Source organism: Arvicola amphibius, chromosome 3 (genome assembly GCF_903992535.2).
Source record: "Arvicola amphibius chromosome 3, mArvAmp1.2, whole genome shotgun sequence".
In the NCBI taxonomy this organism is placed as follows: domain Eukaryota; kingdom Metazoa; phylum Chordata; class Mammalia; order Rodentia; family Cricetidae; genus Arvicola; species Arvicola amphibius.
The window spans coordinates 108780053-108910262 of record NC_052049.1 but is presented as its reverse complement, the minus strand read 5'-3'; the positions used below and the strand labels follow the sequence as shown (position 1 = coordinate 108910262).

Below are 130210 nucleotides of genomic sequence, written 5' to 3'. Positions count from 1 at the left end.
CATCCAAACTGACAAGGCTCCCACAGAGCCCGTCCATGCAGTAGAATCAAATCCCAGCACCATTGTCCTTGGCTTCTCAGTCAGCCTCCACCGTCAGCCACATTCAAAGAGTCCGGTTTGATCACATGCTCCATCAGTCCCATTCCAACTGGCCTTGGTGATCTCCCATTAGATCTGTTCCACCGTCTCAGTGGGTGAACGCACCCCTCGCGGTCCTGACTTCCTTGCTCATGTTCGCCCTCCTTCTGCTCCTCATTAAGACCTTGGGAGCTCAGTCCAGTGCTCCAATGTGGGTCTCTGTCTCTATCTCCATCCATCACCAGATGAAGGTTCAATGGTAATATGCAAGAAAATCATCAGTGTGGCTATAGGACAAGGCCAGTTCAGGCACCCTTTCCTCTGCTGCCCAAGGAACAAGCTGGGAACATCTCCTTGGACACCTGGGAACCCCTCTAGAGTCAAGTCTCTTGCCAACCCTAAAATGGCTCCCTTAATTAAGATATATACTTCCCTGCTTCCATATCCACCCCTCCTCCATCTCAATCATCCCATTCCCTCAAGCTCTCCCCATCCTCTCTTTCTCCCTTCTCTCCCCCATCTCCCTTTATCCCCACCTCACCTCCACCCCCGTGATCCCAACCCCTGCCCGGCAATATTGTCAATTTCCAATATCCAGGATGATAACAATAGTAATAACATAGTTATATGTATAGATTCCTCAAATCCCAGTAATTCTGGTCTAGTTTTACAGATAGAATATTCAAATTATGAAGGAGTTTATGTCAGGCATTATGCTGAGGTAAACTAATGTCCTAGAAATATTAGTAGAAGCTTTGTGGGGGAAAGAAAAGGTCCCTGGGGTGGTAAGATAGGTGAGCAGGTAAGGCTCTTGCTTCAAAATCCTGAAGATTTGATTTTAATATCTGGGACCCACATGGTGGAAGAAGAGAAAGGATCCCTGAAAGTTGTCCTCTGACCTCCACACATGTACCATGGCACACTCATCTATACACATACTAAAAAAGAACAAACAAATAAATGTAATTTTTTTAAAGGAAGTCTCTTGGGGTTGTATAAGATTGAGAACTATCAAACACTATAGCTTCAACATACAGGATCCAAAAATTGTCTTAAGGATTCTGTGTAGCTTGATTTAACTCAGTTTTGTTTAGATGTACCTTACCCACAGCGACCCCTGTTGTCTATGGGGGACAGTTTCAGGACCTCCCTGCCACCATTTCCCTAAGCACCAAAATCTGAGTATTTTCAGGTCCCTTATATAAAATGGTATTCATTTATATAATAAATACACCCTTCGAAAATATAGATCACTTCCAGATTATGAATGATACTCAGTACAGAGTAAAGGACACTCAGATAGCAATTACAGTCTATTGTTTGGGGAATGATAACAAGAGTTGTACATACCCAGTGCAGGCCAACCTGTTTGAATCCCAAAGATTTGTTGCGTCCATGAATGTAGAATAAATACTACATGAAATGCAATAACGTAAGAACAACACTGGCCATTGAGACATGAGTGAGTTCTTAATAAGTTCCTAGAAAAAAAAATTGTTTGTTTATTTACATATTTTGATACTGGATCTTGCTTTTTGACTCAAGATACCCTCAAATGTACAAACCTCCTGTTGCATGCCTGGCACAGAAAAGACTTTTCTTGGAGGCCTTCAGAATCAAAGCATCCTTCTCTGAACACGTAACTTCAAACGATGTCTGGAGCCACCATCACTCCTTCATGGGGCAGGCTACTGTGCCAAGGAGATGGCAGGGAAGAGAAGGAAATCCAGTGTCCTTACTGGTCTCCAGTGGTCGGGTCACAATTACTGTGACCTAGAGAGCTGGCAGTTATTCAGTGCAGACAAGCTGGATCTACAGTTACCTTCAACTCCCAAACGGAGCAGCTTGAAATCCTAAAGCAGGCTATTTCGGGTACAGTCATTATTCTGAAAAACGTGGATCCAGTGTTGTTTACTGATGGAAGTACAGTAATCCAGATACAGTCAAGCAGCTACCAAAGATGCAACTCGTGAGTAAAACGGCTGGGATCAGGACCTTAGCCTCTGGGCTCCTATAGCACCCAAGGCAAGGATCTGCCTGTTTCCCTACACAAGAAGTGGTTTCAGGCTCTTGTCCTCACACTCGTGGCAAGACAGAGACAGAGAGGAATGGACAGAGCCTGCTCAAGGCTGCCTTCTAGGAAGGACCTCATCATAGAGTATGCTCATCATACTCCCCATTACGATATATGTATTCTGGCTCCAAGCATCACCCATGCTATCTGTTATTAGGTGAAAATAACAGAGAAAATGACAACCACCCCACAGTCGGAGCACCCTGAAGTCACGAAGCTCCCTGTAGATGAAGAAGGTGGTTTGAACTGCTGACCGTTAATGAGCCCACTAATTTAGCCCAACAACATAATCTCCCACCACTTCCTCTGGCTGAAGTCATGGTAATTTGCTATATTCATAAAGGGGGTTTGATCTAGATGAAACGCGGTTGTATTTTTTTTTTTTTACCATCCTGAACCTTCTGAGAGAGAAGCAGCCCTCTTCCTTCCTATAATGCACCCACGAGCAGGTCTGTCATCACCGTTGAGATATGTTAATTTTCCCCATCTTCTCTCCTCTGCTCCTTGTTTTCAGATACAATCAAAAATGTCTTGCAGTCTCCCCAAATGTATCATACAGTCTGTGGTTTTGATTTTGCTTTTTAAAGACATTCTACTTAATTTCTAGAAACCCTAAATTCGGAAAAATGACTGTATTGATATTTAAAAAGAGAAAATAATTTTTCCAGGGTGTTTTTGGCTCCATGAAACAATAGGTCTTTTTTTTTTTTTTATTAAGACAGGAAAGCTCCGAGCTGGAGATATGTCTCAGCAGTTAGGAACACACATTGCTCTCACAGAGGACTGAAGTTCAGTTCCTGGCACCTACATCCAAGAACTCACAACCACCTGTAACTCCTGTTCCAGGGGGAATGTCTTGCCTCTTTCCTCCTCAGGTACCTGCAGTCACACACACACATTTCTCCTTTCCCAGCAAGCTGTTCCCCCTTTTTTTTCTGAGACAGAGTTTCTCTGTGTAACTTTAGTGACTGTCCTTGAACTAGTTTTAGTAGACTAGCCTGACCTCGAACTCACAGAGATCCACCTGCCTCTGCCTCCTAAGTGCTGGGATTAAAGGCGTGCACCACCACGGCCCAGCTCCCCAGCAGGCATCTTGCTGGCTCCCGTGATGGTGTGCAGGCTTCTTAAGGATAATGATTTCAGGTTCATCCCTGGGCTTCCCTCTCCATAAAGGCCAGAGCTGCTTTCCATGGTCACTACACCTCTCCAATTCTCCATAATATATCTTCAAATCAAATTATCTCCATTAAAACCACTGACACCATTTCTGACGCCGACATGCCCTGTCACTTGTGATTGTTATTCCCTTAGTTACACCAGAGCATAGGCAGGAGAGCTGCTGCAGGAGAGGAGGGAGGCGGACCAGACTCGGGTGTGAGGAGTGTCTGTGCTGAGAAGGTGTCGTGTCTGTACCAGGAGCTATTGGATCACAACACGTTTGAATCACACAAGTCCCCTGAACTGGAGAAAGCCAGAAATGTTCTCCAGATGACGCAGAAAGCGGTTGAAGGACCTGAAGAACCGCAGCAGCGATCCACACAGACAAGTGACTGAGAAGCCAGGCAGGTGTGCGTGAGCCTCTCTTGATTCCTCAGAACACCACACCACTCCCTGAAAGCTGCTACGAAGAAGAATACTTTTGATTGGGCTTCCTCTACGGGTTTGAGGTTGCCATCATGATAATTTGTGCAATGAATTGGACAGAATAACACAAATGCTTCAGATAACTCTTTTGTTTTGTCAGTGGACACTGGGGTCTTACTGTGCACATATAGGAAAGGTCCCTGCTGGCAAAGGAAAATGAAAATATAGCTGGCTATAAAAAGAATCCGACCGAAACATAGTAAAAACTAGTTTATTTTCCAGTTCCCTGTTTTCCTATTATTAGTGAAGCAACCGGTCTTAAGCATTCTCACCTCTTGGAAGACAGATATTCAGACCTACTTGTGTCTTTAATTTGAATGTAATTTCCAGCATTTCCTTTCTTTGTCGTTGGGAAAATCTTGACAGTAGGCATCCTACACACACACTTAAATGTATGGGTTTTTTTTTTTCTTTCTATCTGTCTTTCTTCTTTTGAGACAGGGTTTCTCTGTGTATCCCTGGTGGTCCTGGAACTCACTCTGTAGGCCAGGCTGACCTTGAACTCAGAGATCTGCCTGCCTCAGCCTCCCAAGTGCTGGAATTAAAGGCATGTGCCGCCACCACCTGGCATAAAGGTATGTCTTAAAGAAGTATTTAAAATGAACATCAGTGCCAACCACTAAAATCAGGAAATAAAATCTCAAAAGCAGTCTGAGCTGATCAGAGTCCTTAAGTCACATAAATTTCTACCTGGGCCTTTTTTTTATTATTTTTTTTATGTTGTTGCTTCTGCTGTGCGCACCTACAAACCCATCAGAGTTTGATTTAGATGGTCTTTAATTTTATGTTCCTATAGTCACCAGCTCGGAGGCTGTATGAGGTACTTTCGTCATAGCTGTGACAAAATGACGGACAGCAAGAGAAGAGGTGATTATTATGGCATACGGTTTCAGCCCACGAAGGTGGGGAAGGGATGGCCGAACCTAAGGGGCCAGCATGGCACAGGCTCCTCACATCCTGGGGTAACTGAAAAGCAGAGAACTCAACAATAGGCTATAACCCTCAAAAGCCAGCCCCAGTGGCCCTCCTCGACTAACCAGACCTCCGACCACAAAAAAACAGCACCAGTGGGAACCAGGTGTTCAAACCCACGAGACCAAGAGGGACGTTTCGGATTTAAGTTGTCACAGATGCAAAAAAAAAAAAAAAAAAAAAAAAAAGCTTCCTTCTGGTGAGTGCCTAAAACCGAGGTTGCCCAGAACTAGTGCCTGGAGAGCGCAGATAATGCCAAACCGCCGTTTCCCAAAGTGCTACCTACCTAGTTCACACACTTCATCTGAAAAAATCCCTTGGCCCTTGGAATTGGTGTGTGTTTATCTGTTCGCTGTTCCTTTGGGTGTTTTAGCTTTTTGAGACAGGCCCTCACTCTCCTTATCCTCCAGCCACGCCCTCTGACTGTGCTTACTCCCAGGTGGCATCACCAACACGTAGCCAACTTTTCACCTTAAGGTGCTCCTGTGGTGAGTGTGCCGACCTGGGTGGCTTTAATTTTCCCTCTTTTGAATATTAGTGATTGAAGGTCAAATGCTTATTGGCCACTTGTTCTCTTCTTACTCCCGCCTCTCTTCTCTCCTTGCCTCTCCCCCCGCCCCTCCCCCGCCACACCCCAGTCTGCTACCCATCACTAACTGGGTTCCTTTCTCCCTCATGGTCTTGCCTGCCCCAGCAGCATCACTGACCCAGGTCTTTCCTCCCCTGCTTTTCCTCCTAGGCAGGGTCGGGGTGGCTGGACCTGAGCATCCCGAGCCGGGGGTTCCCCTCGCCCGCGCCGCGGGGCAGCAGGAGCGCTGGGCCCCGAGGCTCGGAGCGAGCAGCGCGGTGTTGGCCCCGGTCTCCAGGCAGCGGCGGGCGGGGCGGGAGCCGCAGCGGGAGCCGGGGCTGCGGAGGTTGCGGGGCCAGGGGCGCGGTCGCCCAGCAGCACAGGCAGGTGACAGGCGGTTCCCGGCGGGTGGGAAGGGGCCGCGCGAGTCGGGCTGTACCGAGAACTCCGGGGTGGGCGCGAGGGAGCCTCAGAGCCTGCGTCCAGGAGGAAGGACCGCGCCCAGGCACGGCCGCGACCCCTCTAGGCCGGGCAGCCGGGCTCCCAGCCACTTGTTCGGGCCTTCTACCCGCCACCTCCGAACCTTCAAACGCCCTACAGCCGGTCCTGACCCTTAGAAAGCAGCGGGTCTTGACCCTTAGAAGAGGCAACGGCAAAACCCCTGTGATCCCCATGGGACAGCAACCAGCCTGTTCCAAACAGGGCAACCTTGGATCCGCTGTTCATCTTAAGCGGGCCTCGTTGTCCCCCCCTGCCCTAACGGATTTGTCCCCAAGTAATAGCCTAGACAGAAAGCTGGTGGTTTCTTAGTCCCTAGATACTAGGGACTGTGCCCATGCCTTTCTTGTTTACTAAGAAGTGGATTGGTCAGGGATCGCAGAGGCCCAACAGTACTTGTTTTGTTTTAATTTTGTTTTGTTTTCCCCTTGCTTTGGTTTGGGTTTTTTTGTATGGAGTATTACTAGGGAGTTACTCTTGAATTATAACCACTTACTAAATTTATTCGACGGGTCAGCTCTTATTCTGCTCTCTCTCTCTCTCTCTCTCTCTCTCTCTCTCTGTGTGTGTGTGTGTGTGTGTGTGTGTGTGTGTGTGTCTGTGTATCTGTCTGTCTCCCTCTGTGTGTGTCTCTGTCTCTCTGTGTCTGTCTCTGTCTCTCTGTCTCTTCTCTGTCTCTCTGTCTCTTCTCTGTCTCTCTGTCTCTGTCTCTCTGTCTCTGTCTCTGTCTCTCTCTGTCTCTGTCTCTGTCTCTCTGTCTCTTCTCTCTCTGTCTCTCTGTCTCTCTCTGTCTCTGTCTCTGTGTCTCTCTCTCTGTCTCTCTCTCTCTCTCTCTCTGTCTCTCTCTCCCTCTCTCTCCCTTCCTCCCTCCCATCCACAGAAAACCCAGTTTGGGAGATATTTCACTCTGCTCTTTCACATTCTTCCCAAATTCTATCATTCTTGTCAACAACAACTAAATTATTGTCATATGTGGCCATTATTTATTTGTTACTACAAAGAAACCCTGGGTTCTTGTTTAAGGAAAGAAAGAAGGGGTCTATCTGTATTATCATATAAAAGACAATTCTGAAATGAACTACGATTTTTTTTTTTTTGCTGGAGTTGTTGATTAAACCCTGGGTGTCATGCATATTCTATCAGTGACCTACACCCCCTAGCCCTGACTTTTTTAAGCTTGTTTTTCAAGATTTCAAATACAGTGACCTTTTAAATGACGAAACTGCCGTTTACAGAGACTTAGATTTTAAATTTTTTCATGCTTGCTGCTTTCTAAAAAATACCCTGAAAAGCAAATCGGTATTAAAATATGATAGAATGTGAGTGTGTATATTAAATAAGAGACTGCAGGCAAACTAATCTAAAATTAGGTGATATAGATTAGTCTACTAAGAGGAAGCTTGGAGTTAAGCAGAGAATCATCCCATATTTGTTTAAGTATGAACACTACCCTTTGTCTGTTGTGCTTGTGAAAGTGCTTTCATCCAAGGATCGGACTGTGTCCTTGGAAACCCTAGCAACAAGGTCAATATAATAGTAATTCAAGGAACAGAAATCAGGTCAAGGTATTTAATTAGAAACCAGATTTGCCAATAGAACATGAGCATGCCAGTCAAAACAAATTTGAGCATAGCTCCAATGGTAAAGGTTTCTGATTCTCTCCTCTCTCTCTCTCTCTCTCTCTCTCTCTCTCTCTCTCTCTCTCTCTCTCTCTCTCTCACACACACACACACACACACACACACACACACACACAGCATAAAGGCAGTGAGAGAGAAGATAAACCAAAAGAGAAACACTGGGTAGAGATGAAAGGAAATCCACCCCCCAACCATCATCTTCCAATCCTGTGCAAACTCAAAGCATTTTTCTGTAAACCATCATCTCGTGGGTCACTGTTGCAGCCCTTGGAGACAGTGAGGGCTCCCATGGAATCACACTCTTAAGTAAGTTAGGAGGGACGGACTCCTCTAATCCTAGCTGCCGTGCAGGCCTGTCTCCCACCTACCCAGCTTTGCTCAAGGACAGTATCTATTCCAGGTAGGTGGACATCAGCCTATGCTGTGAGTCATTCAATGACGGGATTCACAAACTTTTTGTTCAACAGTTCAGGTTTCTTTGTTATTGTTGTTATTGTTTGTTTGTTTGTTTGTTTGTAGACAAGCTCTAGTGCCGCCAAAGCTGGCCTCCTTCCAATGCCTGATTTCCCCCTTCCCTCTCCCAAGTGCTTAGCTTTCCAGCATGCTCCAACACACCTCATTTATTGAACATTTTCAACCATTATTATGGCATTGCTGTTGTGGTATAATACTGAGCTGAGACTGATCTCCATATAATAGCCCCCCAACTTACACACTCCTCTCTGGCAGCATCCTGGGTAGCAGACACTGGTCTTAGAGTGAAAGTCTGTGCATTAAATACAGTTCTGGTTGGGGAAATCGTGGTTTTCTCTCCTTTACTTTCTAAATGATAAAATCCTAAACCTGTCTGAGTGCATCTGTGGCTGCTGCTGAGCAGGATGTACACACACACACACACACGCATGCACACTTGCCCTGGGCATTTGAAATAAAGCCACGGAAAGCACTGTTCACAATTAACCATTTGGCTTTGTTCCGGCTTGTTTGTAAGAAGCCCTTGGAAGCTGGAAACAGAATCTGCTTTCAAGCAGCCATTTGATTTCCTCAATAAAACCAATAAAACCTCATTCGATTACTCGGGGCCCGCTTATGGGCCCTAAATCAGATGTGTTTCTGCAGAGAGAAAAACAATCATTTTTCCACTAGGCCTCCCTTGCTCATACACTCAAAAGGGTGCATTCAAAAGCCTGGAGATAATATAACAAGGTTCTCTTGCTCATTGACATTTTTGACAAACATTGACATTATGATTTCAGAAGCCACAGAGTAGCATAAATATAATTTTTAAGCAATTGCTTTTGACAGCTACAATTATAAATGTCGGCTAACTGCTTCTGTTAACAAAAATGTTCCCATCCATGTTTCTGTGTTTCAGGATGAGTAAATATAAACCAATTCCCAAGCTCTCCACTCAGTCTCCTGTCCATCATGCCAGCGTGAGGACCCAGCCTTCGGGCAGACCCTTGAAGGAAGAAGACTTAAATCGGATTTCAAAAGACTCCTTAGAATCAGATTCAGAGAGCCTTCCTCAAGAGATTAAGTCCCAGTCTGAAGCTGAGGACCAAATCCAGGACAAAAATATGGAGCCTGACAGCTTAGAGGAGGGAAGCCTGAGTGAGACGGAAGAGGAAGTGAACAGAAAAGTGGCCCACGGGGCCAGCAAGGACGACCTGGGAGCACGTGGTGGTGTAAACCTCAGGTAAGGGACTGACCTGTGAAAGGCAGTGATGATGATCGGTTTCCGGTACCTTCCCAGGAGAGAAAGGATGGGCTGTCCTAGTGAGCAATGTGCGGAAGGGGGTCTCCAAGCAACTAAGGGCAGTATGGCTCCTTGATGTCACTGCATTCTCCCCCACCTTTTCTTTCTCCTCCTGCTTCTCCTCCTCTTGCTCCTCTTCCTCTTCTTCTTCTTCTTTTTTTTTTTTTTTTGGTTTTTGTTTTTGGTGGTGGTGGTGGTGGTGGTGGTTTGGTTTTGGTTTTGGTTTTTCAAGACAAGGTATCTCTGTGTTATAGTCCTGGCTGTTCTACTGGCTTTGTAAGACCAGGCTAGCCTCAAACTCACTGAGATCTACCTGCCTCTGACTCTCGAGTTTGGGGATTAAAGGTGTGCACCACCACTACCTGGCCCTCCTCTACTTTAATTAAGCAGTGCTGTCTTTATTGACTGGGTATAGGAGCCTCAAGAACATACCTAGAGTACCTACCAGGAGATGTACTGAGGAGGGCCGCTGTTGGTTCCCAGCCACCCGGCTAGCTTAGACCCACTTGTTTGTCCCGGCCACCCAGAACTGAAATAACCACACAGAAACTGTATTCATTAAATCACTGCTTGGCCCATTAGCTCTAGTTTCTTATTGGCTAACCCTTACATCTTAGTTTAACCCATCTCCATTAATCTATATGTCACCATGAGGTCATGGCTTACCAGCAAAGTCTCAGCACGTCTATCTCTGGGGGCGGCTCCATGGCATCTCTCTGACTTTATCCTCTTTGTCCCAGCATTCAGTTTAGTCTTTCCCTGCCTACCTAAGTTCTGCCTTGCTATAGGTCCAAAGCAGTTTCTTTATTCATTAATGGTAATCACAGCACACAGAGGGGACTCCCACACCAGGGGGAGCCTTCTATAGGTCACCAGGTATAACCACTGGTACCAGGAGAGCCTTTTGTAGGTTGCCAAATATAGCCACTGGTACCAGGAGAGCCAGTTGTAGGTCACCAGATATAACCAGTCTTAGTAACTCTTCTTGTTGGTAACTCTTCTTACTGATATAACAAAATACCTGACAGAGGAAGGAGTATTTGTTATTTCCATGGTTCAGAGGGTACAATCTGTTATGGTGGGGAAGACATGGAAACTGGAGAGACTTGGTTGGAGGATGCTCAGGCTGCAGCTTTATGAATAGAACCAGCAGCAAGCAGAGTCATGTGGACCCTGAAGTGGGTGTTTCCATTAAGGCCAGCTTGCAAAGACCTACTTCTCCTAGACAGGCCATATTTGCAAAGGTTCCACAACCTCCCAAAATAGAGATGACTATGGACCACAAACCTATGGGGTCACATTTCACATCTCAAGAGACCTATCCAGGATGGACAGTCTTGGAGAGGCCTCTAAGAGACAAAATTAGCACCTAGTCCTGAGGCTTTTCCTTTCTCCTCTCTTTAATTTCTCTGGAGCTATCAAGTTAAATAAAACTTGTCTTCATATTAGGGAGTCTCAAACAGTCAGAAAAAAAATACCCTGATAAATGCTGTCACCAATAGGCTGAATGCAGTTGGATGTTTGGGGTTTTTATGTTTTTTGTTTTGTTTTGTTTTTAACTCTTCTACTCTTTTGCTCTTTGAGGGCCCACCACCCAGCTCCCAAATAAATCACCCATAGTCCTATTTTTTCTTATGAATGCCAGGCCTTAGTGTGACTTATTTCTAGCCAGCTTTTCTTAGCTTAAATTGGCCCATCTACCTTTTGTCTCTAGGCTTTTACCTTTTTCTGTTTCTGTATTTCTTTTCTTTATTTCTTTCTCTGTGGCTTGTTGTGTAGCTAGTTGACTGGCCCAGGAGTCCTCCTCCTTGTCATGCTCCCCAGCCTCTTGTCCTCCCGGATTTTTCCTCCTCTTCATTCTGTTGGCCTGCCAACCCTGCCTATCTTTTCTCCTGCCTTGTTATTGGCCATTTACTTCTTCATTAGACCAATCAGGTGTTTTAGGCAGGCAAAGTAACACAGCTTCACAGAGTTAAACAAATGCAACATAAAAAAGAATGCAACACATCTTTGCAACATTAAACAAATGTTACAAATGTTCCACAGCATAAACAAATGTAACACATCTTAAAACAATATTCTACAACAGCTGAAGGCAGGAAAGGTTTTAAGATTACCTTAGCTAAACAAACTGGTTGAGTCAACTAGGGGCAGAGGGGACAGCATCATGAACCAGCTTTTCTGGAAACCTTGTCTTCATATTAGGGAGTCTCAACAGCGAGGGCTGACTGAGAAGCAAAGGACAATGGCTCTGGGCTCTGATTCTTCTGCATGGACGGGCTCTGTGGGAGCCTTCTCAGCTTGGTCGATCACCTTCCTGGACCTGGGGGGAGTTGGGAGGACCTTGGTCTTAGCATAGAGTGGGGAACCCTGATGGCTCCTTGGCCCTGAGAGGGAGGGAGGGGAGGTATGGGTGGAGGGGAGGAGAGGGAAGGGGGAGAAGGAGGGGAGGGAAGGGGGAGAAGGAGGGGAGGTATGGGTGGAGGGGAGGAGAGGGAAATTTTTAAATATAAAAAAAAAAAACCATGAGAAAAAAAAATACCCTGATAAATGCTGTCACCAATAGGCTGAATGCAGTTGGATGTTTGGGGTTTTACATTACATTTTTGTGCCTTTACATTAGAGAGGGGTATTACCGACTGTGGACAGAGCTGCTGCTAATAATGACTATTGCAGCAGTATCAATACTGTGGGATTTTTTTTTCTTTTTTTTTATTTTAAAAATTTCTGCCTCCTCCCCGCCTCCCATTTACCTCCCCCTCCCCCCTCCACTCCCCCTCCCTCTACTGTCCAAACAGCAGTAAGGGTTCCCTGCCCTGTGGGAAGTCCAAGTTCCTCCCCCCTCTATCCAGGTCTAGGAAGGTGAGCATCCAAACAGGCTAGCCCCCCCCCCAAAGCCAGTATGTGTAGTAGGATCCAAATCCAGTGCCATTGTCCTTGGCTTCTCAGCAGCCCTCATTGTCCGCCATGTTCAGAGAGTCCGGTTTTATCCCGTGCTTTTTCAGTCACAGTCCAGCTGGGCTTGGTGAGCTCCAATTAGATCAGCCCCACCATCTCGGTGGGTGGGAGCACCCCTCTCAATCCTGACTTCCTTGCTCATGATCTCCTTCCTTCTGCTCCTCCTTTGGACCTTGGGTGCTCAGTCCGGTGCTCCAATGTGGGGCTCTGTCTCTATCTCCATCCATCGCCAGGTGAAGGTTCTCACTCAGAATAGTGTTTTCTATTTCCATCCATTTGCATGCAAAATTCAAGATGTCATTGTTTTTTTTTTCGCCAAGGCTCTGAGTTTGATTCATAGTACCAGAAAACAAAAGCAATAAAACATGACATTAATAACAAAAGAAAAAAACATGCCTTCAAACCACTATGACCTTAGGCAAATTATTTCTTCTCTGTTAGCTTCATTTCCCCAACTTTAAAGTAGGAACCACAACACCTGACTCCACCTCCTTTCTCCCAGCATTCAGTTTAGTTTTCCCCACCTATCTCTGTTCCCCTATAGCTCTGCTATAGGCCCCAAAGAGTTCCTTTATTAAGCAATGATATTCACAGCATACAGAGGGGAATCCCACATCAAGATGCCTGGGAGCTGGAGTTAGAGATGGTTGTAAACTGCCATGTGGGTGCTGGGACTCTTACCTGGGTCCTCTGCAAGATCAGCAAGTGCTCTTAGCCATCTTTCCAGTTCCCAGGTCTTCTGCATTGTACAAATGACTTTCAAGATGAGGAGACCAAGACAAGACTCCACTGAATACACTGTTCTTAAGTGGGTGACATTAAAGGACTCTCTATGTTGTGGTCTCCTCCGGGGCTTGTTGGATATTTTTTCCTGTCTAACCCAGCCTGTGCCCCCTGATTTCTTGCTGCACTTGGGGCTGGGCCCATGCGTGCTTCCCTAGCAGTTTTTGGTGACCGGCTTCCTTGCACTTGCGATGGTGGCGTGTCAGGTGTTTCTGCTTAGTGGTTGTCACCTGTACCTTTTGGATGGTGGGAGCCCTTGGTCCCCTTTGGGGAGAGGGCCTGTAATTTTTTTGGACCTGTCTCTCGATGTTTCTCTGCCAGGCGGTAGTGGCACGCGCCTTCTCAGCACTTGGGAGGCAGAGGGAGGAGGATCTCTGTGAGTTTGAGGCCAACCTGGTCTACAAGAACTAGTTCCAGGGCAGACTCCAAAGCTACAGAAAAACCCTGTATCAAAAAACAAAAAAAAATCAAAAAACAAAACAAAAAAAAGACTCCACTGAATAACCTTTTCCCCCCAGTTGTTGACAGTTTCTTCTTCTTTTTGTTACCATGCTCAGCAGGCACCAGATTTTAGTCTTGTTCAAATTTGCCAGGGATAGTTTGATTACTACATAAGACATCTCAGAATGAAGGTTGTACTTCCAAAAAAGTCAAAATTATGGCTGATCCTTCATCTTCTGGTTCAGAGGCTCTTAGATGATTCGGTTTGCCTCTGATTGCACTGCCGTGGTGATGTTTAGTGATGTACTGTAAACTGCAGGGCAGGGTTAGGACAGACTACACTCAGTACCTGTTAGAAGGTGTGGTGATGTTCAGTGATAGACTGTAAACTGCATGGCGGTTTACAGTTAGACAGACTACACTCGGTACCTGTTAGAAGGTACCGCTCCATTGACTGACTGGGAAAGGGCTAGTTCCGTACCACAAAGGAAAAGAGAACTGAAGGGTTTGTCCAAATAATGTCTCAAAAATGCGATTCAAGTGTGGTTGGGTATCGATCCTTTCTCTGCCTCTTATTAGTTATACGGTCCATTCGTAGGTTTTCTCTCACTCAAATCTAAGTAGTTATGAGCCATGGGACAAATAAATTGATCTTGGGCTCTCAATATAAAATTGAAGGAGGCTTTCATTTCTGTAAGGTAGATGGCATTCTGGGGACTGTAGTTCAAAACAAAAATTCATCCAAGCCTGGTCTTAAACCAAGACAAACCTTTCTTCTTTCTTTGATAAGCAATCGTTTTAAAAGCTGCCTGACAAATCACTTAGCCTCGCACTTAGGTTTTGATGTGACTAGAACCTCCAGAAGTCAAAGCCACAGTTCAGGGCCCATGGATTAGAGAAAACTCTTTACTTAATGGAAATTGGAGCACCATTGGCAGTGGTGAATGAATCAAGAGTGGAGAGAGGATCATCATGTGATAATCCTTAAGCCCCACTCCAGAGTGAGCCTCATGACACTCGGCACTCACGGAGAAGCAGATCAATGTAATACCAGGACGTCAGAAATAACCTCTTTAGTCCTGAAGCCTTCTGAAGTCGTGTGCATTTAGAAAGAAAGAAAGAAAGAAAGAAAGAAAGAAAGAAAGAAAGAAAGAAAGAAAGAAAGAAAGAAAAACGGAAAGCAGCCATCCAGTACCTAGCGTATGTGCTTAATAAGGTCTTGTTTATAGGAATATTTATATAATTCTTTCAGTTATGAATCTACTTGCTTCATATGTATTTCCTCTATCTTAGTCAGAGCTTCTAGATTGGCTTAATTTAATTTTAAAAACTTAGTCCTTAGTATGGTGCTTGGGAGTGAACTCGGGAATTCACACAGGTGAACCTCACATGTGATTCCCCACCTTGAGCATTTTTCCCCATTACTTTGCAGATTAAGAAACTGAGGATCCTCAACATGTGCAGAGCCCATAAGCTGCTCAGATGACTCAACTCGAGGCTCTAATGTGACTTATAATCATGGGTCTAAAATGTCTTACCATCAAGTTCTTACTTAGCCTGATGACCTGAGCTTGATCCCCAAGACCCAGATAGGAAGAGGGAAGAGCTGACTCCCACAGTTGTTCTCTGAGCCCCACATGTGCAGAAGTGTGCACCCACATACACGTGAAGTGAATTAGCCAGTGCAGTAAAATGAAATCTACAATCATGGATTCCACTTTACCAACTAGTAAAACATTAAAGACAGGGGTGTCGAGATGGCTCAGCAGTAAAGACACCTGCTAGCAAGCCTGAGGACCTAAGTGTGAATCCTCTGGACCCACGTGGGGGAAGGAGAGGATCAACTCCCACAAAGTGTCCCCTGACCTCCACACCTGCCCTGATTGAGATGTACACACACACACACACACACACACACACACAGAGAGAGAGAGAGAGAGAGAGAGAGAGCACAGAGACATAAAGATTGAAGATAGCACAATCTCAGGATGGACTACTGAAGCCAGAATAATTGTGCATGTGGAATTATGAATTTTATAAAGTAACACAGTTGTCTAAAGGCTACTGAGTCTTCCCAATAAGTAGACATTTACTGTCTACTTATTATACTTAAAGGTTAAATACATTAACCTTTATTTTTAAGCAATTCCCCTGAGACAAAACCACGCTTCTGCTAGAGTGCTCTGTGGTAGTTTTCTCTCATATCACCTGAAGAGCACAGTGTCAGTATTCAGGGGGCTTGTATCCTACCTAAGGATGCATCGTGATCTAGGTAGGTGTTAGCAGGGGTCAGGTAGCATGGTGAGCCATTTCTAGCTTCAGTTAAGCATTCGAGAACTGTTGGGAAGGAGTGGAGGAATGACTTGGTAATTATCAACATTTTTTTAACTGTGTTATAGGATACATTTCTCCTCCTCCCCTCCTCCCGGGTGCTTTATAGTATGTTGCTTCTAGTAATAATACAAGAATCAGGAAAGTATTGGATGATGAATTCTAGGGCTTGAAAATGAGTCTTGAACAGTCAAAACAAGCATGGTGGGTAGAGAAGTGATGATCAAATATCGGGAGCTTTCTTTCCTTTCAGATTTCCCCAGCTCTTCTCCTTTCTTTTTTCCCTCCAGCTGCTTTCTAGAACTCAGGAAATATTTAAGCTGAGACAGACTCATGTTCCTTATCAGGGTTGTGGATATTTTTGGGGGGGAGGGAGGTTTCGAGACAGGGTTTCTCTGTAGCTTTTGGAGCCTGTCCTGGAACTAGCTCTTGAGACCAGACTGGCCTCGAACTCACAGAGATCCGCCTTCCTCTGCCTCCCAAGTGCTGGGATTAAAGGCGTGCGCCACCACCTCCCGGCTTGTTTTTCAGCAGCTTGAAATGTAAAAAAGACATTTAAGGCTTGTTCAAATGTTCTAGGATCACAAAATCCATTCTAGAAGGTTCGGGAATTAGCTTTCATTCTGGCTCATTTCTGATGTCATTCATCTATGTTAATTTCTATGGTCTGTCAATAGGTAAACTTTCAATTTAAGGCCATCAGTTGGCCAATCTTTTTAAATGTATTGCCCTGTATACCAAGTTCTAGGGATCTTAAATGATTTGGGGAGGTAGAGATAGAAGTTAAAACCTTATTTATTCCAAGCTGTGTGGGAAAGAGCTGTACCAGAGTGGTGCTTTTTGTTGTAGGTATTAGCTGTTTCTGCTCTACATTCATTTGTCGGCTCACTAACTTCTTAGTTAAACCCTGATGTGTTCCTCAGAGCAGGCGTGGTGCCATACCGACAGGTGGATTGTCATAGAGAAAGTCAGGAGCATGTCGGAGCATGGATTGTGTCTATTAAAGGCCAAGCTCCTGCCAGAAATGCTAAAGCTGCAAAGGCTCATGGGGGCTCTCCATTGTCGCCCCCATCGATCTCCGCTAGTTCTTTACTCGTTTATTTCAAAACTGGTGTATGTTTTTGTACTCAAGTAAATAAACAGTCAGTTAAAAAAACTAAGAAAATACAATTTATTACCCATAATCTTGTGAGTTTATCAAGAAGATTACAGCAAGTTACAAAGGGATAGTTCAATTTATGACCTATTTCCACTTCCTTGTAAGTTGAAAAATATAGAAAACTTTGATTAGGATAATTTTCAACCTCATTTTTTAAAAAAGTAGTAATTTATTTGTGTGGAGAGCACACATATCAGGGTGCAGTCACAAAAATCATAAGGCAACTTTTGAGGCTTAGTTCTCATCTTCTATCACATGGGTCAGGAGGATCAAACACCTTGCTTTGTGGGGCCATCTGGTCATTTGATGTAGAGTCTCACAGGGTAACTTAGGCTAGGTTTGAACTTGTGAAAGTCCTTCCTAAATGCTGATATTCCCACTGCGGGTCATCAAGCCCAGTTAAATACATTTTAGTTTTAGTTATTGTAATCTCATTAGTATAATTTTTAACATATTGCATTTAAATTAAGTGATTTTCCTCATACTTACTAGCATCACAAAGTTTTGCACAATAATCCCACCTTGACTCGTCCAGTGATAGATTCTTAGAACTTTTAGAGCCTGGGAGTCAGCCAGTTTTCCTGCTATTCAAAAGGTGGAACCATGACCTGGAGAAATAAAGAGACTTGCTGAAGCTCACACCATTGATCAGTCAGTGACGAAACCTGGCCACAGGGCGTCTTAGTTACTTTTCTATTGCTGAGAAGAGACACGGTGACTGAGGGGACTTATTTAAAACATCCTTTAGTTGAGGGTCTGCTTACAGTTTCAGGGGCTGAGTCCATGACCATCATGACAGGGAGCATGGCAGCAAGCAGGCAGGCATGGCACTGAGGCAGTAGCCAAGAGCTTACATCTGATCCATAAGTTTGTGGCGGAGAGAGGCTAGGCCTCTCATGAGCTGTTGAAACCTCAAAACCCACCTCCTCCAACAAGGCTACATTGCCTAATCCTTCCCCCAAACAATTCCACCAACTAGGGACCAAGCACACAAATATATGAGCCTACAGTGGCAATGCTCACTCAAAGACCACACAGGGGTAAGACCTGGCTATTCTTTTTCCCATGATATCAGGTGGAAATTCCAGTACCATTAATCTGACATTTTAAATGTAAAATGTACACTGTTTAAAGGAGGCATACATACCCAAAAGTCTTAAAAGTTGATGCCTTGGGCTACAGATGTGGCTCAGTTGGTAGAGTGCTTGCCCAGCATGCACAAAGTCTTGGGAGAAACTGGGCATGGTAGTGTATATTGTAATCCCAGGACTAAGGAGTATGAGTCAGGAGGATCCAAAATTCATTCTCAGCTAATAAGAAGTTCAAGGCAAAAGACACATGCCTTTAATCCCAGCACTCGGGAGGCAGAGGCAGGAGGATCTCTGTGAGTTCGAGGCCAGCCTGATCTACAATAGCGAGTTCCAGGACAGGCACCAAAGCTACACAGAGAAACCCTTTCTCGAAAAACTTAAAAAAAGAAAGAACAAAGAAAAAGTTTCTACTCTTCACCATTGTTTTGGTGACTAACAGGAACACTCAAACTTCCCATAGAAAATGTCCACAAGGCTTGTCATAAACTCTCACATAGCTCTAAATGCTGTGCCACACTTACCAGAAATGGTGGAGAGCCGCATCTTATTTATGAAGGAGGAGGAAGAGGAAGAAGAGGAGGAGGAAAAGTTCTGGAGACGTGGCACAACCATTAAGAACACTTGCTGCTCTTGCAGAGGACCTGGAGTTGGTTTTCCAGAACACACATGGTGCCTCACAAACCTAATCCAAACTCCAGGGAATCTGATGCCCTCTTCTGGCATTGTCAGGCATTGCATGCAAGTAGTACACATACACTCATATACATATACGTATACATATACACTCATATACATACACATGAATTAAAGATAGATGACAGACAGATTAGATAGATGATAGATAGATAGATGATAGATAGATAGATAGATAGATAGATAGATAAAATATTTATTTATTATTTATACAACACTCTGTCTTGTGTGCCTGCCTGCAGGCCAGAAGAGTGCACCAGATCTCATTACAGATGGTTGTGAGCCACCATGTGGTTGCTAGGAACTGAACTCAGGACCTTTGGAAGAACAGGCAATGCTCTTAACCGCTGAGCCATCTCTCCAGCCCTCAACTTCTTTTCTTTTCTTTTTATTTTTTTAAAAAAGAAAACAAACTATCTTTTTTCCATTTTACATACAAATCCTAGTTCCCATTCCCTCCCTTCTTCCCATTCCCTCCACCTTCCCCCAACCCTATCCCCCTATCCACTCCCCAGAGAGGGCAAGGCACATTGCTCTCCTCACTATGTCTAGACTGAGCAATGTATCCATCCAAAGAAAATGAGTTCCAAAAAGCCAGTACAAGCAGCTGGGGCAAATCCTAGTGACACTGCCAGTGGCCCCACAGTCTGCCCCAGCCATACAACTGTCACTCACATTCAGAGGGTCTAGCTTGGTCCTATGCTGTTCTCTTCCCTGTCTGGCTGGAGTTGGTGAGCTCAGGTAAACTCTTTCAGTGGGTGTACCCATCATGGTCTTGACCTCTTTGCTCGTATTCTCACCCCTCCCACTCTTCAACTGGACTTTGGGATCTCAGCCCAGTGCTCTGCTGTGGATCTCTGCCTCTGCCTCCATCAGTTGCTGGATGAAGGTTCTATGATGACATTTAAGATAGTCATCAGTCTGACTACAAGGCATGGCCAGTTCAAACACTCTCTCTTCTATTGCATAAGGTCTTAGCTGGGGTCATCCTCGTAGATTTCTGGGAATTTCTCTAGTGCCAGGTTCTTTTCTAGCCCCATAATGGCTCCCTCAATCAAGATATCTCTTTCCTTGCTCTCCATCTCTGTCCTTCATCCATCTCGACTATCCCGTTCCCTCAAGTTCTCCCCTCTTCTCTTCTCCCCTTCTGCCCTCCCTTCTCCCCTCACCCCCATGCTTCCACTTTTGTCAGGAGATCCTGTCTATTTCCCCTTCCCAGGAGGATCTATATGTTTCTCTTAGGGGTCACCTTATTACTTAGCTTCTTTGGGGTTCTGGACTATAGTCTTGTTTACCTTTGCTTTACAGCCAGAATCCATTTATGAGTGAGGACATATCATGTTCATCTTTCTGGGTCTGGGTTACCTCACTCAGGATGATTTTTTTCTAGTTCCATCCATTTGCATGCAAATTTCAAGATGTCATTGTTTTTTACCGCTGAGTAGAACTCTAAAGTGTATATGTGCCACACCTTCTTTATCCATTCTTCTATTGAGGGGCACCTAGGTTGTTTCCAGGTTCTGGTTATTACAAATAATGCTGCTATGAACATAGTTGAACAAATGTCCTTGTAGTATGATTGAACATCCTTTGGGTATATACCCAAGAGTGGTATTGCTGGTTCCTGAGGTAAGTTGATTCCCAATTTTCTGAGATACCACCATATTGATTTCCAGAGTGATTGTACAAGTTTGCATTCCCACCAGCAATGGAGTAGTGTTCCCCTTACTCTGCATCCTCTCCAGCATAAACTATCATTGGTGGTTTTGCTCTTAGCCATTCTGACAGGTGTAAGATGGAATCTCAGAGTCATTTTGATTTGCATTTCCCTGATGGTTAAGGATGCTGAACATTTCCTTAAGTATCTTTTGGCTATTTGGGATTCTTCTGTTGAGAATTCTCTGTTTAGATCTTGTACCCCATTTTTAAATTTAATTATTTGGAATTTTGATGTCTAATTTCTTGAGTTCTTTATATATTTTGGAGATCAGTCCTTTGTCTAATGTGGGATTGGTGAAGATCTTCTCCAGTTCAGTAGGCTGCCTTTTTGTCTTATTGACTGTGTCGTTGGCTTTACAGAAGCTTCTTACTTTCAGGAGCTCAGAGCCTCAACTTTTAAGACTTTGGGGTATTTATGCCTCTTTTAGACAATGTATATTTTACATTTAAAATATCACATTAGTGGTATTGGAATTTATATTTAACATCATGGGAAAATCAATAGACAGACTTAACAGAGCCTCATGGCAGGCCTACAGTTTCTGCATGAAAATCAGTGTTTCTGGGAAGGAAAGGCACATTATCTCATTAAAGGGATAATTGTTCTTCTTAACATGGCATTAAGGGAATCCACCTTCCTGAGGAGGGTTCCTTAGCCAGATGACTGACCGACCCAACTGGATTGACTCTTATGTTTTCAGTAGCTTGGAATGTTAGGTTCATACCCAGACCAGCAGTAGACTCCATTGACCAAGAGAAGCCTTTCCCTAACGGGATTCAGCAGAACCCTGATCAAGACTACTGTAACAATCTGGCATTTCTTGTGGCAGTGTAGCCCTCGTTCTGCGCAAGCGGCGTCTTGGTAGAAGTGAGGAGCTATGGTTTCACGCTGAGACCACTAGCACTCTAGTGCTCTTTCGATAACTTATCTTCCCTTTATTCACAAGTTCACCTTGAATTAAAATTCATCCTAGCAATAACTTGGGTCAAATGCCTGGTTATAGCAGTCACAAATCTGTTGTTGAAGCCCAGTCTAGTGGCACACACCTTTAATCCCAGCCTTTGGGAGGCAGAGGCAAGTGGGTCTCTGTGAGTTCAAGGCCAGTCTGGTCTGCATAATGAACACTAGGATAAGAGCCAGGGCTCTGTGGAGAGGCCGTGTCCCAAACAAAACAAAACAGCAACAAAAGAACACAAACCTGTTGTTGAGGGAAAAAAAAGAAGGGATTTGGGTCAAAATTATCTAAATAATGTAATTGTAATTGCTCTAAACAAGTTCACTACATAACAATTAGCCCCTTCACTTGAGTGTGTTTCTATAGGAGGTTTTACCTTCAGTTCATTAAGCTATTATTTTTCTATTAAAATGTTTAATTATTTAAGTAAAATAAATGACTCCGTTAAACAGAAATTCGTGGGTAACAAATAATCTCCACAAAGTGTGCCCGCGGAAACATTTTATTTCGTACCTGCAAAAGTGACTTTTTAATCTTTTGGATTTGTTGCATTTTATTTCCTTAAAAGCCACGGGTAAGAAGACGGAGGTGAGGCGGGGGTGGGGCCGTCAGAGACGCCGTGTTTGTGGTTCCTTCAGAAAGCAGCACAAACTCTACCCTGAAACAAAAACTGAATTTGCTGCTCGTGTGCATAAAAGATTTAATGGCATATAAATTGGGAATAATTATTCTGTTTCAAAGGATTAAATAAAACCTCAATCAGTAATAATATGTGCAGTTTCAATGTAACTGCCTGCTTAGCATGAAGTGGCAAATAAGTAACAGCTAACTGACGATGGCTTTGCTTTTATTCCCCTCAACAGGCAAAATGGCCAGTTATTGAATATTTTATTGTGAGTGCAAAGGATGTTAATTGAACTAGAAACATGCTCTAATTTTAGTAATTTTTTGATTGAATACAAACTGAGTATGAGGCTCTTCATTAAATGGAGATTTGATTTTATTTTGTTTGAAGTTATCACAGCACGGACTCAAACATAGTCCATTAAAGGCAGCAAAACCCCACTGAACGCATGAGAGATGCTTCCCCCCCACCCCCCCCCAACTCCCTCTCCTCTCTGCATCTATTTCTAACCGGAGCCTCTGAAGAGGAGCCCCGACATCTGTTGTCTGAAGGGTAACAAAGGAGTTGAGTTCTCATTGTCTATGTGACCTTCCTATCGGATGAGGAGGGGAAGAGGAGCCTGTTTTGTGTGCAGATGATGGCCCATGAAAGAGCACTTCACACTCATTTTGTCCCTGTGTGTTGACCCAGACTGCAAAACACAATCGGGCTTCTTAGCACGCGAGCTCGGGACAATGGGGTCCTTTAGTATCATGTTCTGTTTCAACAATTCAATTTATTTCTGGGAAGCATTGCAGGTTTTCATGCACATGATTTTGAAAAAAATAAAAACATAAAGCCTCCTATCAGTTTCACCGTGCCTTCCATTTGAAAGGGCGAAGGGGATGTTTGGAGACAACATTTGCCGCTGTAGATGGCACTGCGTCCTTAAAGCTATCATGGGAACCGTGATTGTTTTGGCTTTGGTTCTGTATAATCCACGCTTTTCCTGGTGCTTCCCTTCTGACAGTTGATTCAGAAGCATGTTTCTCAGCAACCCCGTCTCTTCTCGTTCGTCCCCAGCCCCTTCCATATTGTCTAGGTTCTGCTTAAAACATGGAGCTCTGTAGGTACCATGATCTTCCAAGCTGCCGTTTCTTTAAAAAAAAAAAAAAAAAAAAAGGCAATGCATTAGGGCCCCCAGGTTATGGGTTATCTGGGAGGTACAGAACAATTTAATTCTATTACTTGTATCTCCCTTACCAAGTTTTAGTGGTTGTTAAAATATTTTGTCATGTGGATTCACTGATATTTCTTAAACCCATTTCCTAAATTATGGTTCAGACATTTCCCACAGAACCTAAGTTTTGACTAAAAATCCAATTTTAATGGGTGTTATATCTTTCAGGCCACTAGGGCACCACTTAGAGCCTCGTGCCCTTAAAATATCTTAAGCCCTTGGGAGAGACAATGATCCCTTGAGCTCCATCAGCTGGAAGCGTAGTACACAAGTGTGCTGTGTCCTGGAGACTGAGTGCAGTTGGCGGTGAGCAAAAGGCAGACGAGCTCATGCTGTGCTCTCTGGGCTACTGTTTGCTCCATCCTTACTCTGTGCCTGCACAGACCTTAAATAATCACTCACAGAGCCATCAGTGGCACCAGAAGTTAAGGGCCGGCGATTCTGTTCTAGAGCTAGTTCCCTGTGCAATCCACTGTAGCGTCTCCCAGAACCAGAAGAGGTCACGTCACTGTGCAGAGAAAGAAGGCAGCACGCACACAGGTGGCTGTCGGCCATCACTGTTTGATGCCAGTTCAGTGCTATGAGCAATCGGAGTGCTCCAGTGTTTCCCATGTAAACACAAGGTAAAAAGAGGCTAATACATTCCCTTCAAATATCGAAGGCCCCTGTGTTATCTTTCCATGACCGTGATGAGATGCTAGAAATAGACACCTTGAAAGGAGGCGCCATCTCTGGACTCACACTCCCATAGCTTTTGACCCTGTTTCCTTAGGCCTGTGCCAATATCAAGGCAGCAGCACCTGTGAGAGGAGGTCTGTTCACCCCTTGGATTCCAAGAAGCAAAGAGAGAGCAAAGTTCTAGTAGCCCAAAGGGCACAGCTCTAGTGACTTAGCATCCCCATGAGGCTCCATCTCCTAAAGGTTCAACCACTTCTCAGTACTGTCACAAACTGGAGACCAAACCGTCCACACATGGGCCTCTCTGGTGCATTTAAAACCCTAACCATAGCAACTGCCTTTGAAAAAAAATGTTACCCGGTATCTTAGGCTCACAGGATAGAAAGATTGGAGTGGATTTGGAGATATTATCGAACAATTGAATATGGATTACCGTTGACTCTAGATGATTATAAGCCATCATGTGGGTCCTAGGAACTGAACCCCAGGTCCTCTGTAAGAGCAACAAGTGCTCTTAGCCACTGAGTCATCATCCCTCCAGCCCAGTGATGCGCCGTTTGGTCACCAAGAAGACTGTTCAAAACTGTCTTCAAAAGAGTGCGCGTGCGAGGCTGACCTGAAACCCATCCCTTTGCTGTCCCTAACTGGCTGCTAGTCTTCTGTCTGTAATTAAGCACTCAGATAATTTAGCTCATCTCAAATTCTTCCAGAGTTATGAGGTCCTTGCACTTCCGACCTCTGGTTAACCTTGAGCTCGAGCCTTGGCCTTCCTCCTCTCCGCCTCCCCTTCTGAGCAGAGCTTCTGTTCTCGAGAAGCAACGCTGTTCTGTCCCCTCCATGCCTCTTCCTGCCTCTTCTCTCAGCCTGGTGCTTATTTCCTCAGCCTTAGGCGGAGGTCATGGCTTCCTGCAGAAAGTTCTCCCCACCTCCTGAGAAGCAGGCAAGGTCCCTCCTGAGTCCAGGTGGCCCCGTGGTCGCCACCAGGGCAGTCATCACTCTATAGTATTCATTGCTGGTTTTCTTTGTTTCCCCCATACTGTGCTTACTTAGCCATGTGTCTCCCCAGCTTAGTAGGTGCTCAGGAAACACTTGTCAAGCCCAGAAGTGAACTAACGAATAACAGAATAACGTTAGATCCGGTTTTCCCTTTCCGTAAACCACAGACGTGGAAATACAGCTTTTGTTTGTTTAAAGTTGTATTTGCTTGAAGATAATAATTGAGCCGTCTTCTCCGTGTAAACAGCTGCAATTGAACCTTTGGTCACTCAGTGTGAGGTAAACCCTAAAATCACCCACTAATTTGCCCCAGTGCAAGAAGCTTCTTCATGTTAAGATTTTAATTATGTTGCTACTTTTTAAAAATAAATATCAACTGCTGTATTTGTGCTGGGGTATTTATGGAAATCCAGTCATTTATTCTAGAAACGTTTAGCTTATATGTCCTAGAACACTGCCCTGTACTAAGGTGGAGATTAGGAAAGGAAGGCCTACCACAGTCCCTGCTGCCCAGGACCTTAGCTAGACGAGAACACCATCACAGTGAGCAATTAATGAGTGTGTGCAGAACACTTTAAGATAACAACTTCCTACCAATCTTTAGTCAGCCTTGAGAAGTGGAAGAAATACAACAGCCCCATTTGAGACAAACCCCCTTCGAAAATGAAAGGCCAAAGCCCCAGTGGCCAAATACATTAGATTTTAGCACAGACAACCTGCAGGAGGGACCGACCCATCATGGCCCTGACAGGCCGTCTTGTGGTATCAGTGTGGGAGAGCTCATTTCCTGAGAGACGGACCATTCTCCCCCAGCAGCTTTGCTGGAGAAGAGCCCACCTAGGAAAAGGAAATGCTGCCTGCATCCAAAGGTTTCCCGCCTTCTTAGGACAGCTGAAAAACTCGCAATGACAACTTCGTAAAGCTGACGAGTGTCGGCTTCTTGTCCAGCTTTTGCTTTACATCGAATCAAAGAAATCTAGGTCCACATTAAGATGGCAAATTAGCATTATAGAGACTATTAGTTTGTTTACCCAGCATAAAATTATGTCCTCTGTAAACGGGAATATCAAATAGCATAAAAAGCTGGGTGATTTACATTTTCTTTTTGATTAGAGTATTGCATCCACTGTCCTCAGCAAGGAAAAAAATCTCTCCCATTTAGCTTCTGAAGATCAAAGAGGCCATTAAATATGCCATATTACCAGCTTTCTTTATTTTTTTTTCTTTTTCAGTTAAGACTAGAGGACTACTTTACAAATTGAGACTCTCACAGGCAGAAGGGAAGACTTTATTTGGGGTCTAGTTTACTTCCTTCAGACAGGACCACATGCTTAACCTTAATTAGGTGAGACTGTCCTAGAACTTGAGGCCCAGGCTGACCTGTCCTCTGAGGTTCGTGTGAATGACCCTGACAGCCAAGACACTCCATGTCACAGTCTGAGTCTAAGCCTGGTGGATTTTTCTGTGGAACATTTGGTAAAAATCTATGGATAAGAGGAAGGGAAAACCACAATTCCTGGAAAGAAAGATGAGCCTGTATGGATATTCAATTGGGATAAAAAAAAAAAAACTGGCTTTCCTCCTGAGGGGAGAAATTCAAGGCGATACCAGGTGCTAGAGAGAAATATCCAGATGTGCGTATAACCAGCTAAGGTGTAAATCGTTGAGTTTCTCTTTCTTTCTTTCTTCCTTCCTTCCTTCCTTCCTTCCATCCTTCCTTTTTTCCTTTCTTCCTTTCTTCCTTTCTTTTCGTCCCTCCCCCCCCCTCTCTCCTTCCTTTTTTTTTTTTTTTTTTTGGACAGGGTTTCACTGTAGCCCAGCTTGACCTTCAATTTGCCTTTTAGCCAAGGATGACCTTGAACTTCTGATTCTCCCACCACCTCCATCTTTCAGTGCCGGGACTACCTGGGTGCTCCGCCATGCCTAGTGCTGGGGACAGACTGAACTACAAGCCCGCTGGCCAGTGTGAACTGTACTTCTGTCTTCTGCAGGAATACCAGATCATCATCGCAATGCCTGAGTAATAGGACTCTGTGAAGCGTAGAGACGTGCTGCCTTAACGTTGCAGACATTTCGTTTGCGTCTGCTTTCCTGATTTTAGAATTTAGGTGGTGTCCGTTTTTGCGACAGATTTCAATGAACTTGGATAATTAGACCTCTTCTGTGGTTCTAATTTGAGTCTTAGAATGCACCCTCACCATCAAACTGAGGTTGAGTTTGAATAAAAACGATAAAGTAAATAGAATGAGTGAGTTCATTTATTTATTATTTTGTGAACTTTATAGTGGGCCTTTCTCAGTTGGGGACTGTCCCTTTAGGGTAAACCCCTGGGGAAATTCACCATAATTAAGGACATCTTGTTTCTTTTCTGCTTTCTTGACAGCCAGCGTCATGTAGAAGACAAATATTCAGACCTCCGATATGATCCCAATTGGAAGGATAAGAGAGAGGGGGTGCAGCCATTGGCTATGGAAGCCTTGCCAAGGTCTGCCGACAGCTCTTCAGAAAGCCTGCCTCTGGCTCCGCTCTACCCTTCCAGGGAGCCATCAATGGGACTCTCCGCAGGGAACAGCAAAGGGAAGAGGAGTCCTCAGAGCGAAGCCTCCTTACTTGGAAGCGAGTTCCTAAGCCCAAAATATGAGTGTGACACCCGTCAAAATGAGTCCCTTTCGGAACCAAGTGACAGTGACCAGGAGGAGAAGTCCAGCAACCTCTCCCAGTACCTGAAGAGCTCAGGTTCACACAATGAAGTTTTCCTGCCGGGATCAAGGGGACCCCGGAGAAGGAAGTCCAAACAATATTTTGTGGAAAAAAACAAGCTGACTTTGGGATTACCGACTCCTAAAACAGACTCTTACCTTCAACTTCATAATAAAAGAAGAGGAGAGACCCGCCTCGAACAGGTGCGTAGTCGCTGCTGAAGCATCTTTTCTAAGTTGCCCCGGGATTTGCGTTTGTTTGAAATGGCGGGATGTCTCTTCCTTCTGGGCAACGATGTCATAGTAACCACTTGCCTTGGTAAAGTAAAAGCTTCCAAACTAGTGCATGCTGCCCCCCACCCGCTGCCACTTCCTCTGCTGCTGCCTTCTCCCTCCTCCTGCCTCCTGTTCTTTTTCTTCCTCTTTTCTTCTGTGCATGCGTGCGTGCATGCATGTGTACGTGCGTGCGTGCGTGCGTGGGTGTGTGTGTGTGTATGTGTGTGTGTGTATGTGTGTGTGGTGTACATATGTATGTATGTGTCTGTGGGTGAGGTTAGCTTGTGGGAATCACTTCTTTTCTTCTACCTTGTGGATGCCAAGGATCCACCTCAGGTCACCAGGTTTGGTGATGTCTTTACTAGCTGTGCCACCTTGCTAGCCCCGCTGCTCCTTGTAGAATGAATGTTAGCACTCTATAAGCTCTTAAGAGCAAAATAAAACACACCTGCAGCTTACAGTGCTGTAAATGCTACAATTCAATGACCATATATGTCTCAACTGTCTCCATTCAAAGACCTAAGAAATTTTTATTTTATGGGTATGAGTGTTTTGCCTGCATGTATGACTGTATCCCATGTATGTGTCTTGGAATTTGTTTCTTCTGTGTGTTCCAGTGGATGAAGTGCAGGGCTGAGGGTTTAATTCCCTGTGTTGTCTTTAGTCTTACCAAAGAAAGATATCGGAAGTGACATGACACCCCCTAGAACCACAGCTTGAATAGAAAGTGATTCTACACCCAGGTTCTGTGTAGGTACTGGGTGCTGGGTACTGGGTGTTGAGCCAGAGTTGCGTGGGGATTGTTGTGAAGCAGAGCACAGCGTGGGAGAGAATTCTTTTTAACTCTTCATATGACTCTATATTTTGCCAGTTCCCAATTATAACCACGGCACTGTCCCTCAGTGTCCTATACAAGTAGGATGAAATGGTTATAGCTTAGACCCTCCATGTGTAAAATTAGAAAAATAATGAGTGTCATCTTTTCCTCATCTGATCATTTTGAGGATAAGTTGGTTCCTGAATGATGTGCCTGTTGGAAGCCAGGCACAGTGGTGCACACATCATTCAGGATGCTGAGGCTGGAGGATGGCAAGTATGAGGCTAGCTTGGACTATGTAGCAAGACCTTGTCTGAAACACACACACACACACACAAACACCTTCACATACCACACACACACACATTCACATACACAAGAAGAAGAGAAAGAAATAGTGTTACAAGTAAATGTAATAAGGACCCTTTCAGCTCACCTCCTGGATATTGCTCTATATACTATAGACTCAAGTAAAGAGCTTGGCTAATCAGCAATCCAACATTCCTATTGGAGAACAGCTTGGAATTCATTACCTACAAGGGTGGAGACCCTTCCAAGGATTAGGAGTATGTGACGCCTTTGCCTTTGTAACTAACAATAAAACACAGGAATGGGTACAGAACATTCAACTGAATTATCAAAACAGCTAAACTTAATTAGTTCTCAATTTGTTTACTGTTTTAAATGTAAACATGCTTTCTGTTTCAGAAAACAAGTGAAATTTCCATCTCACTTGATAGCTTACTTAAGAATATAAATGAATTTAAGAGTTGAGATGACTTTTGCTGGTCATTTCTCCCAGCCTAGGATAATATTTTTTACTGTTGTATTGCTTTCTATTTTGAGTCAGTGTCTTGCTGAAGGAGAATGCAAATAAATTAATCTCACACCAACACAGAATTAAGTATAAGAATGGGTTCTTTATTTAAGGGGAACTCGCAGATCACAGTCCTCTGCCCAAATGGAAAACAGAAACCAAATCCAGCATCCAGGCAAGAGAGGAGAAAGATCCAGTGTGCAAGTATGCACCTTTTCAGTACCTAATGTCATGCACAACCTGGTACAGCCTCTCAAAGGCCATTGGCTGCAGGAGGTTCCTCATCACCTTCCACTTTTGTCTAAATAAGAGAGTTCCAAACCCAGTACAAAACTATATACAATAAGAACAGATATCAAATATAAAAATCAGAATTACAAACAGCATAAACAATATTAAGCAAGAAAGATATGCAAGATGTTTCAATAATTATTTTATCCTAAGGAGTCTAAGTCTTGTATTAGAAATGGCTTGGCTGCTAGGCAATGGTGGCACATGCCTTTAATCCCAGCACTCGGGAGGCAGAGGCAGGCAGATCTCCGTGAGTTCAAGACCAGCCTGGTCTACAAGGGCTCGTTCCAGGATAGGCTCTAAAGCTACAGAGAAACCCTGTCTCGAGGGGGGGAAGGGAAGGCTTGGCTAAGTCATAAGTCATAAGAGGAAAGTAACTGTGACTATCTAGTCTTCAACCCCATCGAAGGCCTGGGAAGGAAGATAATATTACTTGAGTAGGCAGGGAATACAATCAAGCAGCTTCCAAAATGTGCAGTAAATGACAGAGAAAACTGTCCAAATAGGTCAAATGTTTTATTAAAATTAAACCATCAAAAACACTAGGAAAAAAACATAGACAGATAGATCCTCTTAAGACTCAGAAATATTTAAAAATATAGATATCCTAGAGATTAATAATTTGGTTTTGTGTATATTAAAAATATCTATCAGAGGAAGCTATAAACAACATGAAAATATGAGAAACAAACTAGGAAAAATATCCCTAATTTATACCACAGGTAAAACTCTATCTCTAATACAGATAGACATTCTCCTCTGCGTCAATAAGAAAGAGACGAAAATCACTGCAGAAGCATACAGAAAAGCTAGGATAGGCAAGTCCCAGGGAAGTTAACAGAGGTGGCTACTGAGCACGTGTGGGCAGACTCAGGATCTGTCACTATAAGAGAGGAGCAAACGAATACGACATTGAAATGCATTGCCACCTATAACTAATAAGCGTTTTCACCTGTTGATGAAAATGTACAGTAACGCCAGGAAGAGAAGAAATTGGCATAACCAGAATAAAGGGCACTTTGTGTCTGGGTAAAGTATAATCACACTCCCAGAGAAGCTAGAGCACAGTGCCTAAGAGCAGCCACGTTGCTGAGCTCAGCCCCGTGCTGGCCGTGTGACCTTGTGCAGGCTATTAAACCTCTTTGTGCCACAGCTTTCTCATGTATAAAGGAGATAATAACAGTCTTTTCCTCGTAGGGTTGTTGAGAATATCAAATGAGCAGGCTGCTGTACAGCGCGGGCTTCGATTAGAGCCTGAGTCACAGGCAGCGTGGCATACGATTTCGTAATTAATATTTTCATTTGGCCCAGCATACTCCACTCCTAGGAATGTGTCCGAGATAGGTGTGTGCACTCTTGAAAACGTGGTTGTGCAGGATGATTCGTTTCAGCCTTGTTTGTGATATCAAAAGATAGAAAGCACCCAAATAGCCATCATTTTGGAGGGGCTAGGAAGGAAGTTACAGTAGGGCACACTGTGGCTGTTTCGTTCTGAAACGCTTTGGTCAACTTAACGGGATTCAACAGGAAAAGAAATTCAAGGAGTGAAACATGCAGATACAGTTTTTTTTTAAAAAAAAAAAAAAAAGGAGGAATAAAAATACATGTCACGTTGGTGTGTCACACACAGCTGTAATCTCTGCACGTGGGGAAATTGAGGCAGGAAGAACTATAAATGTTAGGTCTAGACTGGGCAATATAGTGAGACACTGGAACAACACATTGCTGATTAATTGAAAGGAGTGGGGGGGCGATTGGCATAGCTTTCCACCTTGTGCCTTTTTATGCCTGTGGGTTTTTCTTTTTCTTTCTCTCACCGTTTGTTTTGAGGCAGGGTCTTACAACCTAGCCCTCGCTGACCTGGAACTCATAGAGATCCACCTGCCTCTGCCTCTGGAGTACTGGAATAGACACCACCACACCCAGCTGTGTCTATTGTTTTTTAACCATACTTATATATAAGATTATTATTATAACTTTTTAAAAACTAAATAAAAAATAGCAACAAATGTGGATCAGGGTAGGCTGGGGCTGTGGACCGGTTGGTAAAGTGCTCGCTTAGCTTGCACACGACTGTGGCACCATAGCGACCAGGCATGAGCGCATTATCCATCCTCGCACATGGAAGGTGGAGGCAGAAATATCGAATTCAAGGTCGTCATTAGCTACATGGCATCCCTGGATATCAACCTGGGAAACATATGATCCTAAACCAAAAAAGGGGGAGGGGGAGGGTCATTTGCAGTATCAACTCTGTAATAACCCTGACTGAGGTCTGTCCTTGTAGCGGCATGCAGTCACCTACGTTGCTTTTTGGTTGTTGTTGCCTGCATGCAATTCAGAATGGAGCCATTGGCCTTGGCTTCAGTGTTCCCATAGAACTGTTGGTTACACATTACTGCACACTTCCTTCCTTCCTTCATTTTTTTCTGGTTTTTTGACATGGGGTCTCTCTATCATGCAGCCCTGGCTGCTCTGGAACTCGCTCTACAGACCAGGCTGGCCTCGAACTCAGAGATACCCCTACTGAGTGTTGGGATTAAAGGCGCCTGCACACACACTTTCAATAAGGCATTAAGCACATGGGTGTGATGCCAGGAACTGATGTGAAAAGCAGCGCACACTAGAGGGCACTTGAGCATCACCGGTCTGGCCACGGCTCTGCTGGTGACCACTGGCATTTGTTGGACTCATTAGCATCTGGGTCAAATTGATGACCTACCACTAAAGGAAACTGTGTTCTGAAATGAGCTGCCCTTCTATCTTGTTCGCAACAGACTTTGAGGATGAAGGGGAGGTCTAGCCTGAGTTCAGGAGAGCTGTAAGTGCCTTATCAGTGTGACTTGGCCCTTTCCTACTAATATCTTGAAAAGAAATTACAGGCATTTCACAATTGTGAACACAGAAGGGTTATTCCATTGTCTGCAGTCCTCAGAACCATGTAAAGGCACAAGCAGAAGCCACTGCCCAGGTCTGTGGACCCAAAGTGGGCCAGTCAGCAAGTCTTCACTGAGCACCAACCATGCCCTAGGTTCTCTTCTCTGTACTAGGCAAGCAGCAGAAAATAAGATGCCGAGAACCCCCGTCTGTCCAGGAGCCTGCTTTCCACCCATGTTACACAGACAAGAATCAGGTACCATCTCACAGAAAGCTGAACAAGCTGTATTTGCTGTAGAGCCATCATTTGAGCTGAGTCCTGAAGGGATGGATGAAAGACAAGCAGATCAGAAATCTGGAAAGGGTGTTGGCTCTCCCTGTCCTGGCAGTAGCACCCTTGTGTGAGGAAAAGGACAATAATGTAGGGGAGGAAAGAGAAGTAAAATATTGGTTGAGAAGTCAGAGAATCGTGGGTCTAAGTATGTTGTTTGCCAGGTGTTCAAACAAGTGGTCCCTCAAAACCTTATCACGCTTATACACAGGGTCAAGTTCTGGGTTGGCACGCTGTTTGAGTAATTTATACGTATGGCAGATCAGCAGTAAAGGGGCTATTAGAGCTGAGGGTAATTCAGTCAGCAAGCACAGGAGCCAAGTTTGACCCCCAGAACTCCTGTATGTGGCAGGGGAACTGATGAGGGTAGTGCGTGCTGGGAGATAGGTCCCTGGAGCTCATTGACCACTCAGCTTAGCCTAATTGGTGACCTCCAAGCCACAGAGAGACCTTGTCTTAAAAAAAAATTTAAAGTAGATGATGCCTGAGAAAGAACACACCCAAGGTAATTCATTCCAACTTGCACGCACATGTGCACAAGTGTGTATACATGCATGCATGTGCGTACTTGTATATACATGTGTGCACATTCCTTTTGCCATGGATAGGCCCTTGTAAATGGTCTTCTCCTATCCCCGGTGACAGTGCCCAGAAGTAAGGAGCTAGACCCTCAGATGGCACAAGGACACAATAGGGCATGCCTGGTGTGCCTGAGGATGACATGACGTCGTCATAGACAATCTACAGAGGAGATTCATCTGAGTCAGAATTGTCATAGACAATCTACAGAGGAGATTCATCTGAGTCAGAATTGTTACTGGTGGGGTTGGTGTAACAAAATGCTGAGAGAAAATCAGCCCGGGGGAAAGAAGGTTTGTATGGAACCAAGGTTCCTGTCATCATGGTGGGAAGCTGTGGCAGAGCAGAGAAGTTCACTTTATGCTGTCCAGGAAGGGGGGATGGTTTACACCCCCCCCCCATTTATTCCATCCAGACAACCGGCCTTGAGATAAGACACCCGTACTCAGGGCAACTGCGTGACACTTAGTTGATTCTCTCCTGAATATCCCTAGTCAATCAAACTCTGCCCATGGATTACAGAACGCTGCCATTTTTATTGCCTTTATTTAAGTGTTTGTTTGTTCCTTAGACATGTGCGTGCCACTGCATCATGTGGAGGTCAGAGAACAACTTGTGGGACTTGATTCTCTCCCTCTACCATGTGGGTCCCAGGAAAAGAACTCAGGTTGCCATGCTTGGTCACAGCCCCCTTACCCCCGAGCCTTCTCACTAGCTTGTGAACCTCGTAACCTATATCCTCCTGACAGCACTTTCTTCAATAATTGCCTTGAATACCTAAACTTTGGATTTAAAATAAGAAACTTATGAATAACTTTCAGTCATGTGCACAGTATTTAATGCTTTAATTTTAAATTATAATTTTGTGTCAGAATTCTTTCAGCATTTCCCCTCCTCAAATCAGACCTTTCTAGAAGTCTGCTTAGCTACAGTTCTGATTATTTTCCTATTATATTTTTGTTTGGTTGGTTGGGTTGGTTTGAGGCCTCACTGTATAGCCCTGCTGGCCTCAAACTCACAGATCCACCTGCCTCAGCCTCTCAAGTGCTAGAATTAAAGGCATGAGTCACCACCACCCTGGGAAGAAATGTAACTTTTAAATAATTTCTCTTTTGTCCAAAACTTGGGAGAAAGGTGGGGAGAGGAAGAGAGAAAGTAGGTGTCTATTGTATTAAACAATGTAACTTGAAATCAGAAGGTGTGATTTGGGGCTCTATTATTTTGCCGCATTTATTGTTTGATTTTGTGTGGCTTTACATATGTATGTACATACAAGCAGGCACATAATGGAGCACATAATGCAGAGGTCAAAGGACAACTTTCAGGAGCCAGTCCTCACCTACTGTCAGTTCTGAGGCTAGAACTCAGGTCATCAGGCTTGGCGGCAAGCCCCTGTACCTGCTGAGCCGTCCTGCCCCACTCTCCTTTACTTGCTCCTTTACTTTTAGAGCCATATGGCAAATCACAAAAGCATGCTGGGCTTTATTTTCCTGTTAAAGGGAGGTCCCAAACGTTCGCTCTCTGGGACTGGGGCTGTAGCTCAGTTAGCAGAGTGCTTACTAGGATGTACAAAGCTCAGGTTCTGATCCCCGGTGCTGTATAAACCCAGCAAGGGCTACATACTTGTCATCCCAGCACTTGGGAGGCAGAAGCTGTCAAGAGTTCAAGGCCGTCCTCAGATATACTGAGATCTCATGCCCATCCTGGCCTGCATGAGACCTTATCTCAAAAGTACAAAGGTTTGAGCTCCCAAGGTCCCGATGAGGAGCAAAAGGAGGGAGATCATGAGCAAGGAAGTCAGGACCGTGAGGAGTGCGTTTACCCATTGAGACGGTGGGACAGATCTAACGGGGGACCACCAAGTCCAGTTGGAATGGAACTGATGGAACAGGGGACCAAACCGGGCTCTCTGAATGTGGCTGACGGTGAGGAGGACTGAGAAACCAAGGACAACGGCAATGAATGTGAACTCTACAGCATGGACAGGCTCACTGTGAGCCTTAACCTTCACCTGGCGATGGATGGAGATAGAGACAGAGCCCCACATTGGAGCACCGGACTGAGCTCCCAAAGTTCTGATGAGGAGCAGAAGGAGAGAGATCATGAGAAAGAAAGTCAGAACCATGAGGGATGCGTTCACCCACTGAGACGGCAGGACAGAACTAATGGGAGACCACCAAGTCCACTTGGAATAGGACTGATGGAACATGCGACCAAATCGGACTCTCTGAAAGTGGCTGATGGTGGAGGCTGACCGAGGAGCCAAGGACAATGGCGATGGGCTTGGTCTCTACGACATGGACGGGCTCTGTGTGAGCCTTGTCAGTTTGGTTGCTCACCTTCCTGGACCTGGAGGGAGTTGGGAGGACCTTGGACTCAACATAGTGTAGAGAACCCTGATGGCTCTTTGGCCTGGAGAGGGAGGGAGTGGGGGTATGGGTGGAGGGGAGGGGAGGGAAGGGGGAGGAGGAGGGGAGGAGATGGCAATTTTTAATAAAAAATAAATAAACTGGAAAAAAAAAGTACAAAGGTTTGCTTTCTTCTGCAGATTCAGGAATGTTGGAACGTTCGAGTGACATTCTATATGTGGAAGCTCTAAATGTCATGTAGGCCTATGTGGTGTATTTATTACTAAATGCTTGGTTTGAAATGCTTAGTTTTCTAGTGATGAGACCACTATCCAATGACAACTTGTTCTCCTTCTCCACGGCCTTGAGTTAAGAGGAGCTTCGAGTTGTATGCAGGATTTAGTTTCATCTTACTTAGTCATGATCATCTTTCAATATGTGTATTTGGTTGGAAACATGGACTCCTCTCTTACAGAATGTTCCAGTCTAGTTCTGCCTCTGAGATCTGGCGCCATAGCTCTTGCAGAAATTCAGAAATTACTCTTCTACCCAGCTGGGACTCCAGGGCTGCTCATTGATTGACCAATAGATTTTCTTATTTTGTCCTACACCAACACAAGAGCACTTACTTATGACTCCGTAATTCCAATTGAACTTTATAGTTTTTCCGATATGCGCCACTTCTGAGGCCCCCTTCTGGTGGGCACCACGCAGCACCGTAGAGCGGCACTTCATTAACCCACGGGACTCAAGAGGGACCAAGGGAAACTTCCCACCCAGCTTACACACGCCCTGCTGAAAGCTAGAGATTTAACACAATTAGTCATTTTTAAGGATTAGTCTCTTCTAAGCATTCAAAAATGTACCCATCACTTTGGATAATTCTGTGCTATCTTACACTGGGCATATTGCACCAATTTGACTCATAGTCAGAAGCCATGTGAATGACATTTTTGTCTTTTGTGTTAAATGACCCAAGCTGCCATGACTCTCTGGTCATGTTATGCTACTACCTGTATTGCCTGTGTGCCTCCTCCTGACATCTTAGGGATGGGGAGAGGGGGGACATATGTAAATAGCTAGGACTCAGTGGAAAATGGCCCATGGACTGAGAATCACCAATCCTGAGCCCCAAGTCTGAAATGGCCCCAAATCCAAAACTTCTGAGCCACCATCAAGGGGCCATGAGTAGAAAATTCTCTACCCATTCTCTTATGGTGAAGAGGATGAAAGAGGAAAGAAGGGAGGGGAGGGAATGAGGGAGGTAGAGATTGACTGTGTTTATAGGAGGGTGGGCAAGAGATACAGTCATAGGGCTAGGGAGAGATGAATGGTGTATGAGAAGTTTTGTCATAGTGGGGGAGGGAAATTCCAATTTAAACTAGGTTGTACAGCAATGTGTCTCTGAGGATACGGAAGCCATGAGAAAGTAAACCACACAAATATTCGGGGAAGATGATTCCTGGGAAAGGGAATAACAATGAGAAGCTGGGGCGCTGAAGGCCTAGCAGCCCTGGGGCCCAGTGAGCAAGAGTGGGGTGGAAGATGAGGCCCTGGTTTCCACCCCATTTTATTGGCAATTTACTGTCTGGATTTGATAGAAAACACAAACCTGTCTGGATAATTAAGTAGATTTAACTGCCCATTGACATCTGTAGTAGATTCTTCTCAGACACTGAAATCTGATGAGCTCAAGTCCCTGGATTAAATGGTTTGGTATTTGTGTGAACCCTACGTACAGCCTCATGTGGGCTCTCAGCTGTAGCGTGTGTTGACACCTCACAGTTATGTCAATAGTTAGTGCGCCATGATAGTCTAGGACTGAAGGGGTTGAGTCTACACGTGCTCACTACTGGTGTGGTTTACAAAAATGCATAACAGATGGCCAGTTGGATACTTGTTTGGTTTTGGTTTTGTTTGTTGTTTGGTTTGGGTATTTTCTTTGTGGTACCGGGGATTGAACTCGGGACCTCATGCATGCTAGGGAAGCGCTCTATGACTGAGCCATGCCCTAGGCCCTGGCTGAACCTGCAGATATGGAATCTGTGTAAACAGCGAGGTGATTATATCCATCCTAATGAAGATGGAAGAGCTCAGGAAACAACATGGCTTGAATTCATCATCCAGTCGTGTTTGTTGAACATCTGTATGCCAGGCACATTCAGAGCTACTGGGAAGTCCAGATGTGTAATGCTCTGTACTGCCCGGCACAGCAGCCCTGCACACAGCTCCTCTGTTCTGCCATCTTGCACTTCAGTAAAGAAGGGTGACACAAGCTAGAATCATCTGAGAGAAGGGAACCTCAACTGAGAAAATGCTTCCATAAGACCCAGCTGTAGGGCATCTTAATGACTGATGGGGGAGGACCCAACCCATTGTGGGCGAGGCCATGCATAGGCTGGTGGTCCTGGGCTTTATAGGAAAACAGACTGAGCAAGCCATGGGGAACAAGCCAGTAAGCAGCATCCCATCATGGCCTCTGCTTCAGCTCCTGCCCCCAGGATCCTGCCCTGACTTCCCTCGAGTGATGGGGTGTTACCTGAAGTGTAAGCCAAATAAACCCTCTCCTCCCCAAGTTGCTTCTGGTCATGGTGTTCATCACAGCAATGATAACCCTGACGAAGACAAAGTGGAAAGAAACACAAACTACAGACAGGGTGGGGCTAACTAACAAGGAAAGGAAAAATACAAAGTATGTCTATGACTGCTTCCTTCAGGAACCAGGGAAGACTTCCTAAAGGAAGTTACATTTGGACCGAAACTGATACTCTAACTGGGATGGTACAGGCCTGTAATCCTAGCTATTCCTGAAGCTGAGGCAAGAGGATGGTGAGTTCAAAGCTAGGCTGGCTAATTTCATGAGAACCTGTCTCAAAAAGAAGTGATTTGAAGGGGAAGGATCTAGCTAGCTTTCCTAGCATGCGGGTTCAATTCTAAATAAGATAAATAAATACAGACAGCAACATGAAGTGTAGTGTCTAATTGGAGAACGGCCTTCACACGGGCCCAGAGAGTAACAGTCCATGCAAACATCAGTGTTAGGAAAGGAGCGCAGATCTCAGGAAGAGGAAGAGCCTGGGATCCCAAAGTGCAGGCCTTGCAAGCCTGGGAAGATTATGGGTGATGAGAGAGTAAGAAAGTGTTTTTAAGCAGGAGACAATCATCACTTTGGGAATGTTAACAGCTCCAGAATCTATCTTCTCCTGAAAAGGAACACGTGTGTGTGTGTGTGTGTGTGTGTGTGTGTGTGTGTGTCTGTGTGTGTCTGTGTGTGTCTGTGTGTGTGTCTGTGTGTGTGTGTCTGTGTGTGTGTGTCTGTGTGTCTGTGTGTGTGTCTGTGTGTGTGTCTGTGTGTGTGTGTCTGTGTGTCTGTGTCTGTGTACACATATGTCCACAGGACCCAGCATCCAGTTCGAACAGAGCACACATGCTCTCAGGTGTTCTATAGGAATGGAGACAGGTTGGCTACAGGATCGAATTTTTTTTTGATGTGTGTTGTCTCTGACAGCTGAAAACACAAAACCCCTCAATAATTTAAGCTGCCTTGCTGAGTGTCAGTGAAGCAAGCCACCTCACAGTGACAGAATCTGAATCAGTGTTCTTTACTGGCCATGGGGGCAGCCCAGGGCAAAATATTCTAGGGATACAGCAGGAATAAATGCTTCCTAGCACTCATTAGCCAAAGGAATAAAGAAACCCTCACTATACCCAGAGAGTGTGCCCAGAGTGGGAGTGTAAGTAGCTGATCTGTCTGAGCGGTAGGGAGACAATAAAAACAAATCTGACACTGGGCTGGCAAGATGGCTCAGCAGGTAGAGCTGCCCACAGCCAAGGCTGCCAACATGAGTCTGATACCCAGGGCCTATATGGTGAAAACCAAAGTCCTCCAGTTGTTTTCTGACCTCCACATATGCACCATGGCATGCAGACATACACGCGTGCACACACATACATACAATAAATATAATATGTATTTAATCGGACACTCTGGCTTTTTCAGTTTGGCCATGTGGCTAGTTGCCATTATGTGACCACTAGGAACAGGCATGACAAAGCCATCTCGGCTCATGTGAAGCTCCCCATGGCAGACGACACACAGACAGTAGAAAAGGCAAGATATAAGGGGCAACACGGGCACAGCCGACAGTGACCACAGTCCGATATTAGCGTGTTTATGAAGCATGTGGCCGTGTGTGCTGTGTAGATCTGCTGTGTCACACAGCTCTGGGCGAAGCTTTGGCTTTGCTTTCTGCAGCGCCGTCTGATTCTCTAAGAACCTGATGTGTTTCTTTGAGAGAGAAACAGCAGCGCAGTCTAGCTCAGCTGTACTCAATCTGAGTTGCCTTCCTCCCTACAAACCCGCACTTCAAAGCAAGGAACATAATGTACAATTTTTTAATGGCTCTAGACCCAGGCACTCAGACTCTCTGCTCTGCGCCTTACCTCAGTGTAAACACCTAATCAAGATTGCCTGCGCTCCAACAATAGCAGCCAAATGCAATTTGAGAGCCACAAGCCTTTGAAGTCCTCCCTGCAAAGGCCGGTTTTCTAGTCTGGGATAATGACATGCTATGATTGCTGTCTTTGTTGTATCTTTTCAGGACAGAAGCAATTATAGGCCCCAATTTAACAGAATAGACATTACACAGCTTACGATGCTCAAAATGCAATTTCATTTGATCATTTTCTCGATTTGATTGGTATTAATAGAATGGTTCACAAAAAAAAGAAAAAGAAAAAGAAAAAATAGCTGGCAGAGGTTGTGTCCCACTCCACTTTCAAAGAGCTAATGTAGAAGTATGTTTTACCTGCCCAGCAAGCTCGCTGGGGTGATGCAGCCAAGCTCCACCAAAACAGAGTGCACAGAGACGGTGTGTGTCCTTCGCTCCCTCGCAAAGGAAGCGGCCAATGCTCTGTTGCTAATATGTAAAGTTTCTGACAGAAATATGTAAGCATGGTTGTCAATGGAAAATTAATGTCACTGATGATAAACCCATTATCTAATGCACATCCTGTATTTCTCTTTGAATTGTAAAAGCCGGAGAAGCTTCATCCCTATAGCCATCTCTCCTGTTCCCTCCAGAAGACATTTTAAGCCTCTTTGAGATTAGAAGAGTAGCCTTGCCTGCTCAGGCAACCTAGTTAGAACTTTTGACCTCTGTTTCTCATTCAAGACAGAGTTTTTCCTTTAAACAAATCTGCTTGACATCATAATTAATAGTAATAAGCAGTATTGTTACCTATTAATAGGAGATACACAGTAGCCATGGATGGACATGCCTAGAACCCCAGTGCTTGCGAAGCCACAGCAGCAGGACAGAAGCCAGCCTGGACTACAGCATAGCAAAACTCTGTCTCAAAAATAAAAAATAAAATAAACAAACAATATAACAAAACCTTTGCAATGAAACCAGTACCTGCTGTGTTCTGTAATCCGGGCAGGGTGCTTCTGGAAACAGTTGTGTGAGGGAAGCCCTAATGTAAATTTAGGAAGTGGCTCTTGACCTTCATTGAACCTTCTAAACTTCAGACGATTTTATGATATGAAGTCTTCCACTTTCAGAGGAGGCCATTCATTCAAAAGCAGATGATCACTTCCATTTAGAAAGCATTCATGATCAAACAGTACGTTCTTTGTCCTTATTTTAGGAATAAAAAACTCAAGCAACTGCTTTATTATTATTATCATGTATGTGTGCAATGAGTGAGCACATGCAACATGCACGCAACAGCACACATGTGGGGTCAGGGGAGAAGGTTGCAAGCCCAGTGCTCACCTTTGACCTTTACATATAAGGTTATCAGGTGTGCACAGTGAACACTTTGTCCTCTAAGCCATTTCAACAGCCCCAAGTCAACTCTCAATTATTTGAGCTTCCATATTGCCTACTTTCCTTTCCTGATGTGTGTGTGTGTGTGTGTGTGTGTGTGTGTGTGTGTGTGTGGTAATTCTGATAGTTATTTCATGAACTTACTAGGAAGAGATGAGGTTATACTCAAATTAAAAGAAACACGGTGTTCCTTCTTGAACTATAGATGCCAAATGGAATGGAAAATATTGAGATTGTCATCATTGTCAAATATTTGCTTAGCACATAATAGTCAGCAAATATGTTTCCTTCTTAGTATTGAACACTATGGTAAACATAAGCAGCAGAGGGAGAATTTGAACTTGAGCCTATCAGATCTGTTCCCTATGATCCAACATTCTTGCACAAGGCCACTCCACACTCCACAGCCCACCACAAAAAAATCAACAAGATATGTGCAAAGCCCTAAAGTTACATTAAAAAATGAATAGCATCCATTCAGAAGGGGAGCGACTTGACATTTACAGGTAGGGAAACAGACAGTAGCCACCGGAGCCCAACCAGAGTAACAAGTCATGGTAAGAATGGTGAGGAACTTGAGACAGAAACGTTAAGAAGAATGAGTGTGGAGAGACTTCTGAGTTAGTTTGTACCAGGGTGGATGTGCTGTCTGAAAGGGGGACTCACATAATCTATGTTACTCCTGAAAGCAGAGGGATAGACAGTGTGAAAAAAATGTGTCTGTTTCTGTAAGAGATTTCTGACTTGGAGGCTACTCGGTGATGGACACTCTTCATCATGCATGAAACAGATTCCTTTTTCTCCCCCTTAACCCCTGGAAGACCTCCAAATACTGAGAAGTGGACACGGCCGGTCAGGAGATGCAGGCAGACTGCATGAGTGTCTATTAGAGCTGGCGTGGATGTCCTGGAGCTTGACATGGCTCATTTCCAGGTTCTCTCCCTACCCTGAGACGGTGTCTGCTGGACATTCTAACAGCCACCATTCTGTACAGCTCAGAGACAAGTTTCTTGTTATGAAAAATAGTCAAAGGAGGGCTGTTACTGTCACACTGCTGTAATCAAAATACTCGAGAAAACAGGTCAAAGAAGAAAGCTCTGTTTTGGCTTATGGTTTCAGAGGTTCATTCTGTAGTTAATTTGGTTCCACTGATCCTGGGCTGACGGTGAGGCAGAAGACCATGGCTGCATCATATGGAGGAAGATGCTATTTGCACTGGGTATTTGGGAAGCAGACCCAGGTGGCCTTCAAAGGCTCACTCCCAGTAGCTTCTGTTCTCCAACTAGGACGCACCTCCTGAAGCTTCCACCACCTCCCACCATCTCTCCATCCTCCTGCCTCAGCTTCCCAAGAAGGACATGACAGGTGTGTGCCACGGCACCTGCCTATTAAAACGGGCCTTGTCAGGGAGATGATTTTGCTCAACAGCGTGGGCACGTTTACAGTAGGCTAGGCTAAGCTGTAATGTCCAGCTGGTAAGGGATATGTCTTAGTTAGGGTTTACGTTGCTATGGTAAAGCACCACGACCAAAAGCAACGTAGGGAGAAAAGAGTTTAGTTCACCTTACAACTCTGAGGTCACACTCCATCGCTGAGGAAAGTCAAGGCAAGAACTCAAGGCAGGAACCTAGAGGCAGGAGCGGAAGCAGAGGCCACGGCATAATCCTGCTGACTGGCTTACTCAGTTTGCTTTCTTATACAACCCAGGACCATCAGCCCAGTAGTGGCACTGTTATAGTGAGCCCTCCCACATCAATCATCAATCAAGAAAATACCCCACGGGCCAATTTTGGGGGGTCATTTTCTCAATTGAATGTCCCTCTTTCCAAAAGATTCTAGCTTGTGTCAAGTTGACAAAAAGCTAGTCAGTACAGTTAATTAAATGCATTTTTAAAATTTATGATGCATTTATCAGAACAAATTCCCCATTGTAAGTAAAAGGTATGGAATTGTCATATTTCTGTTGCTGGGATAAACTGATATTATCAGTATTCTGTTCTACTGGTCCTAAAGTTGGGTCTTTTGACCAGGCATGAGACATTTATTTAAACAAGGAGTACTTGGACCTCAAAACACTAATTTTCTTTCCATCTTCTTTGAGAGCAATCCGGGTCCCTCTCAATAGTGATAGTGATTTCTATCTCAGATTTCCCCAAAACCTCAGCTGTTGGAGATTTGGTCCCCACCTGATGGTGCTATCAGGAGAGGGTAAACACTTTAGGAGCCAGGGACTAGTTAGGGGAAGTAGGTTATATGGTTGTTTCCTTAAAGAGTACAGCAAGACGCTAGCCCCTTCCTCCATGTCCCCTGTTTCCTGGCTGCTGTAAGATAAACCACCTTGCTCCATGCTGTCTTCCCCACCATGATATTCTGCCTAACCCCAGGCCCAAAAACAGCAGGACTAAGTAGCCATGGACTGAACCTTCTGCAACCATGCATCCAAATCAATACCTCCTCCTTTGAAATGGTTTCTCTTGTATTTTCTCATCTCAGCGATGAAAGGTTGACTGGCATAATTGCATGAGAGCTGAAACAATGAACCCTTGCAGTAAACCAGACACAAAGCCTGTCCCTGCAGAACCTCTCCCTGGAGTACGCAGCCTTGAACCCCGTGTCTGTAGGGTGGAAACGAACCCACTTAGGGTGCAGTAGGTGCCACTTACTGTGCAATGTGCTTTGCCCTCTCAGATCGCCCACCCCATCAGAGGCACCAGCAAGATGACTGTCCAGAGCGACAAAGGAGTCGAAGACACTTCTGTGGATCCCGAGGACAAATGGCATCAGAGAGCAAAACAGCTCAAGGTCGTCTGCTAGATTGTGTCTTAAGTGTGCTTCAAGTGATCCCGCTAGATATAAGGGATGTCTGTCGCTGAATTCTTGTCACTTAAGGGTTTCTTTTGTGCCTAGAATCTTACCTAACATCCTATGCTGAAGACTGCCTTCTGCCAAGGCGTGCCATAGCTTGCAGGTTTGCTCTGCCAGCAACCCTACCTGCATTTTAAAAGGTCCCCTCTCCCAGAACACCCTGGTTTCACACTCCACGCACACAGAGACCAAAACCTCTCACAGAGGGAAGGGATGAGGGATGTGCAGGGGGGAAATAATGTTTCCTCTGGGAGTTAATCACCACCTAGTAGACTCAGGTGACGTTGTCCCTAAAGCTGGTAGAATCCTTCAGAGCCTCACCAAGCTTTGTTTCCAGAATGTTCAAGCTTACCAACTGGTAACTTAGTATGATGGTATCCTTCTTGTCCATGGCACTCGTAAGTGATTTAAAGGCAGGGGTAATTGTTCCACTATTTCTAGAAGAAATAGAAAAATCATTAGGATCTGATTTTTTTTCCTGAGTCAGTGCATGGAATTAATTATATGGAGTCATTCTTGGATCAGGTTCCACCTCTTATTTAAGAAAGGATGAGCATGGTGGCATGCCTTTAATTTCAGCATTCTAGTACTTAGAGGCAGAGGCAGGCAGACCTCTGTTAGTCTGAGGTCAACCTGCTATACATAGCAAGTTTCAGGCCAGTCTGTGCTACATAGTAAGACCTTGTGTCAAGGGTTGGGGGAAGGAGAGGTGAGCCTTTTGAAATAACCAGTTAAAAATCACACACGAAGCAACTGTAAAGTTAAAAACCATTAAAGTTCATTCAAGCATCGGAAACATTAGAAAAGACAGACATCCCAAACCCTCTTTTTCCCTCACCATGTCCATAGGTCGCTGATAGAGTTGAAATAAGTAAATAGTCACTCCCCCAGAGCTTCCTGAAAGCCAGTGTCAGGGAGGTCACATCAACAAGTAGAAAAGACGGGGACTGAAGTGAGATGTGGAGGATGGGACCTGCCAGAGAGCGTTGGCGTCATCATGATTTTTATGTCAGATTCTTGTGCCTACTTAAGAACTTTACTCCCTGCTTAAGCCTTCTCTTTGGACCTCTGTGAACCTTTTCTCAGGCCATGTTGTCTGTCAGCATCCTGTGCTCTCCTTTGGGTCTCGGCAGGCTTCCTAAGTCTCGTTTCATGGCTGTGCCCAAACTGAAGGTGTCAGTAGCTCGGGGGCCATGAAGGGCAGTGTATGAACGTATATCCCGGGCCACAAGAGCCTTCCAGGTGTCCTGAGGGTGAAATGAAGTCTCCCCAGACCCAAAACAAAACCACCAATGTTAGCATCATGAAAAGTCACATGGAGCCCTTCAATAATCATGGTCAAGTCCCTGTGATCGGCCCCTTTTCCCACCTTCCCGAAGAACTACGCATTTGGTCCTATCAACACCAGCAGTAGCTCCGTATTGCTCCTGTTTATCTGACCTGAGTTCTTCCTTGCTGACAATGAGGGATTTAGTTAATAATTCATACCAGATGTTTCTTAATAATATTAAATAAAATGTGGAACCTAAGCTCACATTTTATTTTTAGCAAACACAAAAGATAAAGATAATACAACAGAAAGTTGTCTGGAGCAGAGGTGATCTTGGAGCCTAGACACAAGTTCCAGGACCCCAGGGCCCAATCAGGGCAGCTAAGAGCAGCAGTGGCCTGTGTTAGAGGAGATGAGCGTCTAGAGTAAGAGTGTGTGTTCTGCCGTTTGCTTATGACACAGGAGCCACAGAACAGAAGCAGCCAGACAGCGCCTTTCACGGAGCTAGCGGATGGCGCAGTGTGCGTGGACGCTGATGACTAAAGACGAGTCTCACTCTAACACCCCCTTCCCAACTTTAGGCCTCGAGATTTCCCAGTGCTGACACTCCACATGTGACATGAAAACCTACTGCCATTAAGCCGTTAGTCGGAGTGCATGGAGGGTATACCAATTGCCAGCGTGGGTAACAAAAGAATCCTGGTGAGAACAGAATGAAGTCGCGGATTTCCGCGCTGATGGAGATTAAATAGCCTGAGAATGGCTTTGTATATTAACTTCAGGGAGCTGCGGGTCTCCCCACCTAAAGAGTGACACCTGATGCCTCAATTGTAGGGTAATAAATCTCCAGCCAGCGGCAGATCTCAAGTAGGCTACTTGGGAGGTGAGAGGAATCCTATCAACCCATCAATGTCTTCCTTTCTGAGCACTGAAACGCCAACTCTGGGCACTTATGTCCACCTGAATGGAGGATTTAACTCTCGAGACAGCTCAGGTTTGGTAAAATGATGAGTCTTTGGCCTTTGTTGACAAAGCACACTGTGATGAGGGCCGCTGCGGTCTGAATCGTCAGCAACAAAGGTAACAACATGACTAGAATCACGTGGTAACCAGCACGTCAGACATAGTTCCCCAGAAAAGGAACTTCTCCTGGGGTTGTTCTTCTTTTTTCTGAAGGGACTAAACAGGAAAAAACTGGGGAAAATATAAGTCAGGTGACAGCAGAAAGTCTCTAGTTAGTCCTTTATTCCCCCAGAGAGTGAAAGGCTGAATGAACATTGAAAAGAATGACGCGATTGATCAGTATGAGTTAGAGTTTATAGATCATAGCAAAGAATGGCTTGTTCAACCTTAACTAACATGAGGACAACATGAAAAGAGCCATTGTATTTCAGAAACACACCTGTGAGATTATAAAATAGCAATTTCCGGGCCAGCAAGCAAAGATGCTTGTCACCAAGTGTGACAATATGAATGTGTTCCAGCCCTGGGACCCACGAGATGGAAGGGGCGAACTGACACCTGCAGGTTGTCCTCTGATGCCACCCGTGCACTATAGCATGAGTGCGGCCACGTGGATATGTGTGCACATGCACACAAATAAATGTAATTAAAAAAAAGACTTGAACAGTGTTGAGAGGCCACTACAAAGAAGAACGCACTTAGAGTCACCTATTGGGAGAGTCTTGGCTCACGCTTCCCGTGCAGTTTGGTATAGCTTGTAGAAGAAACCATTTTTCTTACCTGGATATTTAAGGAAAGGTGTTTGCTATTTTTTTTTTCAGTTTTTTAAGGTGGGAGAGAACTGTAGTTGAAAACTGAAAATTTACAAATGCCAATGAGAGCCTGGTCAATCCGCAGATAGCTCAAATTCAAAAGAAAATATGCTACATTTCAAACAATGTCATTCTTTATCCAGTCTGCTGTTACAAGCAATGCTCTTTATTACTGTTGTACATTAACAGACTTTAAATTTGACATCCTAATGTGGTTTTATTAGAATCGAGGACCATGATTATTATTTGGGAGCAGACAGAGGCTCACATTGTCAGCCTGCAGCTTGTATCAGAGGAGAGAAATAAAGCCTAAAACTGTATCATCGTGATGCAATCTTTCTTCCCAACTAACTAGAGCAAATCTGAGCAAGAAAAGGCATGCTTTGCCCAGTTTGAGTATTTTCACTGGCCTCAAATAAACTGCCTAATGGTTGCATTTTTCAATTAACATTGCATAGATATGGGTCATGAAGGGCTCTTTTTGACATGTGTGTCCTGAAAGGGGCAAGGACGGTGCAGTTATATAACACACTGATGCTCACGGTCATCTTACTGTTTCAATAAGCAGTTAATCATTCTTTCCAAAGGCCTCTTAACACTGCTCATTTTTCACAAAGTAATGAGTGCTCCATTCCTCAGGAAACACTCTGAAATGGCCGCAGGGCACAATACAGTGACACAGTGTATCTATTGTCCTGGGAGTACATTGTGTTGTTACTGGACTTAGGAAATCGTGGAGATGGCTCGGAGGCCGCAATCCCTGTCCCCAGATGTTTGATTGCCTAAGCGCAGGCTATATTAAGCAACAGAAAGCAAAACAAGCCTTGCGGTTTCACGGACACCCTATCACAGCTCCGGCTCTCTCATAATCCTCTGAATACGATCTAATTTGTTTCATCTGGCAGAAGAGGTCATTTCTAGCTGTTGACCTGTGTGAGTACGCAGAGCTGATGGGCTGATATTGAACTTGGACCTGCGTGGCACAGGCAAACCTCTGGTATCTTCTGGGTGGGGTTTTGGAAATACTTAGGTAGCATAACCTGTACCTGTTGGCGTAGATGTATGTTCTTTCTCTGTGCATCTCTTTGGGGGTAAAGCTTAGCTCCCTCCCATTCCCAGCTTGGTGACACCTTTCCATATGGCTTGCCAGAGGACTAATACAGAGGCCGCTTTAAACTCTCAAACGCCTTCTGGGCTCACAATCTTACATTTCCTTAGCCGCTCACGCCCTAATCACCTGCAATAGGAAAGAACTCTCTGGAGTCTCTCCTTTGCAACCCAGGGCCACTTTTCTAGAAATTTCAACTCCTAGTAAGAAAAAAACAAAAAGAATTAATTGAAAATTTATGAAGAGTACTCACCTTCTAACTTTACCTTAACTATAATTTCTTTTTTAGAGTTACCAAGAACACTTGTCTCAATATGAAGATACAAAATCAGGCAGTGTCCCAAGAGGTCAGTCTTCCGATACAGCCAATGGGCAGCAACCTTCCAAGAGAACAGGCAAGGCCAGGGTTCGGAAACAGAAGAAACGCCAGAATGGCCTGAAGTCTCTTGGGACCAAAGAGCTCGTTGTCAGTCAGAAACATCAGAATTATCCTCTCCAACAACCACAAAACGAAAGGCAGCCTATGGATGCCTCAGCAAAGCATGGGCTGGCCACATATATGAATTCTTCGAACACAGATTTGCAGGACTCCCGAACACTCGCCCACAACCCCAAAGTCACCTCCAACACATTTGTTCCACCCAAGCAGGCTTTTGACAGAGTGTTGTATAAAAACTCTGTCTCCGGGCTGAACGCTAATAAAAAAAGAGGACACAGACATGAAGACGAGAAAAGATCTTTGTATGAGCAGCAACCCCTCTACATGCTTTCTGATATGGATCTGCAAGACTTTAATGAACCTTCTCACAAACACGTGTCTCTGAGCCAGAAAGGCCCTCAGTCTGATTATGACATGAACACACACAGGTCAACGAAGATCAAGAAGCCATCCAAACAGCCGCAGGTAGAGACAAAGTACAAGAACATAGAGATGCTATGGTGAGCATTTTTTTTATGGTTCAAAAATTTTATTTTTACGGGTGGGAATGTGCATGTGGTTTCATGCGTGTGCATGCATAATGTTTGCATATGTGTGCATATGAATGCACACACATACCAAGACTAAAGTTTCTGTCCTGCAAGCCGCTCCCAATTACCACACAGAGGTTTACTATTAATTGGAAATGTTTGGCCAATAGCTCAGGCTTGTTACTAGCTAACCCTGACATTTAAATTAGCCCATGTTTCTTATCTTCGCTTTGCTGGATGGCTGGTTCTGTTTGTTCAGCATGGCGTGCCCGTCTTGCTTCTCTCTGCATCTGTTTGAGACTCCTGAGTCCACCCTTCGTCTTCCCAGCATTTTCAGTTTGGCTCTTCTGCCTAACCTTATCCTGTCCAGCTGTTGGTTGGTCAGCTTCTTTATTAAACCAATCACAGTGACATCTGTTCACACAGTGTAAAGGAATATTCCTCACATGCGTGCACATGGCAGAACACCTGTGGAGGACACTGTTTGGATCTGGGGATCAAACTAATGGTCATCAGGCTTGCATAAGTGCTTTTGCCACAGAAGCCATCAGACCTGCCTGGAATTTCCTTATCGTGAGTGGTTTGTTCAGAGGAGAAATTAGAGGCTATGGAGAAAGAAAAGAGCGGGAGAAGGGGGCAACAGAACCCCTGAGTGGATCAGGCTAGAAGAAAAGACCAACTAACACCTCCCCTGCCTCTGACTCCTGCTTGACTTCTGATGTCTTCTTTCTCTTCCTGTTCTTCTCTACTGATTATGTGCTAGTGAAACTAGAAGTTGGAGCAAGGGAAAGGCACAGGGACACAGCCAAAGTAAATTAACATGGTTAGAAGGATTTGAGTAAATGTCAGAGAAAAAGTTATCTTCAGCCTGGGGTGACCAGGCCTAGAAAGGTGTGTAGGCACAGAAACACCACCGCAGAAATTACCTAAAAAGAATCAATGGTAGGGAAATTTCCCTGATATTTAGTCCCCTGTGACCTCTAAAAGGTATGCCTTTGAGGAAATGTTCCCCTAAAGAGAAGGTAATGATCCAGGTGGTGGTGGTAGTGCGTGACTTTAATCCCAGCACTCAGGAAGCAGAGCCAGGAGGATCTCCGTGAGATTGAGACCAGTCTAATCTACAGAGCAAGTTTCAGGATAGCCAAGGTTACACAAAGAAACCCTGTTGAGAGAGACAGACAGAGACGGGGGGGGGTAATGAGGTACAGGGTTATACTGAAAGACTGCGGCCCCTACTGTCCCAATGTGCACGTGGTAAGGAAGTCCTCCTGATGATGAGTGTCTCTGACTCAGTGATTAAAAGCTACCATCTGTATCTCCAGTTCCAGATGATATGACGTCATCTTCTGGTCTCTGAAGGCACCAAGAATACATATGGTACACAGATATACATGTAAGCAAAGCATCCAGACACATAAAAAGTGCTGGTTGTGGTGGTGTATAACTTTAATTCCAGCACTCAGGAGGCAGAGGCAGGCACATCTCTGAGTTCAAGTCCAGTCTGGTCTACATAGCAGGTTCCAGGCCAGCAAAAGCTACATGCTACATAATAAGACCTGTCATAAATGAATGAATGAATGAATAATAATTAAATTTAAAAGATGCAGTGACTATCTTCTTTAGAGTTAGAATTGTTCGAGCTCCCTACAATATAGATGCATTACTCCAATAAGCAAGAAAACATGTTTTAAGGTCACTTCAAGAGACCATCCCTGATGCTCCTTAAGAACACAGGTTTCCTGGACTCCTGACGTGATGACTTTGACGCTAAAGTGCACAGAAGACGTGTGTAGTCTGACACACTGGGCGCCGTTCATGGGCTTGTTTTCGACACAGTATGCAACTTTACATATAAATCAGTCGGGAGACAGGTGCTGTGGGGATGGTCTGGGATATACATTTAGTAAGGGTCTCAGTCAGCTTCCTGGAGTGACACCGGCGGCTGGCAAACACCCTTGCTGTCTCTTTTCTCTAGGTGTGGTGTCTTGCACACTTTCTCCATGGCAGGGCCTGGCCTACCAGAAGGACGCCCCTTAGCTCTATCCCTCATGCAACTTCCCTTCCCCTCCCTTCCCCACGCCTCCTCTCTCATACTTTCCGCTCCTGTTCTACTAGAGAACTCCATCCTCTGCCTAGAAGCTGAGCGTTCTGAGACTTGCACCCCTCACACTGTCTTCACTCTGTCCCTGTCTAAATGACAGCCGGCAGAGTATAGAAGAATTCTAGGTTAGAAACCATTTACCCTCAGAGCCATCTTCTTGCTTCCAATGTGACTTTTGCACACTAAGAAGCCACTTGATTCCAGATCCGTGGCACATGGTTGCTCATTTTCTCTCCAGAAGCTGTAAGGTCACTGTTTTTATAGATTGTGCCAGCCCCTGTGAACCAGGAGACTCGCCTCTTTCCATTCTGGGAAAAACACAGCAGAATCTCATGGACCATCTCTTTCCATCCTCTCCATCCTCTGTCTCAGACGCTCTTAGATGGCGCTGTGTCTGTGTCGGCGCTGACTTCCACTCTTCCACTGCTCTCGTGTTTTTCAGGGTGTATCTTTGTTTCTGTGACTGTCTTCTGATGCTCCTCTTACTAGAGAGGCAGCATCATTCTTTCTTGACATCCTACATTCTTAACAAGGTACATGGCGATGGCAAGTCAGGGCTTTTGTGACAATTTTTAAGCTTTTAAATTTTCGTAGTTTCTCTTTCATCTGGGTTTTAATTGGTGCTGGTGGAATTTCTCTCTCTGTCTCTCTCCATCTCCCCCTCTCCCTCTCTTCATCTCCACCCCTCTCTCTTTACCTGTTCTGTGTTTGCATTAGGGCTGGTCTTGCTTGTGTGACAATCTGAAAATCATATTGGAAGCTGAGTGACAGGCCTACTGACATTGGATTTCTGTGATCAGTGTGGCACTTGATGGAAGATTCCTCCTGCCAGTTCTGTGTCCTTTTCTTGGGTGGTCCAATTAATTTCTGGCCCTGTTGCTTCACAGATACAGAGTATTTTTTTTCTTTCTTTACAAATGCAAATCTCTAAGACGTGGAACTTCAGAAAAAAGAATTGTTTCCCAACATGAAGAAGAAAATCCCAAGATTTGTTTGCTGTTTGTTTGTGCCAGCCACACACCCCACCAAGCCAGTCACGCACCCCACCAAGCCAGCCACGTTCCCAGCCCAGCAGCATTAAGTCTTAAACCCCAAATCCTTTACCCAAAAGTTCCCCAAAGAAAGCTGCGTCTTTAGCTAATCCAGAACCTGCTTTGCTTTTTATTCCTTTTTGTTTCCATACCCGGAGATTCCCAGATTCTCTGGCACATTCAACTATGTATTTAAAGAATGCATCTTTGATCATTGTTTCTAACTGTTGTGTAATGGGAAGGTCTTTGGGTTTCAGAATGGTGTTCTGGGTTTTGTTGTTATTTGCTTGCTCGCTTGTCCGCCTATGCTTCACACACTAACTGAAAGTCCTAACAAGCCTTTCCTGCTGTGGACTGGAGGGATGGCTCAGCCAGTCAGAGCCGAATACTGTTGCAGAGGACACGAGTTTGGTTCCCACGCTCACATGAGATGCCTGTCACTCCAGGTGTTGGGATCTGACACCCTCTTCTGAACCCCAGAAGTACCCATACACACATGTACATACAAGGAGAGACACATAAATAAATAAATATCCTTAAACGGGAGCTAGAATGTCCCAAGGAAAAAGAGGAGGAGTTGAAGATGAGAAATCAATATATTCATGAAAAGATTAATGGTTCCTAAAGATTTCTACACAGAAAGTGGTGTTACGGATTCAAGTTTTAGTTAAAGCATTTGTGTTTTCTCCAAAGGAAATTCCACTCTTCCTCAGACACGGACCGCGTCAGCGCCTCTCCAGACTCCCGGCTTGCTCAGATCATGGAACAGCATCAGCAAGCCTTGGTGCAGCTGGCAGAAGTGCAGCCCAGCGAGGGCTCCTTGTCCAGCACCACACTCCCGCCTATCCTGTCCAGGGTAGAAAGTGAATCCCAACTCAGTTCAGACAGAAGCAACCGACAGCAGATGAAGATGGCACGTAGTAATTCGGAAGGCTACCTGCTGCAGCTGGAAAGGGGGAAGAAACACAGGAAGCGCAGCGGCACCAAGGTGATGGTAAAAGCTTGGCTGCTCAGCCAAGTCACTTTTTAATTCTGATGACACAGGTGGGTCTGGAATAGGGCTGGTCCGGGAACCAGGAACTCTCCCCTCAAGCCCTTGCTAGTCCCTGATAGCCCCTCCCTGTCTTTCCAGGAGGTTCTATTGTCAAGGGTGCCTGCTGCCTTTCTTCTTAGGTCATCTCACTGCAGAAGGGCAGCACTGATTCTGCTTCTATCCCCATTCAGTCTTCATTTTCCTCACCCCGTCCCTCTCCTAAGCTGAGCCTCACACCTTCATATCTGAGAAAAGAGAGCAGGGCTGAGCGAGGGAGAGTCGTGTAGCCAGAGCTCTCTCGCCATCCGCCACCAGAAGAGTCTTCTTGGTGCACATCCCACCTGAGCTTCCACAGCAAAACACCCAGGCCGGCCAGTGGGCTCAGCGGCTCTCCAGGAGGGCACCTGTGTAGTGAGGAGCTAAGGACTGCATTCCCGCCCGGCTCCCAGCCGCCTGGCTAGCTTATGCTCCAAAATAACAACACACAAATTGTATTCTTTTAAACACTGCCTGGCTCGTTAGCTCTAACCTCTTACTGGCTAACTCTCTCTTGCTTTAACCCATATTTAGTAATCTGTGTAGCACCACAAGGTGGTGGCTTACAGAGAAAGATTCAGCATGTCTGACCTGGTGGTTGGCTTCATGGCGACTGTCTCAGGTCGGAGAATAATGGCGACTGCCCAGAGAGGAGAGGCATGACGATTGCTCGAGTCATCTGCCTCACTCCCAGCATTCTGTTCTGTCTACTCCACCCACCTATGTTCTGACCTATCAGGACAAGCAGTTTCTTTATTAATTAACCAATGAAACAGCAGATAGATAGAAACACTCCTACATCGCACCTGGTCTTTATTCATCCCTGGGTCACCATAGTGAGCATTTTGATGCAATTCAGTCTCTTCTTGTATTGCTTTAAATGCAACTTTTTTAAATTCTCAGGAAGTTCCCTTGGCTCCAGGGTGAAATGATGCCTTTTTGTTTTTCATTACTATAATAAGATACCTGAGGCAGGTTATGTTATAAGAAGTTTATGTAGCTCCTGTTCTGTGGCATAGACAGTGCTCCTGCTAGCTTGGAGCTGGAAGACTGCACTTGCACTGTGAGGAGCAGGCCTAAGTTTTGGGAATCACGGGTCGCTTCTTTTCCCAGAGTAGCATGATTACATGGCAGTTGGGTTCTAGCGTGGTGCCTATATCACTTTTCCCAAATAAGCCAAGACTCAGACCAGACTAGGAAGCGAGCATCCCATGTATTATTTCCATGGGAACACAAGATCAGCCTTTGTAACCAACACTTCTGTCAACATGGAGAGGCCCACTCACTCCAGAGCTTATAGATCCTAGGGTCTAAGAATCAGCCAAACACAGGCTCTCAGAACAGAACTTTCCTGTAGGTAAAAAAGAACAGCTTTTGAACTGGGTTCCCAGGCGCAGGGTTGGGAAGAAGTTGGTGGATTCAGTCATTCCGAAGTCCTTGCACAGGCTTGCTCCTTGCAATGACTTGCTCAGCCTGCTTTCTCATGGAATCCAGGACCACCAGCCTAGGACTGACCCCACCCATGGTGGGCTGAGCCCTCCCACATCAATCACTAGCTAAGGCAATGCTCTACAGTCTTGCCTACAGACCCATCTTATGGACTGTTCCCAAAGAGGAGTTACTGACTTATCCCAGTCCCTAATTCTTCATAGGAACAATCAGAATCACTCTTTTTTTTCTGGTGTGATGTGATATTAAATGAAATAATGTACTAAAACCTCAGCTTATTCCCTAGCAAAGATTATACATCGATTAAGTGTCCATTTCTCTTCCCTCTCTTTTCACAAATTAGCATTCATGTTGTGCTGAGAAAGGGTAGAGGCAAATGCAGTACTTAGTACCTCCAGTCTAAGGCGGTGGGAGGTGGGAAGAGTAAGGACAACTTCCTGCTCCTGCCCGCCCCTCCCTAATGTCTGCAAGGGTGCCTGCAATCCACACACATCCTTTTTCTCAGCCCAGTACCTTCAATCTACATCCGACAAACACACCACACTGGAGCCCCCTTTGTCTCTAAGCCGGTCCAGACGCTGAAGTGACTTAGAACTAGGTGATTTGTATAGGACAGCAGGCAGCCCCGGCACCAGACAGGGCCAGTCATTATCCATCTCACGCTTATTTGCTGGCCAAGTCAAAGCTCTTGGTTTCCAAGGGAATCGCCCTGAATCGCGGCAAAATTTCTGAGGATTTGTAAAGCTAATAGGCCTGGGGCCCCTTCCTCTTCTGGCGGTACTGTTGAGAGTGGTTTCAGAATACAAGGCATTGTCCACATCATGAAATCCAGGTTTAGGACGAAGAAATTAACACAGCACAAGGGATGCCAAACTATCCAGATATACTTCTGCTCTCTCCGGCCACCACTTTCCCTAGTAAGGGCTCAGTACAGAGTTCCCTGGCTGGTGAGGTTGAGCTTGCGTAATTAACTGGTGTTTGCTATCACAGACAATCTGGGGCTTGCTGCTTGACTGCCCCTAAAAAGAGGGTTATTTAGATTAAGTTTAGTGACCACAGAGCACATGTCCTGTGCTCGCTGCTCCCTGGCACCAAAGGCATTGTTTATACCTCGTTTCTCAGTAGCTTTCTCGGTCTTACACATCTGAGGAATTTTCTGGAGACTAGGTCTGCAGCGTAGTCTCTTTACCCCCGGCAGGGTGTAACATTTCAGAACTGAAACAAGTCCTCACAGATCAGTCAATTCAGGCGTACTCCTTGGAGTGTACAGAGACAGTCACACACCTTGCCCCAGAGGATGATGAATGTGTATCACCCTTGCCCCCAAGAAAGTTCTGCCTTTGTGAGGCCAAGGCCAGTAGATGTTTGTTATTGGATATGTGGTTTTTTGTTTGGTTGGTTGGCTTGGTTTTTGGTTCGGGGAATTTTAAAAACAGGGTGTCACTCACTCTGTAGCCCAAGTTGACCTCTAACTCACGGTAGTCCTCCTGTCTCATCCTACCGTGTGTTAGGATTAAGGTGTGAACCACAAAGACAGGCAGTGAACGTGCTTAGGGATTTATCTGGACCACACTTCTATATTCCAGTGTTTGATCCCTGTATTCAGAGATGTAGTCGTCGGTGCTGATGTCTTATAGCTGTCATTGTCACCATCACCATCACCACCATCATCACCAGCATCACTGTTGGACATTGTGCTACTTTTTAGTCTTTCAAAAACCAAGGAAAGGTGACCGAGAATAACACCTGAGGATTGTTTGACTGTAAGACTACTGAAGAAGCATTAAGCAGCTTAGCTGCCTAGGGCTAGAGGTGTGGGGACTGGGGACAAGGACAGTGCGGATTAACAGGTACTGGAGTTTTATTTTGTTTTTTTTTTTAAGAGTGATGAAAATGTACAATTGGATTGGGCGATGCTTACACAATTCGGTGACTATCCTAAAAGCCACTGAATTGCACAGCTTTAAATGAGTGAGTTTTGTGGTCTGAGAATCACATCTCAGCAATGCTGTTAAGACTTTAGGTGGAGAGAGATCAAACAGAGTCACAGCACTGGGTTCTTCCTAATTACTTGCGCCAAACTTAAGCAGATCCAGGATTCTCACCACCAGTCACCCGGAACAAACTCCCCTAGGAGCCACACCCCCCCCCCCCCCCCCCGTCCCCTGGGAAATGTCGTTGTGCTGTAGGCAGCTCATCCTATAAAGGGATCAGCAGCCATGGGGATGGCCCATTTGGGCCACATGCTCTCCCTCTGTGTCTGTATGGAATGCTAGACCCTTGGCTCTGATTCTTTTTTTTTTAACCCCAACCTTGATGCTTACTAAAGTTACTAGCGAGAAGAGTGGCTGAAGATCGGCACACGATTATCCATGCTCCCTGGCACGTCCTTTGTGAATCGGGAGCATGATTAAAAGTTAAGCTGCACCAGGGTTAGGGATGAGGCTCCTGCCCACTGATCATTTCTTTCTCATCTTCTTCAGGCAAATTGGATTTATGCCTTGGACATGAGTGGTGGCTTATTTGTTTGATTTCTTTTTTTTAAAAAAAAACCCTTTCTGTCATTTTTTTTTTTTTACTTTGGCAAATAGGTTATAATTTAGAGATTGTGAACGGGGACACAAATGCACTTGAACAGGTTTGTAGTCACAACAGACGTTGCCCGTGTTCACTCAATTGTTAAAAACGACTGAAGTTTTTAAAGTGTGATAAAAACCGTACCTTGTAAGCAAGGCTTATAAAAAGAGACACATTATTGCTTGGGGAGAGCAGAAATGCTAATTGGTGGCCTCAAATGTTCTCTAGATCTCAATAGTCATACTTCTGTCAATTTATCTCAAAAAAAATAATCGAAGTAACATGCAGTATTTACCTTACTTAGTGCAACTTCAATAGACAACATTTAGCAAAATATCTAAATTATTTAATGACACTAAATGATAGAATATTTGTCTAAAATTCACATTTTTTTGAAATCCACTTGATGTCAGATAAGTGAAATACCAAAATTGTCAGTAAAAAAAATTAATTTGTTGTATATAAATACTTTTATAAATGTATCTACGAAGAAGGGCCAGCAAAGTGTGGCTCAGTGGGTAAAAGTGCTTGCTGCACAGGCCTAATAATGTGTGCATATGAGTGCGTATGCATGCTCACACACAAATAAATACTTTAAATTTAAAAATCTTTAGTATTCAAAACAACAAGAGGATAAACAAGCCAAATATAGTCACACAAGTGGCATGTGCCTATAATTCCAACACTGGGCTGGAGAATTGCAAGTTCAAGGACAACTGGGGTTACATAGCCAGACCCAACCCCCACACCCAAAAAAGATATTAAAAAGAAATACAATGGACAAGAAGCAGACATGAGCAGATGCAGTGCTCTTTTCTTGGTAATGACTGTTTTCCTAAAGATTTATTATTTTGGAATGTCCTTCAATGAGCAACAATGCCCCTGTCTATTTTTATGTTATATTTAACGGTTTCAGACCAAAGGCCTCCTTAAAATGGATCTTACCTTCTCTCTATTTTTAGACTTAGATGCACTTGAGAAAGTCTTGACCATAAATGTTTAACATCATAATGCAGCCAGTTCTGTTTACAGAGCCTTTAATCCTGAAGTGCAGAAGTTTTGCTCCTTCTCAGCAGTGACACTAAAGCCCTGGTGTGTTAGGAATATTGCCTTCCACAGCAGTGACAGACTGACCAGCAATTTCAAAACCATGGCTTCATTCTTCTCTCATACAATTAACCCAGAGGTAGGCAGTTGCTAACACTGGGGTTTCCACAGCTCAAAACATCAGAACCAAGAATTGTGTGATTCTCCTTGTTTCTCCCCTGCCTGCAGGAGTGCTGTTTCAGCTAGCTGCAGGAGTCCCATCCACTTTGGGGATAAAAAATAAAAATGAGAAGGGAGTTGCCACGCCAACCTGAATAAAAGCCCCCAAGGACGTAACTGCACCCACCAAACTCAATTATAACTTACTTGCTAGAGCTCTGTGGTGGGGAGGTTGGGGGAGTGGTGGAAGAGTCAGTTCCCATATCCATTGGGTTCTAGAAACAGTGCACCTGTACTGAATGCAACAGACTTTTCCAAGCCATTGTGACACCGGAATGACTCTCTGAATAGTGCTTACATCACGTCAGGTATAAATAATCCAGAGATGATGAAGGCATAAGGGCAATGTGCATAGGTGATAGGCTGAGCATCTAGACCAGTATCCGTAGGGCGTCCTGGAACCAGATACCCACAGATGATAAAGGACAACTAACTTTAGTGGACTGGGGGCTTCTACAGTGAGAGGGGCTGAGGGAAAAGCCAGTGCAGCACCGCCAGTAGCCAACAAGTTGAGGTGGCTGGTACAATTCGTGCATAGTTCATTCTTAGGGCCATGAAGTTACACGAAGTAATTCTAATTAATCTGACAAAATGTTTTCATTCATTTGATGACCATTGCCAAGCTGTATCTCAGAAAAGACTCCCCAGATAGATGTACAATCCATCAGGATGGCATGATGGCTCCGTGGTTAAGAGCACTTGCTACTCTTGCAGAGGACCCAGGTTTGATTGCCAGAACCCACATGATGGCTCACAACCATGTGTATCTCCAGCCCTGGAGGATCCAGCCCCCTTTTCTGACTTCTTCAAGCACTACACACATGTGGTGTACATACCTACATGTAAGCAAAACAACCATACATACAAATAAATAAATAAATAAAAATAAGTATCAAAAAATTAATTTTAAAAGGTATATGGCCTATTTTAGGAATTAACAAAATTTACAATAACTAAAATACATATACAACATACACAAAATCATACTGAAAGCTCTTGGAAATCCTGATCACACCTCTTAACAGTTTGGATTGTGCTCTTGTGAATTTTGTCTACACATACGAACAGACATTGAACTTTTGTCTAAATAAATGGTGGTAGCAGTTTACACCAGGGTAAGACTTCCGAGCACCGTGACTTGCCATCTTGTTATCGGCATGGCCTGTAATCACTTAGTTTTCATCTTTGATGACCTTGCAGATGAGAGTGCTTGATCATTGTTTAAAATGTGTCATCACTCTGCATACATCAGTATATGATGTTTTCCAGTATTTATAGGAGCTCTCTTTACAGAGAGAATTGTAATTCATTAACCTCAAATATATGACAATTTGTTATTTATTATCAAATTAGTTGTGTCTTACTATATAGATTTGTTTGTTTTTCACATTCAGCTTTGTGTTACATTTGGAGTCTGAGTCCCAGTCGTTATTCTGAAAAAAAGATTAATTTTACAATCCAGTAAGGCTCTTTAAAAGCAAGCCATGATCATTCTTTGAATGCTTGGAACAGGATTCAGGAACTAGGAAAGAGAATTGAATCATATATCAGGGTTAAACAGGGCCAAAGAGAACCCTTTAGTGACTTTTTACAAAGATTAACTAAAGCTGTACAAGTAGGAGTCACAGACCCAGAAGCTAGATGTGTGTTTATGCATCTTTGGCTTTTGAAAACGCCAATTTAGAATACAAAAAGATACTTGGGCCTTTAAAGGTCAGATCAGCATGAATAGATGAATAGATCTTGCATACAATGAAGCTGAAACATTTGACTATAGTACTGAAGCTTGGGTAGGAGAAGAGATTTCCAATAGCATGAGGAGACACCAAAATGCCAAATGCTTTAATTGTGGTAGAATATGACATCTGAAAAGGGACTGTAGAAAAGGAATTCCTAGTAATAATGTCTCCTCTGGGAATGGCAAGAATAGGCAGTCTCAGCCTTCTGGAATATGTAGGAGGTGTTGCAAAGGCCAACATTGAACCAATGGAAGCAGATCAACAAAAGACAGACAAGGCAACCTGATGCCATTGGGAAACTCCTTGGGGGGACGTCTCTCAGGCCCCCATGATGATCATGGTCCAACCATTCCTAGTCACTGTGGAGAACATCTCTCACCAGGAAAAATTAAAAATCCAGTGCCTACTGTAAAAAACAATACTGTTCTGGATGATGGAATAGACATGGAGGATGAATCAAAAACTTCAGTAGGAAATAGGAAACATGTATTTTGGCAAACTTCTATAAATGATCAAAGATAAAAACTAAGAACACGTATAAATAACATTGTAATTGAGGGATTATTAGACATGGGTGTAGATGTGATTATCACTACTCCAGAATCTTGGCATCTGAATTGGCATCCAGATTCAAGAGGAACTGAAACCCTATCTCAAGTAAAACAAATCACAAGATGGGTTGAATGATTAGGGTCAGAAGGACAGAAAGGAAGGCTGGGGCCATATGTAGCTAATACTGCAGTGAATTTATGGGGTCATGACCTGTTGTAGCAATAGTATACCCAGATTAACATTCCTACAGTCCCAGAAACATGAGTTTCTGGGAAGGATATTATAAGGTATTATAAACAAAGGTAACCAGCCATTCAGGCCATGCAAGAACACAAAACAACTAGCAAACCTTTAGAGGTACCAACAGCTCTACCTTTAAAATGGTTAACTGAGAAACTAATATGGGTTAAACAGTGGCCTTTAACAGAAGACAAACTGCAGACTTTAGAACAGCTGGTACAGGAGCAATTAGATGCTCACTATACTGAAGAATCAACCAGCCCTTGGAATTCTCCTGTATTTGTTGTTAAAAAGAAATCTGGAAAATGGAGAATGGTGACAGATCTAAGAGCTTTCAACAAAGTAATTTAACCTATGGGCCCTCTACAATCTGGAATTCTTCTGTCTTCTCTATTACCAAAAGGATGACCTCTCATAGTTATTGATTTAAAAGATTGTTTCTTCAGCAAACCTTTACAAGAAAAGGACACAGGGAAAAAATTTCCCTCACAGTGCCTACTTATAATAATTTTCAGCCTACTACGAGATACCAGTGGACTATTCTCCCACAGAGAATGCTCAATAGTCCCACCCTGTGACAATACTTTGTAAGTCAGTCATTGGAAATAATACATGAGCAATTTCTTAAGTCATAATTTACCATTACATGGATGACATCAAATGCAAATATTTTAGAAAGAATGTTTGAAGAAGTAAAGGAAATTTTGCCTGGATGGGGATTACAAATTGCTCCTGAAAAAATGCAGAGAGGAGATTTAGTCAATTACTTAGGTTATAAAATAAGTTAACAGAAAATTAGAATGCAAAAGATACAAATTAGGAGAGACCGACTGTGGACTCTTAATGGCTTTCAAAAATTGTTAGGCGACATTTGTGGTCTATGACTGCAATGATACCTGATCTAATAATTCATTTAAACAAAACCTTAAAAGCTGGCTTTGGAGTTGGACAGTGGCTATCCTTCTCTAAATCCAAGCATGTTGTTAAAAGGAAAATTCAGAATTTCTGTCTCATGTCAGGAGCCATCTGGTATGGACAGAAAGAAGAAAGATTTTAGGAATTATTTTACTTATCCTCCATACCTATTTTGTCTATATCATATCTCTCATTGAATATATGTCTATATAAATATTGTTTAAGTTTTCCACAATGAACAGTAGATTTTCCTGCAATAATCTTTGAAATTTCCAGAAAGAATATGGGGCCCTACAACAACAACTCCACCTGGTTGATATGGCATCATGATGCTGGCACGGCTACTTTAAGACCAGTTTTGGGTACCAGCTGCTCAAGAGGGTTCCAACTTGGTTAAGCTAAAATGGTGCACCTTCTTAGAACGTTCTGGCCAGATATGAACCTCAGAAAAACCCTACTGACTACTCAGAGACTATTTGCAATTATACCAGACAGTAATCTTGGAACTTAACCATCATTTTAGTTTCACAGAATCCCATAGAAAGAATATCACCCTCATGACAGCTGAAGGTAATTCTAGAAGACAACGTCCCCTCTCCCAAAAAAGTTTGTCTTCAGGGTTAGGGACATCAATTAGGGGTTGATTATAACTGGTATGGGGTTGGGTGTTGGAGTGGAAAATATGTAGGCACAGAGATCTCTTTGAGAAAAAAAAAGGGGAAATTGAATGGGATAATAGGTAGATTTCTGTGAGCTTACTCACACTAATAACAATAATAGTGAATAATCAAGTGAATACTTGTGAGCTATTATTTATGGACAATTTACATGGGCATACATTTTTGTATATTGACACAAGTTCAAATTATATTTATTATATTGAATATGCTTCTATTTCTGTTTACAATAGTTTTACACCTAGGCAAGGTTATTTTCTCATATTGTATGCATGCATGCTTCTATCTCTGCTTCTGACATTTTGTATATTGATACAATTTTAGAATGTATTTGTCATATTGCACTATACATTTCACCTGTGTATACTTATATATTGTTTACATTTTGAGGTCATTGTCCTCATTTGCTGCACAGTTGCTTAAAGATAGTTTAATATTCTAATATGAAGTCTTAGTCTTTAAACTATATAAGTATTAAGTATTATTATAGGTCTATAATCATCCATGTTTATCATACTTACAGTTAGATTAATCACGTTCTTTAGATACATAGAGATTGTATTCCACATAGATAGGTAATCTTCAACCACTTCAAAAAGCTGTAGAATATAGCATTTAAATAACTTAGAGTTTTGTTGACTCAAGACACAATTGCTCCTAGCAGCACCGATCTATTCCTGAGAGAATGTTGAGCACTGAAGACACTCCACTTGGAGCTTGTTTTCTTCTTGGCAAAACTGGCCTTTGGGCAAGAAACTGCCCATGCCTTGACCACTGAGAAAATACACAATGTCTGAACAGGACAAATAGGATACAAGATAAAAGCCTGTCAAACCTTTCTAAGACAGGATAAGAGGGTTCTGAAAATTTTCCTGCCTTATAAAATGTTCTGTCAGTTACTCTAGGCCTTAGCCAAAGTTGGTTGCTTCAACATTGCAAATGAGACTTTGGGTGTTTGCCCAGGTAGACAGTTGTCTCTGTCATCTCCTGTACATTTTGGAAGTTGCTTGATTGTACTTCCTACCTACTCAAGTAATATTATCTCCCTTCTCAGGCCTTCGATGGGGTTGAAGATTAAATAGTCATACTTACTTTCCTATTATGATTTAGCCAAGCCATTTCTAATACAAGACTTAGACTCCTTAGGATAGAATGATTATGGAAATGTTTAGCATATATTCCTTGCTTAATATTGTTTATGCTGGTTGTAATTCTAACATTTTAGTTGATATCTGTTCTTAATGTATATAGTTTTGTATTAGGCTTAGAACTCTTCTATTTAAACAAAAGGGGGGAGGTGCTGTAGGAACTCCTTCAGCCAGTAGCCTTAAGATACCAGCCCACTTGGGCGTGGCCTCTTACACTGTAAACGCCTATGTAAAGCAAGTGCTTGCTCTCTCCTGGCTTCTGGATTCAGTTCCTGTTCCCTGTTCGTGCAGAGGACTGTGATCTGTGAATCTACTCCTAAATAAATAGCTCTTTATTATCCTCAATTCTGAGCTAGTGTGAGATGGTTTCATAACTTCCATCTTCATTTCTATCCTATCCCAACAACGGGTTGTAAAATATTCAGGTTGCAGTGTCAGCACTTGTTTTCAGAGTGTCTGGAAAGGCAGGCTCCACCCCTCAGCAGGCAGGCTCCACCCCTCAGCAGGCAGGCTCCACCCCTCAGCAGGCAGGCTCCACCCCTCAGCAGGGCTTTCTGAAGCAGTGTGTGCTGACTGCCATTTGCGAGGCGGAGTCATTTGATCTTGCAGACTGCCTGGGTGGACATCATGGTAACTGTTGCCAATTGTGTTATATATAGTTCAGTTAAAAATGCTAACCAAAAAACAAATCGTAGCACATTTTCTAATTGGTCTTAATAACAAAAACCCGGAGTCCAATATTAGGGGATGAAAGCTGAGAGATCAGAGAAGCAGAGCCGTCAGCCACTAGAGAGACCTTTGACCTCTACGGAATCCTCAGACTGAATATCCAGGCTGCATGCTGTCTCAACAAAACCTCAGACTGCCCTGCTGCTCAGACCGCCTGCACAGACTGAATGTGCCTCACACTGACCGCTTCAGACCGCTGCCTCAGACTGCACTGAGCTCCTGTCTCCCCCCACCTTGTATTCCTTTCCCAGCCCAGCCATACCACTTCTGTCTCCATCTCCCTAGTGCTGGGACTAAAGGCGTGGGATCCCAAGTCCTGAGATCACCTTTGTGTGAGCTCTGTTTCTCTTTTAGACTGAATCAATTTTATGCAGCCCAGGGGGACACTGAACTAACAGAGATCCATCTGCCTCTGTCTCCCAAGTCCTGGGATTAAAGGTGTGTGCCACCATTGCCCAGCCTCTAGTGGCTTAGTTCTGCACTCTGATTTGCAGGCAAGCTTTATTTGTTAAAACATAAACAAAATATCACTGCAACAAATTGTTACCTTGAAATTGCTTATGATTTCAGGAGAAGTGAAAAAGTCCAAATAGATTGGCTAAACCAACCACAAATACCAAATAGGCTACGATCAGTAACTAGCATGAAAATGGCGCCACTGCCAAGAAATGCGCTCGTTTTCCCACCTTCCACCGGGGCTTCTGGTCTCTTCTGTCCTTTCCTATGACTACTTGGAAGGGACACTGATCCTTAAGAGGAACCATTTCTGTGGTTTTTTTTTTTTCAGAGTTCCAAGCTGAAAGGCTATCAGAAAAGAGACGTGAAGCTCGGAGGCCTGGGACCTGACTTCGAGGCCGTCAGGGACAAAGTAAGTGGCATGTGACATTTTCAGACTTGGTGTCCTCTGCCTGGGGGGGGGGGTGATGCACTCTGGCATCAAATCCCGTGCAAACATCTGACACTGAGTAGACACCCCTCAGAAACAGTCATGCTGACACAATAGAGACCCAGATACTCCTGCTGGGGAAAAAAAATTCTTAGCCTGTGTTATTTTATTCCCTGCCTTTCAGTTCGATCTGAAGAGTGGGGTGCGTGAATGTGGGAAGGGATGTGTGTGCTGTGTGGTTGTTGGTCTCACTGATAGAGTTGTCCTGATAACTTTGAAGTGGCCACAGAGACGACACTTAGGATATGAGTTCCCCAGCCCCGAAGAAATGCATCCACTTTACTCTCTGTCCTCTAGTGAAAGGAGAGCTTCGTGTAATGTGTTTGAACTGCAGTTGCACTCGGGCATAAAAAGAGGATAGTTCAAAGTTGGAAGCAAAAATGAAAATAAATTGGGTAAATGCAACAAAGAAGAGGCTGAATAGGATTTAGCCTCTGTTAAGAGCGGGGAGGGCCGCTGCACTCACGGAGGATTCTCCGGGGAAATATTAACCAGTTCACTGCTGCCACCTTACACAAGTAATCCCCCTGAGCTGCCCACCTCGGTTAAACCAGTGTGTCACTGGGAGAATCAGCAGAGATTTAGCTCACTTTACTCCATTTCTCTGAGCAGATGCAAAAATTAATGCAGCAGAAAGCATATGCAAAGCAAGTCCAGGAATACAACATGAAGACCCTGTCCGTTCTGTCCAAACCACAGACAGCAAAACCTGAAAGTAAATCAGCGATTTCTCGGCAGAAGGTAAGGAGCTCGCATCAGGGCATGTACTGCTTCTGTCAGAACTAACAGGAAACTTTGGTCACCACCTAACCTCAAACAAGGTGTCTGGAGCCAGGCATGGTGGTGCACGCCTCTAATCCCAGCACTAGAGAGACAACGGCAGGTGGATTTCTCTGAGTTCAAGGCCAACCTGGTCTAGAAAGCGAGTTCCAGGACAGCCAGCGCTGCTGTGCAGAGAAACCCTGTGGGAGGAGGCCGGAGGCGGGAGATGTGTTTGCGACACAGGAGACGTTTAGTCACAGCCATTCCTGCACTTGCATATTATCCACTAACACACACACACACACAACTGTTAGGTCGGCATGTTGTCTCAGTTGTATTACATGTGAAAATAACGAAGTGATCTCTCGTCAGGAGCTAGCAGGCTGGATTAACTATTGCTTTCATTCTTTATAATTAAATTACTTTCAAGGAAATCAGCATCCTCGTTGTTTCTTTTAAGTTCTTTTCACTATGCTTTTCCAGAGAGAGTCTATGGGTTCCTCTGGTGGCAAAAAAAATAAAATAAAAATACAGAATGTGTGTCCTCTGAGTTGTCACCTAACCAAGACTCGGGATGGGAATGAAATGTGTGCTGTGGAGACCCTCTGTGACCCCCTGCCTGCCTCAGCTGATCCATTCGGTCCCATGGGGACTCCTGGCAGGAGAAACAGGCGATGTTTTGGTGCCTTTAGGAACGTGCGCAGCCTGTTGTCAGCCTCGCTGTCCTCCCTGAGTGCTCAGGGCACTGCAAGAGTTCTTTCCTTCTTTCTCCACCCCACTGCATTTTCATACCGCTCCCACAGTGACAAATCTGTTAGAGAAGCGCTGTGCCTCTCTCTGGCATAAGTTCAAAAGGTGAACGGTTTATGCTTTAGTGTTTTTTTTCCCTTTCTGGTGCTTGGAAATCTATCCATTCCCATTTCAATTGTCAATAAATTCTCTTTTTTAAGATTTATTTGTTTGTTTGTTTGTTTTGTATACAGTGTTCTGCCTGCACACCAGAAGAAGTCACCAGAACTCATTACAGATGGCTGTGAGCCACTATGTGATTGCTGGGAATTGAACTCAGGACCTCTGGAAGAGCAGTCAATGCTCTTACCCTCTGAGCCATCTCTCCAGTCCCAATAAAGTCTTCTTTAAAAGCAAAGCTTGGGGCTGGGAAGGTGGCTCAGTGGTTAAGAGCACTCACTATTTTTACAGAGGACCCCAGGTTCAGTTCCCAGCACCCATGTGGCTGCTCATGACCGTCTGTGACTCCAGTCCCATAGGACCCTCCTCTTTTGACATCTGAGGGTGCCAGGCATGTACATGGTGCATAGACATGTATGCAAGCAAAGCACTCATACACATAAATCTAGCAACAAAAGCTTAAAACTGCAAAACCAGTATGAATTCTGTTGCATTTTTCCCCTCCCCCGTTTGCTCCTCCCCCTCTTCTGGCACCCTAACAGAACCAAGGGTCATGTTCATGTTGGCAAAGGCTCTGTCGTTGAGTGGCATCCCTAGGCCAACTGATCCCATTTTTATCATAACTTCACCTTTAAAACATGGTGTCTATTTTAAAAAAAAAAACTGTATTTTCAGCATCTATTTTCTATAGATACACTTAAGAATACCCAACTTTTCTTTCAAAGAACAATGGGATGTAATGAACAAAGTTGAGTTTTCATCAGCTACAGTGATGTCTTCAGTTTCCGAGTCCTTCAGCTACAAATCAAGATAGAAAGGCCTGTTGATTCTGTTGGAATCTTGGTTTTAACAAGACTCTCAGAGAGTTGGCTCAATAAACTGATGAGAAATCTGCTAGCAAACACTTTAAAGAATCTGCCATGGTAAAAACATTTGAGTAACCTAGCAGCTGTCCAAATCCCTCTCCAGCTCCTTTTCGCTCCACAATGTCTTGTTTAGTGACAAACTTTGTGTAAACTACACATAATAACGTGATATCTGCATTTCTGCCCATAATTACAGCAATCTCCATCGCTATCATAAACCTCTCCTAAGACTAACTTCCCTCTTTAAATGGTGTTTTTTCTATTTATGCCCCCAGGCTTTGGAATACGCTAAAACCATCCCCAAACCCAAACCACCAAGTCTGACAGATCAAGCACTGAAGAAAACTAAGAAGGCACAGAACGGTGAAAACGGAGGCTTACCAGAAATCTCCCTGCTGGAGATCCTGCAGAGCAGGCACGAGCGAGAGAAGCAGGCCGTGGCTGCTTTTAAAGTCCTTCACATTGTCTAGACAGCATTTGGTGGGGATCAGAACTGCCATGAAAGAGACACGGAGAAATGAAACAATCCATCTACACTGAGTGGTCACCAGGCACTGTCACTTGCCGGCCGCCTTTGTCTGCTCTGTGCAGAAGTTAGTGTGGGGCCCAGGCAGACACTGGGACATGTTTTACATTCTGGATATGAAAATACATATAATTATTTATTTTAAAATCTTTTAGAATTTGGACTGATAGAGAGCTAGACAATAAAGCCGTTGGTTTACATTGGGTCTTCTGGTTTGTTAACTACCTCTGTCCTTCTTCCACATCAGGAAAATTTACAAGACCCTCCAAATAAATTTGTCTGCATGTGTTTCTCTACCCGCCCAAGACAGAGTGTACAGACTTAGTTTTTCCTAACATGAGTTTAGCTGACCTAGTCACGAAGGTAATACTTCGGCTTTCAAGTTTCAAAAAGTCTATTGCATAAAAGTGGAAAATTTGAAGATATGTCTAGACATGCATATTGAAATACAGAAAAAAGGTCCTAATTTCATACCAACAGAACACTAAGACATTAGTCACAGATCCTACAAGTCCGGGGAAACCCACCCCAAATGACTCTATGGTCAAAGCCATTATCAACTCCATGGCTATGAATATCCTGGACATCGTGTGTCATTGTGTAGCTATCTTCAAATTGTAGTGGGGAGCAAGGGCTGCATTCCCTCCGGCCCACTCCCGGCCTCCTGGCTCCTGCACTGCTAGCTTTACACCCATAATAACAACACACAAATTGTATTCTTTTAAATACTGCCTGGCCCATTATTTTCAGCCTCTTACTCACATCTTGACTAACCCATATCTAATAATCTGTGTAACACCATGAGCGGTGTCTTACCGGGAAATATTCAGCGCTTCTGACCTGGCAGCTGGCTTCATCGCATCTCTCTCCCTGAGAGACACGGCGGCAGTCTGTCTAACTTAGGAGAGGCGTAGCATCTGACTGAGCCATCTACCTCACTTCCTTCTTCCTGTTCTGTCTACTCCGCCCACCTAAGGGCTGGCCAATCAAATGGGCCAAGGCAGTTTCTTTATTGAAATCAGCACAAACAGAAGACTCTCCCACATCATCAAATATTATCAGATGCATGCACATCAGAGTCTACTACGAATGTAAATAGTCATCCTCTCATTTTTCTCCTTTGAAGCATTATCAAGAGTATCAATCTTTTTTTCCTTGTTTTTTATTAAAGATTTCCATCTCCTCCCCTCCTCCTCCCCCTTCCCTCCCCTCCCTCCCACCCATACCCCCACTCCCTCCCTCTCCAGGCCAAAGAGCCATCAGGGTTCCCTTCACTATGTTAAGTCCAAGGTCCTCCCAACTCCCCCTAAGTCCAGGAAGGTAAGAGTATCAATCTTAAAATTACTAAAAAACCAGGAACGATCACCTATGTTTATAATCTCAGCGCTCGGGAAGTTGAGGCAGGGAGGGTGGGAGTGTGTTTCAAGTTGGAGGCTAGCCTGATCTAAATTGTAAGAGTCTGTATCAAAACAGCCACAACAGCAAAGGACTAGCGTTTACCTCCTTCCTGGACATTGCGTCCTTCCAAGAGTATGTCCAGAAATGAGTCATTCTAATGAGCTAGGGCAAATCTGTGCGTGTGGTTTAAGGATCAGCTTTGGAAATTCTCTTTCGGGTTGTATGTGTGCTACACGAGTCATGATAGGAGAAAAAGCTGCCCACCAGAAACGTCCTCTTAAAACAGAGTTGATGGTAGAGCAATTCATTTACTTGTGGACATGGGACGTTGTTATGAGTTTCAAATCCTCCCTCCACCTCCACACTCCAGGAACTGAGCTGAGGCAAGCTTTACCACCCAGCACATAAAACCCTGGGAAGGTGGTTCTCAACCTGTAGATCACGACCCTTTTCCACAGGGTTTGCATATCAGATATTTACATTGTGTTTCATACAAGTAGCAAAACTACAGTTGTAAAAGTAGCAACGAAAACAATTTTATGGTTGGGGGTCACCACAACATGAGAAACTGTATTAAAGGGTCACATTAGGTCACATTGCGAAAGCTGAGAACCGCTGCCCTAGGACATCAAAAGTCCTTACTGAGAGCCAACTAACATCTAAAATACTTCAGCCAAAGAAATAAAACCATTGCTGAAAGTTTGGGGCTGAAGTCAAAGAAAGAATTCAATGACCCTTCATGTGGCCTCAAGTCATCCATGGCATCAAGGTTCAATGGAATGTCACTAAGCCACCACGGTCCAGGCAGAGGAGTCAGCACAGTGAAGGACAAACGCTTTGCATTTCCTTCTGTGAGCAGAACACTATTGATTTCATAAACCCAAGTGATTCATTTTATAGCATTTGTTTAGAAACTCGAAAAAAAGAACCTGCCTATTGGAAGTCAGCCGTGTGAACCAACACAGCATCAAAACCCTCTGTTGTGCTGGAGGGCCAGCAAGAGGCTTAGCAGGTAAAGGCGCATGCCAAATAACCTGGCAGCCTGGGTTCAGTCCCTGAAGCCCATGGTGGAAGGAGGGAACTGACCCCTGAATGTTATCCTCTGACCACACGCACACTGTGCCGTTAACACACACACACACACACACACACACTGACAAAATACCACAACCTAGGAAATCCTTGAATTTTGACGAAAGAAGACAGTTGAGGACTAGAAGAAAAGAAGAGAAACAAGGAAAGAGGAAAGAAGGAGGGAGGGAGGGAGGGAGGGAGGGAGGGAAGGAGGGGAGGGAGGGAGGGAGGGGAGGGAGGGAAGGGAGGAAGGGAAGGAAGGAAGGAAGGAAAGGAGGAAGGGAGGAAGGAAGGAAGGAAGGAAATTTGGGCTTGAGTGATATCATGAGGAAGAGAGCAGGGGCCTGGGGAGGATGCCTTTGACCAGATGTTATATGAGCCATTGAAAGGCGTAGGACAGATAATTCTGCCTGGTCTCTGTGAATTGGTACGGATAAAGGCTCTTTAAGCCCCAGCCTTCTCCTTAGCACAGCCTCCTTTTTGACCGTGCTTTTTCTAAAGTTTCCACAAGAGCAGGCTCTTACATGGAGCCTTTTATTTTTTACAAGTAGCTGAATTTAATGACAGCTGTCTTCTTGGTATTGTTTTGTGCCGTAAGGAGTCTCTTGGGACTTATCCAGAAACCAAGTCAAGAAAAGACAGTATCGAGGAACAAAATAAAAGGTAATCCCAGGAAAGGCAATGATGCCTAATGGGTCCAATTGGGGCTTATTATTGGTTAATGAATCATTGTCAAAACATCACAGCAAGCATGAGCGTGCACAGTCTCATCTACAGTGAGAAAATGACTCTTCATCCCAACAGTTATTAACTGGGAGTTGTTTGAAAACACGTCCAGTAATTATAACAACACTGGAGCTAATTGAGAACTCTGAGTTGACAGCAAACAGCCCACAATAGCAGACTCGGTCACCTCAGACGGGGTTTCTTTTCTAATTACTCACTGAAAAATAGCAGGGAAGGAAATTGAATTTGGGTGACAGACTGCAGGTATCAAGCTTAACTAAATCTCCCTAAGGTACATACATGTGGATCATATACACAACCATGATGTATGTATCATGATTTAATTGCTGTCTCCAGTGTGGTCTTTTTAAGATTACCGCTCCCTAACATGCATTTCAGCCAACTCTCAAGCATCCATAGGCATAGGGCAGCTCCCTCCTAAGGCTCTGTATAGTTTCATAGTTTCGGTTCCCAATGGGCAGAAACAGAAGTACACAAATGCTCCATCTACTTTTTTGTTATTTTCCCGGGAAGGAAAGGATTGAAAACTGTCGCGACAAGGTGAAGTCTTTGCTTCGGGGCAGATTTTGCTGGTCTCAGTGGTCACTCACCACATCAGTGATTATAAAAAAATGTTCTATGATGTCAAACAAAACAAAGCTATTTCTATACTTTAAAGAGACAAGTAGGGTGAAACAGACTGTCTTTGTTGGGGTTTCTATTGCTGTGAAGAGACACCATGACCACAGCAACTGTTACAAAGGAAAACATTTAATTGAGGCTAGCATACAGTTTCAGAGGTCAAGTCCCTTGTTTTCATGGCAAGAAGCATGGCAGCATGCAGAGACTTGGTGCTGGAGAAGGAGCTGAGAGTTCTACATCTTGATCCACAGGCAGCAGGGAAATACTGTCCCACACTCGGTATAGCTTGAGCACATAAGTCCTCAAAGCCCTCCTCCACAGTGACACACTTCCTGCAACAAGGCCATACCTACTCCAACAAAGCCACAACTCCTGATAGTGCACTTCCTACGGGCCAAGCATTCAAACATATGAGTCTATAGGGCCATTTCTATTCAAACCACCACATAGACACTCTTTAAAAAGGTACGTTTAGGACTAGGGGAGATGACTCAGTCCTAAAGTGAGGGTCTGGGTTTGGATCTCCAGTACCCACACATCTGCAACCCTAGCACCGTTGAGATGGGAGAGATACAGAATGGCAAAGCCCTGGAGCTCAATGGACAGTCGGTCCAGTGGAGCCATTGAGCTCCATGTTCAATGAGAAGCCACAACAACTGAGGAAGATACCCAATACATCCCTTGATCTTCGTATGTGCACACACACACACACATCACTCAAAGTTATATATAGTTTATTCTGCTTTTAAATTTCTACTGGGAAGTCACTCCGCATGACTGAAAGCCAGCGGTGTTCAGAACTGTCCCCTTCCCCCACAGCCTCCACACTGAACAGTGTCCGCTTCTACTCAGTGGCTTCCTTTAGCAACAGCATACATCCTTCTCACAAAGGTACTGGGAGAGCCAGGCGGTGGTGGCGCACGCCTTTAATCCCAGCACTCGGGAGGCAGAGGCAGGCGGATCTCTGTGAGTTCGAGACCAGCCTGGTCTACAAGAGCTAGTTCCAGGACAGGCTCCAAAGCCACAGAGAAACCCTGTCTCGAAAAAACCAAAAAAAAAAAAAACAAAAAAAAAAAAAAAAAAAAAAAAAAAAAAAAAAAAAACAAAACAAAACAAAGGGACTGGGAGAAGGTAAATACCAGTTTCTTGAGCAAACCGCTTGTAATAGCAGACTGTTCACCTTTCCATCTCATTCCCTAGATTATGCCACAGGCTGAAACAGCCCCATATTTCACTGTTGATGACCGGATTTTGTTCAGAAGAATAACTGAAAATTGGGGCTTCCCAAAGTGTTATAAAAACAATACATTGCAAAACTTGATAAGACATAGAACGAATAGGCATTTTTTTTTCAGCTCTCTATCGAGCAATGCAGGGCTCTTTAGAAAATATGAAGACAGGAAAATTTGGTAGACAGGTTTATGTCTCATGTTGCCTCTCCATTACCTTTTTATTTCCCCCTTGCAAACCTGGGTCACATAAGTAATTAATTTTCAATAAGCTGGATAAATGGTCTTTGCTATTAGATCACTCTAACAGGCTGAGAGGACGGCAGCAATGGGGGAATTCTGGGCCAATGTATTTAGTAAGGCCTTGGCATCCCTCCTAAGACTTCATGCCCACTCTTTTACTGACTTGTCAGTTCCTAGAGGCCAGCCATGATCGTGGGACTCCTGGCCTGCTTTTGAATTGATCTTTGTTGTTGCTGTTCCAAGCTTTGTGGAAATTTGTGTCTGCACATCCGTGCACACATGCAAAAGGTCAGAGCAAGACATCCAGTGTCTTTCTCTGTGGCTTCTCACTTTATTTCCTTGAGCCAGGCTCTCTCATTGACCCTGAAACTCATTGTTTTTGGCCATCTGCCTAGCCAGTGAGCCCAGGGGAGCTGCCTGTTTCTACTTCCTAACGCTGAGGTCACAGGCACAGGCAGTCATGTTTGACCTTTTATGTGAGTACTGGAGATTTGAACTCAGGGCCTCACGCTTACAGGGCAAGTGCTCTTATCCACAGAGTCATCTCCCCAGCCATGGGTCCCAAGTTTGCACAAATACTGCCAATGTAACAATAAAAATAGAAAATCATCCTTTGAAAACCTGTCTATGCAGAGAAAGGGCTTTATTCAGAGGTTTCTCTGAATAAACTCGGTGAAGAGTTCTACAGCGAATAATTTGGGGCCCACTTTTTTCCTTTATGGCAAATTCTCTCCTTATTTAATATTTCACTATAGTCTTTGACATCCAACCAGTGATCAAAATGAGGATGCTAAAGCCTGGCTGGCCCTACCTCCCCTTCCTATTCTGTCACCTGGCAGTGAGGTCCATGCCCATTTTCCCTGCACCCACACAATGCTGACACTTTGAAGTGGTGCAGATGAGGTCCCTAAATTTGTTGTCCCTACTTAAAATTGATAATCTCCTATGTTACAAACCTCAAGCACCTATTTTTAATGAAAGCTTTAGATGAATATCAAAGAACTATTTAGCCGTGTCTAATATTTTAATTAGATTATAGTCTCAATTTAACCCATTAAATCTCCTTTGATGATCCCCATATTTAGTGTTTAGCCTCAGATGCACGAGGTAATGAATACCGGACCTTTGGATTTAATGAGAATTTCGGCTTTTCCAGCCTGCACCTCTATTTTGTATACCTTTTATTTTGCTGGCTATAGAATTCAGTTAATTGAAGGGGTCTCTCACCATCAGACATTAAGGAGTATAAATTAGCATCCCCATTCTGACTGAAAAATGCAGACGGACAGTTCGGCTTTGATCTGAGGACTGAGCTGAAGAAGGCAGCAGCCCCCTGAAAATGAGCTGATGGCCTTGTTATCGGAGCCAAATACAGATGCGTCCATGTGTCACAAAACACTTAATGTCTTAATTGGTCACCTTCCAATTCTGCTTGTCCTGCTCATCTCATTCTCCTGAGAGCCTGCATATGCAAGTGAATCTGTCTGTCTGTCTGTGCATCTGTCTGGCCTTCTCTTTCTCTCTCATTTTTCCCCTTCTCTTCACATGGCTGCATACCTAGATTTTAAATTAACCCCAATTCAAGAAAAAGGCTACATGGCCACCCTTCAGAATTCAAGGGGAACCTGATCCAGGACTCCCCACAGATATGAGAACTCTGTGTTTGGCCAAGTCCCTTGATTAAAATGGCTTGGTGTTTGCTTGTGACACCCATCCATCCTCCATGTGCTTTAACTTAGCTCTAAGTATCATTACACAAGGCAAATGCTATGGAAATGGCTATCAGATTGCACTGTTGGAGAATACCGACAAGATAACAGAGGCTTCATGTGTTCCCACAGAAAACATAGCTTTTCAAATGTTTTCAGTTGGTGGTTGGATCCACAGATGCAGACTCCATCATCCAAATGCAAAGAACCAACTGTAGCAAAAGTGCCTTCCCTTGGAGAATTTTTAAAAGCATTTGCTTATTTTGTGTGTGTATAAATGTGTACAGTGTAAGACCTGGGTTTAGAACTTAGTTCATCAAGCACCCTTACCCACTGAGTTATGTTGCTGGCCCAGTCCTTGTAATTTCTACAAACATCTGAAACTATTCAGAGCCTTTCCCAGACACAGTGCTTAAGTTCTGTGTTCTCATCCTCCTAACTCCCATGTCGGAAACACACACACACACACACACACACACATCTGATTTCATTTTCAAGATTAATCATAGGAAATAATTGTGTGAAACTCTTCCAGATGAAATGTGGACAAAAGTTCACTTATCCCAGAGAAGAAACTAGCAACAGATCAAAGTACAGATACTCCCAAAGTCCAATTTGACAAGCCAATAAATTTTATTGGAGTTATTTACAGGAATATGGGTGAGGGGTTATTTACATGAACAGAGGTGACTCAAAGACAGCTACAACACCAAAGCCCACCCCATTGAGGGTAAAATCTCTCAAAGCTGGGAACTGGAGCACACAGCACAGCCTAGAGGCAGCTCAACAGGTTTTAGGGTTTTAGGTCCAGGTTTTAGGCAGCACAGTGGGTCCTTTTCCAGGCAGCTCAGCTAACCTTTGTTTCTCCCAGACAGTTCATCCACTTGTCTTGTCTTTGCTTCCTCCAGGCTGCTCAATCTGAACTTCATCTAAACAGTGCAGTGTGTCTGCAACTGATTTCCAACTGTCTTGAACATGCTTCTGTGCATGCTTGAAGGAGGAGCCTAAGTGAGTCTCCTCAGTTTCAGGGACTTCCTGAAACTATTCTGAGGTGTTAGTGTCTTCTGGAGCTTCCCTGAAGGGTGGAATGTTAGACTATGGAGTTGTTTTGCCTGCCTGTAAACATCTTGTATCTTGATGCGCATCCCTCCAGGATAGAAGATTTTAATCACAGAGGAATTGATACAAAACAAGAACTCTAAAAAGGCCCAAGGAGGAGGAATGATGGCAGTAATGAAATTTTGAAAGCTGGAAAGAGATGCGCAGAACACTTAAGAAAAACTGACCAACTCCAAAAGTAGTAAATTCTAAGCTAGCCCAGAGAAAAGCCCTGAGTCAACCTTAGTAAACAGTAAGGATGCTCAAGAACTGATGGTGTCAATCACCTCCAGAATGAGGCCTGAAGCTAGAGAGGTGCTCCTGAATTAAGACTACTTGCTGTTCTTGTAAGGACTTGGGTTTGGTTCTCAGCACCCATATAGCAGATCATAGCCACCTGTAATTCCTACTCTCCTGGCCTTCGGGGGCTCTGTATGCATCTTGTGCACATATAGACATGTAGGCAAAACACTCATACATATAAACTAAAAAATATTTTAAAAGAATGATAAGATAGAAGGAGAAGAAGACTGAGTGGAGATGAGGAGGTAAATGAGGACTGGACAAAAATGTGGGTAAAAAGCAGGTAGACCTATGTCACCCTCCATTCTCCATGCAGCCAAGCAACAGCTTTCCCCTGCCCCAGGAATAGATGGTTCACCTTCTGACGATGGAGCGAGGAACAACTGGCTCTGACGAGACGGTGCACACTGTCAGCAGGAAGCATGGGTGCGCTGCACGGAGACATTTCCCTGGGCTCTCAGAACGTTGAGACTTCATTTGAAGGAAGAGTTTAGAAAATTCTTCTCTAGGGAATCTGACTGGCCAACAAGAAAAAACCCTGGGACTGTAACTCGTTGGTAGAGCAATCCACTAACATACCCGAGGCCCCAGGTTCAATCCGTAGTACCGAAAGAGGGGAGGAAATTATTAACTTGGGGTTGCTTTGACTGTACTTTAGGGGGCAGGAACATATCTCAGTTGGTAGAGTGAGTGACAAACATGCACGAGGATCTTAATTATCTCTCCAGAGCCATATAATAGGCATGTGGTGTGTGCCTATAACAGCGCCACAGAGGTAGAAACAAGAGGACTAGAAGATCAAATTCATCATCAGCAACCTACCCTGCTCAGGCTACATGAGACTCTCTCATCAAGTAAATAAGCAAATTTAAAGAAAAAGACCTAAAAATCCTGGCCTCAGGGGTCCTTCAACCTCCCATAATAAAGGTCTCAGCTCCTGCACCTGTACCCTTAGGTTCTCATCAAGTTCTTCATCTTTCACTTTAAATAGGGTGAGAGTAGCAGAAATCCCGTGCATCTGAGCTTATTACACAGGACACCTTTCAAAAGAAGAAGAAGACCTGGGGGCCCTAAAAGAGCCCGTATGGGTTAAAGACAGGACAGCATAGCATCAGAAGTCAACTCAAGCATGAGGTTAGAAAATAACAGAAAGGAATTTCCCCAGAAACCGGAATGAAAACGTGGAGGGAGAGAAATAAAGCAAAGAGAGTACAAAGTGTGGAGCCTGAAATCTAGTGGGTAAAAATCCAAAGCGCAGGCGTTAGATAAGGAACAAATAGAAAATAAAGGGGGAGAGAGGGCCATCAAAGCAACAGCTCGAGAAAACTGCTTCTAACGGAAAGATAAAATGAGTTTTCAGATCGACAGTGTCTTCTGGGTGTGCGGAAGAGTGGGTGAAAACCGAACCGAAACAAGACACATGACTGAACTTTGGTACACTGGCTTGGAAAGAGAAGATCCTGTTGGCTTCCAGAAAGGCTACAGAGAAACAGCACAGCTGAAATCGCGCATGAAGATGGGTTTGGATCAACAATTGCAATTGGCAGCTGAGCCAGTGGAATCAGGCATTAGGAATTACTCAGAAATGCTCACAAATTATTTCTACTTAGAAGTGCGCATAACCATAGGACTGGAATAAAGATTTACCTTAGACAAGGGTGATTTCAGTACTTCTACCCATCAGGCACCAGTTCTCAGAAAACACCATAGATTTGTTCCCCAGAGCAAGAGACATTAGCCCCATGGCAGAGCTCTTGACTGAAGCTTGAAACTCAGTCCCGCATACAAAACAAAACCCAAACAAGACAGGGAAAATAAGAAAGAAGACAGTTTGAGAAAGAAGAACAGAAGGAAGTGAAAGGAACTCCCAGGGTGATCGGGAAGGGAGTTGCTTTGACACTGGAAGAAGAGTGGACTCTTCCGAAGGGGGTGGGAGCGAGATTTTTCTCTCCTTCCACCTTTACAGGTGTTCCTGAGATGGACCCCAGGTCTTCAGGCTTGTGTGCACATACTTTACCTGCAGAACCATCTTTCTGGCCCCAACAAATCGGTCTCGTCACTTCTTCCATCCCCAATTTTATTTTTGAGACAAGAGTTTCGTGTCTCCCAGCCTGGCCTCTTACTCACTATGTCAAGATAAAGATGAACTTGAATTTCTTACCTATCTTCTTGCCTCCACCTCCCAAGTGCTAGGATTGCAAATATGGACCATTATGCCCAGTTTTGTTTCTGCTTTTGAAGGGGGTTGTTTTTAGTTTTGTGCTCAAAAGGGAAAGACACCTTAACGATACAGCCAGAACATAAATTCTGGCTTTTTCTCAGTAGGTTGAAGAATAAAGGTAATTCTTTGTCACTAAAAAGGTTCCTACGAATTTGAACCTCCCTCTCTCTATTCCCTATCAGTCAGCAAACCAGATAACTGAAATCCTAGAGCATAATGGTGTGAGGAAAGGTAAAGAAGGAAAAGGCTTGATGCCAGCAAGCCATTTACACTGAAGCCTTTGGGTCCATGTTTCTTTCAGGGAATACAAATCTTCTCCTAGCACAAAAAAGTAGGACAAAGTGCAATGGAGCCATGCACACAGCTCCTCTGAGACATCCTTTGCAATGGCATGGTGAAGCTCAAGTGCCTACTTAACGTGAACCATATGAATGGTTGAGATCCTGTGTAGTCTGGCGTCACGGCCTTCATAACTGATATGTTCCGACCTAAGGTGCAGTCTGCTGTGTTCGTCCAGCTGAGACGTCATAGGAGGTCTGCATAGCTCTTATCTCTCTTTGCTCACCATTCCTAACTCATTTACGGGGCGCACCAGTCAAAGACTGTGATGCTGACTCAGCTCCACCTGTGATTCTCCAATACCACAGGAAGAGCACAAGAGAAAGGGACAGCTCCAAATGAAATCATGGAGGCTCGGTTATCTGGTACCCTGGGCATGGGACGCAAGCTTGTCGTCCTTGAACTTGGGAGGCTGGCAAAGGAGGACCTTGAGCTCAAGTCCAGCCTCATCTATGTACTGAGACTTGATTTCAAATGAACAACCGACAAAATAAGCTGGTGGGAACATAGGAGAGCCGTTTTGAATTTTGATCTCACTTGTAAATATTTACTAGCATTTTCTCTAATCAACTAGTTGTATTAACTGTGCAACTCCCCAAACTAACAAGCTTTAGGCCACTGAGCGTGTCTCTGTGTGCCTCTAGTGACTCATCGACACTAGAGGATTAGGTGAGGTGTTTTTTTTTTTTAAAGGAAAAGTGTAAACATGAGGCCCTGACTCATCCTATCAGATGAAGGAGTATCTTCTGAACTAGCCCAGTAAGCTCTTGCCCCACCTTGGCTTGAATGACAAGAGTGTGAAGGAACAGAGAACCTCCCAGAAAATTCATTCTAGGATCATATTATTTCTTTTTAATTCTTACATCTAAAATTGCTACAAAAATTCTCTCATCCACAAGCTACAAGACCCACAGACCTGCTGTTGCTTTACCATATCAACCCTGGTTGCTTGTGCGATATCACTGGAAGCAGGTTCTACTCTTAATCCTGCCACTCTGCCTTTGTGAGCATCTGAGACTTGATTTCTCCCACATATTACGTGTCGAACGAAGGGCCTAGAAGTTATTAGATGTGTCCTCTAACAGGGATAATTTCTTCCCGGGAGTCCCATTGCCTTTAACTTAGTAAAATGACACGTTGATGTCATTTACCTTCTAGAAATGAAGCATTAGAATTCAATGAATTAAAATACTCATTCTCCCCCCCTTCCCTGTTTCTCTCTAGTCTTCTAATTGCTGTGGATCTATTTGTTTAAATTAGGATGCAAGAACTGAAGTCTTCATGAAATGTCAGACCATCTAAATAACGTGAAACCTGCGAGAGACGATAGCATGTCAGAGCTTAATGATGAAGAGCCGCATAAGGGCCGGAGATGGAGCTCAGTGGTGGTACACCGCCGAAAATGCACGAGACTCTGGGTTCAATTCCCAGGAGGAGGAGTGGGAGGATGTATGTACCCCAGCTTTATATAAATAAAGAGAGAGGCCCACACTAAGAAGTGCTCTGGACTTGTCTGTAATCTTTGCCTAAACCTTCCCAATGAGAAGGTGCTTGGTGGCTTGTGGACTTTTTGTCCCTAGACCCATCCTCTTCTTTAGCATGGCAGAGTAGCTCCACCTCCAGCTGCAGCTGCCACAGCTAGCTCCCCCTCCACACCTCCGCAAAGCTTTCCTCTGACCAGCCCAAAGGCTGGCTATTAGTCCTTTATTTGTGTCTTACACGCCAATAACTAGCTAGCCTCCTGCACACTCAGTAAATTTTAGCTTGTCAATGTTCTCTTTGAAGTGCGATGGCCAAAACATGAAAAATAAACATAGCAATTAAAGTATTTCTCAAGTAGTTCATTATTTTGTAGATTGAGTCAAATTCGGGAAGACCCAGGGAATCCCTGCTTCAACAGGGTATATTTACAGAATGATTCTCTCAGCTCCAGGAACCCATTTGGTGTGCCTCTCCATTGCTACCTCTTAGAGAGCCAATCCTCGCTAAGCCCTGTCATACATTCAAGTTAAGTATTTCTTAGTGTGACAGCCAGCTAACAATAAGCTGAGAAATATTTGCTAAAAGTCTCTCTCAGAAACTCAGAAATCAAGTCCTTCAGGAGCAGAGTCTTGGGAACAAATATGGGGGGGACATTCCCATTTGGGATTAGATGAGAAATTATTTGCCTTCCTTAGCTACTCAAAGATGCTTCTGTCTCTTCAAAATCAGGTCTATGTGTCTTTCTACAATATAACACATGTAGTTTTGCAGGATCTTTACTAACAAGAGGAACTGAGTTGAGACAAAAGCCCGGACCATTCAGACAAAATACTTTTCCAGCTTATTGAGGCTTTGATCAGTTTTGAAGGTCAAAAGCAAAAATTGCTGCCATGTTACATTCAATTGAGACTAAATTGTGCCTGTCTTTTAATATCACTGATCTGGAAGAAAGGAAGGACTGGGGGAAAGACAGGAGGGAGAGGAAGGAAGGGGAGAGGGAGAGGGAGAAGGGAGAGGGAGAGAAAGGAGTGAGAGGCAGGGCAGTAGAGTGAGAGGAGAGACGAGGAGAGTGAGGAGGAGAGCATAGTATCGTAGTATATTCGATGCTCAGATGCGACAAGCATTTTGTCATCACTTTGTTTACCTACAATTCCAGGACTGGGGTGGGGTTGGTGAGAAAACTGCCTTGCTCCTATGTCTGGTTGCATTCAGAGCTCTTCCCCTCCCAGCCATTCCAGGTCAGGATAGCTGGAAGTGACATCTTCCTAAGCAGATGATGCTCCTGAATCAGACCCCAGTTCCTGGGACTCCAGACTGTGGCCCAATCAGGAAGAGCTATTCTTAAACTGGAAGCTTCCCTGTTTACCCGCTTCCTCAAGACAAAAGCTCATGAAATGCTCTCACTCTGATCCCCAAGGATTTTCTGAAGCCAGAAAAGACAAATGCCCAATGCTTTTGAGTTTGTGTTCACCGACTAATTTAAACTTTCCCTCTAGCTAGCTAGCTAGCTAGCTCCACATGGTATTTTTTTTACCATTACTTTTTAAGATTCTTAGCAGTTGTTGTGCTCAGGACTAGAACAATTTGAGTTTTTCCCCCCTAGGCTTTTGGCTCCATGTTATTGTGTGAGCTATCTTTCTCTTATTATCAAATCACATTCCTCTAACCCAAGAATTTGTTGGTTTGGTTGGTTGGTTGGTTTTTGTTTGGGGTGTGTGTGTGTGTGTGTGTGTGTGTGTTTATGTGTGTGTTTGCAAGTGTGCGTGCGTGTGTGTTACTGTAACATATTTTCTGTAAACTACTTCCTTTAAATGGTTCTGTAAGGTTGTAAATGCCGTTTGGAAATAGGGGTCTTGCCTGAAGAGTCTCTGCGTTTGAAAAAAATATGGTCATTATCTGAACAGAAGTGGAGAACTCTGAGCCTGGATTTGCATCATCATCAGCCACAACTTCACAGACTAAAGAAATGAGGATGATGTTCTTATAAAGCTACAGGGAAAACTGTAAGACAGGCATTGTTACCAGAAAGTAGCAAAAGGGAAGAGCATAGGAAAAGAAGGAAACAGAGTCGAACAGAGTCAAAGATCTGCATCCACATTCAGCTGTTAGCTAGCCCAAATTTCATGGATACATTCTTAATTTTGTCAAGCCTCCGTTTCCTGACCTGTGCTTCACAGTTCCTTTGACTAGCAGGCACTCCCGAAAGTCCAAAGGCTGAGATCTAAGTGGTAGCTTTGCCTCCTAAACGATGCAGACTGGGTAAAGCTCTTTCGTTCACTTGGTTTTGTTTTGTTTTTGTTTTTAAAGTGTCTCTCCATTTGTTACATTCGTAGACTCAACTTTCACCTAGAGGAATTTGGAAATGCATCCCCTCCTTGGGGGAAAAAAGATTAACTGTAACACAAACTTAAACCACTGCAATCTTGGTCATTGTTTATCTCTGCGCCTGAGGGTGGGGAAGGCACCTGCTAAATTCCTGCCTTCCAGTCTTCCCGAACTCACTAAATCTAAAAATCACCAGAAGCCAAGGCAGACCCGAAACCGAAGTCCTCCTCCCTGCCCGGCTGCTAGTCGGGGAAGGGTCTTCACATACTTCATTAGCATAGTTTCACATTACAAAATACCCAAAGGCGGTGATCCCGTCCGCGGTTCGCAGAGACAAGATACCGTTTGAGGTGACCCTTTTCACCTGGATGAGATTCATTAATCTTCATTAGTCAAATGATTGAAAACAGGAAAGTCGGGGTCGGGGAGACGGAATCTGCTAAGTTAAGGTCATTGCTACCGGGGGATTATAAGAAACTGTCTGAGACAAGGGAGGTGACGTGCTAGTTGAGCCGGACAACGAACAATTCCAGAAACCCATGCTCTTTCCCATTTTTGCCCCGCAAGTCCTTTGCTATCTAAAGAGACTGCAGATCTAGTAAGAGAATAGAAGACTTTGCTGGGGCAAAGAAGAGGAGTGGAGGGGCAAGCGACAGCTTCAATGCTCCCCCCACCCACACACACACACACAGGTGCGCGCCCACAACCCCTTTTGCCTTAATTCGGAAAGCTGTAGAGTGTGCTCCTTGCCAGGCTACGCCTTGCTAAAATACTGCACGAAGTGAGCGCGTCCATGAACAACCCGAAGACAACACGTTTAAAATCTCAGTAACCTTTGGGACATGGAAGGGTTGCGGGACAAGTGCAACAAGTTCAGGAAGCAGAAATTGAGCTGTGGATTTTCTCTGTCCACGATTCTGTGAGGGAGGGAAAATGTGGGGTCCACCAGCGCCGCAAGCGCCCGGGACACCGAGCGCACCGATGACCACCGGGAAGGAAAAGGATGGGAGCGCAATCCGTAGAAGGGGATCGCCTAAGGATTTGAGTTAGAGATGTGGGGTCCGGGTAGGAGTGTGAGCAGAAATAGTGAAAAGTCTCCGACAACACTGTCGGGACACTGAAGGTTTAAAGGATCCAGCGTGGCTCTGCCTAGATCCCCGCATGACCGCAGCCACCTGGTCCCTTCATCTGCAGTCAACGGTACTGCTTAAGGGAGAGCTACTGTACGCGCGCGGGTGCAGGGTGACAGAACTAGGGGACAACTGGCTGAGAAATGAGAATGGAGAGGTTCTGTATTGGCAGCTGGAGGAAAGCTCTGTCGAATTGTTGAACCGCGAGCCCGGGTGCCAGTTTGGGCTACGACACCGGGCTCTGAAGACGCCAGGCGCTGAAGACGCCAGGCGCGCGAACCAGCGATCACACTGGTGATTCCCTGCGGGGACAGGATGGGGTTCGGGAGGAAGCTTGGGGATGGGTCGCGAGCGGCTGTAAGTTGATGAATGGGCTGCGTCTGTCCTTCTTCCAGCCCGGTCCGCTGGAATAGAGTCTAGAGTCTCGGCGAGTCTTTCCGCCCCTCAAGGACCTCCTCTGGCCCTGCGACCTTCACTCCCGGGTATCCTCAGCGCGGCCATTCAGAGGACCTGCGGCCCTGAGCTGATCTCGCCTTCGTCCCCAATGTCCACCTCGTCCTCCGGCTCAGTAAGCACGAAGGCGCCGGCGGGCAGACTCAGCCGAGCGTCGGCGACCGCGGCCTCTGGGGCATGGGGGCTGCCCTCGGGGCTCTCAGGCCCGTCTGCGGCTTTGGGTTCGTCTTGAGTCTTCCTCAACTGCTTTTTATGCTTCATCCGCCGGTTCTGGAACCACGTTTTCACCTAGTGTAGGGGATACAAACAAAATCATATCATTCCTCAGACAAATGGTGACAGAGCTAAGACCTGGGCGAATGGTAGCGTTTAGGTGAAAAGGCCCTCTGTCTACTGAATTTAATTCTGTCCTAACGCTATGGTCCCCCTGCGCTTTGGGGAAAGTCACACATTAATCGTTTTAGACTGAATGAGAACCTAAGGCTTCCAAGAGAGATTGCCCCAGAATAGTGATGAGGGTCAGCGATGTGAATAGTAATTAATAAGGGTAAGTGCTGCGTGAATAGGGTTGTCTCCTGTGATGGAGACAACCGAATCCTGGGCCCAACAGACCCTGTGGACTAGAAGACAAGAATGGAGTGAAGTGAGTGGTTTTCCTTGGAGAGAGTATTAGTCTCCGCTCTGAATGACTAATGATTTCGCAGCAAGATCATGAGAAGGAATAAAGGAAGGGGCTGGGGGAGATGGATGAACAGGACAAAAGAGAAAAGCTAAAGCGGACGCTTTAACTGCGGTGTGCTCAAGCCCTGGGGTACCTCGGGAGACTTGCAGCTGCGAATGCCACGGGCTGAAATAAGTACATAGGGGGGGGGCAGTGAAGAGGGGTAAAGGAGCATAGAGTGGTAGTCTAAGCTGGTAATCCACACACGGAGGTTGAGGCAGAAAGACGGGGCTTTGCGCCATCCTGGGCTACACGAGGAAACCCTTTCCAAAACAAAACAAAGCAAAAAAAAAAAAAAAAAAACTGTTTAAGCTTCTCCAGAAACAAGAACCCTCTATCTCAGCTTGTCACCCGCTTAGTTGGAAGAGAAATAGAAATAACCATTAACTTGGAGGTAACAGCCGAATCACTCGAAGTGATTTTTCCTCCCAATAGAACCGGGTAGATAAATCTAATGTGAAAATTGGGTAAAGATTCTGTCGGGTCTCGGGGATAACCTGCAAGGAGAGGGAGAGGAACATTTTTATTCCATGGTTCTGGAACTGCTCGGAGCTGAGGGGAGAAGAGCAGGACGCAGAATACGGGGCTTCCTCCCCTCTCCTGCCCACCTGAGTCTCGGAGAGGCTGAGGGCTGTGGCCAGCTCCACACGCTCAGGTGTCGACAGGTAGCGCTGGATTTCAAACCTTTTCTCCAGGCCGGAGAGCTGCGAGTCGGAAAACACGGTGCGAGCTTTGCGGCGGCGGCAGTGCTTCCCCGGCAGCTCCGCATGCTGCGGGTGCGGGAACAGAGCCGGGACCGGCACCCCTAACAGAGACAAGAGCAGTTTGTTGGACAGAACCGGCATCCCCAGGAAGTAACTTCAGCCTCCCAGTTCCACTCCACTCCAGCATTCCCGAACACCTATCTCCTACTTGCCTCAAAGCTCCTGGAGCCAATCTCTCTATAACTCTAGGACAGTGGGGAGGAGAATCGTAAAATAGCTCTTGAAGATCTTCCTAGAAGACCATCCCAAAACACAAACAATAAAAAAGTAAAACAGAAAAGAAAAAATAGAGCAAAGATCCAGAGAGCTTTTTTAAAAAAATCTTCCTGGGGAGACTTCCTCACAGCGCGCATCCAGTTATCTGTTAGGCCTTGCAAAGTTTTCTTGCGGAAGTCCGATGGTACCGGAGCTGTCCACTCGCTTCTAGCCAGACTTCTACAACACTAGTCGGGTGCAGTAGGCTAGAAAGGACTTGGCCTTCTCAGCTCTGAAAAGCACATTTCCCGGGTCGCCCTTACCTTTCCATCAACCAAACAAAACAGCGCAAAAAAAAAAAAAAAAAAAAAAAAAAAAAAAAAAAAAAAAAAAAAAAAAAAAAAAAAAAAAAAAACAAAAAAACGCTTATCCAGAGAAACTGTGACGCTCGCCCTCGACATTTCCTTGTCAGCGGCAGGGTCGCCCTGGAGACCCTGTGTAGTCTGACCCTAAGCTTTTCCCTCCGACTTCAAGCTCCGCGAATCAGGAGACCTGAAGAGCTTTTTTCTGGTAATCAGAAGAGGATGCTTCCATTTCGCGACCCTCTCAGCTTTACTCAATGTTTTAGATGCTCCAAGAATACAGTCCTCAGACACCAGTATCTACCAAGCTGTTTTAGCACCACGGATTTTGGACAATACCAGCCCTGAGAGAAGAGTTCATGTGGCAAAGCCAGGGAGCAATGCAGACCTCGATGGGAACCTCAAAATCTTCCTAAGCTTGCGCTTGAGAGTGGGTTTTTACAATCAAACATTTTTCATCTTTTTTCCTGAATCCCAGCTCCCATATTTCACACATTGCCTGCCCCCTTCCCTCAGCTCCCACTGGAGCGAATTTACTATTGTGTTCAGCATCAGGAGTAGAATTTTTTTCTAGTCTAGCTGGAACGAAAATGTTAGGGAAGAAAGTGTGCATGTAGCCTAAGAGGAACGGTCGAATGAACCTGCATGTTCCCCAGCATCGCCAGGCCCACTCTTACTTTCCCAGTCCCCACTCCTTGCCAAACACTAAACCCGAAATACTTTAACAACGGATTCCAGCTACTCTAGAAACTGGGCCAGAAGAAGGAAAGCCAAGCAGACTGGCCATGAATTAAATGTTGAACCTTAGAAGCGAAGATGGTTCAAGAGCTGCAACTCTCTTCTGATGTGAACCTTTCCTGCCAGTCTGAATCTTCTTTCCTCAGACTACCCCCCAAGCCCTCCCTCACTTCCATGTCCTCTGCAGAACCGGCCAACGTTCCTGACCCAACCTAGCCAAAGAGAATTGGCCAAGTGAAGCCTTTTCCGTCTCTGCACAGCAAAGTTCAGGGGGATTCCCTGGGACAAGATGATGGAGGACCTCCTTCTGAGATGGAAGAAGTTGGGGAGGGGGCTGAGAAATGAACAAGTTCGCCTGGAAGAGTGGAGTAAGACTGAGCACTCCCCACCAGGAATATGACGGCATCCATCCACTCCAGCTGCCTCTAGCCAGACACAATCCCTGTCCCGTTATAAAAACTGCGAAGTAACCACGAATCATTCCCCTCAGTTGGTATGCCTCAGGGGAGTTCTCCTTCTCTCAGACAGGCCCCCAACCTTCTACTCTTGCAGAATGAGGGAGGCCACCCCACCAGATCTGGTCCCCCGGGGGCTGTGCTAAAACAAAACAAAATAAACAAACAAAACCCAGCTCCCCCTGTCTCTCCCCACTCCTGGGGGCTTCTGATACTTACCCGAGGTGGTCAGGAAATAAGGATGATGGTGGTCCCCCTTATGCAGAGGGTGATGGGCATGAGGGGTGAGGAGGGTGGGTGTGGGCATAAGGGGGTAGCCATAGTCTAGCAAAGGCACCCTAGATGCCAGAGAGCTCGCAAAGTGGTCAGGGGCCACCTCTCTCAGCGGCTTGGGCTTGTGTAGGAGAATGTCCTCTATGAAAAACGACGTGGGCCTCTGAGAAGATGCTGGATGGAGAGGGGAGGTGAAGTTGAGATTCATCTTGCCAAGCGCCTTGTCACAGGGTGAGGGCCAGGACAAAGTGTAGAAGGCAGACTGCTTCGCAGCTGGCCTAGTCGAAAGCCCGCACCTGCTCCTGACCGCCTAGGCTCAGATCTCGGCTGCTCTACCGACCTGGGCTATCCCCGGTGCTTGTCTTCTTGCCTCTCCAGCGCCTGGGTAGGTTGGTTCTGTGTGTTGGAGAATTGGCAGCTTGGAGAGGGGAGCCGAAAGAACCAATAGCGAGGCTGCGGAGGCAGAGGGGAGGGTGGGGTGGGCTCGGGGCGGGGCGGGGATCTGTCCGCGGTGCTGAATGAGCCTGGCCAAGCAGGGAGCGCTGAGCTCAATGGGTTCGGTTCCTAGCAGGATTCTCGACCCCAATTCCTGCCCCTCCCCTGCAAGAACTGTTGTAGTTCGTCTTTTAAAAAGACTGAAAGTGAAATTTTTTCGCCGTTGTTTAACAAACAAGAATACCCAAAGAGTCCCAATAGCGTAGGAATAAAGCACTTACTCAAGCATTTGGGCCTGTTTGGTTTTTAAAGAGTTTCAGAAATGGGTAACAAAGGAGGAGAAAAGTGGAGAAACAACGATCCGGACTGTCTGCTGCCACGCGGAGCTGCTAGAGTTGGGTTACATTGACAGGAGGGATGACTGGATTGTTTAGGGGAATAAAGATGCCGATGAAAGATTCTTAACCTGGAATTTAGGGAAATTGATGGATGGGGGTAGAGGTGGGGGTGTTCTACATCTATCACCCAAATGACTCGGTCGTTTAAAATCTGCCCACAGTCACCTTTGCTGTCACCTCCCATGCTGCTCTTCACTTCAATCAAATGTTGGTTGGTTTTTTTGTTTTTGTTTTTGTTTTGCTGTTTCTGCTACACCGCCCATTCCAGCCACATTCTCTTTTAGATTTTATCCCCTGTCTCTCTCCCCTGCCTCTTTCCTTACTCTTCTTTCCAATCCTTTCCCCCCTGTTTGTCTTTTTCTAATCTGTCACATTTATTTCCCTGGAGTCAATTTGCTAAAATTAAGGTGATCATCTACAGCACAGCAGGAGTCATTTGGGCTCGCATCTCTGAAAATTGCTCTAATTATTGATGTTAAACTCGGGGAAATTAAAAGAAGCCACTTCTCTTCCATCTCCCAATTTTTAAGCTCTAATTTGTTGATATCTAGTCGTCATCACAATTCCAATCACTACTGCTAATAGCAAAAGTGTCTTAACAGAGACTGAGTCCTCACAACCCATGCTATTAGATAATTAGAGGAGGTGCTGCGAAGTCAAGTGTTAATCCTCCGGCGCTGCAGTAGGATTTCCATCTGATCTAGCAGGTAGAACAAATTAATTACCAGAATCAATTAGGCCCCAAACTTCAGGGCTCCAGGAAGTGGAAGTGTCCTATTCCACCCGGACACAATGGTAACCAGATAGGAGAGGAAGCCAAAGAAAGCGTGGCAGGGAGACAGTGAGATAAGATATTGGTAAGCAGGCATGTAAATGAAGTCGGAACTGTCTCTTTGTCTGAGAGGCGACTTCTGTTTTAAAGTTTGTAATAGTAGGAAGAGAAGGCGGAAGAGGAAATGACCACCGAAAGGGAGACAGTAGAGTTGACAGAAGTTCCCTGACCATTCGTCCTGGCCGAGTCATCATTTATGGTACTGAGGGAGAGGCAGAAAAATCTTGTTAGGGCGCTGAGGTGACGGTCCACACAATGGAAGTCCATCGATCTCTACTCTCGGGTGAATGTATCAAATGGATATCTGTCATCCACATGTAGTAAATGAATCTCAGTCTGTTCTGTCTCCAAATACAAGGCTGGCAGGCTATTATGGGATGGGAGCTATACAATCAGACTTTAGTGGGTGTCAGTTTCAATCCTTGACCTGGGTTTCCAGCCACTGTACAGATCCTAGCCCGGCCTCCGGGGGGCGGGCTTTCAGCTTCCTTGGGTCAGAGACTAACTTGTACCTTGCACACTGAATGTCACTTGGGGGATAGGATTATAGAAGCGTCCTTGAGTACCAGTCTTTGAGCGGTTACACAGAGAACTCTCCCTTACACAGCTCTCCGAGTGCTCGAGGAATCGCAGGAGAAAAGAAGAGTGGTAGACTGCCTTCTTGGTCTTTTGGTCCTTTGGTGTCAGACTACCTTTATGGCCTGACATAGACTCCGCTCAGGCTAAGGCTCTCCCTGGGACAAAAGCTGCGATAGGGAAAAGGGTGGCGGCTTCGGCGGAGGCTCACGCCCAGGCTAACCGAGAGCAGAGCTGCCCATGGAGAGAGACTGAAAGACGCTTTCCTCGGAAATCCGGCTGTACGGGCTCTGCCTCTTTAGGTCGCGATAGGAACCTAAGAAGTTAGAGCCCAGAGCGGAAACCCGGTCGCCGGGAATGGTCTAACACCTGGGGCGCTGGCGTCTTTCCCTACCCGTTTAGCATACCGGATTAGCGCCGCTAGCGAACAAGGCTAGGTGGCTGGATGAGTACCGCCCTAGACGCCAGGACCGAAAGAGACCCTGAGGACTCTAGGCATCCTCGGTGCCGCCACCACCCTTATCCGTGACAGAGATCCTTTCTCCTCCGGTTCCAGACACATTGCAGCCAGGGACCCTGTGGGGCCTCAGCCCAGTGCGCCAAAGGAAGAGAAGCGCGGATGCGGACTGCGTGAGGATGGTTGGTCCTCATAGGTTTCTGATCCCGTCCTGGCCTCAGGTTCTAGGCCGAGCTATGTCCCAAGTCCTAGAGGAAATCCTGAGGCAAGGAATGCCTTAAAGTTTCTCCCATTGGCCGGATTCCTTGAGCAGAACCCCGCGAAAACGCTAGAATGACCCAAACCAGCTCTGGTCCAGTCCTACAAGGGCTCTGGGGTGAATGCAGGGCACAGGGTATCCAATCCTTCCAGGTCTCAGTCCCGGCTGTTCTAAGGTAAGGGAGTGCATATTGCAGTTGGCAGCTCAATTACACGCGCATCGTTCCCTACCTTCCAACTCCACCCCTCTCGGGCCCAGGACAGCCTGGGTAACTAAGTCAGCGTTAGATTTTAGATAGGGGGTAAGGATTACAAGCCGCAGGGAAACAATATCTCTTTAAAACAACAGCAACAACCCCTCCCCCCCAAAAAACAACAGATGTGTCATGGTCTAGTCTAACCCCGAAACCTAGAACAGTGCTCGTCAGTAATAGAGTGTGACCCACACAGACCATTTAAAATTCTACTCGTAAAATTTTAAAACCAGGCCTGGTGGTACCCCGCCTTTAAGACCTTAATCCGAGTACCAGGGAAACAAAGGCAGGCAGTTCAGGGCTTTTGAGACTAACCTGGTCTGCACAGCGGGTTCCAGGACAACCAGAGATATACAGAGAAATCCCAATTTAAAAAAAAAATTAAAACAGGGAGATATTTGTGTACTGTATTTAGTCCCAAGATACCCCAAATATTAATATTCAATGCATGATCAATATAAATACTATTTGCATACTTTATCATACTAAAGTTTTGTTTGTTCTTTAGGCAGGGTCTCGTGTAGTAGTCTAGATTGGTTTTGAATTCAATACGCAGCCAAGAATGACCTTGAACTCTTGATCCTCACTAGTTCCGGGATTACAGGCACCGTGCCAGGCTTCCCACTAAACCGAGTGTGTAGTTGGCATTTCCTGCACATCTCAGCTCACACTAGCTCTTTCAAGGGCTCGGTAGCCACGCTGGGTTTGAGGCTCCTGTATTGCGCAGCACCCCTATAGTTCACCACCACCCCCTCTTTTACTTCTTCCAAATGTAGACTGACACGTGGGAAAAATAAAAAGCAGTTGCTGCAACCAGCCCAACACACGCTCAAGGTTTTCCCTTCTCCGTTCACCGCTATGTTTAATTTCTGCTGTCAAAGGCTCCTTTCTCCAAGCCTTGGGAAGTTTCATAAATGCATCTGTATTTCATTTCATTTTATTTTATTCTCACTCACTTGGCCAAAAAAAAATCTGTCACTCAGGACAAGAAAGCTGCAGCCCTAAGGCTGACACAAATCCAGATCCTATGTGCTGCCCAGAATAAAAGAATACAGCAACAGCAGTAAATACTACAGATCAAATGATCGTCTCTCCCCCATCTAGGAGTCAATGACATTCTTGCTTGGGTTTTAGCTGGAGAATCGTTAATTTAAAGAGAGAAAAGACATGCTTTTCAGGGACTAGATAATTAGCCAGGCCCTCTCTTTTATGTCAGCCTCATCTAAAACTGCCAGCTGAGGTGGGACTTAGTTTCCCCAAAAGATGGCCCCTATTGATGATCAAAGGAAGGACTGGTTCCATTAGCCAAGTTGTCTTCAAAATAAAGGGGACATGTATTTGAGCAGGATCTGAGTAACACACTTTACTCGTAACAGTTTGTATTGTATTGCTTGTTGTCTGTTTCAGACTACTTTCTGTCTGGGTACTTTATTTTAAGCACTACCAAAGTGGATGACACTTCTACAAAAAAGAACAGGAGTCGCTGGCTGCTTCTAGCAAATGCATCTTCAAAACAAATGCTTTTCTACAGGAAATTAGGATGTGTACCCTCATGAGACACACATTCAAAGATGTGATATTGAGAACCCGGCATTTCTAATGTGGCAAGGACTAAATCCACCCTGGTTGATCATTCGGAGGTGGGGTGATCTGCAAGGCTAAGAGCTTCCGTTTCTCTCCTGAAGTTCTCAATGCTGTCTTTGGCTATCTCAAATTAAAACACACTTCATGATCTATTAAAAAGGGGAACTTGGAAGAGAGAATTCAGTTTCAAATGTGAGAAAGCGGATGTCATTTCTTAACTCTCTGAAAGATACACAACGGAACGAGAATGGCCTTTAACGTATCTCTTACTAACTCTACATTTCTCCATCAGACTGAAAAGAATACCCAAATATATTACTATGTGGGTGGTTGGGGTGATAAGTTTAAAAAAGTCAGGCAGTGGTGGCACCCGCTTTTATTCCCAGCACTCGGGATGCAGAGGCAGGCAGATCTCTGTGAGTTTGAGGTTAGCCTGGTCTACAGAGCAAGTTCCAGGACAGCCAGGACTACACAGAGAAACCCTGTCTTAAAAAACAAACCAAACAAACAAACTAAAAACCTTTTATATATTTATATACCCTATTATGCTAGGCGTGATGGTGCAGGCTTATAATTCAGCATTTAGGAGGTGGTGACTGAAGGGCTGGGAACTTTAAGGCCAGCCTCAGATAGTTAGGGAGCTTGAGACCAGCCTGGGTTTAATGAGGCGCTGTCTCAAAAATACAGCTGAGTTATGTAAACAGCTTTCACAAGACAAACTGCTAACCATATTACTAAGTTATATAGGTCTTGTTTTTAAAAAGAGTTAACTATTTTTAATTATGCATGTGCCAGTGTATGGGTACTGACTAAGAGAACCCATGGCTGGCAGAGGTATCAGATCCTTTGGCCTAGTTACAGGCAGTTGTGAACCATGCTATGTGGGTGCTGGGAACAAAACTAGCTCTGTGCAAGAACAGTTTGTGCTCTGAACGCTGAGCCATCTCTCTAGCCCAAAGACGTTTCTCACTTATTTGGGTTTGTATGCTATATGGTCATTTGTGTGTAGTGATATTTCATTTGTATTTTAATGAATAAAGCTTGCCTGAAGATCAGAGAGTAAAATAGCTCCACTGGTCAGCCTTACAGACCAGGCAGTCTTCAATCCCAGTAGCCACACTAGTTTGCCATAGAAACAGGGTGGTGCATGCCTTAAATTCCAGCCCTTCAGAGGAATATAAGACAGGGGGAGACAGTTCACAGACACAGTCTCATTCAGAGATTCCTGGAGGCAGGATCACTATTTCAGACTGAGGTAGAGCCTGGTTGTTTTGTTTTTCTGACCCTCAGGTTAGCTTTATTTATTAAAATACAAATGGAATATCACTACATATGTGTGCTTATTTTCATAGTTAGTAAGTCTCTGGTATATAAGACCCTTTCAAATTCTTTAATTAGGAAGGGAGATGAACTTGTGAATATTTCCCAAAAGAGATTCATGCCTAGAGGAAGATATTTGGTACATTTTTTATTAAAATTGCTTAGTTATTTGTAAGTTGATGATTAAGAAATGACATCACTGTTTGTTAAACCAAGTTCATTTTTATTCCTTTAACTCTTGTTGATACTAGGTAAAGAAAGGAAATACAGATCTCGTCACTCTAAGGGGATAATATTGAATTTGTTTTCCAATGACCACAAAGATATATAATCCTAAAATAGGAAACAGAAGAGAAAATACTGAAGAAACAATGTTCAATAAAATTAAAACAAACCAGGAGTGGTGGCTTTAATCCCAGGACTCCAGAGGTAGAAACATACATGTCTTTAATCTCAGGACTTCAGAGGGAGAAACAAGTAGATCTCTATGAGTCTGAGGGCCAGCCTGGTCTACATAGTGAATTCCAAGACAGCCAGGGCTACTTAGAGAGATGCTGGCTTAAAGTCAATCAATCAGTAGATAATTAATACAACTAAAACAAGGCAAGACATTGTGTGTGTGACATAAAAATTTAGAGGCCATTAAAAAGCCAGTAAGACAAGCTGTGATGGTTTTCTACATAGCAAAAACCTTAAGCAGCATTAAAAACGTAAACCACAAACAGGAAAAAAGTACTTGTGATTCATCAGAAGGCTTTCCTCTGTGTAAATTCCTGAGTCATTAGGAAGATACAGATGTGTGTGTGTGTGTGTGTGTGTTGTTGTTGTTGTTGTTGCTGTTGTTGTTGTTGTTGTTGCTTTGGAAACAGGGGTGCCTCTGTGTATGCCAGGCTGGCTTTGAACTTATTCTGAGGCCAGGATTGGCCTCAAACTCTCAGTCCCCGTGCTGAGATTACTAGCATGTGCCACCACACCTGGCTCAAGGGTATATTTTTTTATTTTTAATTATGTATATATGTATATACATGTACATGTGAGTAAAGACATTTAAAAGACTGGAATATGGCATCAGATTCTCAGGAGTTATGGTGACTGTGAACCTCCAGACACGGGAACTGAACTCAGGTCCTCTAAAAGATCTGTATGTACTCTTAACCTCTGAGCTATCTCTGCAGTCAAAGAGTAGAATTTTAAAATGGAAAAGGGATAAAAAGCACGCACACACATACACAAACACGCATATATGCAATACACACACTCCAAACATTTGAAAAGATGCAAACAAAAATAATATTAGCCAGTCATGCCAACACACTCTTGAAAGCCCAACGTTCAAGAGGCTGAAACAGGGAGATTATGAATTTGAGGCTAACCTGAGCTGCTTAGTAAGACTCTACCTCAAAAAAGAAAGAAAAAAATTTTAAAGTGAAATTAAAAACATTAAGAAAAATCTTCTACCTACTTTTTTTTAAAAGCATACTTTTCTTTTGTGGGGAGGAGGCAAGCGACAGGGCTCTCTTGGAGCAGTAAATGGCATCTTTCAAGGGCCTGTTTTCTCCTTTTGCCATATGGATTCCGGGAACAGAACTCTGATAGTCAGGTGTGAAAGCATGTGCCTTAAAGCACTGAGCTGCCATGCTGGTCCCCACCTAACAAATGTTCAAAATCAAAAACCAACTCAAGAATTCTGTTGATGAATCTGTGGGAAGTGCTTACTCTCTTGCATTCATGCAAGAATTTCAAACTCTTTAATGAAGAACAACTTGATAATATCAAAATTATCAGTCCCCACAGATATTTATCCCCCTCCACGCACACTGTGGGCTGCAAACTATGGCTAAATTAAAGGAACTTGAATGAAAGGAGCATAAAGATACATAGATAAGTGAAAAAGTCAAGTAACAACTATCAGCTTCGGTTTTCAAAGAGGGGAGGAAGAGAAAACAAACGTGATTACCTCTGCTCATATCACTCACATGAGTGGCCGCTAGGGACCAGCCTAGGTGCTGGGAACTCAGTGAGCATTAAGTGTTTCCCATCTTCACCTTTTGGACCTTTCAAGAATAAAGCATAGCCGGGCGGTGGCGCACGCCTTTAATCCCAGCACTCGGGAGGCAGAGGCAGGTGGATCTCTGTGAGTTCGAGGCCAGCCTGATCTACAAGAGCTAGTTCCAGGACAGGCTCCAAAGCCACAGAGAAACCCTTTCTCGAAAAATCAAAAAAAAAAAAGAATAAAGCATAAAAACCATTAAATTTGCAAAAAGTAAAAAAAAAAACACAGAAAAAGGATGATTTTACTTTAATGCAAAGACTCAAATCAAAATGGACTACATTTTATATTATGATTTTCACGTCATCTATGTAAATTGTCGATCCCAAGTTAGGACATAATTACATTTAACTAAACGTACTAGTCAGTGAAGACCATGGAACTCTTGTTTTTGTATGCATCATCTGTGATTTCACAGAGCAAACACCGTCCTGCCCCCAGACACATATAAATACAGATAGTACCACCTAATGGAGTCTGTAACAAAACTTTTACAGTAGGCGTCGTGGTAAAGTCCCAGCCCTTGAGAGGTAGAAGAGGAGCAGAAGTCCAAAGCCATCTTCAGCTGCATGGTGAGTTCCAGGCCAGCCTGGATTACATGAAACACTGTCTCAAAAAAAAAAAAAGCAAAACAAAACAAAAAATTTACTATCCCAGTAATAGCTCTTTGGGTAATAGGCTGAGTTTCTTGCATTTATATTCTACAAACATATATGTTCTGCATTATTATTTATTTTACAGATAATGAAACATGGGAGTCTCTTAGGAACAGTAGTAAACTCAAGATCCACATAGCTTGTTTATTTTACTTATTTGTTGTTTGTTTGGTTGGTTTTGGTTTTTTGAGACAGGGCTTCTTTGTGTTGCCTTGGATATCCTAGAACTAGCTCTGTGGATCAAGCTGGCCTCTAACTCACAGAGATCCACCTACATCTGCCTCCTTAGTGCTGGGATTAAAGGTGTGTGCCACCACTGTCCAGCTGGCTTGATTATTTTAAAATGTATTATTACTATCACTGTGTGTGAGCACACACAAGCATGCATACGTGTGTGGGGTGGGGCACCCAGGCCAGAGGGAGCATGTTGAGGTCATAGAACAATTTAATCAAGTTGGTTTTCTTTCTCCATTTCTCCGTGGCTTCCTGAGCTCCAGGGGCAGAACACAGGTCAGTGTTCCGACAAGTGCTTTTACCTGCCGAACCATATCTCTAGCCAAGATCACACTGCTTGTTGGCCAGAATTTGAACTCAGTTTGGCCTCAGAGACTCTGACTCTACTATTATACTATCTTTTCAAAATAGACACTTAGGGGCTGGAAAGATGGCTCAGAGGTTAAGAGCACTAGCCACTCTTCCAGAGGACCCAGGTTCAATTCCCAGCACTCACATGACAACTAACAACTGTCTGTAACTCCAGTTCCAGGAGATCTGACACCTTTACACCAATGTACATAAAATAAAGTTAAATAAATTATAAACAATACTTGAAAAAAGAAATGTGGCATCCTTATGTATCTATACATGCATACAGAACCCCAATGTCCATTAAAAAAATAGACACCTAAAGCTGGGCTGTGTTGGGAGCACTCTTTTATCCCAGTGCTTGGGAGGCAGAGGCAGATGAATCACTATGAGTTTGAAGCCAGCCTGGTCTACAGAGCAAGTGCCAAGGCTATACAAAGAAACCCTGTCTCAAAAAACCAAAACCATAACAAAACAACAATAGAGTCATCTGCCTGTTTCCCATCTCAGTTAGAACCTGAAACCTTAGACCTTGATTTAAAAGGCTGGTCCCAGTTTCTGCTCCTCTTTAGTTTTAAGTATTCATCACATAATCTGTAGTAGCTACAGTCTAATCTAATGGAACAGGTTGTGGACTTGAAAATGTGTGTGTGTGTGTGTGTGTGTGTGCGTGCGTGCACATGTGCATTTTATTTACCTTCAACAAGATAAGGACACTATTATCAGTGCTCACAGAAACAAGATTTGGAATCAGACCTCGTTAGAGACTGGCTCCATCTTTCGCCATTGTGCACTATCACTATGGCCCTGGGAATTCTGTTTACCCTCTCTTAGCCCGATTATCTTCATCTGCAGAATTGAGATGATAATATTACCTACCTCAAAGGATAGTCTGAGGAGCAGCCAAGGCCATGTATACAAGGCATTTTGCTCAAGGCTCAGCATGTAGTCAGTTTGCAATAGGTGTATTGCTGCTGTTGCCCCTGGGGACAGGGGTGGCAGGGTCATGGTGACAACTCTGATGATGATGATTTTTGTAGCTAGTAAAAGTAAGCCCCGAGAGACGTGTCCGTACTTGCATATAATCGGAACACTAAGGGCCTGAGCTGGGAGAATAGTGATTTCAAGGCCAGCCTAGGCTATATAATGACAATATATACTACCTCAATAAAAAAGAAATGAGGGAGGGAGGACTATAAGGTCAACACCAAGTCTGTTTCTTCTGGAGGGAGGGGGCAGCAATAAGGCAAAGAACATTTACTGAAAGACTACCACGCACCACGCGCTGTATGAGGCAGTTTAGAGACACAAGGTGGAGAAATATAGGGAGCAAAGAAATATAGAGTCAATTTAAGGCTTAGGTATGCTTCAGAATCACATACATGCCCCCCCAAAATACGCAATCATAATAATGAAAAACACCAAGGGTTTCTCTGTGCATCATAACGATATGTAGATTCAGTTGATTCTGTGATTCAAATTGAAAATAATATTGGGAGACAGTGAAGTGGAAAGCCCTGTTTTCTCTGCAGTGAGAGTCTGTGAATGTTGACTGAGAATACACCCAGGAGCAGGGTGGAAGTGCCTTTTCTTACAAGTACATATCTTGTCACCAATAACAACAGATCAGGGTTATAACCTTATAGACTGTAACTTTAGCATTTCCCAATGCACAGTATTGGGCCTTTCGAAAATCAACACAAATGCTGCCCTGACTGGCTGCTGGGTTATTTGACAGTTACCAAAGAAAAAAAGAATTTAATGCTCATTCCATTCCTGGAGCTCACTGCATAGCCTGCAGGCAGTTTGTCGGGATGGGAACCCAGGTGCTCTGAACCTCTGCTGTTCTCAGCTTCTTCAAGGAGGCATAGGCAATCTGAGCCACTTTTAGGCAGGCCAGCTAGCCTGACAGTGTCTTTCAGCAGTCCTTATTGCTGCTTTGCACTTGCTCAGGGCGGGGCTTAGTGTGTCTGGTCAGTGACAGGGACCTCCTTCCCTTTCCTTCCTGAGCTTAAAGAGCTTTCTCAATTGGTGGAATATCTCAGAGGAAACCGCTCCATGACAACCTATTATAGGAAGTATTTTGTGGTGTGAATATGTAAAGCTTTAAAAACTGTCTGGAAATATGAAACCTAGTGAATACCAAGGAAAGCGGCTTCCTCCAGGCAACTGGTGTTTTCCTGTCTCCTCACTAATCCAGGCTGCAAGAGAATACAATTAATTTAGTTTCACATTTCAGGAAATGGGAGGTCAGTGACAGGCCTTAAAAGGCCTCCAGCTAGTCAGTGGCAGAAGAGGATTCAAACACACGTTTATACAGGTTCAGAGACCAGGTTCTTTCCACTGAACCATGTTTTTGTTTGTATTAAGAAATAAATTATTGTCTTGCTTCATGCTTTGTTTTGAAATTTTCTTCAAGCTCTATATCAGGCATAATGAGTGCGGAGAATGGAGTTGATCCTGAAAGGCTGGGTGGTCTGGAATGTCCGAGTGGGTTTGGTTCCAGCTCACATGAACGATATAAACAGGTACCCACAGGTAGGGTGGAACATGGTTTGCTTGCAGGATACTGAGATTAGCAAATACTTCTGAAAGTATCTGAAGTATGGCTGTGTATTTGGAGATCATGAGAAGCAGATCTAATTGCGAGGAAAAGGGGATACAACTGGAAACAAAGAAGGTTATTTGAGCAATCTGCACCCACAAATAGTGGTTCTGTAAGAAACTGTATCTCAAGCTAGAGAGGTGGCTCAACAGTTAAGAGAGCTACTGCTAAATCAGAGAAAGGGGCTTTGGAGCCTAGCACACACACACTAAGCAGCTCACCAAGGCCTGTAGCCCCACTTCTGGCTACTGTGGGCATGTGCACACACACACACACACACACACACATACACAGAGACAGAGACAGAGGGAGAGACACACACAGAGCGATAAACAAAATAATATTTTAAAAAGTTTAACTGTATCTCATTTCCATGTACAGAAGGAATTAGAAGAAACAAATTGGTAAATCCACACATTTAATTTTTGGTGTTCCCAGACGTAAGCCCCTTCAGTTAATAGCCAACCAATCACTCATCTGTACAAAAAAAGCCCATGTCGTTTTGTATGGATGCCTGCTATGATAGTAGTAGCTTAGAAATAAATACAAATATAACATGCCTTCTGTTCTTGAATCTGTTTTTGTCTCTCTCTCCAATCCCTTCTTCACTGGCCTAACGTTTGATTCAAATGATAAATCTAATTGTATCAGTTCATGCTGAAAGTCCTTTAGTATGTTGTAGACATTTGTCAACAAAATAACAATTGGTAATTTCCCAATACTTAAACTCTAAGAGCCCTCATTATCTCTCGTCTTTAATTTTTTTAAAAAGATTTGTTTTGATTCATGTGTGTATCTATGCCTTCGTGAGTTTATTGCATCACGTGCATGAAAGTACCCACAAAAGCCAGCGGGTGTCTGTTCCCCTGGAACTGGAGATATTGGTAGTCGTGGGCTGCCTGTTGTGAATGCTGGGAACTGAACCCTCATCCCCTGGAAAAGCAGCAAACACTCCACTCTGTGGAGTGTTTCATTACTCCAGCCCCTTTCTCTCTCTTTAAGTGTTAATATACACCACACCTCTGCTGGGAACATTTATTTTAATAGCCATCTCTCACTCCACCTATACAGGTCTCAGCTAGCACGTCAATTCCCCTCCAAACGTCACTTCATCTTAGAGCCTTTTCTCAATGCTCCTGAGAGTTACGTGCCCTTTCCGTGCTACCACACACTTCTGATATGTGTTTTCTTATATGGTAACTGCCTCTTTGTCTCCCTCCCTCTCTAGTCTAGAAACTCCGAATAACAAAGACCAGTTCTATCCCCAGCATCGAGTGTGGTGTTTATGCACAGTCAGAACTCAGTACATACAGAGTGACTAGCTGAATCAGTAAGTGAATAAGTAAATGCATAAATGAAGCTTCACCCTAGAAGATATTCCTTTGCCTGGGGTTGGAGGAGAGGGAGATGCTAATCCTCCATAGCAGCGGAGTTTGGTGATGGTGGACTGGCTTGCTATCAGGTAACAAGAGATGGGAGGGTGGTTCCTATGACAACCTATAAGCTTATTAAGTATCATTGATCCATAGTGGTCAGGGAAAATTCAGATTCAAGTGGGTTTAGGATCTACATGCAGCCTGGCCGTGATGGCACATGCCTTTAATCCAAGCACTCAGGAGGCAGAGGCAGGCGAATCACTGAGGTCGAGGCCAGCCTGGTTTACAAGAGCTAGTTCCAGGACAGGCTCCAAAGCTATAGAGAAGCCTTGTTTGGGGGGTGGGGGAAAATCTACATGCTTGGATCTTACAGAGATGGCTTAGAAAAAAGAGCACTGGCCACTTCTCCAGAGGACCTCGGTTTGATTACACCACATGGCAGCTCACACTCATCTTTAACTCTAGTTCCAGGGGATTCAGTGCCCTCTTCTAGCCTCCTTGGACAGTTGCACTCACATATACATACGCACAGACAGACAAATAAATAATAAGGTAAATCTGCAGGTTCCAACTATTTGGTGGGGGAGGGGCCTTAGAATGCCAAGATTAGGAAAACCTGAGAGCCTCAGGTGTCTCTTTTGGTAGTCTTTGCAGTACAGATATATTCTAGAGGAGGAGATTCATCTGTCTAAAGTCAAACGCTGAAAAATGGTAAGAAAGCAGAGCCTAGAAAAAAAACCAGAGTCTCTTCATCCAATGAAGAGTTAGCTTTCTGTGACTCTCAGAGATAGGGGACCCTATCAGAGACACATCAGTCACAGCCAAAATTGCAGCATTTCTCATCATGCTGATTGTGAAAATCCAGGCACTTAAACCCTATGCATTCATTTACTCCTTCACCTTTCACCCAGTACTTACCGAGTGTTACTACGTACCTTGCACCGCCAGGTACTACCCAGTACTTACTGAGTGTTACTACATACCTTGCACCACCAGGTACTACAGAAAACTCCAACCCAAGATCCTGGGGCATTTTCTAATTGGGACTGTAAGATGGGGAAGCTGAAGTGTGCATCTTGCTAAAGTTTTGCTCAGTATATCACTTGCTATTAAATAGAGAGTATAACCTTCTGCTAGCCATTCAAGCCAAAGATCCAGCTTGGTATGGCCAACCCTGAGAGAGCCAGGCTCTGTGTACTCAGTTAGGTGTTTACTAACGTGCCCATAAAGTATTTGCATTGAAACCAGGTGTGGTGCTACCCACCTATCATCCCAGCATTCCAGGTACTAAAGAAGAAAGTGAGTTCAAGGACAGCCTGGACTACATACTCCTCAGAAACCAGAAGACAGGGGCTAAAGAGATGGCTCGGAGGTTAAAAGCACTAGCTGTTCTTCCAGAGGTCCTGAGTTCAATTCCCAGCAACCACATGATGGCTCATAAGCATCCACAATGAGATCTGGCATACAAACATACATGTAGGCAGAACACGGTATATATAATAAATAAAATAAGTAACTAAATCTAAAAAAAGAAAAAAACAGAAGACCTCCATGTCAAAAACAAAATTAAAAAGTATCTCAATTGACATGCTTAATTTTAATTAAATTAGGGTTATCAGATAAGCAAATTAAATAGACCTATAACTGTTAAAAAAAAATAGAAACAGTCATCAAAATCTCTTAACCAAAAAAATCCCAGAACCAGATGGCTTCAGTGCAGAATTCTACAAGATTTTCAAAGGAGAACTACTACCAATACTCCTCAAATCGTTGAACACAATAGAAACAGAAGGAACATTGCCAAACTCTTTTTATGAGGCTTACAATTACCCTGATAAACAAACCACACAAATATATTACTACAAAAGAGAATTACAGATCAATCTCACTCATTAACATTGATGCAAAAATACTCAATAAAATACTGGCAAACTGAATCCAAGAACACATCAGAAAAATCACCATGACCAAACTGGAAAAAAAAAAAAGGTCATCTCATTAGATGCTGGAAAAGCCTTCAACAAAATACAACATCCCTTCATGATCAAGGTCTTGGAGAGAGTAGAGATACAAGGAACACACCAAAACATAATAAAGGCAGTATACAGCAAGCCAAAAGTCAACACCAAACTATATGGAGAAAAACTCAAAGCTATCTCACTGAAATCAGGAACAAGAACAGGTTTTTCACTCTCTCCATATCTATTTAATACAGTTCTTGAGGTTTTAGGTAGAGCAATTAGACAACAAAAGGAGGCCAAGGAGATACAAATTTAAAAAGAAGAAGTCAGACTCTCCCTATTTGCTGATGATATGATAGTTTACATAAGTGACCCCAAAAATTCTACCAAGGAACTTCTACAACTTATAAACACCTTCAGTAATGTAGCAGGATACAAGATTAACTCAAAAAAAATCAGTAGCCCTCCTGTACACAGATGATAAATGGGCCAAGAATGAAATCAGAGAATCAACACCCTTCACAATAGCTACAAATAGCACAAAATATCTTGGAGTAACTCTAACTAAACAAGTGGAAGACCTGTATGGGAAGAACTTTAAGTCTTGGAAGAAAGAAACTGAAGAAGACACCAGAAAACAGAAAGATAGCCCACACTCTTAGGTAGGTAAAATTAACATAGTAAAAATGGCAATTTTATCAAAAGCCATCTACAAATTCAATGTAATGCCAATTAAAATCCCAGCGAAATTTTCCACAGACCTCGAAAGAATGGTACTCAACTTCATATGGAAAAGCAAAAAACCCAGGATAGCCAAAACAATCCTGTAAAATAAAGGAACTTCTGGAGGCATCACAATCCCCGACTTCAAACTCTACTACAGAACTACAGTACTGAAAACAGCCTGGCATTGGCATAAAAACAGACAGGAGAACCAATGAAACCAAATCAAGACCAAGATATCAATCCACACACCTACGAACACCTGATTTTTGACAAAGGAACAAAAAATATAAAATCAAAAAAAGAAAACATATTTATCAAATACTGCTGGCATAACTGCATATCAACATGTAGAAGAATGAAAATAGATCCATATCTGTCACCATGCACAAAACTCAAGTCAAAATGAATCAAAGACCTCAACATAAAGCCAACCACACTGAACCTCATAGAAGAGAAAGGGAGAAGTAAAGTTGAGCGTATTGGCACAGGAGATCACTTCCTAAATATAACCCCAGCAGCACAGACTCTGAGAGAAACAATTAGTAAATGGGACCTCCTGAAACCTGAGAAGCTTCTATAAAACAAAAGACACAGTCAACAAGACAAAACGGCAGCCTACAGAATGAGAAAAGATCTTCACCAACTTCACATCGGGCAGAGGACTGATCTCCAAAATATACAAAGAACTCAAGAAATTGGTCATCAAAAGAACAACTAATCCAGTGGGAAAAAAAAAAAAAAGTGAGGTGTAGACCTAAACAGAAAACTCTCAACTGATGAATCTAAAATGGCTGAAAGACACTAAGACAATTAAGGAAATGTTCAACATCATTCATATCAGAGAAATGTAAATCAAAACAACTCTGAGATTCCATCTTACACCTGTAAGAATGGCCAAGATCAAAAATACTGATGACAACTTATGCTGGAGAGGATGTGGGGGTAAAGGGAACACTCCTCCATTGCTGATGGAAGTGCAAACTTGTACAGCTGCTTTGGAAATCAGTATGGCGATTTCTCAGAAAATTAGGAAACAACCTATCTCAAGACCCAGCAACACAACTTTTGGGTATATACCCCAAAAAATGCCCAATTGTACCACAAGGACATGTGCTCAGCTATGTTCATAGCAGCATTATTTGTGATAGCCAGAACCTGGAAACAGCCTAAATGCCCATCGACCGAAGAATGAATAAGGAAAATATGGTACATTTACTCAATGGAATACTACACAGCAGGGGAATAAAATAATGACATCTTGAAATTTGCAGGCAAATGGATGGATCTAGAAAACATCATATTGAGTGAGGTAACCCAGACCCAGAAAGACAAATATTATATGTACTCACTCATAAATGGCTTTTAGACATAACACAAAGAAAAACCAGCCTAAAATTCACAATCCTAGAGAACCTAGACAACAATGAGGATCCTAAGAGAGACATACATGGATCTAATCTACATGGAAAGGAGAAAAAGACAAGATCTCCTGAGTAAATTGGGAGCATGGGGACCATGGGAGAGGGTAGAAGGGAAGGGGGAAAGAAGGGAAGGGGGCAAAGAAAAATATATAGCTCAATAAAGACAATTAAAAAAAAAAAACTAGGATTAGACCTAAATCCAAGTCACTTTAGGACTCACAAAGGACAAGTAAACTAATCTGTATGGTAGCAGCCAGCCAGATTCAGGAGGCCCAATACAACACTGGGGAATTCCTGCCATCCTTCAGTTAGGGTCAGGGATGAGGGAAACAGAAATACGGTAAAGGACTAGCGACTTAAGAGCTAAAATCAAGGGTGGTGAGAGGGCTCGGTGGTAAAGGTGCTTGTCCACCGAGGAGGAAGACCTGTGTTTGATCTTAAGGAGGGGGAGAACCAATTCCTGTAAACTGGTCACACACACACACACACACACACACACAAATAAATAAAATAAAAATTCATTAAAAAAAAAGAGATAGAAGTCAGACACACCTGTGGTCCTTAAATTGGATTCTGCTTTGGAACAACAACAAAGGATGCCTTTAAGAATGGGAAATTGTTGGGGCTGGAGAGATGGCTTGGAGGTTAAGAGCACTGGCTGCTCTTCCAGAGGTCATGAGTTCAATTCCCAGCTACCACATGGTGGCTCACAACCATCTGTAATGAGATCTGGTGCCCTCTTCTGGCATGTGGGCATACATGGAAGCAGAATGGTGTATACACAATAAATAAATAAATAAATCTTTTTAAAAAATTGGAAATTGTTGTTTCTTTTGTGTTGTGTTTTGCTTTGTGAGACAGGGTTTCACTATGTAGCCCTGGTTGTCCCGGAACTCACTCCTAGAACGACCCCACTGGTCTTGAACTGAGAGATCCTCCTTCCTCTGCTGAGTGCTGGGGTTAAAGGTGTGTGCCACCACCCACCTGAGTTTAAGGTTCTTAATTTCAGGATCATGGGTTCAAGGCCCACCGTCAGCAAAGTAGATAATTTGAACCTGCATTTGCAGGACTTTAATCACTGCCCTCAGGAGCCAGAGGAGGCAAATCCCTGTGAGCTGGAGGCCAGTTTGGTTTTCATAGAGTTCCAGGCCAGCCAATGCTACAACAAAGAAAAAAATACAGAGGGGGCAGGGCCTAGCACAGTAGTACAGTAATGGATGTAGCACATATTGTGCCTCGTTTGAATGAGACCCTGGATTCAAGCCACAGCAGTGTGGGAAGAAAGGAGGGAAGAAAAGAAAGGAGAGGCAGGCAGACAGACACACATACACACAGACAGAGATGGAGAAACAGGGAAATGCTTAAATACGGTGACACTTCACTGTGTCTTAATTTAAATAAACCTCAGGACAGAAGATTGATAACCATTACATTCTGATTTGAAAATAATATTCAGTCACAAAAGTTAAACAAGGATAGACGTCAGTATATGTTCAGCACGTAGTGCTCAGAAAACATCACAGACCAAAACCTTTCTAGGGGGCTTGAGGTTTTTAAAAACCAAAACAACAGCAACCAAAAGAGATTTCTTGACAGGACATAGGCAAGGAGTGCTTCTTGGGGGACGGATGTGCAGGAGCCAAGCCTGTGGGTCACTGAAGAGGAGTCAAGGGAGTTGTCAGTTTAAAAGCAAAGACCTCCCCCTTCCCCCTGCCCCACCCGTGAGCTGTCGAAGGGGCCCTGGCCAGTCTAACCCTCAGAGACCCTGGGCCTCATCTCCTAATTCGTCTTTGGAAGTCCACTTGCTGTTGCTGCTGAGCGCCTGACCTCCTTGCTGTTCGGGTTGTAAGCTCCTAGACGAATAATCAAAGCTAATTACAAACACAAAGCGATGCTCATTTGCAAAGAAATGACCCTGGTTACTTGTTGCACCAGCCGGAGGTCAACTGAGTCCAACCCAATTAGTACTTTCCCCGGAGGTTATTGTGACCTCCTCTAGGCTCCCAGAGCGACTCAGCTTCCAGCAGGGCTAAACCACCCAGGAGCCTTTGACAGCAGAGGACCTGGTTTGATCTCAAGCTTAGTGATGGCCGGCTTCCCCTAACCTTTAAGCACAAATTCAGCGAGTCAACATCAAAATAAGTAAATAAATTTAAAAACAAAATAAAAAGCAGCCGAATGGCTGATGTGGCCATTTATATGCTCTGACTAATGCGGCCCCTGATTTCCCTTCCAAATTAAATGCGTTTCGCTTAGTACATTTTCAACAGACGTTGCTCATCTGCTGGATTAATGAGTTTGCTGTGAAAGCTACTTCGGTAGCAATTCGAAACAAAAGCGCCCTAACGCGACTGCCGCTCTGCGTCCCCAGCCCTCTCCATCTTCGCCCCTCTTCCTCCCTCTCCCTCCCCAGGGCAAATGCATCCTTGTTGCCAGGATGGGGGAAGCTGCAGTCGGCCGAGGGTTCTCTTCTGTGTCACTACACTACATTAGGAATAAAACCTTCCACTTAAACACTTAAATGAAAACATCGAGAAACTAATTTACTATTTGCAATCACATGATTTAAGCCGGAGCTGCCTTAATTTCCTTCCATTTTGCTTCATATTCAATGTGCGCGCTCGCTAGATTGGTCTATGAAAAGGCTGTCTCCGAATCGCAACACTTAAGACCTCTTTCATTTTCTTTTTGATTAAATAATTGAAATTCCTGTCAGGACCTGCACTTTACTGCCGCACAGATTTGGTGTGTGAAGATAAAGACACCCCCCTTTAGTTATTTATTTATTTATTTACTTATTTATGTGCTGTTTATATCTTAAAAGCCAGTCGGCTTTAGTTCAGTGAGGCCTTGGGAAAATGGACAGAAGCTATTCACCCATTTCACGGGAATCTCCCGTGCCCATTAAGTGATTGTTTGAGACAAATTAAGAAAAGCAGGGCCTCTCATTTAGCCACCCCCATTCATCTGGAAGCTTCTACCTGCTGGAAGGGGTCCAGCTACTGCACTGCCAATACCAGCCATTAGGAAAACCAAACAGAAACTCCCCCACCCCCACGGGCGCACGTGCATGTACAGACACAAAACCCACACCTAGCAGGTAAGCCGGAGAAAGCTTTGTGTACCGAAGCAACTAACAGTCGAAGGTTGTATTGTGTGATGACTCTTGGGCCAGGAGCCCCCGATGAACCTCTGGCCCACTGTTACCATATGCTCTGAGCCCGTTGGAGTTGAGGCAAGCCGATCCTTAAGAGTGAGGGAGGGGCCCAGGCTCAGAGGAGGAGCTAAGCTTCCACTTCTGCAGCCTCAGCTGTGTGTGTGTGTGTGTGTGTGTGTGTGTGTGTGTGTAAATGGCAACAAGTGTGTGGAGGTCAGAGGACACCTTTAGATATTGGTCCTCCTTTTCTACTTTGCTTGGCGCATGATGTGTTTGTTGTTTTCTTTGCTCCAAATACCAGACTAGTTTGTTGACCTTTAAGATTCTTAAGGTTCTCCTGTTTCTGCTTCTTTGCTCTATGCATCTGGCTTTTATGCAAGTTCTGGGGGTTCGAACTCAGGTTCTTAGGACCATTTTTTTCCCCCATTGAGCCATCTCCTCAGCCCAGGAGAACATTTTTTAAATGCAATAGCAACAGATATTTATGTGGCTCTCCCTTTTGGAGCGGGTTCTGTGGTACCTATGCAATCTAAGAACAAGTGTCTTCTTTAAACACAAGTGGCACACCCTAATTTATTAAGCTGACCATCCAACACTCCAGGATGTACGCCCCAGCTCTCCCTAGCTGTGTGGTTCAGAGTATGCTATCCCCTCAAAACTTCAGTCTTCTCTATGAAATGGAGACATGAATAAATGGTTTCTCCTTCTCCAAAAGATGGCTGAGAGCTTTAAATGAGACAATACACGGAAACAGTCGGTGTAGCATCTGATATGAGGAAATTGTTGAACGGAAACCACAACCCCACTATGTACACACACATCTTTAGTGATCACTCTCTCAGATAGTGTGCCCACAGAAAAGTCTTTCACATTCTTCCCACTTTAAAAAAAATACAGAGAGGGAAGGAGAGCGGCAGAGAGAACGACTCAAATCTCACATAAATAATGCAATTGTAGAACAGAGCCTTGAAGACTATCTAGTCCAGTGTCCACCCACCTGAAACACCTAACTCACTTGAATGTCACCCATAGGCGGCCTCAGTTTGCTTCCACACTACCTCAACTGGTGACCCTCATTTTGACACTGTTGTCATCTAGAATGCCACACTCATCACAAAGAAACTTTGCCAGTATTAAAACCAATGCCAACCACTCAAGGCCAGGTGTGGTACTACACACCTGCAATCCCCAGCACTGTTGGAAGCCGGGACAGGACAGTGACTCTGAAACCAGCCTGGCTACATGGCAAGACCTTGTCTGAGAGGTAAAAACAAAAGCAAAAACAGGTAGCAAAACATTTCTTCCACCTTCTACAAGTGTTCTTTTTCTCCAAAGGCATGTTCTCATATCTTGCACTGTTACTCCTAACATACTTTTTTCAGTCCCTTGTGAATCTATTTAATTTAAAATTATGCTTCCCTTGGATTGAGCACAGTATTTCAAGTATGGTCTGAACCATGTTGGATGGAAACACAGATTGTATTTTCTCACCGATTAATGACTCCAGCATTTATAGGCTAGAAACTCTGCCAAACATATATACCATACATTACCGAAAAACATGATACTGCTATGCAAAAGATTAGGTCTCAGCTACACATGTTGAAGAGGACCTGTGACAAGCAGGGATGCCAGGGAAGCTGTTCCCCTCCCAGCCATGCTTTCCAGAGTTCCTGTTTCATATTCCGTCACTATGGATGGGATTTGGGGGTGCCAGCTCATTTTTAACTCCAACCTAAAGAAGAAAAGGAGGTTCAGCAAGATAGCTCAGCACTTGCAGAGAAAGCCCGATGGCGCCAGTTTGATCCCTAAGACTCAGATAAGGGGGAAAGGAAAGAATTGACTCTACGAAGCTTTCCTCTGATCTCCACACACGTGCCATAGCGTGTTCATGCACGGCACACACATAAATGCTTGCATATGCCATCAACATACACAATAATTAGTCATAAGAATAAAAAATAACGGGGTGGGCGAAAAGAATTAAAAAATAAGAGAATACTTCACAGAGCAAGGTACGGTAGCAAACACCTGAAGTTACAGAACTCGGGAGGTGGAGGCAGGGGGATGGACATTGTAAAGTCTACCTGGGCTACATGGGTAGACCTCATCTGAAAGCAAAACAAGTTGCTTGATGGTTCTAAATGCCAGACAGAAGGACCTAGATAGGAGCCTTTGCTTTGCTCTGTCACTGAGGCTGGATAGCAACATTAGCTGACTGGGAATGCATCCCACAGTCAGTGAAAACTACATGAGCCATTGAGGCCAGACTTGAGCAGCGCCACTCTTGACCATGGTGGGTGATGTGGGAAACACATGTGTATGCCAGCTGTTCAGATGGAGGGCACAGGTGGGCACGGCCCTGGGAGGAAAAAGAGGTGTTCTGTGGACACAGACCTACCCAGGGGCCAAAAGGAAAACTTGATGTCTTATGAAGACCTTAGCCAGCCTGAATTCCCTTTCCTTGAGGCAGTGGTTCTCAACCTTCCTAAAGCTGTTACCTTTTAATACAGCTCCTCATGCTGTGGTGACCCCAGCCATAAAATTATTTTCGTTGCTACTTCATAACTGTAATTTTGCTACTGTTATGAACTGTCATGTAAATATCTGATATGCAACCCCTGTGACAAGGTTGTTTGACCCCAAAAGGAGTCAAGACCCGTAGGTTGAGAATCATTTCTCTAAGACAATACTGACTCCATTCACACAGAGTAGAGCAGGACATTTATTTCCTACCTCTGCCTAGGACAAGGATGCTGGTCTTTTCGTCTGGGATGGCCTTAGTGACCTAAGTTCCATGCTCAAACTTTCTTTCTCTCTTTATATTTATTTAAATATTTTTAATTGGCTTACAAAATAGCAGGCTTCCATATGCAGTTTTTATGCACATTTTAGGCAGCTCTGGACACCCGCACTCCTGCTCAGCTCTGCTTTCCTCTCCAGTCCTCCCTCCAATCCTATCACATTTGCCTCCGCTATTCCCCCTTCCACTTTGCTCCATCATCCTCCCCACCACCTCCCTTAAAGCCCCTTTTGTAGCCTCCCGTACCCTTTCCTATGTTTCTAACCTTTGCCCTTGTTTACTCCCACCAAGATTTATGTATTTACAATTAGAAGCTAAGACTGTCTCATGAGAGAAAGCATACAGTGTTTGCTTGCCTTGTTTAATACAGTGTTTTCTAGCTCTATCCATTGTCCTGCAAACGTCACAATTCCACTCTGCTTTATGGGTGAATACAAGCCCATTGTGTCTATGCACCACATTTGTGTGATCCGTTCATCTGTTGACGGACGTCTGGGCTGACTCTGTTTCCTTGGTATCCAGCAAAGAGTGGCTGTCAAAACGGATGCGCAAAGTGAGTCTGCGCATGTGTCAAGGCAAAAGTCTTAGATTGTGGGACTCCCTCTAAAGCTCCTGCTTCACTACCTGGCTCTTCCCCTCCTGCTTCCTCCCTGCTCCCCTGCCCTCACCCCACCCCCCCACCCTGCTTTCCTCTCTCAATAGAATCTACATTTGAGACATTCTCTTTCTTTCCCAAGTCGGTGGGCAATTCTGAACATACAAGATATCTGCCCTGCAAACCTGTTATGCTAAGCTTGCAGAAGTACATGATTTGTACTGAGAATTTGGGGAAGGACAACTTTGAAGACCCCAATAGCAAGGGGAAAGGTGAATAGGTGGTTCCTGCAGGGGCTTTGGAGAACGTGCGTCTGGCCTCTTGTGTTCTGAATAGCAGCTACTTGAGCTTGGTCAATGAATACATCCATGCGTGAAAAGCAGAGGAGCTGGGATTTGGTTCTCCATCTGCTTCTGCCCTTCTAGGTGACCTCTTTGACTACTCTTTAAGCTTACCAGTAAGGAATAGAAAAAGTAGTCAATGCAAAGTCATGTGGGACCAAAAGGTGGGGAGCTGTTCCCACCAAAGTCTGCTCAGGCTGCCCACCGTACACAGTGAATCCTAAATCATTTCTAACCTGAACCATGAACCCTACTCTGGGGAGACTCCAGCATCTGCTCACATTTTGCTGTAGCTTCTGTCCATCTGCCACAATTTCACTGCTTTACCCCGGACAGCTGGGTTCTGTACCAGGGCTGACACATGGCAGAGTTGGAATAACTAAATGAATACAACGTAGCCAATGGGAAATGCAAAGAGAGGCTTTTTTCCTGCCAAGTCCCATAGCCACTTTTAAAATAAGCACTAAGAGGCTTAATATTAGTTATAAATGTCTGACCAATGGCTCAGACTTATTACTAGCTAGTTCTTACATTTAAATTAACCCATTTCTATTAATTTAAGTATTACCACGTGGCCGTGGCATTACTGGTCTGCTGGCAGGTTATTCCTTGGACAGCTGGATGGCATCTCCCAGATTCCACTCTTCTTCTCCTGTATCTCTGGCTTAGATTTCCCACCTGGCTCTATCCTGCCTTGCCATAGGCCAAAGCAGTTTTATTTATCAACCAATGAGAGCAACGCATATTCACAGCAGAGAGAAAGACATCCCACAGCAAGAAACATTCCTTCAAATTTTGACTTATATATGAAACAAGGTCACATTATGTATCCCTGACTGGCCTGGAACTCAGTATGTAGGTCACATCCACCTTGAACTCATGAAGATCAGACTGCCTCTATCTCTTGAGTGCTGATATTAAAGCCATGTACCCCCATATCAAACTAGACTTTTATTCTAGTGTTAGGACACTGTGGACCACAAGAAGACAAGACTTGGACATTCTTTTTCTCTGTTTTATCACCAACCCCCAGAAGACACTTGTACATGATAGGCAATTCATAAATACATGTGAAATGTATAAAGAAATCAACTACACCCTTTCTGTTTTCTGCTATTAAAATATAATTGCTTCAATAAACTGATATTAATGAAATTAATATTTTTGAGAATATTTTTCTTGGAAAACATCTAAGTAAATAATTATTTTTGAAGATTTGTTGATCTGTAATGCCTGCAATTGGAAATCTCTAGACTAAAGAATTTGTTGATGGCCATTCAGTGCTGTAACCCCTCAGACAACTGAATAAAAATGCTTCAAAGATCTTCAGACAAATCGTGACAGGTGTCTCCCTCCAAGGTTTGCATGACCTGGATTGAGACTGTGGAAAATAGCCGAGTATGATGGCACAGCCTGATATCACAGCAGACAAGAGGCTGAGGCAGGAGACTTGTGCACTCCAGACCATTGTTGGCTCATGCCTTCACCCTCAGAGCATCTCACCGCTTCAGTTACTAGACTCTCTTGACAGACAGTTGTACAGTCCAATCTCCAGCTGGGGTAGGAAAGGCCCCTTATTTCTTCGTCTACAGTGTCATCACCAGAGTGTATACTATGAGGAAGGAGACTGAAACTAGCTCAGCCACACACAAACCTTAGCAATTCTGTGTAAAAACCCTTATATATAGCCAGTTTTGTGGCTTATGAAGTCGAAGCTTCTGTGTAGAGATTTCCAGGACTGCTGACGTTTCAGGCTAGGCTCTTCTTTTTTTGTTTTCCCATTTTTTGGATATGAGTGTTTTGCCTGCAAGTCTATCAGTGCACCTCTTACTTTCTGTGCCTGGTACCCTCAAAGACCAGAAAAGGGCATCAGAGAACCGGAGTTATAGATGGTTGTGAGCTGCCGTATGGGTGCTGGGAATCGAACTCTGGTCCTCTGGAAGAACAGCCAGTACTCTTAGCCACTAAGCCATCTCTCCAGCCATTCTTTATTGTGGAGGCTGCCTTGAGTATTGTAAGAAGCTTGGGCCTCATCTGTGGCTTCTACCCACTAGATGCCAATAACACCCTCCCTCCTGTGGACAAAGCCTCTGGAAGGGCAAAGAGGGTGTGCACAGTTCTCTGCAGTTAAGAACTTCTCACTCCGAGGAGCACTTTGTAAACCAGGTTCACTCCCCACTGTTCAGATAACATCTCATCAGAACCAGACAGCCACGTATCCATAAGTCTCTTGAAACAGGACCAGGAAAAATTTTAGACTTAGGGCACTGATGAAGAAAGTTTAGGCTGCTGCACATGCTCAAAGCGTGCTTCCTGCTCATTCATGAAAGTGTCTTGTCAATACGTCTACTCAATATGCCATGAACATCATTCTATTGCCAGAAAAAAAATTTGACATCAATTGTGAATATTAATAAAAACCCTGTGATAAAAGAAAATAAAGAGCACTAAAGGGCAGACATCACCCACTTGAAGGGTAATGCACTTTTGAGTTGTTTCCGTCTCAGAACTCATGAGGCTGAGCAGGTTGAGCAGGAGGTGGGCATGTTTGAAGTCAGTCTGAACCACACAGTATGTTCCAAGGCAGCTTAGGCTGAAGAGTCAGACCCTGCTTTAGAAAGAAATACTTGGGTGTGGCAGGGCACAGATAGAAACACAGCACAAGGGAGGTAAATGCAGGAGGATCATTGGGTAGGGGAGCAAAGCCATCTTCAGTCAGTTTGGGGCTAACCTGGGCTCCATGAGACCTTGACTCAACGTAAATAAATAGATTAAAATGAAAGCAAGAAAAAGAAAGGCAACCCAACAGTTTGAAGGACAGCAGGTTAGGCCTTCCAGATGTTGGTGCTGCTGCTATTATTTTAGTGGTGTTACTGATTCATTAAATCCCGAAGGTGGAAATCCACTGCCCCACATCAGACAGCTTGTTTATGAGCGGCTGTGAGGAGGAAGCAAGTCCCTCCACGGGGACTCTTGCACTCAGACTGCTCTTGCATGTGATTTGCTGCCCGGTTTTAATGAAAACCAACGTCCCCAGCCACTTTTCCCAACTGGCAATGAGGCTGGCGTACAGCAGAAGTCAGCTCAGAGTCCATGTTGGGGGTGAGTTACATGACTGCCAGCCAGAGTTTGTTCTGCAGCAAGTTCGTGTGTAGAAGAATGCACAAGTTGCAATTAATTCCCAGCGAAGTCGCTCCTCAAGTTAATTAGAAATGCAAAGTGTGAGTCTAAATGTTATGAGATTATAAAATGGCTTAATAATGGGAACAATGAGATTGAAGCATATGCATTCTGGCCATGTAAATATTTCCTAACAGTGCCAATCTGATTTCATTTGCCTAATCATGCCATTGATATGCAGCCACCAGCCTGCAAATAGAAAGGCTGAATTGCAACAGATCACCCTTCTAATGTCATAATTATTAATCTTGGAGGGAAATGGAGCTGCTACAGTCTGATGCAGGCTGCTGGGCCCCTTGAATTGAAATGGGGATGAGCAACGCTGGGGAAGGAGGAGGAGGTGATACACAGGCCCCAACATCCCTCCTCAGGCTCCTGACCAGTATTTAGGTAATTAGAAACTCAACAAATTAAAATGGCTAGAATGCTGAGGAGAGGCTGGACATCAGTTCCCCCAGCCCTCAGCAAAACACTCACACACACACACACACACACACACGCATACATGTTGAGTAAAAGAATAAGAGGGAACTTTTTGTGGCACTGGGGGCACCAAGACTGAGAGTCCAGGTGACAAATAAATGGGGATTGGGCTGAGCAGGACAGATGCGACTTCTCTTTGCTTCCTCCATCTTGCTGGAGTGCTCCTTATCTTGCACACACAAAACCCCACTCCGAACTGAACCAGCTGACCACATTCCTTCCTTTGGGAACTCACTAGCCTGTCTTGTCTCTCCATTTTGAATATAAAGAATAAAGTCAGGATATTCTCAGTACTTCCATGGCAGAGTGTGCATGGGGTGTGTGTGTGTGTGTGTGTGTGTGTGTGTGTGTGTGTGTGTTACAGCATATGTATGTAGGTCAGAGGACAACCTCAGCTGTCTTTTGTCTGAAACAGGATTCTTTGCCGGTTGACACTGAACACACCAGGTCAACTGGCCCACAAGTTCCTTAGGAGCCGCTTGCCTCCTCTCCCATCTCAGTACATCCACTTTATCCACTTTCTGTCTCTCTGGTGGTAAGAGTCTTGTTTTGCATAGGCTCTGGGGAATCTGAACTCAGGTCCTCAGGCCTGCACAGCCAGTACCTGGGGAGTCATATCCCTCCCCCAGGTCATTAACATGGGCTTGTAAGTGTGGCTTGCAGATCCCCACTGCTGTAGGCCAGAACTCTAGGTACCACAGTAAAGATACAGCTGCTGGGCAGGATATGAGAAGGCGCGGGTTTAAGTTCTGCTTACACTTCGCTGTGTGACAGTGGGCGAGTCACCTGGCCCCTGGGAGTCTCCACTTTCTCATTTACAATCTGGTAATTTGTGATACCCGCCTTACAGTTTTGCTGTAGAGCGTTATTCAAGACAAAAAAAATTGAAATCACTGATTAGTTACAGGCCACCTTGTTTCAAAAGGATCTGGAGCAACCAGAAAGCCCTGCATAAAATATCAAGTGCTATGTGAGCCTTTAAAATGCAAATGCTCAGCCCCAAGTTTCTCTGCTCCAAGCCGTCTCCTTCTAGTCAAAGAAGTTGTCACCCGTAAACAAATGCTGCAAGAATTTCCAAGGCCCAGCAGGCTGGCTGAAGATACCCCTACAGGCCTGCCCAGTGCAACTGACTCAGCCCAGGTAGGTAGGAGACAGTGCCGGGAGGCACCAGGAATGGCAGGCATGCGCTGTTATGATGAGTGGGGAAGTGGGAAAGAGAAGAGGAGAGTGTGCTATGGAGAGAGGCAGAACTGAAGACCTAAAGGTGGTGAGAAACAAGCTGACTTCCGGGTCTGGAATACTGCCCAGGGCCATGTCTAGGTCCATGGCCCTACCACAGCCAGGGTCTTTGTGAATGTCCATGGCTCCTGTTACCACTGAAGGTCATACAGATGCCCGGGGTCTGGGCTCCACCTGAAACCAGGTTGGTGTCTGAGAGTCATGCTGCCACCATGTCATGCTGATCAGAGTGTCCAGTGATGCCACCCAGTGCCATGGTGACATCTGGGCCTTGCCTGTTACTTACCACCATGTCTGGGTCTGTGATCCTTCAGCAGGGGTTGGTGTTGATGTCTGCGACCCATACTGCCACCAAGCCACACGATGGCCTTCTTCGCATCCTTGGCCAGAGTTGGGAGTTGGGGAAGGATACCAGATTCTGCCACTCCCTTTGCTGACCCTGGGAGATCTGGCCCTGCCCCATCTGGTAGAGTTCACCCTTCGGAGAGCTGGCCTTGTTGACCACAGCCCTGAGAAAACTGGCTCCAACCCTCAACAAGAGCACAGGAGAGCTGGCCCAATGTTATGTGCACAGGAGAGCTGGCTCTGCTCCTTGCCTGAGAGGGGTGGTCCCAGCAAAGGCCCGAACTGACCAACTCAGCTACCATCCAGGCCCACATCCAGGGATTAGGGTCAGCCCACCCCAACACCTACCCCATCTACAACCTGTTGGAGAGCATGAAGGTACTGGTTCATAGGAACCCTAGCTGCAGGATCTCCATGACTTGAGGCAACAGCAGGATATCCAAGAGGGGGTTTGGTGAGGATCCAGTATTAACCAGAAGACAGAGGCCTTGAACCAGACCAACAGCTCATTGCAATGAACACTTGCAAGGAGAGCTGTTTGGACCAAAGGGTCTACTGCGTGCCACACCGCAGCTCCCGATGCCGCTAAGACAAATGAAGAGATAATGGAGAGGCAGGAAAGATGGAGGAGAGACGTGTTTAATTAATTTTTTAAAATTTTCTATTGGGGCCGGGCAGTGGTGGCGTATGCCTTTAATCCCAGCACTAGGGAGGCAGAGGCAGGCGGATCTCTGAGTTTGAGGCCAGCCTGGTCTACAAGAGCTAGATCCAGGACAGGCTCTAGAAACTACAGGGAAACCCTGTCTCGAAAAACCAAAAAAAAAAAAAAAAAAAAATTTCTATTGGGGTAGGGCACTGACAAGATGAAGGGTGAATATGGAGGGGCCAGGAAATGACTGAGACTGGGGGCGTGATGTGAAATTCCCCAAAAAAATCAATAAAAAAAATGATGTTAAAAAATTTTCTAAAGAAACACTGGACCAAAATGTCTTATCTATAGGACTGATAGAATTATATCAAATCTAGACATAACTTTTCTTCTACTTTTTTAAAAGCTGAACAGATTATTTGATTTCCTTAGGCCTTGAAGCTTTGTAAAGCAGGTGTGAGTGTAAAGACTGAGATGAGAAGCCGGGCGGCGGTGGCGCACGCCTTTAATCCCAGCACTCAGGAGGCAGAGGCAGGTGGATCTTTGTGAGTTCGAGGCCAGCCTAGTCTACAAGAACTAGTTCCAGGACAGGCTCCAAAGCTACAGAGAAACCTTGTCTCAAAAGCCAAAACAAAAACAAGCAAGCAAACAAAAAGACTGAGGTGACAGAAATAAAACCCTCGCCTGACTCTCAGAGAGCTCTGTGTGCTACTGGTTACTACCGTTATTGCTTCATAACGTGTTATTGTTGATATTATACAAGGAATGATGCTATTCTTTTACATCATTAATTAGTCATTATTATTCATTATAAAATAAGTAATGGGGCTTCACTACGAACTCTGGGAGGCCCACTAGTGTATAGATATCACCCCAAATATAATCCTTGATTGCCTTCTTAACAGCCTACACACAGAATGGTGGACTGTTTGATATGTTCACATGTGTCTAACTGTAAGGTGTGTCCTATAGGAACGGCAATCGCTAACCCTTAGAGGGCACTACATCTGTGGAGGCACTGCCTAAAGAGCTCTATAGGGTTCTGTTCCTGTAACAGCTCTAGCGAAGTTGGTTCTACCCACATCTTGCTGCTGAAGAAACAGACCTGGGTAGATGGCTCAGTGGATAAGGTACTTGCTGTGCAAGCAGAAGGAGCCGAGTTCGGATTCCCAGGACACAAGCAAAAGTCAGAAGCCACAATGAATGTCTGGAATCCCTGGGTAGGTGGAGTCAGGCCGATCCCTGGGGTTTGCTGGCCTGCCAATTCAGTAAACCTGGTAACTCCAGATTCACCTTGTCCCCAAAAATAAGGTGGGGAACAATAGAGCAAGACACCAGAAGTCGATCTCTGGCTTCCACCAGTGCAGGTGCAGGCCCAAGCACTTGCACGAGAAAGAGAAGAAACTGAGGCACACCTTCTCTGACGCTCGTGTATCGTCAGACTGTAGAACTGGTATCAAAACCACAGAGAGTCTGTTGCCAGATTCCACCTGTGTCTCTGCAGGGTTACTGAACCACACCGGGCTCCTTCCTTACTGCAAAGGGATTCGCTTCCACGCCTTCCTTGGAGCCTTCAAATGGCAGGCCAGAGAGGGTTTGAAGGATCAGTGCAGTATTGTCAGACAGCTTTTGTTCTGAACCTCCAGGCAGAAGGTGTACCATGAGCTACGTCAGCCTGCACTTCTCACTTGGAATCCTTCCTTGTTTGCTGTTTCACTTGTCTGGCGCCTGTGGACACTGGAATGAGCAACCATGGACTGCAAGAAATCGAAGAATGGAGCACTCGGTCCTTTCCGCTCGGCCCTTCTCCTGCACTGGAGACAGCCATGGTGCCCAGCCCGAATGCATGATCTTGAAGTCCCACTTCCACAAGGATTCCGCAGCGGCAAGTATACACTTGGTTCAACCAGCCAGCACACAAGATCTGCAGACGCAAGACCCAGCAGGCGAATCCGGTCTTATCAGGCCCATCGTGAGGTGCCCCACAGGGAGATACCACACCAAGGTCCGAGCTGGCAGGGGCTTCAGCCTGGAGGAACTCAGGGTGTCTGGTATCCATTTAAAAAAGTGGCTCGCACCATCGGCAGCTCTGCGGACCCAAGGAGGCGAAAGAAATCCACAGAGTCACTACAGGCCAATGTGCAGCGCATGAAGGAGTACCGCTCCAAGCTCGTACTTTCACCAAGAAGCCTACTGCTCCAAAAAAGGGAGATAGTTCTGCTGAAAAACTTAAATTGGCCACCCATCTAATAGGACCTGTGACACCCATCTGGAATGTTTGTAAAAAAGAGAAAGCCAGAGTCATGACAGAAGAAAAGAATTTCAAGGCTTCTGCCAGTCTTTGCATGGCCCCAGGGCCAACGCCTGGCTCTTTGGCATCCGAGCAAAGAGGGTAAAGGAAGCTGCAGAGCAAGATGTTGAAAAGAAAAAAAAATAATGTGCTGTTAGAATAGTGCAATAAATTTTCCATAAACCAAAAAAAAAAAAGAAAGAAATGAAGAGAAAATGAAGGAAGGAAGGAAAGAAGGGAGGGAGGGAGGGAGGGAGGGAGGGAGGGAGGGAGGGAGGGAAGGAAGGAATCTCAATCTGGCATTTGAACTTCGACCTTAGCAGGTTGCCCCATCTGGGAAAGTGTGGCGCCTTAATAGCCAGTCTCAAATGAATGGCTGCTGCTATCTGAGAGGAATGTCCTCTAAGCCCTCATTCAGGGCAAGAATCTTTTGAAGCTGGGGAGACCTACAAGGCTCTGGGGTGAGAGATTCAGTGTGCTTTACTTGGGACTCAGGGTTTGGGGCTCAGGCCCTTTTCTGCCTTAGGTGTCTCAGTCATTTACCCATCCGGAGTCTTTTTCTTTAAATGCTTCTTTATTGTGTATACAGTGTTCTGCCTGCATGTCCGCCTGCAGGCCAGAAGAGGGCACCAAATCTCATTATAGATGGTTGTGAGCAACCATGTGGTTGCTGGGATTGAACTCAGGACCTCTGGAAGAGCAACCAGTGCTCTTAACCTCTGATCCTCCGGTCCCCCGAGTCTTTGAGACAGAGCTCCCCAAAGGCAGCTTCTTGTCACTGGGCCCCTCTCCGCAGCAGCTCCGCCACAGACTGCATTATCAGGATTCTCCCTCTCCAGGACACATCTAAGCTCCCAGCAGTTAGCTGCCAGATCACAGAGAAGAAGGCTTGGGTGTTTACTGTAGGAGTTTTTCCACAGCATCAGCAGCTGGATGGAAGGAGGTGTTGACTTAGCTCTAAGTACAGTCAAGGGGCAGCAGGAGTGAGATGCAGTCAGTTGATGCTTGGTATCCATGAGAAACTGGTTTCTGGATACCTTGCACACACAACATCCAATGATGCTCAGGTCCAGCTCATAGGAAGATGTGCAGTTTACATGTGTGTTGTTTGCTTGCTTGTTTTGAGACAGGCTCTCATACCATAGATAAAGCCAGCCTGAAACTCACTATATAGCCTAGGCTGGCCTCTAACTTATAAGGCTTCTGCTTTAGTCTCCCAGGTGCTGGGATGGCAGCAGGCACGTGCCACCATGAAATTGTCTCTAGATGCTTCCAATGCCTGTACAATGCCGATGCTAAGCAAGTTGGGTACGCTATGTTGCTGAAAGCTTGACGCAAGATCTGAAACCAGAAAGGGCACCGTGAGGCTGGGGAATGGTGTTGAGGAAGGAGGGCAGAAACAGGACATGTAAAATGAAAGAAGAAAGAAGCCATTGGGAGTGGAAGGGTTCAAGGGGGTGGGGGGAGAAGAGGAGGGTGAGAATCAAGAAAACAAAAGCATGTCTAAAAATGCCATAATGATTCCTGACATCTTATATGTTAATTAGATTTTTTTTTCTCGAGACAAAGTTTCTCTGTGTAACAGCCTTGGCTATCCTGGAACTCCTTTTGTAGACCAGACTGGCTTGGAACTCACAGAGATCCGCCTGCCTCTGCCTCCTGAATGCTGGGAATAAAGGCGTGGGCCACCACTGCCCAGCTAGAATTGGTTTTTTTAAGTTTTAAATAAGCCAGGGTTGGAAAGGTGAGTCAACAAGTAAACATACTTGCCACCAAGCCTGTCCACCTGAGTCTGACCCCTGAGACTTGCAGGGACAGAGTCAACTCCCACAAGCTGTCCTCAGACCTCCACCTGTACGCCATGGCATGTACACTCCCACAGTGGATTAGTAGACCCAGGCACATACACACACGGGGGAGGGGCAGGGAGGGAGGGAGGGAGAAATAAAAAAATTAAATAGTGGTGTGGGGAAAAAAAGCAAAAAAATTCAAATACATTCAGTATTTAGTACAAGTGTAATTTTTTCAAGTATTTTTCAATATGACCATTTTGGGTATAGCTCAGTGGTTACTTGCTTACCTAACGTGCATCAGATCATGTGGTTCTAGGCTGAAAAAAATGGCGCTTGCTGTGTCAGCCCGATGACCCAAGTTGTTCAGTCCCTGAATCCCATAATGGAAGAAGACAATCAACTCCTGAAAGTTGTCAAGTTGTCCTCTCTCTCTCTCTCTCTCTCTCTCTCTCTCTCTCTCTCACACACACACACACACACACACACACATACACACACACACACACACACACACTTATGGGAGAAGAAATAAGACTTATGTTCCATCCTAAGCACTGCTGAGAAAAATTAAATATTTTCTGTTTACTGGACTGGGTTGAATCTGCAGACGCAGGGCCTGCCTATTCAGCACAATGGTTGTGAGTGCAGAGGCTGAAACAGCAAGTCAGGACCTAAATCTTGGCTTTGCTTCTGTTTGTTGCCTTGGGCAAGTCCTTAGCCTTTTAGTGCTACTGCTCCTTGTTTTCAAAAAGAACTAAATGGAACTAATTATAGCCCCTAGCTTGAACCACTGTGGTGATTAGATTAGCCCACACAAACCATTTACAGTGGTGTATGATACACCACACTCAATCATGTAAAAACTATTTTTGTTGCATGCAGATCAGTGTCTCAGATGTATGGATGTGGTTTCTACATCTGACCCACCCCCAATTCCTTTGACCAGTCGTCCGCTATAACCTTGCTCTGGGATGAACACAAAGGAAGGACTCTCATGGGGCTCTGGTGAGAAAATGATAACAGGTTGGACCCAATTAGGACAAGATCCCTGGACCAGATGTTGCTTGTATGCAGACGATGGGATGAAAGAATTGGTTCCAGAAGCTTGGGACCTGCTTGTAGAAGATGCTAATTGATTTCTTGCTCACAGTTTTTCACCCTTAAATGAACAAGAAAGAGGGTATCACTGAGGCCCATGTGTTTCATGGGCTAATACATATCCATGTCCAGAGAGAGGTGAAAACTGGCTTTGTTTATCTCTCTGTAAGAAACTTAGTCTCGTTTATCTCAGGCAAAGATTTAATTCCTGCAGATCATCAGAGCTTGAAGTGGATAAAGGTTACCCTCAGACTTGCATGGGAGTATGGCCTCTTGTACACTCTGAGCCAAAGGCCTGGGAAATCCAGGTGGGCTTAACATTTTCTCAATAGGGAGTTTGGGGAGAGGGGCAAAGATGAAGCCCTAGTCTTAGAAACTGGGGAGACCCTGACTTGATGGGAAGACTCAGACCCAACAACAGAAGAGGTCCTGTAAGAATGGCTCCACCTTCAAACTCTCTCTGTCTCCTGCATCTTTGCCTCTTGTTACGATGTTGTGTGGACTGTATCAATCTGGTGACATCATTGTCTTTAAGAAGAATTTTGTCTTGAGTGTAACATCGGACACTTACTGCATGCCGGGCACTGTTCCCTTTGCATTTTCCCATTAACACATTTAATCCTCACAGAAATCCTACAAAATAGATACAGATACACAAACTATCCCTGAGCTACAAAGCAACTGAAAGGCAGAGGTCATGCATAGACTGAACTCAGAAGCCTGACAGAGTCCCTCAGCTCTGTTCTTGTGCCTCCAAACCTTAATACTATAGGAGGTTACGGTGCTGTACTGAATTAAGAGCACAGACAGTGGGGGTACTGATACTGTGAGCTTAATGCCAGGGGCTCCATAAATAGCAGCTGAAGAACTGACTGCCAAGAAGATGATTGTGAAGCTGGGACCTGAGGCTAGCCAGATGGCTCAGCGGGTCAAGGCTCCTGCTGCCAAACCTGACGCCCTGAGTTCGATCCCCAGGAACCACATGGTAGAAGGAGTTTGATCTCTGACCTCCTCAGGTGCACTGTGGCCGGGATGCACACACATACACACAGGGTAAATAAAATAAAAGGTGAGGCTGTGATTCTGCCACAGCAGGAATCACTCACCTGGAGGTAATGGCAGAAAGAGGGAGGGAACCGATGGGGAGCTACCTCACCTTCTAGGCCACGCAAATCAATTCTAAGACGTATCCTATGTCAACTTGGGAATGCAGGTCCTTGTGCATGTAGGAAAGCTGTTCTATGCTGAACTACATCCTCAGCTCCCTCCTTTCCATTCTTGTGACTTTCTGTCGCCTCCTCTAGTCCAAGACTGATTACCACCTTTTCTTTCTTTTCTTTTCCTTCTTATGGCTTTGAGTGTACGCGTGTGGTGTATGAGTGTGTACACAAGTGTGCACAGGTACACTGACCCAGGCACCTGTGGAAGCCAGAGGCTAATGACCTCATCAGTTGCTTTACTATTCACGGTTTTGACTGGGCAGGGTGGTCACTGAGCTCTGCCTGTCTCTACTCCCTACCTCTGAGAATCCAGGTGCAAACCGCTGCATCTGGCTTTTATGTGGGTGCTGAGGAGCCAAACTTGGGTTCTCACGCTTGTGTGGCAAACTCACTGGGCCCTCTCCCCAGATCCCACACCTCCTTCTTTAATAAGAAAACTTCATTTATCTATGTGCCTGAGTGCTTTATTTGCATGTATGCCTGCGTAACAGAAGAAGGCATCAGACTGAAGAGGCCATCAGATTCCCATTATAGATGGTTGTGAGGCTCCGTGTGGATGCTGGGAATTGAACTCAGGACCTCTGGAAGAGCAGTCAGTGCTCTTAACCTCTGAGCCATCTCTCTATCACCACCATCCCCTTTAACACACATTTGCCTCCTTCTCAACTTAGGAATGCATACTGTTGATGTCATCCCTCTGAATGCCAGACCCCTCTGTCTTTGCTAGGTTAATATTTCCAGGAAACAATTTCAACTGAGCAAAACCTGACACTCCAGGTGCCTTCCTCAGTCCTTAGAAGCTTCCCCCATCCTCCCAAACCCACTGCTCCATTTCAGACACAGTTTTGCATATTTACATTTTATCTCTGCATTTGTTGCCATGCCAGGTTCTGGGTATCTATAGTAGAAGAGAATAGCAGAAAGCTCTCTGTTTTTAATTATTGAATTTTTAATTTTTGACAATTTCGTACATATATAAATGAACTGTAATCACATTCACCCCCGTTGCCCCGTCTTATCCCCTCCCAGACTCACTTCTTCCCACAGAGTCTTCCTCCCGTTTGTGTTTGACATTGAGGTCTTGTGCAGGCAGCCGCAGCTGCTGTGTGCTCATGATCACAGTGGCCAAATCACATGGAGCTCCATCGCACCCGTCTTTCTGCCCCCTCTTCCTTGATGCTCTCTAAGCCCTAAAGAACTAACGTAGAGGGCTGGAGAGATGGCTCAGAGGTTGAGAGCACTGGCTGCTCTTTCAGAGGTCCTGAGTTCAGTTCCGGCAACCACATGGTGGCTCACAACCATCTGTAATGAGATCCGGTGCCCTCTTCTGGCATGTAGGCATACATGCAAATAGAACCCTATGTTCTATAAATTAATTTATTAATTTAAAAAAAGAAGTAATGTAAATGTTCTAGTTAGGGCTGAGCACTTAACAGTCATTCTTGGTGCTTTACCAGTTACGAGACTGAATTCGTTGTCTCCCTCAGACCCAGGCCGATAGCAACACTAGAATATAAACATAAGTACTTAGAAAGCACTTAGCTTTCTAGTGGATCTTAGTACTTGGTGGATCAATAAGGCATAGCTCCATGGCAACTTTGAGTGTGCACAAATTTCAGGCCTGATAGTTAGCATTACATGAAAGATCACTGTTTTCTCTGTCTATATATACTATATGTGTGTGTGCATGTGTGTGCATTTCCCACATATATGCACATTCATATGTATTATGTATCTTGGGTTTTTGTTGTTTTGGCTGGTTCGGCTTTGATAGACAAACTATTTTAAATGTGGGGCTATTGCAAAAGAAGAATCATACAGGACACCCAGGCACAGGGTCAAGAAGTTCTGCCTGTTTTTGAACTTGCTGTGTAGCTGAGGCTGGTTTTACCTCCACCTCCCAAGTACTGGGATGGCAGGTGTGCACTGTCATACCCAGCCATTCTTTGATTTTTTTAATTAATTTTTAATTAACAAATCAAAATTACATGTAAATATAGGGTACCCTGTGATGTTTTGCTATATGTGCATATGGTTATATTTATCTCATACTGTGGTTTGGATAATTTATTTTACCTCTCTGGACCCCAATTTCCTCATCTGTAAAGTGGGGAAATAGAACAACAGTACCAATACCGCAGCATCATGGAAAGACCAAGGATGATAGGTGTAAAAATGTCATATAAGAAAACAAATAAATAAGTAAAATATCATATAAAGCCTTAGGTGTCCTAAAGAGCTCAGTAGAGCTTGCTGCACAAGCATGAGAGCCTGAGTTTGAATCCCCAGCACATATCAAAAAATCTAGGTGTGGACACATTCACCCTTAACCCCAACACTAGGAAGCTCAGAGACAGGAAGATTGCTGAACCTTGCTCTCTGCCAGCCTAGCTGCCTCCACTCACACACTCATAAGAGGCATGCTTTTGCATGCAAATGCACACACAACCATAAATAAATAAGAATGTTTTTAATGCTGTAGCTCAGGTACTATCAGCCTGCTCCCGGTGGGCTGTTGAGTTAGTTCTTAACCTGAGATTTGATACAGATAATATACTCCATACTGTGGGTATTGTAAGGACCACATACATGAGCACACTATCTGTTTATTCTGTACCTGCCAGATGGTAGATGGACAGTAACTATTAAAGTTGCTGGCATGACCACCATAGCTCCATCTCATTTGTCAGCCAGTGTAGACAGAATCTGTCTGCCCCGTGATGAGAATAACTCTCCAGTCCCACCGTGTAACTAAAGAGTGGCAGCAATCTGAAAGCTCAGAGGACTAGAGAGGAGTCCCGTCTTCAGGGACAAATGGCATGCTTCACAGAAGCCAAACATCGTAGGAGCATGCTGATGACAGAGTCCTTTCCCATTGGACGTCCTGTGTGTTCCTGTGTTCGCAGCTCCGGGAGACAGAGATTGCCTAGCACAAGGCATTCCCAGAGGTCATCCTGCTTGCTAGTGGACAACTGAGTCAGGATAAGAAGAGGTATCCTCTTCCTGGGGTGAGGCTGATGGTCCCCAGAGAAAGCGTTTTGATTAGAAGGAGGAAGCACCTCAGAGATGGAAAGGTGCAGAGGAACAGAAACAAGTCCCTCCTACTGCACCCTGCTTCCTTACATACAGCCCCAAGAGAGCCTGGAAGAGCCTGGGAGTGGAAGGTCCCCAGAGAGGAGTCTTGCTTGCTTGTCTGTGGTCCTGAGGGTCAGACCCAGGGCCTTTAGCACACTCCAGGAAAGCACAAAGCTATATTCCCAGCCCTCTATTGATTATGAGACAGGAGTCCGCTGAGTTGTTCCCACGGGCCTTGAACTTGTGATTATCCTCTCCGCCCTAGAGCTGCTGGGAGTACAGGCCTTGCCAGGAAGCCCAGCCGGGGATTCCCCTTCCTCAGTAGTGTGTCTGCGCATTTGTGTTTGCACACTGGTGGAGGCCAGAAGGTGACTTCAGGTGTCTCCCTCGATCACTCCCGACTTTATTTACTAGGGCAGGGTCTCCAACGGAACCTGGAGCTTGCTGGCTGTACAGGCCAATTTGTCCCTGCCATGGCCTGCCTGCCTCTGCTTCCCGAGCACCGGGACTCCAGACAGGCTTTCACGTGAGGCCCTCACAGCACACAGCGAGCATTTTATTCCCTAAGCCATTTCCTCAGCCCCTAAGTTCCTTTCTCTCAAATGTCTGAGTGCATTTGTCACTGGGGTCCTTTAATTTCAGGTCTACAGTCTCCTCTTCTTTTTAATAGCTAATGAGTTCTTGGCTGATTAGAGTTTTACAGTCACCTATAATTAGGCCTATTTAGTGCTTTTGAATGGGATACTTTTAACCCATTTCCGCCTCTTCTAGTCATTAGGGGCTTCTGCCCAGGTGCATACACACAGGGATCTGGCACTGCCGAGGGTGGAGGGGAAGGGAAGGTCAAAGGCGCTAACATATGTCAATGTTGGTGTATCCATACATACACATTCACACGTAGGACTGCCTGCAGGTGCACACATGAGAAGCAGGCAAAGGCGAGGGGAAAGGGGTCACAGGGCAAGAGGGCACACAGGTGCATACACATGCATATGAATAAGCACTACATGTGGCACTACACACTTTTGGGGTCCAGCCCCAGGGTCCTTGTGAGCCCAATAAAAGCACCATGCCTCTGTATGTATGTCCCATGGGTGTAAGGAAAGCATTTGACTGTATGTATACTCAGGAGCACAGCAGACCATCCTTATCCATGGATTCAGTTATCTGTAGTTATCCTAGATCCAAAAAACACTAAGTTGAAATTTTCAGGAAAAAAAAAAAGCTGTTTGTTAAGTTTCAAATTGCCAGATGACGAAATGTCATGCCTGGTTGTTACATCCCACAAGGGTGTGACCTTCCTGTATCTGGTGTAGTCATCCTGTTGTCTG

General features: G+C 44.6%; 2 protein-coding genes and 1 pseudogene across 2 annotated transcripts; 2 read left to right on the top strand and 1 right to left on the bottom strand.

The window, feature by feature from the left end:
- The first annotated feature begins 8850 nt into the window (after nucleotides 1-8850).
- On the top strand, nucleotides 8851-69181 carry Jhy (junctional cadherin complex regulator). Its single transcript, XM_038324401.1, has 8 exons — nucleotides 8851-9173; nucleotides 27266-27785; nucleotides 44437-44550; nucleotides 49056-49705; nucleotides 53561-53855; nucleotides 66016-66096; nucleotides 66787-66915; nucleotides 68987-69181. Exons 1-8 carry the CDS (start codon nucleotides 8851-8853, stop codon nucleotides 69179-69181), a joined length of 2307 nt encoding a protein of 768 aa, XP_038180329.1.
- Nucleotides 69182-85657: 16476 nt separating this feature from the next.
- Bsx (brain specific homeobox) lies at nucleotides 85658-89325 on the bottom strand. The gene is made up of 3 exons (XM_038321173.1): nucleotides 89064-89325; nucleotides 86939-87135; nucleotides 85658-85897 (listed from the first exon to the last, which is right to left on the bottom strand). The coding sequence occupies exons 1-3, from the start codon at nucleotides 89323-89325 to the stop codon at nucleotides 85658-85660; spliced, it is 699 nt and encodes a 232-aa protein (XP_038177101.1).
- Nucleotides 89326-121063: 31738 nt separating this feature from the next.
- Nucleotides 121064-121840, top strand: LOC119809362 (annotated as a pseudogene).
- The last annotated feature ends 8370 nt before the right edge of the window (nucleotides 121841-130210 follow it).

Coding starts and splice junctions, on each gene's coding strand:
- Jhy (XM_038324401.1), top strand. CDS start 8,851: ATGAGTAAATATAAACCAATTCCCAAGCTCTCCACTCAGTCTCCTGTC. Junction 9,174..27,265: donor CGTGGTGGTGTAAACCTCAG/GTAAGGGACTGA, acceptor CTTTCTTGACAG/CCAGCGTCATGTAGAAGACA. Junction 66,097..66,786: donor TCGAGGCCGTCAGGGACAAA/GTAAGTGGCATG, acceptor TTCTCTGAGCAG/ATGCAAAAATTAATGCAGCA.
- Bsx (XM_038321173.1), bottom strand. CDS start 89,325: ATGAATCTCAACTTCACCTCCCCTCTCCATCCAGCATCTTCTCAGAGG. Junction 87,136..89,063: donor TTATTTCCTGACCACCTCGG/GTAAGTATCAGA, acceptor TGTCTCTGTTAG/GGGTGCCGGTCCCGGCTCTG. Junction 85,898..86,938: donor TCAGCCTCTCCGAGACTCAG/GTGGGCAGGAGA, acceptor CCCCTACACTAG/GTGAAAACGTGGTTCCAGAA.